Here is a 139982-nt window from a genome sequence, read left to right as displayed (position 1 = left end):
CAGGGTTGGATTGTTTGTGGAGAGTTTTTAAGTTACTGCCCGCGTGTCCGACTTGCCGATCGTGCGCATGCTTCGCCGCTCCAGGAGGTTCCCTGGCGCGGAATCGTAAAATGGGCGAAAACAAGACAACAATCGCAGCCAAAAGGTCCTCGGTTGCCTAGGAGATTAGTTAGAGTGTGCGTTGAGTCACCGCTGCTGGCACCGGTCGGCTGGCCGGCAACCCGGCAACAAACTCAATTAAATGCTTTCGTAAAGTGGCAATCAAAGTATCGAACGCACCACTGGATTGGATCACTTCCGGTCGACCGTCCCACAGAGACTTCGGGCAGCAGCGACCCGACCCGACCACGCACAAAAGCACCAAGCCGGAGGACGGTCCTGACGTCCGCACGAACCAAGATAATTATCCTTTCGTAACGATGCGGTGTCCCGGGACGAGTGTTTACGCCGTGTCCTTTTGCCAGCAACTAGTGGCGGCCTTCGCCCGTGGCCCGTCCGGCAGAGCTCACCCATTTACGGATTGGAGCGATTTGAATGCTGTCCAGGACGCCCAGGAGCTGCTTCTTAACGTTTAGTTATGGTCGTTAAACCTCCAGCAGCTCATAAAAAACCAAGTGACTTAAAAAGCATTACACTTGAATGGGTGAAAATAAAACATGGCAATTCAATGGCTGCTCTCCTACAATTTCCTACACTTCCCGGCAAGTTCTCCAGCAGTTCGTTTAGACCTAAATCGTTCGTTTCGTTTCTTCTGATCGTTCGGGCACTATCGATCGCCCGGAAGGCCGTTGCACGTTGCAGCAGATCCGTATCGTCGGCGTTACGGTCGGGCATCTAATTAAAATAATTACCCAACAGCTTAACGAATTAATGATGCAGCCGTACTCCAGTCAAAGCGGGTGCATTCAGTCGCACGGTACCACGCAAAACCGAAGCGATAGTCCAGCGAATGAATGGAGGCCAAGTGCGTAACGAGAGACGCCGTGATGTATTCAGAGATTCCGCTTCAAGATTCGCTACGCTTCTACCCCGGGCCATGGGCACTGTTTGACCGGAGCATTCGTCGAACCGGACCGACCCCCGAATCCGAAAGCCTTTCCATTTTTGGGCAATTGTTTCAACAACATTAAGCGACCTCTGTCACATTTCCATCAGCCCACGACAAACCGGGGCGCGGTCGTCGTGGCACAAAAACTAGGACCCTCCAAAAAGAAAACATTAAAAAGCAATTTGTTTGTTCGCTCCCCGCGCGCGGTGCCTAGTTACCGGGGACGGGCAGACGGCCGGACGGCCCTTCTAAAGTTCTTGAGAATTCATTAGCGTTAATTAAAGGATTTTCCTGCTGAACGCGCCCCTGTTTTGCGTAAAGGTCGGCCGGCCGCCCGGCAGACGGGTCTGCTCTCCGTGTTCTGTCCAACAAACAAACCGATCAGCATTCGCCGCACGATTGCACAATCCGTTCCGCCGTCACGCTGGCCGCCGTCAGCGAAAAATGATCGATTCAATCACGTCACGGACACACACTTTCAGGGTTGCATTGTTTGTGGAGAGTTTTTAAGTTACCGCCCGCGAGTCCAACTTGCCGATCGTGCGCATGCTTCGCCGCTCCAGGAGGTTCCTGGGCATCGTAAAATGGGCGAAAACAAGAGAACAACCGCGCCCGAACGGTCTCCGGCACGGAATTTTAGGACATTATCCCGTGCCAGCCATACCCTGAGGACATCATTAGAGGCGCGTTCGATGCTAAAATTTGCGTCTTTTGGCGGGCAACGCCTGAAGTAGCGATTGATTGATTCTGTTACTATTTTCCGCCTATTTTAGTACTCAATCAGATTTAAATACATTCTGTGAATGCCCCGGGGGACAGGTAAAACAGCGCACCAGCAGCACACCAACTCGATTGTCGATGATTGGCCTCATCATCGGACAGGGAAAGGGCACGACCAGAAACACGTCTTCATTACAACCCTCTAAACACTCAACGCTCAGCGAGCACTTGCACTGCACCGCACCGCATCGGTCACGAATACTTGGCAACCCGTACGCACCACCGTAACACATCGCTCAATAAGTCCGTAGGATAGCTTATAAAACAACAATATTTTGATATAATTTGTATTTATTCATCAACATAGTCTCCTTTTAAGGCGATACAGTCAGTCCAACGCTTCTCTAACTTTTCGATACCATGTTTGTAGAACGATTTATCTTTCCCTTCAAAATATGCCTCAGTTTCGGCGATGACCTCCTCATTCGATCCAAATCTCTTTCCCTGGAGCATCCTTTTGAGATCCGAGAACAGCCAATAATCGCTGGGGGCCAAATCTGGCGAGTATGGTGGATGGGGCAACAATTCGAAGTGCAATTCATTCATTTTCACCATCGTTTTCATTGACTTGTGACACGGTGCATTGTCTTGATGAAAGAGAATTTTTTTCTTCTTCATGTGCGGTCGTTTTGCGTCGATTTCAGCCTTCAATCGTTCCAACAATGCCATGTAATATTCGCTGTTGATTGTTTTACCTTTCTCAAGATAGTCTATGAACAATATACCATGACTATCCCAGAATACGGAGGCCATAACCTTGCCAGCAGAAGTTTGAGTCTTTGGGCGCTTTGGGCGGCTTTCACCGGCTGGTGTCCACTCAGCCAACTGCCGATTTGACCCAGGAGTGAAGTGGTAGATCCATGTTTCATCCATTGTGACGTAGCGACGAAAGAAATCCTTTTTATCACGGTTAAATAGGGCCAAACATGCCTCAGAATCATCGATTCGTTGTTGTTTTTGGTCCGGTGTTAGCAAACGCGGCACCCATTTCGAACAAAGCTTCCGCATACCCAAATGTTCATGCAAAATGGTAAACACACTGCCTTCTGATATCTTTACGGCCTCAGCAATCTCCTTCAATTTCAATTTGCGGTCGGATAAGACGATTTTGTGGACTTTTTGTATGTTTTCTTCAGTAACTGCCGAATTTGGGCGACCGGAACGTTCAGCATCATCGGTGTTCGTACGACCACGTTTAAAGTCACCAAACCACTTCTCAACCATTTGCCTCGATGGAGCAGAGTCCGAATAACATTTGTCAAGCCACTGTTTAGTTTGCACGGTATTTTTTCCCATCACAAAGCAATGCTTAATGAGCACACGAAATTCTGATTTTTCCATTTTTTTCAATTTACAAAAGTTGATTGAATTGTTCACACTGTAACTTGGTAAATAATAGTCCGAATGTCATGAAACTTTGACAGATATCGTTTGAAGGTTGGTACTGTCTAAAAATCATAAGGATTCTGTATTTGTTTCGCCATCTATATGTCATCCTGCGAACTTATTGAGCGATGTGTTACGATACCACCATTGATCGATGGCCAACCCACACACCCAAGCAAACCGAGCGCGCCTTCAAGCATAAATAAATAATCTCTCGAAGGTGGCAGCGCCCGAAGGGCACCCATTTGAATTTTCATTCCCAGCACGCGGCGCGCAGTTCGGAAGCCGATGCGAAATTAGTTGCAGCAAAAAAAAAACGGTCACAAAGCCACGGTTCACGGACGTACGCACTGCCGTGTCCGCCGAACGGTGTCACTCTTCGATTAGGTTGATCGACGAGAATAGCTAATAGCAATCCACGCGCCGATCTAAGATTACCTCTGTAGAGAGGGTGTAGAGAGGGTAGTGGTACTTACATATCAGTCGTTTGTAGCTCGAACTGTCCGTCGTTTCCACCGTGGCGACGTCCGCGATCTGCAACGAGACAACGATACCGTACTACTGAGAATCGGTGTGCGCGAATGGGGTGCATTTGACACTTGGCTCGCTAACGCTCGCTCGCCGCTGCAAACTGCACTTGCACCGGACTGCACATTGCGCCAGCAGCAGCAGCAGAGAGAGAGAGAGAGAGAGGCAGACAGAGAGAACGTCGCAATGGGCCATAAGGTATGGATGAGTGAGGCAAAGCGAATGGGAATGGGGGGGCGACAACAATGGCAGGCGGAAGAAAATTACACGTAGGCGCGATAGACGAGGGCGCATTATGTGACCGTCAGCGGAAGTTTGTGTTACTCATCCGCCTGGCTATCCGCGGTGTGACTTCACGGGAAAATGAATATGCTCTGCTTGTTTTCGCGGATCGGTCAAACACGGGCTCATTATTCAATTTACAGCGATCATTACAGGCTGCGTAATCATGATGAGAGATATTGTCGGTCGATTTTGACAAATCTGTCAGATCAAGTCAAATCGGCTGTTTGAAGAGTAAGGAGTATGCCAGGCAACCGAAGACCATTGAAGAACTGAAAGCTTCTATAATGAAAAATGCCCAAAAAAGGGTCGTTTTTTGTGTGTCCAATGGAGGCGGTCATTTGATCGATATTGTATTCTGAGTGAATTATCAATAAACGGCATTCTATACACCAAATAAATCTTATTCATTTGTCAAAATCGATTGAAAAATGGCGGAGTTATTTAACATTTAAATAGGTCCTGTCGTGATTACGCACCCTGTATAGTTCTGCATTTTGTCACTACACACTCGATGATGTTTGTAATCTATACTAGGTCGATGCGTCGAGATTCGGAATTTTAAAAAGATGGCTGTATCTGCCGATTGGGACTTCCCAGTTTTGTTGTTCATTCATCATTACCTTGTGTTGATATCCGGTAAATGATTTCAGGTCGAAGAAAAAAATGTTTCGGTTTGCAACCCATCTTTGAAAGGGTTAGACCATGCCAACATTTGTGCCTGAAAATGACGTTTTGCGGGGATTATTATTTTTCTGCCCCTGTTGAAGAAAACTGCTTCGGAATCGCACCAAATGCTTGTCGGGACTTGTGTTTGGAAGATCACAGTGCTTTAAGTGGTTTAAAACATTTCAAAATGGCGATTTTAACTTAAAAAAAAAGCCTTGAAGGACTCCAAAAAACGAACTTTCTGGTGGGACAGAAAGTTGTGGTGTTTCACAAGCTCCTAAAATCTGATGCAAACGTTAATTCCGATCGCTACTGATAACAAATGTCCTATTTGAACCATGCATTGATCGAAAAATGACCAAAATGCAATTCTAGGGGGTTTCGATGGGGGCGCCTGGTGGCCCGTGGAATCAAGCACTAGGCGCCCAAAAAAACAAAACTGTTTCAGGATACTATCAAATCACTTGGATGAAAGCTGCTATCCCTCCCCGCGTTATTCGCCAGACTTGGTTCTTTCCGAATACCATTCATTTTCCTCGATGGGACACGTATTGGCTGAGCAGCTCTTCGTTTTCTACGAGGAAATCGAAATGGGAAGACTAATTAGTTTACTTAAAAAGTCGAAGAATTCTTTCCTCTGGGAATCCATGATTTAGCAGAGAGATAAGAGAAATGTATAGCTAGCAATGGCACATACTTTGAACAATGTAGAAAATCGCATTCAAATTTTATAAACATTTTTGTGTGTCAAACAAATTCCGAATCTCGACGCATCGACCTAGTATATATAAAAATCAAGTTGTGTCTGTATGTCTCAAGTGAACTCCGAAACTACTGGACCGATTGACTCGAAATTTGGTATAAAGGGGTTTTAGGGGCCGGGGAGTGTCGTTATCATGGTTAGAAACCCCTCACCCCCCTCTTTCTTTGCCCTCCCATACAACTAACTGTTAAAAACATCAATTACTCCACAAGTTATGAATCGAATTTCATCAAAACTTGCACAATAGTTGTTGGTCACCTGAGAAATCATGTGACAAAATTTGGTCCTTGCAGGACAAGGGGAAGGGGGGGTCCCCATACAACCCCAATCCTTAAAATACGTCCTAGGGCAATATGGGTATCGTTTCTTAGGTTTTGATGGTCTCTAAATCGATTGGTTTCACTTAAAAGCTTTTTCCTTCCTTCTTCCACCTATCACCACCCCTCATTCCATCCATCTTGAAGTAGTGTGATGTTGGGGGGAACTGCGTAGTTTGCGTTTAATTTTGAAAGAAGGTGAGAAAGAGAGAGAGCTACAGGGAGAGAGAGAGAGAGAGAGAGAGAGAGAGAGAGGGAGAAAGAGAGAGTGAGAGAGAGAGAGAGAGGTTGAAAGAGAGAGTGGAACAGAGAGAGAGAGAGAGAGAGAGAGAGGGAGAAAGAGAGAGTGAGAGAGAGAGAGGGAGAGGGAAAGGGAGAGAGAGAGAGAGAGAGAGAGTGCGAGAGAGGGATAGAGGGAGACAGATGGAGAGAGTAACAGAGATAGAGAGAAAGAGCGAGAAAGAGAGAGAGAGAGAGAGATTTCAATTAGGATCATATAGTAGAAAAAGTACATTTCACACCTCCCGGGAGAGGGGCTCCCATGCAAACGTAACATAAAATTCAGCATAATTCGGGTTGTTTTCGAACAAATCGAACCAAATTCTGCAGGTAGAAGTTTTTGGGAAGGGGAAATGTTCCGGTGAATATTTGAAACCCACTTTCCAAATGGTGGCTCCCATACAAAGTTTATGTAAATTTCAGCAAAATTCGAAAAGTGTTCAAACAATTAAGTCAAATTTAGGTGGTGCGAGTTTTGCCATGTATCCAACGGGAAGCGGGAAGGAAAGCTAATCGGATACATCACCGGGAAACCCTTCCATTTGGAAGAGAGTAACGGGAGACGGAAAGGGAAACTGAATATATACGTGACCGGGAAGTCTGATCGTCTGAAAAGTAGAAGTAACGGGAAATGCAAAGGGAAGCTGATCGGATACGTCACCAGGAAGTCCTTTGAAACGTCGGATAATCGAGAAATGAGGATGAAATGAGGCGTAGCAACGCGCGCCGGGATCAGCTAGTATTTAAAATATTATACCCAAAAGGCGCAAATACATTCAGCTAACTTATCTATTGGAAGGAAACGTATCTGAACGTATCTTCAAACTTTGAAGCCGATTTATGACCTGGCCTTTTTCCCGACACCGAACACAGTGGCCTCCATCCGGCAATCGGTGAAATAATTTCCGTCAGCGATTAGCTTGGGGCCGACCTTTAACGACCACCACCAACGTGTTGGCAGAATTAAAACCGCCATCGATGCCATCCATCGTCGAACGACAAGACACCGGAGCAGGACCGGGGGCCCACCGTAAAGGAAAAAGATGAGCCCCCGATAATCGGAAGCCGGTAATCGACTTGAGATGGTATGCTCCCGATGCTATCGGCTCCGGTTGGGTAATCCAATCATCCCGTTCCGATCCCGACCGGTGACAAACAGCTGGATCGAAGGATTAGCTGTTAGACGGCTGGAAAGCTCTTGTGCGCTCGAGGCTCATTAGGTGTAAATTTATGTCACGTTTTTGTACGATTTTGTGGCCTTTTTTTTCAAATAAAATCAGGATGGTGATGTAATGGGCATTATCGGAGGTGTTCACGGGTGGGCATAAATCAAAGTTTGACATCGAAGCTTATTTCTGTGGATGCAACCTGAATCAGGTTGTGGGGGGCGAAAGGCAATAAATAACAACGCCAGACCAACCGTGTTCGCCATTGTCTTTCGAAAGTGCACCGGCGTTTTGCGTGGTATCTCTGGAAACGCAAAATGTACATCAAATGCATTCGAAAGTTGGTCCTCCGACAGCGAAGCCCATCAATCAACAGGTGCGAAACAATAGGTTTCTAGACACACACACACACGCGGCACATTGCTATCCATCCTGCCCATTTCGGTGTGGCCCACAGCACCATAGACCATACGTTTCGTTAGAACATTCATTACAACCGGCAACCGGCACCAGTAGCAACCCATTATTTCGGGCGACCACGGCACCCAACGGGAGCCATTTTCCGGTCCACCATCCCTCCCTCCCGGGGGAAGGGCTTATCGCTATTGACGGTGTGGCGCGAATTTTATGACCACCAACCATGCAACCAAATCTCTCCCCGGGGGGGTCGGAGGTCGACAGCCATCCATGTACCATCCGCGGTGCTACACAAAATCATAAACACACCTCCCGAGGATCCCCCCCCCCCGCCCCGGGGGGCCGAATCGGGGCCGGGTCCGGTCAGCTCGATGAACGATGGATGCACTTCGGGGGTGCAGTTTTTCATCGAAAAACCATCATCATGTGGGGCGGCAAAAAAAGACCGATGCAGCAGACAAGTGACCGGCGGAATTGTGCAGCAAAAACGTGGGTAACTTTTCATGTCCACACGGCCGCGTTCTATGATGGAGCCGAACACCGGACAGTGTTTGAAGTTGTGATGAATTTTTGCACCGATGATGGTGCACTGCACAAAAAAAAAACTGCGTAATTCGCGATCGGCCAAAGATAAAATGCAGAGTGCACTCGTTTGCATTCGTAGTGCATTTGCATATCAATGAGTTCTGTCGCTTAAACTATTATTTTTGCTGTTCGCTCCAGTTCCCGGCCTCCCTGGGACAAGCAAAATTTGCATGAATTATGAATGGCTGAACGAGTTTGGACGCCGGCGAAAAAAAAACGCCGAACGAGACGAGAATTAAAGTGATTAATCACAAATTTAAGGACACAATTTTGGACCCCGAGACGAAAGCGGCATCCCGCGGCACCAGGCCGATCGACGGGAGAATGAAACAAAGCAGCACTTTAAATAAAGCCAGTGGCAAAACTCGCGAAGAAGTGCAACTTGCAAGCCGCCCAAATTTGAGACACATTTCGCCAGAAGTACCAAACACTTGAACTCGCTCTCTCCCGCTCTCTCTATCGCTCGCTCTCACTCCCGGTCCCTCTTCTAGAGCACCGTGAACCGAATGAAGCCGAACATGCCAGAGCCACAGATTGTCAAACGGTCTCAATGGTTGGCTCTTGACTTTCTAATGTACTCTCAAGAACCCATCCATCAATCAGCCACCGTCTCCCGAGAGTTGGCCTCGGTCCATCATCGTACCGTCGCTCCGTGCCGGTGCTGGGTGCCGTCCCCGTCGATGACGCTACCGAGGCGTAATCCCGCGCAGTAACAATTTCCACGCCGTTCCGACCACAGGGCGTGCAGGTCCAAGTCAATGATTGATTAAATTATCATAAATTCTGGTATCTATCTCGGGCCGACAGCCGACCATTTTTCACACTCCGGTCGGCCAGGTGCCGGTCGGTCGGCTGGACGACGGGATTTCCCTGCCCAATCACCACCACCAGCAACATGATGGAAAAACTCCGAGAGTGGTGGCCGATCGGTTTGTTGATTTTGCTGTTTTTACAGCACGACCCCAACCAGGCGTCTCCATTAAAGAACCATCGAGGCATCGGGACAGAAAAAAAGCTGACGCCAGCGGACATCGTTTTCCGGTCACGGGGAACGTAATCTCGTTATGTGAACTTTGCTTCGCACTCGCTCTGGCCGGTGATTTGAATATTAACTGGCTTCCAGGAAGGGCTCCGCTCCGGCCAAACCGGAGCCCTTTGCCCGGGTGCGATGACTCCGGGCACCGATTTTATCAGGCTTTTCCAAGAACCATTACTACTCAGCTCGCCGGTATGCACCGGCCGGGGGTTGCACTCTCCGATGCAATGCGATTCCTTCATTCTTTCGTTCCAATCAGCGTAGCGAAGTGCTGAAATCGCAGTGTCTTGGTGACAGCAAATCAGGCATTCTGGCCATACTTTTGCTTCCTTTGTGGCTGTCCACGAATCGGTGTGTGCTTCCGGCGAAGGCCCGAAGGAAGGCACTGGTGTTTAATTAATAAGTTTGAAAAGGTCACATTCGAACCGTAAATAGTTCGGTGCACCGAGTGCCTAATGCGACAAAATTGCAGTGGGAAAAATTAGTCTTATAAACCAAAAGGAGCAGAAGGCAAAAACCGGAGCGGGAAGATTCACTCAACGCCGGTGCAACCATTTTCATTCAACCTAATTAAAATCGCAAACGAGACCCTCTTGCAGGAGAGCTGGATGCGCCGGCAGATGCCGGGAGATGCCCTTCTCGGCTAACGATCTCGAGCAGCGCTCAAGTAGCAGCCGCAGCAGAATGGTGCTTAAGCAAAAAATAACCGACGACAACGAGCACCATCCACCAGCCGAGGTCCAGGAGGAGCACCGGGACTTTTGGTGACGGAAGTTTCTTTGCGGACCGACCGAAACCGAAAGCAAATTTCGAAAGCTCATTACATCCCGCAAACCGTAACGGCGTTGTCATCGTCATCGTGCTAACCGCGACCTGAGCGGGTGGACGAACCCAAGGCCAAACGGAAATGCACCGCTGCAAGAGAGATGCACCGCTGTTGCCGAGTGCCGAGAGTGAGTTGCAGCAAAAATTGTAATTACGAAAAAGGAGAGCCGGCCGCTCGGTGGCCGCCCAAAAGACGGTAACTGTAGACGGAACACTCAACCGGAAACTGGAGTTTTCTGGAGTGCACATAATCTGAGAGAGAGGTCACCACAGCCACAGTTTACGTTTGATCGTCGTCCACCACCGGTTACGGTCCATAATTAACTTTGGGGCCGGGCGGTGCTTTGAGCGCCCTTTTGAAACTCGTACCTGCGAACTTGGGAAATTCCAATCCAGGGGAAATTCTTCGACTTTCATTTCGCATTTCTTGGCCCCAACAAAGAATGTTTGCGTGTGCTGCTGCTACTGCTGACCATTGTGCCATCGAAAGCCACTAATGGCCTCTTTCGGATCCTGCTGCACACGGTGGACGAATTCGTCAATCGGATCGGCAGATCGGGCATCGTTAGGACACATCGATAGCGTCCACACATAACTCCATCCCCCAATCGATCGATAATCATAATCGTCTAGCCCCATCCGCCCCAGCAAACAACATCTTCGCACAGTCCGCAGAGTTCCTAACGAGCCCGGAGCCGGCCCGGAGGACTTTCTTCGTGCGAGTTTACAACGGGGCCATTGTGTGCATCCGGTTCCGGAGTCGAGCACGCTCTGCAAGTCACCGCCACCGCCCATTGTAATGGGTGGCCCCATTTCTGATCCGAAGGTGCTCGCCGCCGCCGCCACCACGGAGCATCCATCTTGGAGCAGTTTGTCATCTCCAACTATCATCGCACATGACAGATTGGAACGAGCCGGCATCTTACATTCTGTCGCCCGGAATCGTTTGCCACACACACACGGAGACACACAAAGTAATTGATATTTCAGTGTCTAGTTCCTCATATCACCCGACACAGCTCCACCGGGCAGGAGCCAACCACTTTCTACGGAGCTTCGGGGCGAAGATGCCGGCGACATCCGCAATTCCCCGAAACGATATTAGACCTTCCGGGCGTCTTCTTTCCGCCGGCAGGAGGGAGCTTCACCTTTCCTATGCATAACATTATTCATCGGCTTTTCTTGCCGGCGCTGGGAAGCAATTTCCAGCACTCCACAAATCGGTACCACGGGAGTCTCGCTCGCCGGTGCTGGACCTGGAAAGGACAGTAAAACAAACCCGGTCCCCGGCGCGGAAGATGATCGGCCCCGGGCCCCCGGATGGTCATGTGTGTGTCATCCTACACCCTGTCACCTGCAAGCGGGCCTCGTTGATCCCCGGCTCTCCGGTTTAGCTGACGGGTGAAGGTGTCATGGCGCACCAAGGTGTTGACGCTTTAAAATTCATGGCTACGAGTAGGAGGGCTGGGCCACCTTGGGCTGCATCCTTGGAACCTGTAGCTTGTAGCCATCGTACGGGTTTTCACGACATCTGCAGTCGTGGAGGTGGTGTACCAGCGAAAGGGCACCGCAATCATCGTTTGTGTGACGCCGGAACGTAGAACCTTTTTTTCGCCAGAACCGGGACCGGGACCACCGATGGTTTCTCCCGTGTGTGCGTGTGTATGGCAGTCTAATGGAAAATTGTACATTTTCCACTTGAAGTGCGCCGCCGACACCGCCACGGTTCAAACGGTTCCTAAACGCTATCGATCAAGAGTCAAGGTGTGTCAATCATTGGCAGCGCCAGCCAGCCAGCCAGCCAGCCAGCGAGTCGATTGCTTTTCGGGTTTATTAATGAATATTGTGTACACTTCTTCCGCCGCCGACTGTTCCGAAGCGGTTCCGGACCATTTTCTGATCGCTCAATTCGAGTCGCATTCGAACGTGTCAAAAATGATTGATCAAACATTCGTTATCGGAAGGCCTGACGGGCGGAAGGCAAACCCCGATCTCGATCGGTCTGAGAGTCGTATCGTCCCGATCCGTTCGGTCTGTCACTGTCAATCAATTGCCGGAACGTTTATGAAACAGCCAATGGAAGAAAAACTCAATCCGCGCCCGGCCGAAGCTAAGCCAGCCAGCAAGTGCGATAAGAACGAAATCGAAATTCGACGGATTAGCATTCGTCAAGAGGAGTCACATGCTGAGTCTGAGTCGGTTTCGCGATTCAATATTGCTCTTGACAGCATTTCTTTTAATAGGAAGTCACGGTTTACTGGAAAAAGTAACAAACTAATATAGAAAAATGATAAAAATGTAAAGTAAATGTGGCGCGCGATTCAGTCCAATCCCATCCGCTACGGTATTCCCCGGGGGTGCCAGCTCATCGCCTACGAGAAAGACCACCCCAAGGGGACTGTTTTCATGTCCCCTTGTTCGTGACTCAATCGCGACTCGAGTTTGTGCAAAATTTTCACACCAAGCGAACGAACTCATTCGCGAGCCGAGTGCAGTTAAATAAAAAATTAGCGATGAAAGCGTAATGCGTGGCAATATTGTGTGTTATTGTTTTCGTAACCGGTTAAGGTCAACAACGAGAGAGAGAGCGAGGTTGAAAGGGTCAAGATCAGCGTCGTGAACGGAAGGTTCGTAAAAGATTCAGTTTCGCTCAGGTTTCAACGTCGGTGGTCTTCGACCATCCACCCCCAGGGGGTCATTAGCTGCCCTTGTGCGTTCGAATGCATGGCTGTGGCCACTTGAATGATGATCGGCTAACAAGTGTGCTTTGCGATCCGATCGAGTGGCAGTGGCTGTTGGAAAGAATCGCGATCTTTTCGATTCACTTCCCGGTGCGGCCTTTCAATTGTTTCTCAACAGACTCACATTGTTTCAGAGTTCACAAATCCAACACAAATCCGCGACCCCGCACAAGAAGTCCAATGTCAGGGTGAAATCGATCGTTGAACCGTACTGGTCGTTAACTGGCAATTGGTTGTTAAATAATACCGAATGGAAGTGGGCAAAGGAGAGCGAAAACCACACGCACACTGCGCGTAACAATGGCTAGAAGACGCGCGCCATGATTGCCCGCCGGGTGCCGCACCGGGACACGTCTATCAGCCCCATTGACGTCATTGGTATGAGCGTAGGACACCGCCGGGGGTCGAGGGAGGCGACACCGAAGACGTCGATGTCGGTCGGCCAAGCGCGCTGAAGGTCGTGCGCTCCTCAATCTCGTCTGCGAGCTGCGAACGTGATTTCCGTACGTAAACAGTTTGCAAACACGTCCACGCCACACGCAACACCGTGGCCAGCGTGGTTTCATATCTCCGACCCACTCCGACTTCGGTGCCATTCGGTCATCGTAGCGAGCGCGCGCGCTCGAGGGAATACCGATCCTCAGGGAGAGGAGGAAACGGCAAAGAAGGTACATGTGTCACTGACCATCGCCACTTTTATGCTGAGGCCTCTTCGCTCCGGCGGTGCGAGTCAGCTGCCGTCAGTAATGCCGTAATACTTGTGGGGCGGACCGGTGGCGGACCACATGTCAACCGTTGTGCGGTTGTGTGAGATTGCATTTTGGCTATTTGCGTTTCCAGTTACGCGCCAGACGCCGGCCAAACACCTATCGACCTGACGAGTGACGATTGGTTGGAGGATTTGCCGTGCTGGCCGGGGTTTTGTTTGCGCTCGCTTTGCGCGGACGCTTTTGGCGAATGAAAGTAAACATTAGTGGAGCCCAGCATTCGGTGAGTTTCGAGCACATTTTATTTTCCTCCACACGGTGGTGATGTCAGCCAAAAGTGCAGTCGCATCGGAAGGCGAACCAGCAAAGTTCGTTCACCACATTTTTTGTCCGTTTTCGACACCAAAAAGGGGACACAGTCACGCACGCCCGTAATACATTCCATCACCGCTAAACCCGCGTAACGGATGGGACTGTCGCCGCGCGTTCGGGATCGTCGTGAGGCGGGATTTAATTTGAAAATATGGGAACTTTCGCACGTGGCCGCGCGTGAAAGGCACGACGGCCACTAACACGCTTAGCGTGAACCCGGTCGGTCGCGTCGGTCCGGCGGTTATCATCGAAGTAACGAATGGCGCAAGCATCTCCATGGAGACGCCCGGTCGCTCACGCTCGCCGCGATGGAGGCGCCTGGTCCCGCACGAAGAGGGATTACTTTCTCCGGGCTTCCGCAAGGGGAAAAGTTTAAGAATGGGTTAGTTTTCTCGGTAGCAAAATAAAGGAAAACCCGGCACAAGCTTGGCTCTAATCCTTCAGACCACCGCGTTCCGCGGGCACGCTACGCTCCCGTGATCGATGAATCGAGCGCCGAGCACGTGTGCGACGGAATACCGAGCACCGAAAGGAAGTGTAACCCCCCGTGCATGCTATGCAACGCCGGAAGCGCGATGGTGTTTAACGGCGGGGGGTTATAAACCCCCCACGATCGTGCCGCATTTCTTCGGCTATTCGGATGGACAAAGTTGCGATACACCGTGGACACGCGAAGGCGGGGCGGGACTTTATAGTCAAAGTTTCGCATCCGCTTTATTCCGTGCCGGGTAGAATCGGGCCGTTCGATACAGGGACCGCAGGGTTGGCAATCTGCCAACCGGACCCCGTTGGCGGCTGTGTGTGTTGCGATTGTGATCGAGTAAGCTCGTCTAATAACATCCAATTTGACCCGAAACGCTTCCCGAAACCCCGGTCTTTGTACTTTTTTTGGGGCTTCAGTAACTTTCGCCAAGAGGTACACATTTTGAACGGGGCGAGACCCTTTAAATGGGCGTAAAAATCTTTTTACGAAAATTAGAGCACCAGCCACCGGAGCAAGGAAAAGAGAACAAAACTCGAACAAAAAAAAACCGTTCTCATCATGACTAATGAAGCAGTTGCTTCTTCCAGAGCGCGCGCCGTGACCCGTGGGAAAGAATAATAAATCCTTCTCGCCCGGGCCGCGCACAAGAAACACGATAAACCGGAACCGGATGTGTACCTTCCGCCCGGCGTACGTACACGGCGAGCTACGTGAGTTTAGAGAGTAGCTCGTGATAGTTTTTACGAGTGTTCAACGTGTTTTTCTTTTGTTGTTCGTGGGTTGTGGGCCCTGCTGTGTTAATGCAACATGCTGCGAACGAAATGCAGACCCCGGACCACGGGACCAGAGATCGCGTTGTTTGTTTTCTTCCGATTCCGAGTGCTTTTTGAAGTTGGCCGGAAGCAGTGGCCCAAAACGTGGCGGTGGTGGGCGCTCTTAATTTACTGCAACTACGCTAGGCGAACACTTTAACGTAATAAAGAGCACAAAGTGTGTGTGGTGAAGGTTATTGGTTTGTTGTTTGCATTGGCACACACACACACGGGCACAATCTCGGTCCACATTTATTGCACTGCAGCACCCGAACGACGACGACGACGCGGTGCAGTTTAGCGAGTTCTTTTCCCTGCACTTTATGACCACTCTCAGGTCAGGGGGGTTGTGCTGGGGCTCCATAAATCACGCAGGATTTAATTACTGTAGCGCACCGCGAAGGACCACGCACTGGCCGCGAGAGTTCGGCCGAGCGAAGGGGTGCACCGTTTAGGAGTGCTTTTTTAACGGGGCTCGTCTGATGTGTTGCGCCGTTGTTCTAAATTTACCGCGGCTCGGTGGTGGCGGTGTCGAGGGATCAGGTCGATTATTATTGTGTTCGAAACTAATTAAATCAGCGCCGCCGAGTCGGTGAACGATGTAAGCTGTACCAGTTCTGCCAGGGAGCCGCTCCGAAAGGTCGTAAAAAATCGAAAAGCGGTAACCGGCCAAGCGAAGTGTTAATCGTTGTCGGTCTGCAAGTGAAATTAATTCATTTTGTGTCGGGCCGTTTTTAGAACAAAACCGGATGCCGCGTTGTGTAGGTCAGTTCTGGAGTGGAGTGCAGAGTTTTATCCAACCAGACGTGATTTTGGCATTGGAAATGCAAACCCTAGCGATATGTTTTGTTGATGGCGCATGCTAATTCCGTTCACAAGCACTCGCTAGGCCAGAACCAGCGCAATCCGAATGATGCTTTCTCAAGCAGTGCAAAGGCCTGACATTTCTGATCAATATTGGCGACGGAGAGCATTCGTGTCGAATGCCGATGACGTGAAGGTTACGGCTCGCGACCTCATGACGTAATCGACAGCGTCGGGCCGGGCCCAAACTTCCGCCATCCGCCGACCGGAAACGAACGAACCCCGAAGGCACCGGGGGGCGCCGGAAAAAAAAATCTCCTCAACTTTATTTAACGTCTGTCGGTTGGAAAATTTCGTCCACCGTCTGGATGTCTGGTTGTCGTTTGGCTGATTCCATTTGACATCCCACGCCCACCCTAGAGGGAGAGAGAAGTGGTACCCATCAGGATGGGAAATCAAAGTGAATGGTTGGGAAATTCCCGCTTCCTGCTCCTACTGCCGGATGCTGGAATTTTGCGGCGGCACACAGCCGCAAGGACGACGATGAAGACGTATCGCTTCCGGAGATCGGGAGCGGAGCGGAAAAAGAATGATGTCCACCGGGCGCGACAAGGTGGACGCGCGGTGGCGAATGAAATGTTAAAAACCACCGGGTCATTTACGAAGCCTTCGGGGCTTTCGGTACAATCTCCGAGATCTGTCTCCGCGAGCGAAATGTTTTGTTTTGATTTATTTTATAGCTTTTGCATTAGTTTCACCCGAAGCACCCGGCCGGGTTTTATGAGTGGCCGAGCCGACAAATCGACATGTCTCGGAGCAAATCACTGGCTTATGCCGCCCATTACACAACGGAAATCAAAACATAAAAAAACGGTTCCAGTTATTGTGCGAATAAAGTGAAGCTTTGGGCCGGAATGTTTATTCATCAAGCACCTACAAGTGGTTCGCTTGACAAAAAAGAAACGCGCGCCACCACCATCCGCGGGATAACTCTCCGGCCGGCCGCCGTTTGATGCTGCCGCCGCCGCCGCCGCCGTTTGATGCTCTGCGTCCGTAGCCGCTGAAAGGTCAAATGCCGCTAATGCGATAGATGTGGTGCGACGGAGCATAAGCGGAAGCCGAGCCACCGAACGGCGAAAGTGTGAGGCTTCAGATGGACACAGCATAAGCCCGGACCAGGGACGTCTGCTGGCTGTTTTCATTCGATTACGGCGAGCTTTTATTTATAGATGAACTTTCCACCGGCCAAAGCATCGGCAATTCGGTGCCATAAATGAATATTGACATTTTCGCCCGTCCCGTCCCGAAGAGAGAACGCGTTCCGCGCTAGCGTTCGTGAATATTTTGGTGCATTCTTCGCACGCCGAGGACAGTTTGGGGTGCAAGTGAAGCGATTTCGAATGGGACAAACACACACACACTCAGCGCAAGGCTTTTAGGACAAATGAACGGCAGCTCTCAACAACACAATGGGCCACACAATGGGTGTCACAAGAAGCTGATTCGGGGATTGATTTGGGAGTGGCACACATCGAAACAGTCGCGAAAACGCGAAGAAGATCGGTACTCACGGTTGAAGATTCATTGTACTTTATGCATTGACGTACCTGCAAGCAAACAGAGGGGAGAAGAAAAGAACACTGTCATCAATAGAGTCAACAACGGTGAGAGCGTAAATTACTTTCAGCTGAGTGCACGCCACTCGAAAATGCTTCGTCGTAGATTGCCGATTGCTTCCCAAAAGGAGTCCCCGCGAAACACAACGAACCGTCGCGTGTTCCGATTTGAAAAAATGTTATTAAAAAACATTACTAAACATCACCTCCTAAGCCGGCACGCCAGTGAGGGGCGCACCGTGCGCGTGCGTGCCCGCGGGCATCGGAAGCCACAGAAGATTAGGGCACCGTGTGCCACCACGCAACACACCCGGTTCCCCGTCGCTCATCCGGGGGACCATCATATTTTTGGAATGAAATTTAAAGTAAACATGACAAATCGTATCCTTTTACGAACGGTAGATAGTAGCACCATCTTAGGCTGGAAGCAGCCGCGGTCATGTTTGTCGAGCGTCTCCGAGTGTGTGTTGGTTAGCATCTCCGGAACCCGAACTCGCTCCGCTGTCTTCCGGCGAATGAAAAATGTTTGGGGAAAATATGATATCTGGCACCATCCCCACTGAGGGGAGTACTGGCCTTCGCTGCCCCTTTTTCCCAGAACCTCCCGGAGTGTAGTGAGTTCCCAGGGTTATAATGACAATCTTCTGGTGCTTCTGGAACAATCGAACAAACAACGACACAAATGATGTTACTGCGAACGATAATTTGTTTGGCAAACTCCACCAAACGCCAGAGAGTGGTGACCTCAAGCAAGAGATGCCACAGATGGCAAAGTGAATTATTTGTTTCTGTTCGGAACTAACTTTCAATCAGTCAAATCCATCAAATGGCATCAAGAGTTGTGTCCTCGCTTAGAATACACCTTTTGTGGCAAAAATGAAACAATTTGATTCTCAGAGGCATTATTAACCTTCAAAGGGGCTCTTCCGTGGGAATTGGGGACGTGGACCGTGGCGTTTGATGGAAGGCCAATTAGTGTGCGGATTCCCTGATTAAACAGTTGTCAGTCTTTTAGGCAGTCCATTGCCCAAAGCATCGACCCCACAGGCTACACCAAGCGATCGTATTTGAAGCGTCAGTGGAGAAGTGGTCAGTTTGAAGTGGTGACAGCAGGTGGGATGCGCCACGGCCAATTCTTTCTATGCTACGCAATCGTCCGTTCGATATTTTCCGTTCCAATGTTTCGATATTTTTACCCGATCTTCAACGAATTTTCTTAGCCGCCCGAAGACCCTTACCAACACACACACTCACGCATTGCTGCCAAATGGGCAGCGGTCGCCGAGTGCCACTTCCGACTGCGTCCCCCCGAGAGCGCGGATTTGTCAGCACGTTTGTTCGCGTGACTGATGTGTTTCGCCTCGCGTCGGCTCCCGGAACGCCAGCTGTGGGCAGCTGTTCCCAGTTTGGCCGAAAATTGGACCATTTGTCAGCCACCCGGCCACTGTCACCGGGAGCGGGTGCACCGGATGCACTTTGGCCACGGGGCTGTGCACTTTGTGCCTCCCGCAACTGGTTGCCGTGGAACTGTGGCCAAAGGTGTATGTGTGTCTGTTTTTCTTTCCACCGGGTGATAAATTACTTTAAAAGTGCACCCTGTCACGAAAGAAAATGATTCATTGCTGGCTATTTTTCAACGCAAACCTTGCGACGAGACTCGGACGGGGCTGGATGGATGCTGGGCGGTGTTTTTATCCCACTTTGCTGCTTGCGTTTGCGTTGCGCAAAGTTGATTTAGCCAACCTGGCTGCTGGCGGCCATTACCGGGGAATGCATCGGCATTCCACAGTGCATCGACGATACAGTTTTGGGACACAATCTTACGAGCAGCGAGTTTGTGCACGAAAAGTGGCACCAATCCAGTGGCAATCTGCGTAAGCAAATCGGAATGACTCGGAGGCCAACTTTCGTCGCATTCCGGGAGCGATCCTTTGGCGTTACTTCGTTTGAAAATAGATTAAAAAAGGGTCACGTGATAAACGTGGTACGCAGTGCGCCTCGGCAAACAATGTGTGGCCTTTTCTCATTAAAATGTTTCCCTTGTTTGGCCCCGGAGCCCTCGCACGGGCGGTGCACATGCTCGATGCACATACGCCGCCCGCAACGAGCTGCATCATGACACGGCTAATCGATATTTCCAACAACGGAGTGATGGCCCGATGAGTGCTCGATGGCCTTCGGTGGCAGGTGTTTATTCGTGCCACTGGATACGGCAGCAACTATTCGTCAAACTTTGGCCCGGCGGCGGCTGCTACGAAGAAGGCAGAAGGCGCAAGGCTTCCGACACGGGAACAAAGTATCATTCCGCCGGGCAACATCGTCCCGCATGGCAAAAGTTGTTTCCCCCGTAATTCGGTGCGTTGTTTGATTTGCGTTTGGCCGTTAGCAGAGGCCGCAAAAGGCGCTCCGGGGGCCATGGCACCGCCTATTGATGAAGACATCAATTTTCTAGGCTGCAGAAGGCACATAAAGCAAACCCGGAGGCCCTCTTCAGTGGGCCGTTCAACATGCTGCCTTTTACGACAGGTAATGGGAACGCATAAACGCGGCCATATATTAAACTGTCAGACGTGGTACGGCTGGCCATTGCTACTGGGGTTCAGCAGAGCGTATCGTGCACCTTGGTGCATTTTAGTTGTTTACCCTAGAGTTTCGTAACAGAATCAAAGATTCGAGAATCAAATCCTCTTCGGAAAATCTCTTCACTTTGGGGCCGAAACTTGAAACAACAATCCACGCCTCCCTTCTTTTAGTTACAATACTCTTCTTTTCGTTGCTAGAATACTGCACGCCCACTGGCCGCGTGTGAGTGAAACCGACCGTGAATGGCTCGACGACTCGACGTCATCCGGATCGTCTCGGAAATCCCCGTCCGCGTGGCGTGCGAAACAAACGTCCGGCTGGCGAGCGGCTGCTGTCAATCACCCGATCGGCTGGTGGCCGAGGCATCGTAATGCGATGCTGCACTTGCACAATTAGCCGTGTCGTCCGTCGGGCGGTGCATCGACGGCACGGTACATTTACAACTGTGCAGCACACCATCCGCTGTCAATCGCCCCGTGGTCGAATCGTGACGAAAGTATAAATACTTTTACGTCCACACGCCCGGGCCGACGCCCGACGGTTGCGGACGGCACCATAGAAAACATGCGAGGAAGATAGTAACTCGCCCACTAAGCCTTGTAACCGCTGATGGCGCATATCGTTGGCCTTAAGGCACTCCCGAAAAGATGGTACGGAGCCAATGATGTCAGGAATGTCATAAACTTTGACCTTAACACCGGAACAGCCCGAAGGCCGCCGGGCGTAGGTTAGTGGGCAGATAGCTTTTCCGGGAAGGTTCCCGCGCCAAGACTCTTCCACTTCACCGAAGGATCAAACGGCTCCGGCCCGCGCCACAGCGATGCGATGCTTTGGAATGAATATTAATTGCTTTTCGGGGAAATTAGCGAAAGGACGACTTGTCGGCGGTGGCAAACATTACCACACTTAAAAGCCTGCCCACTTTTGAGCGGGGCGCGCGATGGCCGCCAATGTCAACATTTGGCCAGCCAGCCGGTGGTGGCCAAGTCTTGTTAACACACACACAGAACATTAACAGTGGCAGCGGTTTATTTCGTTATCCTAATTATCGACCACGGAGCACGTCTTTGGGATATCGGTGGGCCGACGGATTGCGTGTTCCGTGCGCGGTTATCACTTTCCGGTGCCTAACCCGCCCACTTATCCGTGTTCCGATACCACCGGCGGGGTGGCGTGATACGGCCAGACGGGGTGGCTGTCTTAGCCGTCCAGTGAATCTGCGCCAATTTGTGGGCGCTAAGCTTTTGATTGTGCTTCGAATTAAATGTGGGATTCCGGGTTATCATTAAATCGATTTCTTATCGATCGCCGAGCAAAGACGCACTGCTGGCCAGGAGATGCGCGCCGGGGATTAAAGGCTACGCCCCGAGGCGGGGGGGCGCCTTCGGTTGCCCCCCGAGGGCAGTGTAAGCGCCAGCAGTCTGCTACGTCCTACGTCAAACCATCACGAACCGGACCGCGCCTTGACGCCTTGAGTTTGATACGTAAAATGCCGATATCGGGTGGTCGGTTGGATCTGCTTTTTTTTTTGCTGCTTTCGTTTGTCTGTACGAACATGTTATCATCTGCGTACATCTTTTTCCAAGAAAACCCCCGTGTAAGTTTAGGTTTTGGACCTCAGAGCACCGAACAATCTATTTTTAACCATCCACCCCAGGTTGCATCAAATCAAGCGCTATCTGCCAAATCCGCTGATTCGCGATTCCGGACCGGAATCGTTTCTTAAACTTAAACCGAAAACAAAACCGGGCAAGATTAAGGATTATTTAACTGCACGCTTTGGGAACCTGTTTCAACCTGACAAACCTCACGTACGATTACGGCACCCCGGGGGGTTATGGTTGGGAAGAACCGACCACACAACCCGGTGCGGAGCACTTTAAAGCCCGGTGGGAGTGAAGGACACCCGGCCCCGCTGAAACCACGGAGAGGCTCACCACCACAACAAGCGCACGCACCGAGGCGTGTGTGTCTCGGTGTGGTGCTGAAAGTGCGGCCAGCCGTGAAAGTGTCAAACGAAAATGGATATTTTGCGGTTTGCAAACCACACGGCGGCAATCATCGATCGAGTCCCGACTGGTGTCCCAAGTTCCGAAGCTTACGTTCGCCAATGTTTCGAATTGAGGCCCATTTTCCATTAGGTAACGATACACGTTTTTATCTCTCCGGGCCGGGAAAACGTAGCATAAAGCGATGGAAAATTAAGTGATTTACATTGGGGCCCATACTCTAATTGCAGCTAGGTAACTGATTTAAGGACACTCGAACACGCCGCCCTAAGATTCACAAAGGGACAGAGAACTGGGTTTTACGCTTTTATGAAGACACTAAATCTTGATAACCGGAAGCGGCCAAATCTTACGGGGTGAAATTTATTAATAACCCTCCACTTGTACTTGCGACCGCATGTCGGAAAATGAAGGGCCTTCCATTTGATACTTCCTAATTACCCAGGACCCATCAACCGTCCCGGATCCGGACGGGAGTCAGCGATTCAGCGGCTGACCGAACACCCGAGGATCGCTGCTAGGACAACAGAGGAGAAGAAGCAATAAAGTATCCTCGTTTCAGGAGGCACTCCAGGAAGAGCAACTGCGACCCCAAATCCGGAGTCCGGAGTGGTCCGGAGACTTTACAACAACGTGGGTGCGTCGTGCGTCGCAATTGTGTGGACCGATTTAACGGCCTGCCGGCACAGCACAGTTGACGTAGGGCATGGCCGTGCCCAGTTGCCGCCCCGCCGGGGGCATGCGTGTGGTGGTGGTCGCCTATCTGCCGACCGCCCCGAAAAACCCCGTGGCACGCCACATGCTGTCAAAGTTTATGATGTGGCTAATGCCCTAATTATCCGAGGCAGCACCACTCAAACTTTATGATGGCGGAATGTTTTATGACCCCGCCGCCCCTGACACCCCGCAAGTCGGTCCGGGCTCGGGTCCGGGGTCGAACTAATTGGAAGTGATCTGCTAAAATATTGGCCACCGGGAGCGAACGCAACCCGAGACCCTCGCTCACACACACACACGCGCGCTGCCTCTCGGGCCACTTTGGGGCTGGATTTGAAGGATTTCCCGGCGGAGATCCGACGCCGGCGATGTAATACGATGCCCTGACGGAACGGTGTCGAGCTGGGCAGAGGGATCGGGGGGTCTGAGAATGAGCACCTTGAAGTGGTCCGTGAGTCCGCCGAGACATGAACCATTCGCCGCCCCCGGTGCTGTGTGTGCGCCACGCCACCGGAAGCCACCAGGGTGGATGGTGTGTTAGGGTTCATCTTTGATTTCATTCCCCTGGCCTGGCCACAGCACAGTTGACAAGCTTTGGGATTGGGTTATTTGCTTCATTTACCGGTGTGTCCGGTATCCGTTTGAATCGGGCGCATCCTGATTTGAGTGGGGTTGGCGCACTGGGACACTCTCTCACTCTGCAAGTTCTGGGGCTTTGCATTCCAATTTCTAGTACAATCTTAGTACAGTCATAGTTAGCATTCGAAATGAGAAGTTTACATCGTCGTGACATACACGCCAGATTCACACGTCAGGCCGCCGTGCCTTCCCAATATTTGTCCTCCCCGCGTACTCGGAACTCGGTGATGCAATTAAAAAGTAATATTTACAAACAGATCGAGCTATCGGATACGGGCGGCTACGTGTGTCGTCGACTACCGGGAATTGAAAGTCCCGCAGTCCCGGCCGCCCGGGGACCTCGAGGAGCCCTGGCCAATTTTCTCGCAACGCTCAATAAACGGCTGCTTCACACTTCTCGCTGCAGCAAGTTTGTTGCCGCCAAACTCACGCAGGTCGCAGAGGTAAGGTTGGGGTCCCCAGGTCCCCGAATGGTCCCCGCTGTGGACCCGCTCTGTCTGCGGCCAAAAAAAAATCCATATTTTATTAAACGATTCGAGCACCAGTCGAGCGCAACAGTTGAGTGGAAAGTAACTAATCCCAAGGGTCCTCTCTCGAGAGAAGCCAGAAGCAGCAGCGTCTTATGCGCAGGGCGGAATATTGTGGTAGTTATAGGTTTAATTTGCCCGTCAACCGAACTAAAAAAGTTCCAATTAAAAGGTAGACTCTTGGAAAAGCAACTTTAAGGTGTATAAAAGTCGAGGTCCATAGACATTAACTTTCAATTTCTCCAACCCAGCAGAGAGCCATCGAAGGAATTAAGTCTAATTGTCATCGTTTTCCAGCACCCCGCTAGGTGGCACCCCCCAAAAAAGCTACACCCCGGCCACGGCGGCAATCGGAATAGCCGGACGGACCGACATGGCCGGACGGGGCTGAGAAAATTATCGACTCATTTACGATTACGAGCGATGAATATTTCATCCCCACGTTCACCGGCCCCCTTCACCGGTTCCGGTTCCGTCGGAGGAAATCACGATCAAACGGGAAACGGAGCCGGAGGCCCAAAAGCGGAAGCAGCACAATAATAATAATGTCAACGCTCTCGCCTCTCTCACTCTTCTGCTCTGCCCGGCCCGGGTTTTTCCGGACAGGAAAGCACTCAAGAGACCCTTTCGCCGTCAAGAGAGCCGTGTTCTCAATGCGGGGCCACTAAGGCACCATTGGGCACTGTGAGCTTTATCTCCATTAATGGGCGCTGAAAGGTGGCCCGGTCCGGTCCGGGACTCTGGAGTGCGGTCCTCCGCACAGCAAACGTCGCCAGCGAGATTGATTCTGTCTTGATGCCACCATTCGTTATAAATAAAACCGTAGGACGAAAAGGATTGACGCAGAAGCAGCGACAATCGGTACTTGGCACGGTCATTAGAGGGGTTCGCGAGACCGGTCGTCCAGGCCGTTAATCCTTCATTGGAATCGTAGGGATAATGTTCCCTGCTGCTGGTGGGACACACTTTAAATAAACTAACGAAGGCCATCGGTCCAACCGAGGGATCGAACGATGGGAACTACCGTTCACGTTAAGCCACAGTTTATCACACTGTGTCACAGACTCTACCGAATAGAGCGGAGCGGACTACGCGAGAACCACAAGAGCCTTAGTCACTGCTCCCGATGTGAGTGGTGCACTTCTGTTTTATTGTCAATCAGAGAAAATGACCACTTTCAAAACAATAGTTACGGTCCAGCGTTGCTCCCAGGTAAACCCAAGTCCTTTCCCAAGAAACAGAGAGAGGCGGAAAAGAGGATGTAAATGGTTTTCCATTAAGCTCCCGGGCTGAAGGAACAGATGAGCGACCAGAACGACAGAGGGTGGTCGCCCATTCCGGAGCGGCCATTAAAATCTCGGTCTCGACAGTCTGACAAGACGACAGTCTGCCGGAGACTCGGAGAGTCGTGGTAGTTTTCATCGGTTTTCCCAGCGCCCAGCGTTCCGTCGTGTGCAATTGCTCGCGAAACAGCGGCTCGTTGGGCGCACTCCGGCGTCCGGGGGGGTTGCAAATTTAGCAAAAGTAATTAAGCCGTTTCTAGGATCTTCATTAGCGTGTTTTAAATGTTGATTCGATTGATAACAAGTACACGCCGCTCGTTACGCTCGGGAGCAAGGAATTGCGAAGAATTAGCGCCATTAACAGGATTAGTGCAGTGCAGTATCGATCAATTGAGCGCTTCCTGGGATACTTGGGATCCGGGGATTTGTTTTTCAAGATGGAGCTATTTGCAGCCGAAGCTTGGGCACTTGAAGCTTGGCCGCTACGATTGATGGGGCCCCCTAAACATCGGCCGACAACATTGTTGAGCATAATTTGCAGCCAACTTTGTAGAGATCCCCATTGCGGTGCGAGCTTCCCATTTCCCACCGGTCGGTGGCAAACTTTTTACTACCCGCGCTTGTAGGTAATGGCCGTGACGTGACGTTTTCGGTGGAGCGGCGATACGCCGTTGACCGAAAACGTTGTTGCTGCGCTGCGTCGTAAAGTGTTTGAAATATTGCTAGTGGCTGTGTTTGTTTTTTTATGGCTTTCCCGCGGCTATCGCGGATCACTTCCGACCGTGGGACGGTTTGTTGCAATTTGTAACAACCGCGCTCGGGCGACCCCCCCCGGAAACGGTGGTCAGGGCACAGAACCCGGGCTGGTGTCGGGTGTAACGGATGAATGATTTACTGGCCCCGCATCGGAACGGCCACAGCATCGATCATCGGGCCCGGGGTCACACCAGCGAGGCGCCGTTTAAAAGGAGCCATTGGCGCGCGCCCACTAACGACCCCGCATTTCGTCACGCGTGGTCCCCCAAGGGGAGCGTAATTTGCTGACAAATGACCGGTCGACCGGCGGGCCGGGTGAAGACATTCACTCGAGAGGACACTTCATTGTGTTACTAGCATTGGACACCATTAAAACGTCTCGTCTTGAGTTGAGAGGGCAGTGAAATCTCGAAAACTAATTTAACTACCGACAAATATTCATAATTCAGCAACGCCCCGTAATAGGATAATCTTTGCCGGTCCGTTTTCGTGATGGGCATCCAGGGATGCGTGTTTGACCTTTCGGTCGTGTGGCCCCCGGCGGTGTATCCTCTTTAAATCGTCCTCACAGGAACTGGGGACTGCAGGCGCAGGCGGTGGCGCAGGGAATCTGTTTCCCCTCGAGTGAGTTGTCCGTCCCGTCCCGTCCGGTCCGAGCTCCGAAATAATCACTAATGAGCTGTGTTGCCAAGGGTGCTAAGCCTGTTCGTGTCAGCTCCCACTGCACTGGCTCGACCGCAATCGGACGTGGCATCCCAGGGATGGCGATGGCGAACCGGTGCCGTTCACACGTCTCTGCTCGAGACATCTGTCACGCACGCAGGTAGTAGCCGGGGAAAAAAAAGGCCGACAGCCCTCGACTCGACAGCGATAAGCGATGCTTTCCGTTGCTTGCGAGGGCTCTGGCATCAGAGGGTTTTCTTTCTCAATCACCCAACACCCAATGATGGGCCTCGGGATGGGTGGAAAGCCTAGCAAAGCTGAGGGCCGCGATTGTCACTTCAATGCACTAACACCTTGGGCAAGTTTTGACAGCTTTCTGGCAGTGGCGCACTGAACCGCAGGAATCGGGAGCCGCCACCAAGCCTGAACCATCATCCTGGCTGGTATGCCCTGCCTACGGTTTCGTTAATTAAATTGTAGCCTTAAACCTGTCCCTAACCTTGTTTGAAAGGCGATTGAACTGACGCATGTGCTGTACGCCGAAAATTCAGTCACATCAAATTATGAAACGTTGGCAAACACTTCACAAGCTTGTGGGATGTGATAAAAAAGGCGCCCGGCCACACACACAGCAAACCCGCAAATGGACGTTTTGTGTGGCAAAATGGTTGTCGGTATGTTTTTTTTTTTTTTTAAATTTACATAAAGTTCAAACTGGCGAAGGGGCGCCCCAGTTTTTACGGACCATGGGAAATTCAAATGAACCTCGCGGACATAAATGGTTTTTTTGGAAGAATTAATGGACCTTTTTTAACTTTTTTGTGTTTGTTTTGCATGTGTTTTGCGTAAAGATACACAAAGATAGACAGTTTCAAATAGTTTTTGGTATTTTTGCTCCAGAAGTTATGCAATCTGCATGACACGTGCACCGGTAACAACCAAAATTATGACTTTTTAATGAATTATGAATTTTAATTGCAAATCCTCGAACTTTCAAGTCGAACTGTGACCGCCTTTTCCCGATAGTGCACCAAGCCCCGCGGCGTGTCATAGCTTTTTAGTACACCCGGCGGAAATCGGGAGCCCCCGTGTGTAAAGGTGTGGCCCCGCGCACTTACGCGAAGTGTTGCGCGTTGCGGTGCGCAAGCGTTGTCAAAACTGTTGATGATGGGCCGTCCGAGATATTACCTCACCAAGGGCACGGTATGGTCCCCTGCTGGACTGATAAGCAAATCGATCGGTCCGTCGCGATATGCAGATTGGATGGATGAGTCACTCACCGGTCCTTGTGGAGCATGAGCCGACCGCGCTAGCGCTAGGAAAATTAGGGTATGTCCATGTACAATTGTAGAAAATTCGCCAAAAAAAATCCTTATCTTACCCGGCTCAAACGTTCTCGTTTCCGGATCACCCCGCGCCGTGCCCGAGTCCCGTTACCGATCGGTGACGAGCAAACGCGGATTCCCCACGCATCGGCAAGTATGTCATCACAGCAATTTATGATCCGCCGGCCGCCCCAGACGGGTACGCGATTGGTAATCGATTCGGGCACGACTGCGTGACACACTTCCACCACCGGAACATTCACCATCGGGCCCCCCCACCCCCCAACGGGAAAGCACATCATAAATCGAACACGTTGCGCGACCGACCGCCGACCGGAACACACACTCTGCGTCACGCAGGAAGACGGTGGTGGCGGCGGCGGCGGCGGCGACGGTCGCGTCTGCCGTCGCCGTCTGCGGTGAAATTTATGAATCAACCCTGTGATGGGCTTCGCGGTGCCCGGTCTCTCTCTGGACCTCCAGACGGCACACCTCCGTCGTAAAATCGGCCGCCTAACATTCCGGCTTGCCTGCCAGACACTGCCCGTAATACCCGGGGTCCCGAATCGAACTAGAAAAGAACAGCTTGAAGCATGACAAAGATGGAGTTGCCGGGTCTTTGTTTTGCGCGCGCCCCCCCCTTTTGGCCCCGTTGTCATCGCCACCCAAAATCCGACACCATTTATCATGCTAGTCACGATATTGCGATGATAGTCTTCTTTCTCGCTCATCCTGCCGCCGGGCGCAAGAGAGCGCGCGCGCGCGCGTGCTTCGCGTTGTGTCGCGCCCGCGTGTCGGACGTGATAAAATTATATTTTTAGAAAGTTCAATCATCTTCACTATCGCTAACACTTGCTGGGCAGTTGCTCGGTATAGCTCGCACCGGTGCGTTCCGACGCGTTCGCCCCCCGCGGACAGGGCGCGACCCGATATCACTATCCGCCAACCAGTCGCCCGCCCGCCCAGGCGATAATGCATCCTCGCCCGCCCGGTCGCTAGCCGATGTAATCTAATTTATTGACTGCCCTGCGTGAGCCTCGCGTCCGATAAAAGCGCAAGAATGGCGCGAAATCGTCGTCTGAATGAAACCCAAGTTCTGAGATCACGGTTTGCTCGAATAGCAATCGAGTTTGATCAGTGACCCCGAGGTGTTAAACTCTCGTTAGGCACTCGGTTATGTCACACCAGGTAACCACAAAGAAGGGCGCGAAGATTACACGTTAAAACCGTGCGTGTGGTTCATCAGAAGGAATGAGTAATTTGAATATCGTTGAACGCGCTCCCTCGGATCGCTCGGAATGCTTCGAGCCACCGCGATAAGGACGTGATTTATTGTTGCAAGTAAGCACAGTAAGGCAGTTCCATCGGCAGACCGCGTGTGTGTGTGTGTGGGCTCGTCGACTGCGTTGGCAAAGTGGCGTGTAGATTAATCATCTCCAAACGCCTGATAAAACCGTCTGTGCGTTTGTAGATTAGAAGTTCTCACATGTGGGACCCTGTGTGGAGCTGTGACCTCATTGTTTGGGCTTCACGGGGGCTGCCGAGTGAACACATCAATTATGATACTTGCAATCGAATGTCGAGACCGTAAAACTTCCGAGCCAAACATCAAATACTTGATGCAAGGAACAGGTACTGCCTCGAACTCGATGAGTTGTGGCCGACGGATGGCACACAATCTGCCGGCGTTTGGAATGCGCAAAATTCATGTAACTAAATACAATGTGTGATGTGTGTTCACCAACAGTAAACGCTCCAAAATGCATTTTCACGCATCCAAAATGGTGCGGCATAATTTACAGCACCGGGTTTAACCGAGCGGAACGGAACCTTGTAACTTATCATATTACCATTTTTATTTGCAAAAACGCTACGTTGCACCTTTGTTCCGCCGTGGCCACCACACTTTCGGATGGTGTTCCGGCTTCTCGTTAGCACCGAAATTCATCGCGGCCAGATCCGTCGACGGTGCCACGCCCACACGGATGGAAAATCGTACGGATGATTAACTCAAACACGGTGGTGGTGGTGCTGGGTGAATGCGAATATAAATTAGTGGCATTTGTTATTTAAATGATATCGGTTCCGGCTCCGGCACTCCGGTCGCACACGGGGGGATTGTTATTTTAATTTTGCGTTCGTTGCGTTCGGCGAAAAGAAACGTCTCGAACGCCGGGAACTCAAAACGGGAACCGTCATCGAAAAATTATGTTACGCACGCCTTAGTTCGTTTGTGCCACATAATTAGCTCCGATTCTGTGCCCCACCGGGGATGGCTAATGAACATGTATTCAGCAGTTCAGCAGCAGCAGTAAAGTGCGACCCACCACAAGCCAGACAAGTTCGCGACCCGAACTCGCGATTTACTTTTGCGTTGTGCGTAATCAACGAAAGAAGGAAGAACGTTGTTCGAAGCAGCGAGAGCAAAAGATGCCCTATCTGCAATCCCTCGAGCGACACTAACGTCAAAGAGACACCTTGACACACAGCGCTCTGGAAAGCGCTGCGGAGAAATTTCGCGGAACACAATGAATAGCATTAAATCACTTAGTGAACGATGCTAAATTAAGTTCCACGAATCGCGGAATGAGCTATGAGCACCGGCCGAGCCTGGAGACCGAAAAATGAAAACAAATTAACCTTATCGTTTTGGCTTTTTGGCCGGGCCCGGGGAGTTCCGCCAACCGGTGAACCATAAATCAAAGCATACGAGAACGTACGAATTAAAACACTACGGATACACTATAAAAGCCAACTAGCGGCGGGGCCAGAGCCGTGCGCTAAGGGCACCGTTCCGAAGCACCGTTGCCATTTGAAAGCTCTCCCACGAGAGGGCGGCATAAAAACCGTGGCGCAAGCGAAAAACAATTTAAATGCAGTTCAGCTGAAACCGGAAGCCATTGCTCGGCTCGGTGTAGCTACCACGGGAGCAATTTATCAGCATGCAGCGCCCGACCTCAACACTCGGAAGTTTTATGCCGTTCCAGGGCGTCCGCGTCTTGCGTCCGACTGCATCAACACGCCTAGTCACCGCCCCGTGCCGTGCCGTGCCGTGCCATGACGTGTAGTTTCTTGCCTTCTAGCACTGCCAAGCATGGAGGCGGAGACCGGGGCCGCCTGTTCGTTTACTCGCACCGCACCGGGTGCTGTGCTATTTTCGGTCACATATCAAGTGGCACCGGAGGACACTAAAAATAGCGGCCACAGTGGAACGTTTCTTCACCCACACGGTCCCGTCTTCGTCCAGGAGGAAAAAACCCGGCTCCTCCTAATGCTCCACGGTGCACGAAGTGGGAGCACGACAGAGGGCGACCTCAGCATGGTACCGTGTGTACCCCGGTGTGTGCGAAACGACAATGAGTGGCGATTGCCGGCTCGAGGACTCGCTCTCTGAGGCTCTCGGCACCGTCTTCCGAAAATTGGTTCGAAAATTGTACTCGATTCGATGAATCTTTCTTTCGGACGTCACCCCCAGGGGGGGAGGAAAAGGAAAATCTTCATCCTCCGGGCTCTCTCCGGGAGCCTCGCGATTGGCCGGGTGCCATCCGCCGGGATATGTAATGAGATTTATCCCAGCCCCGGAGCCGAATGGGTGTGTGTCGGTTCTAACGTCGGATGACGTCACTGAAGTCGGGCGCTGTCCATCGGTGCGATGACCGCTCTAGTTCATCTGGGGAGAAAAAAGAGAAGGACCAGGCGCCTCCATGGCACGCGGACACAGACGCCAAATGATCTCATCGAGGAGCTGAGGCACATTGTGCAGTGTCGTGCCAATCAAAATCGATTTGCGATCGTTCGGATATCGACCGGACCACAACGTGGTACCTTTCGGCGACGTCAGTTTTCACGCGAATGGTGTGACGAAAGCTTTAACCAACAAGGGACTCGTCTGCCATTCCGCTGTCACGCAAACGACCACGCAAAACCGGTGGCGATCATTAACGCCGATCCGTCTGGGATTCGTCCCGGCCGGCGCCGGTTGATTTGTAAAACATTTGCTGCATGTCACTCCGGAGCAACTCGCGAGGATCGTCACTTCGGCGTAGGAAACACTAATTTCTGACCGTTCGGGACCAGCCAAAATGGCCGGTCCTTATTTTCCTATCAAAAACCTCCGCCTTTCCAGGAGATCAAACGATGGTTAGGCGCGTTTTGGTCGGTGTCCCGGTAATCAAATTGGAGAAACAGAATTGTGAACAACACAGCCACAAAGCAGACACTCTGGCCCCCGAAAAGGACGATGTAGTGTCCTAGATTTAGATCGGTTAGAGTGGCCCTCCCCCAATTCCGTTCTTGAATAACTTAGGCAGAATCCAGCCCAGCGCAGTCACTCGGAAGAGCACGAAATGCAAAGATCAGACATAATGGGAAACTTCACAACGTTTCTGACTTCAACGCGGCTCGGCAATGAATTGAAGGCAACCACCACGACGACGACGACCAAGACGACAAAGGTTTGACGAGAACCGGTCCGGGGTCTCTTGGAAAATATTTCAACAATTTCGACAACAACAACCCCGTGCCGCAGCACCCCGCAGGACCGGATCGGGTGGTATGCAAATGGGCGGTGTTGTGTTTGGTGAGCGGAACAATTTCTACCAAATTCTACCCGTGTTCTACGCGCCGGGAGGAAAATTGCAAATTTAGAACACTTTGTGTTCCCGCCGTTCGAAAGCATAATTCGATCGCATCGCAAGCCCAACATGGCGGCTGCGACCCAGAAGAACCGGAGAACCGTGTTTCGAGAGAAAGAGAGATACAAACAATGTTACGCACAACGTAATTCGAAACCCAAATTGGCGTGTTTTCCTTCGTGTCCTGGGCGAGCCTCCCGGCACTGGGCGGGTCAGTCAGTTTTGGTTTTCTTTTTATGGTTATGGCGGCGTTTGACGTTCAAGTTTAAAGCTACACCATTATGGCGCAGAAAGTTTTCGATAAATTGCTGCGAAGTAGTTAGTTAGTCAAGGAACTGTGCGCCAGAACATGCCCCAGCGAAAGTGCCCCGAAAAACTTAATTATTGTTGTCGTCATTGTTATTTTTTTTCGACCAACGCTACGTCATCGTACGTCGTCCGCACGAGATACGCGTTCAGTTTGGCCGGAAAATTTGATTTTCGCCGTTCTGCATCTGCACCACAGTCAATGGGCCAGTCGTCGTAGTCGCAAACGTCGCAAAAAGGACGCAAACTGTTAAAAACCGCCGGTGACCTCGTTCGCAGCACGTTCCATTAGAAACTCGACAGGCACGGCCCGGCAGGATGCGAAGTTCGGTTCTCGAACGTCCCGAAAATCGAGCCACGGAAAACCCGCCCAACGGCCGCCCAAAGACTAACCGCAAGCTAACGTCCGCTGGCGGGCGCAGACCGGAAGTCTGGCGTAGCAATCGATACTTGGCACCGAGCCGGCCATTCCCGGGCCGGTCGGTCATTAGCCTATTTTTCTCACTTGGCAGGACGCCCCTCTCGAGCGCCGTCGCCGAGCGGACAACGAACTTACGTCACATGCCGCGGTCGCTCCGTTGACCCGATTGTTGCGACACGATGTGTTCCATTTGTCGCTTCTTTTTTTTGTCAAACTCTTTTCCGGCCATTTCTTCGCTTTTTTCCGTTATTTACATTCGAGGATTTTATTTTCCTCTGCCACCGCCGGGCGCTACTTCCGGTGGTGGCCTCCGGCGAATGCCAGTGAGATGATTTTCGAGATCGAGCGCCTCTCTCGGTGGTCGAACTCCGAAAGGGACTTCTGGCAAAGACTCGTCGAGTGGCACCCGGGGTCATGAGAAGGAAATCAAACGGACAACCATTTTATTTCCATCGATCTTTTCTGAGGGTGGCCATAAATACTGTTCGGACGGTAAAATGTAGCCATCATGTAGAGCGGTAACTTTATGCCCCTACGGAGGATTAAATGGTTCGAGAAAATGTCCCAAAAAAAAGGTCGATGATAAAAAAGGTTTTCCCGTCAACACAGAAAACCAAACAAACATCGGATCGTATGCGAAATGTGTTCCAATTTGTACGAGTTTGCCAAACTTTTGACAACTCCACCCGCTGGAGCTGGCAATTGGAGAAAGCATCCACTTTAAAAGGGCGTCAAAGTTGAGCCCGCAACTGTAAACGAGACAAACTTGTGAACTCTAAATCATCGATCTCGCATTACTTTGGACCCCGAACTTCAATTCAATTTCCGCCCGACGCAAGACGCCCAAAGCAACATCCAGCAGCGGATGCTTGGGAGGCACGAGCGCTACGAAAAAAACGAGGACCGGAACCGGAATCAGAAAGGCACACAAAAGCAGCAGCAGGAGCAGCACCATCAGCGAAAAAGTCATCGATCTCGGGCCCGGGGAACCCGGGCGGAGCTGCAGCTTTCAGCGATGCGAAGGAAATGATGCAACTTCCTCCCAGCAGCAGCAGCAGTGCAGCATTCAACCACATTATGCTCCGTTGCGGGCGGCGGATGGGCGGCGGAGACCGTTACTCTTCTTCACACTGGCGGCGGACATGGCCAGAAATAAAAACATTTAATGTCGGTCGGACTCAAGTTCCCAACCCAACGTTCGGGGGCTCTATTTTTGCGCAACGAGAGAGCGAGATACGTTGCATCACTCCAGACTCCCGGTGATCGGAAGACTCATGGGAATCCAAAAATGGCGCAGGCGAAAACGGAGTCGGAGAGTGAAAGAAAAACGACGACGACGACAGGACACCGACAGTTAGGTAAGGTCCTTACTGGGAAGCGCTACCAGGCAGCCCTCAAACCACCGCTGCTGCCGTTGGGGACCGGTTGTTAGTGATTCATTTCTGTGCGAAAAGGATTTATTTTTCATCAGGACCGTGGGAGGGCGGGCATGCGAAACCGGAAGCGGAGCGGGACCGGAATGATGAATTCAATCCGAGCGCGGTTGGCACGGTGCCATATTTTTGGTCGCCCCGTGCGCCATGTCATGAAGTTCGACGAATCCGACGACCCTTCGGCACACGGCGCGGACGTGTCGTCTTGGTTACATTTCTCGGGTTCCCGGGCCGTTGTCACCCCCCGCGGGGTTCCGGGGTTGTCAAAGTGTGTTACATCGCCCGAGCAGTAGTCACCTGCAGCGTGCAGGATGGAAAATTCATTCGAATGTTGCCAGATTCAGATTGATTTTCATTTGCCCATTATTGGCGCCCCTCGCATTCGGGCCAAACTTTTGACGGAGGCGACCGGCCAAAGGCAATTCGCAAATATGTCGTCCTTTGACCGTTTGATGCCCGGGGCTGGGTGTTGTGTCGAACGAGCGGACCGAATGTGGAAGTTTTGGGAAACCTACGGAACCAGCAATCTCCTGTTCGGAACAACGTGTACGGAAGACTCGCTGTTTGACTCGCGATTTCACGGTCCCGAACCTGGTTTAACTAGCAAACGAAGTCATTAGTAATGGAGAAAGTATTTTACAGCACACAACAAACCATCCAATCGAATACCTGGTTTGGGACCTCAAAGTCTGTCAACAACCGGAACACCGGTGACAGTGAAAGTTCATTTTCACACACTTCCCGTGCACCAGGTGTCGACTCGTGTACCTGCCCAAGTGAATTGGGCTTTCCGAGTAACGAGCGGTAACTTTCCGCCATGTGCCGAAGTGCCCCGTGGGTGTCACGCGTCACGCGTTGAAGTTAATCAGCATGATTGCATTGATTTTCCGTTCCGTTTCCGTTGTCTGTTTTTGTCCCTAACCCAACGCAAACCACTTCAAACGTTGCGTCGCCGTTTCCGCCGTACGAGAGCAGAAAAAGGGTTCTCCGTTTGCGGACACAAGTTCTTTCCACAACGGCACACAGTTGTCCTTTCTTTTCGGCCGATGAAAGGAAGCATATTTCCGGTGGTCTGTCTTTGTTTTGAACACACTGCCACCATTCCGGGGGCTCGATACACTGTCAGGGCGACCCCTGAGCCCCGGGTGGAAACTTTCGCCTCGAACTCCTTATCAACTCCTGGCGCAAAAAATGTCGTCCACAAAACCACAATCGATGGCAACTTCAAACGGCGTTCGCCCAAACGCACCAAAGCGTGGAAGCGAACGCAGAGCGAGAGATCTCGTCGACGCTAACCGGGATTGCGGATTGCTAATTGGAAAGGTATCCATCAGGAAACGCCGCCACGCGTGAGCCGTGGGAAAATCGTGACAACCAATTCATGATGGGCGAGACTGGGTCGGTGAAAAACTTCTAGCTCCCTCAAACCCCGGAAGTCCGCATGAAGCTGGAGATTGATTGGAAAATTGAAGTTGCCCCGATAGCAGCAGCAGCTGGTGCTCCGTTCATTAATTGGCGTCTCAGTCGTGCGCCATTTTGAAGCACCGGCAAGTTTGTGATCGAAACCACAAAGAGCAGCGAGGGGAAATTTCTTTTCACCACACTGTTCACACACACACGAAAAGAGCGTTCCGAGGGCTGAATGTTTTGCTGAAGTTTCCTTTTTTTAAACCGGCATGTGGCAAGAAATTGTTCAACTTTACTTACGGGTACCCAACCTACGTCTGTTAATCTCACAAATGTTTCTCGAGTGGTCTTTGTTCTCCAGGGGGCTGCCGCAAGGGAACTTTGTACACCTTCAACCGCACAACTAATTACATTTCTGTGGTTTGTTGAAGCAGAACTGTGACTTTGGCTGTCTTCTGCCCCGCTCTGGCGCTGTGGATAAGGATTTGCGGTTTTGGTCCTGCGTTTGGGATAAGAATGTAGCCAATTTCTAACCGAAGCTGGTGGACTTACATGAGGTACTTGATAAGGGTTCGGTTAGCCTGTAAAACGTTATTGCCAACCACCTCAAATTGATACTCATTTCGCTTGAAAACCGTTTGACACGTTTGACCAAGGAGTACTTGATCGATATCATTTCGTGAATTCGATCTAAGCTCACTTGTCTAACAACACAAATGAGCTTAGATCGAATTCGGGAAATGTCATCGGCAACTGCGTTCGCACCGAGCGGTCGGTAGTTCAAGAAATTCCCAAAGGCACTGGATAGTTGGGCGGCCCCAAGAGAAGCCTAAGTCTCTTAGCGACCCAAAAATACCACTCTCGCCCGTCGTTGCGATGGAATCGCTAATGAAGTGCGCAATGATGGTACAAATCTGATTCGCCTTCGTTCGGAAACTCAACACAATTGCGCGACAAACCGCTGGCAGATTCGGCAACAACCGCTAAGCAGCCGCGTATTTCTGCTGCGAATGCTACAAAAGTCCTCTCATGAGGCCGCCGTCTGGATCAGAGAGCATCCCTACACCAGGTCTGCAGGTGTGTGTGTGTGCGCACTAAATGGGCCGTAAGATGCGACCCGATAAGAGGGTTCAGGCGGAGGGTTCTCGCCGTCAAACAACCCGGCCCAGCCGGCTGAGCTCTCCAGAACGATTCACACAGTACCGAGAAAACAATGGGCCGCTTTCCACAATGCCAACAAGGGGGTGTACGATTGTCGCGCTCGAAGGACTCCGCTTTCGGTGCACTCCTTCTCTGCGCGGCTCCACCGCTTCCGACGCTCCAGGCTGCGCCGGTGGTTTATGTACATAAATAATTCTATTATACGTTATAAGTAGCGGTTCTTGCCGCCCATCCGTGTGTGTCTGTGTCAACCTGACGGCAATACATAGGCCACAGAGAGCTCACACCGTACGGGGCGGCCACCTCAAGACGGGCCTTCAACGGCACGTATCACGGTGCCTGCCATTTCCAGGAGCCTTGTATCAGGAGCGCCACTCGACCCGACGGCCAATGACCAGGAAAATGTGCCACCGGACGAACGACGGGCAGGACACACTCGGAAGCTCGCCAAAGATCCGATAAGATAAATCAATAAATTTTTATGCCCACACACACACACACACACACCGGACACGGTTGGTAGGACCGCCCCCTGAGGCGGGGGGCTGAGAGGGCCATCATCTTTATGGGCTACGTGTCGGCGAAGAAACGAAGAAGGATGTCCGCAGCGACCGGACATCTATCCGGTCTCTTCCTCTGGTGGAGAACTGGACGGGTCTGGAAGGAATCTGACGGGTTCTACGTTCCACCACCGTCGCCGTCGTCCGAGGAAAGGCCCACAAACCACACAATACCGAGCGCCGCCGTCAAGGCAGAAGACGATGAGATTGGGCATGTACTGGAGCTGTGTGGCCGTTTAGTGGGTCACACAGCTTCTCTTCCAGCCGTAGCCGAACGCCGGGCAAGGAATGGACCAAGAGGTTTCTCTTTCTCTTCCTCATGCCTTCCCGGCCAGCCGTCCCATGTAGACACTGGTTTACGGCCCATTTTTTGCGCAATGTTACCGTCGGGATTAGATTTACCGAAAAGGAGGAACACTTTTCCGAGAGCATAAATCAACCCGGAGTAATAATAGGAAATATGTTTCCTTCCTGAACGCCAACCGTTTGCGCGATGGCCGTTTAAAGAAGGCATCATCCTTTCTACGTTTCAGGGAGAACTTGCGCACAGACAAACGACGAGCGTGCCCATAACTCCCCTTTAAAAACAAGGAACAATCCGGAACCCGTAATTGGCAGATTGGGGCTGCCTGCGCAAAGGTTCCGTTTACTTAAGCTACCCTACTGTGCATAATTATCTCCACCATAAACCTGGAAACCACAGTGGAAAGCGCTGGCGCTGGCACGGAGATAATTCAGCACTGTCCGTCCGTCCGTAGCGTGATTTCGTGTGTGCAATAAAAATGATTATTTGCCACCACCAACCGTGACCGTGACGACGAGCAACCGGCAGAAGCTGCTGCTGGCAAAGCCCACCTTCTTGGGAACAGAAACTGGCCGCAAGGTACGAGGCGCAAAAAGGCGCTGATTAGCTGCGCCGCGCTGTACCGCATTGCTGTGGCGATGCTGGGGAAATACAATGAGAGGCCCGGGGCCCGAAAAATTGACCCCCGTCGGTGAGGCGCATATCGCGGGCCACCCCGACAGCCTTATCACACACGCATCCGCCAGCCCCGGGCCAGATTACGTCGACAACGACGGAGGAATGCGTGCGCGATGGCTCCGGTGCGTCATCTTATTGTGTGTGCGCCCGCGCGTCATTGCTTCGGTCCCGCACGTCGCACGTCAGAGTCCGGCTCGATCGTAAGACGACGTGTCGGACGGACTTGGGCCAAGTGCGCGACATGACTTTCACGAATTGACAGCTTTAATTAAAATCAAAGCGAATAAGTTTTAGCGACACTATCCGTCCGTCTGGGTCTTCAACTTTGTAACGAATTCGTGCAAGAAAACAACCAACAATCACTAGTGGGACAAGCGGAATTACAAAGAGGACGATTGTGTGTCCCGCTTCCGATTGGCTTCACGGTCGGGATGAACTTACAGACGTTCGTGCAACATCATCATCATAAAGCGAATCACTTTTCCACTGCCTTCCAAATGCGCCGTGAAGCGGAGCGTGCGGACCGCGAACATAACGGGCTCTGATTTATTCATCAATCCTTAAGCATGATCTGCTCTCTACGACTCCGCTCCATTGTACCGGCATACGGGAGAAAAAATGCCACTCAATCAGTTCGCAAGACGTTCGCTGGCACGTCATTTCGTATTCAGCGAATAGTGCCACTGCTCTTTAATATAAGCAGAACAGAAAGAAAGGCGTTTTGTATATTATTTTAAACTTTAAACCACTTTTCGTCATGGAATTTAAAAAACATCGAAACGGCGCCTTTGAAACGATATTTTAAATAGAGGTTAATCACGTAAAATATCGAATGAAATGAACCGCGAACTGTGTCCGAAGCCCGGGCAAAACCGGAAAAAGACAAGTGCTCCGAGTACGTGGCAATTTACGGTGGTGGCCGCGATGCCAGAGCGATCAACACTCAATTGTGCTGTGCGCGATAATGAAATTTAAGTTAGAATCTTGCTGCTTGCCATTTATTGCTCCATCAGCCTGGCCGGGTCACGCTGTTATTTCTTGTCATCATCACCAGCGCCATTTCCGCCGCCGCCGCTCATCGAGTGTCCTTGACGTCGTCGGGCACCGGGCGTCTCCATCTTTGAACGATGCAGATAATGACGGTGAGCGAGCCGAGCATGGCCCCGACAGGCACGAACCGAAGCTTACTCTTGCTTGATTTATGACCCCCGCCCGGCACACGGGCACGGGAGACAGAGTGCCATCGGGGCACCACACACACGGACACGGACGCTGCCTCTAGTTGGCCCGGGTGTAAGACGTGAGGTGGAACGTTTTCACGCCACCACACGCACCACGGTGACTGCCCCTAAGCCCCGGGGAAGGATCCATCTTCAGATCTTCCCAATTTGCTCGCAAAGAGTTTAAAACCAAACCTTCGGAGCGGAGCAGAGTTAAACGGGGCGCAAGTTAAACGCACCGTAGAGCGCGGTCCGGTCAGGTAAATGATCCGAATTTAACGACCGAGCTAAGGACAACTCCGAGGCCGTGGCAGTTAATCTAGCGCGCGCGCTTGCGCAGCCCATCTTTCACACGCCGCCGCGATTGTCTTGGACTCATCTTTCGCGTGTTGCGCGGCACGCAAATCATATTTGGAATTAATTACCAACCGCCGGTGTCGCCTCGGAGCTGTGGCGTGGCCCCGTTACGCGAGACCTTGCAACGGAGAACCCAGTTTCGGTCTCGGTGGTTGGTGGCCCGCTTCCCGAACCTTGGAACACACAAGGAACGGAACGGAACGGAACGGAGCGAGATAAGCTTCACGGTTTCACGCAACACCAAACTGGCAACTAACCGAGCGGAGCGGAGCGAGGTTTCCTATTACTACGGGCACCGTCGACGCCGTGCCGGGTCGGGTGTAAATTTCTGCCCCAAGCCACACACAAATCGATACTTTCCGAAAACTTTGGGCCGTGTCGGGTGCGGGTCTAATAGGTCGGATGTTTCCTGCTGGTTGGTAAGGCAACATCCGATCTGAGTTTAGCCAAGTGTCTCGTGTATCGACCAACTTTTTTCACCTGCCTCACGTCGCTTCACTTGTTCGAGGATCCTTTTGTTCTATTGTCTGATTTACGAACAGCAAAACAGTGTGTGTTGTGACAATTGGCCCAGCCCGGATTTGTGTTTGTTTCGGACATTTCAATTGCGTGGCTTTGTGGCAAACAAATAGCCGTGGGCGGTGTGTAATTAATTTCATTCCACTCAATCCCGTTGGGGGCCCTCTCGGCAGATTCTGGCAACATTAATTTAATAACAAAATTTAATAACAAAATCTCGGGGCGGGCGGGCGGAAGGTAATGAAGAGATTGTCAACGAGCCACCCCCGAGCCAGCCCGGGAGCGGGCAGCTCCCGGTTTTGGGGTCAAAAGATAATTTATTTTATGACAGCACCGGCGTTGCAGCGGCAGCAGTAGCTCGCGCAAAGCCATTCATCCTCGGCACGTACTCGCGTGTGAGGTGATAAAAATTGATGGATTTTTTAACACTCACTCACTCCGCCTAATGGCCGCCGAAGGTGCCGCGCTCTGCCGCCGTCGGTGTGGGGAACGAAAATCTATTATAATTAATCTATTTTTACTGCCACTGCCGTGCAAGAGGATTTTAATTGAACTAACTGAGCGCGGGGGGCTGCGGTGCTGCGGCCGAAGGGCCATAAATTCACACAAATGTCAACCCCGGCTCGGTCACAGCCGGACGACCCCCGGGACGGAAGAGAAGGGAGGAGTTTAATGCATTTTTACCAGGCCAGCCAGGCAGGCGCAGCGCAGCGTGATGATGTTTAATGCGTTTGAAAATTGCATCTGCACGAAACAAAAATCGATCATGGCGCCAAGGCGGGAGCCAGCGAGCGAACGGGAGTCACAGGACAAAGTGTTCCCAGAGTCGCCCCCCCGGGTCACCCCGGGCTCAATAATAAATTGTTTCAACAGAACCAAATATGGCGGTCCCGCCAAGATCGCTCCTCGCTAAGCACCACCAGCGCTGGCCATTATTTTTATTTCACTTTGGGGAACTTCCGAGGAATTTATCATCCAAAGTTAAGCTTTCGCTCGTGCACACCGCCGGAGGACACCGCTGCGGCACAACAACACCGGACCCACCAGCCATCCTCAGCAATCTCCGTACCGGCCGACGGAGCACGTTCCTGCGAAAGGCGACGGCTCAACGTGGGATCACGTGGCGCTGCTTACCTCACAGAGCGGGAGAGCGAGACAGTTGACAGTTTATATTTTCGTCACCATTTTTATTTGTCTACGTGTACTCTCACCGGGTCCCCGTCCGTGCCGCTGCCGCTCTCGAATCGATCGATCGGATGCTGTGAGGAGCGGTGACGTGTGGAAATCAATGCCACACGTCAACACGGAAGCAAAACGGATGTATTCTCACTTCCGGCGGCCGCCATTGCCACGCACACTGGATGATGATGGGCAGTGCGAGTTATTGTTGGGGATTTAATTAAAAATTCTATCCCTCAATCGAACCGGACCACCGGAAGGTGCACACGTGCGTGATCGTAACGGGTTGTTTGATAAGTGCGTGGAACGATCCAAACGGAGTAGTCCTTCGACTACTCTATTAGAGACAAATCTTTCCCGTGGGGATTCGAAAAAGCCGCAACATTGCTTGGCAGAGTGAAAGCATTTTGTTTATTCCTTGCAAGCAGTTCCAAGGACATCTCCATCCAGGTTGTAATAACCGGCCCCGGCTGAGGTGCTTATCGTCTGACGCGCGATTCAATTGGCTCTTTCGTACGTCGGCGACCCTCTACGAGGCGTGGGCAATTATTCAATCGCGTCTCGTTGAGCGCAGCAGCATCTTGTCTTGGTACGGCTGTCGAGTGCTGCTGCTGCAGGTCACGGCAGCACATCGAGCGCCGCACGATGCGCCACCGGCGACAATAGTGGACAACCGTCCCCGTTTTGGTCAGCTGGCCACTCGGGTGTGGGCGCGAGGATTACAAATTACATGCAATTGAACCGCACGGCACGGCACGGCCCTGTGGAGGTCGCCTGATGACAGCACACGCCCGCCCGGGGCCAGCGAGTATGATGAGCTGTTTTATAGTGACGATTAGTCGATTACGCGATCAGGCAGCTGCCCATCAGACCCATCAGAGTGTTGTGGGCAGTTGGATGGCAAAGTGTTTAATTCACCCACCGCTCGTCGTTAAAGTAGCGACTGCGGTTTGTGTCGGTAAATGTCGGTTCCCTCGTTTTCGCTGTTTGGGATTAATTTTTTTCGCTTGATTTATTTTCCCATTTCATTGTCATTTTGTCCGATCCAATCGGCGCCACAAACCTGACAGTGCATCTGGCGAGCACACACGGCGGGTCGCAAAGAATGTGACGGACCACTCGTGTCACTTACCTGAAATGAGAGCAAAACAAACGAAAACGGGGTGTTGAGGACATTAAAATACATCATGTTTACAGCACACGGCTGGCCTGTAAAATGCGAAGAATGACGAGAACAAAAACACAGACACCCTCTTCTGGCGGGCCGCACAGCGCCGCCAACAATTCCAACAACGCACGGGCCCAGGGCACGGCTCTATCGGCAAGTTGTTTAACATATTTGAACAACTGCTGTCACCGGCGGAACGCAAGCAATGCATGAAAAATGGTTCGAACCAAATCAACACATTCGCCGGGGACCCGGGGACCCGGGGAAAGGTTCACCCGGGAACCGGGTCGTGTGCCGTCTGCGACGAGCCGGGCGTTCGAAATGTCGCAGCGAGCCCCGATCATGTGGATTCCTTCGTCTCCGTCGGTTAGTCGGAGCAGATTTGCAGGAAAAAATCGTCACGATGAAGACGTCTGGAAGTCTAGTTCGGTAACAGGTGTCTTGCCGACAGTGTGACCTCCGGTGTCAACGACACAAAATTGAGATTCATTTGCTACCACAACCATCAAAACGGTAACTCCGATTACGGTCAACGATTGTGCGCCAGTCTAGCCCCGACAGCCCCAGCATAAATAAATTAAATCGCCGTGTCCCAGGACCGCAGACCGACCGCAGGATAATGCCGGTGGAATGTATCCTTCGCGGCGCATTATCGTTGGAACACGTAGTACAAAATTAATGGTGGCAGAGCGCCTTCGCATTCGCAATCACCGCGGTAAAGCCCACGAGGACCCGTGGTCCCGTAGGGGCCGCTGTTTTTCTCCGCTCGCTCTACGAGCAGATCGCGAGCCGAGATCATTTGCGGTCGGCGCTGGGGCGAGGGGGCCCTTTTTCTAATGCCTATCTCTATTTCAAATCGGTTCTATCGTGAAAAAACGACACGGCCCAACCTGGAGGGGCAAATGTGCTGGGTTGCCCCAAAAGTTGCCCGGTCAGAAAGTGGCCGCAATTTGTTGGGAGTTAGTTGGACGCAAACAAATCGAAAAACGTCGTTCCATTAGACACTCCATTCCAGTTGAAACCTTTCTTAGAAAATCAGCCACTTTCTGGACACTTTCAAGAGGACAAGCAGATGCAAAACCCGACACTACTCTCGGGTTGACCCAAGCCCTCGGTGTCATACTGGTAAGGGCCCCCTAGCCCCTCCAGGCAATCGGTGTCCTTCGCACGGTTTCACGTGGGCGGTGGACCGAGCACGGAGCAGCGCTGAACCGAGCACCAAGTTGCACCGAGCCAGTTACCTATCGCAAGGTTCATAAATGCCCTTAATTCGTAATGAGTTGCTCGGTCGGTCGCCAGGGTATTTAGGTGAAGTGCAACAGTAGTAGCAGCAGGTGTCCGGATCCATATCGCCTCTACGAAGGCAGCACCGGGACCGGCAGCGCACGCCGACCATTCACGACGATAATGGTACCGAGTGTGGTGGTGTAATAGGCGTGTCCCTGCCCGTCCCAGCCGTGCCGTGCTGTCCGCCTCACAATGGCGGAAACTTTTCCGAACGATTCATCAGAAAATTCAGGGCTCAGGGCCACGGCCAAAAGTTACACAACTCGCCTCAAAGCTCGCCAACGGGTAAAGAAGTGCAGTTTATGGCATCGGCAGATGCAGCTGATGATGATGCTGCTGCGGTTGCTGCTGCATCCTTGCAAATGGCCGCGAACCGCGAAAGACAGCCCGAGTTATGGGTCCCGGGTGCGCCCGAGCACGTTCCATACTCGGCACGTTATCTTTTACTGTTACGACACCACCGGCGCTCCGGTGTGACTTCTTATAGCTTTCGCTGTGACCGCCGCTCCTCTGCCCAAGCTTCTCCGATCGAGCTTCTCCGAGAGAGCTTGTGGTCCACAAGCCCCCTTTGGATCATTACATAAAGGCGGGCCGCTGCCGGGAATCGGGGAATTGAGACGTCCCGTTAATCTGCCATGGTTTCCTGGGCCATTCGAGCATGGTGTCAGGGGAATCTATTAAACCAGAATAATGAAGACCGGCCACGGTGCGGTCTAATTGCGATCGAAGAATTCAAAAACTTTTCCCGCCACTTCGGAGCAGCTTGTGAATGGGAGCCTGGGACCAAAGCGGCACAATTCCGTTGATAGTTCTTCAGTTCTCTCATATCGTTTCACTTCACTGAACTACGGTTTAATTAGCTATCTTTTCTTTTACTCGCTTTCCATTCACATTTTTAACATTGCTAATTGTAGTCGTTACGGAATTACGTAATATTTAATTCCATAACATTTTGTCGCACGATCTTTTCAAGTTCCTTCCCATAACCTCTTTATTGTTTTACCGCAAAGTTGTAATCAATCCGATGGGATTGTTTGCCTTTGGAACCTTTCTTTTATTATCTCTTCTGACTACTTGTGTCGTTAAGATGCGCCACGAAACCTTAAATCAATTCCTGGCCCTTCGTATCTCTGCGATCGCTTCCGCTGGACCGGGGGCTGTCGAAACACCTCTTGATGTCCGGGATCAATAGCGAAGCCGGATGGCCCGGACCGCGAGAGTTAGTGGCCACTCGCCGCCGTACGCCGTTTACATTGATTAGATAGCTTACAGCGGGCTCTGGAGGGCCATCCGCTCTGGTACCTATCGCGAAAAGATGTCGTCGTCGCCGCGTTGGTCGCCATCGGGGTCAGCGCAATCAAACGCAATCCAACGTTGCCTTAGTGGGGCGCGCGCAGACACACTACTGCATAAAACTATGATCAACATCGAGAAACGGGTGCCTGTCCTTGCCTGCCGACCCGTTGCCACCGGCAATCGCGAAACCCGTCTGTCTTCATCAAGCACAATAAACACTTATCAATTGCATACCTCAATCAACCTGTCCCACTTTATCTCTATTTATCTTGACACACACGCGGCCCGCTGTGGAGTGGGGCCCGAGTGGCCGCGGTAGTAGTTTCTTCAACCCACCACCCACCACCCAGCTCCTAACTATCACGAGCGTTTGGTTTGTTTTTTTTTTCGTTGCTGGCTTCGTTCCGTCGCCGCTTGAGTATACGTTAGTGGCTGATACCAATCTCTAGTGGCCTACCCCCCCGCGGGTTGTTGTGTGGCCGATCATAATAATGCTCATTGTGTGGTGGTCTGTTGCGTGCTCGGTTGGGGGGGGGGTATGGAAATTATCAGCGTCGCCGCCCCGTCGGAGGGCCAGAATTGAAGAAATTAGAACAGAGTGTGCGCGTCGTCACGGCATCGGTCGGGGAGGGTTGGCCAGTGGCAGTGGCAGTGTGTTTGTAATGGGAGGTCTATTTTCGATTCGACCCGATTGCATAAGGTGTGCAATTAGGCCCGGAGGGCAACAGGTTGACCACAGCACGGCCCGAGAGACCGAACGGCGGCGGCGTAGCCGGAGCGCTGTACCGGAGCGCGATTCGGTCGCCGGAGCAATTGAAAAACACGGGTTGGGCAATCCGGGCCGGACTACCGAATCTAGTACTATTATCTAGTGCTAAAACGGATAAATGGCCCATCCATCTCCATGACCGTTGATCGGATGAGTGAGTTGTTGAGGTTTTTGCTCATGTTTATTTTCTTCACACTTTGAACCTTAGAAGTTGTGACGATCACTTTTAGAACAGTTTTGTACTAAAGAACTGATTAGTATCGGGACATCAGACAATGTTGGATGATAAAGTTTGGAGTTGTTTAAGTGAACTTAAAAGTATTGCTCGTATTGGTTTGAAATAATCCTGAATACGTTTACAAAAAGGGAGAAGTCATTTACTGACCCAGGTGTTGAGTGTGTTGATTGCAATCAAAATAATCAAGGCATCTCTTCTAAGGTCCACCCAGCCATAGAGATGGACTCGACAAGACAAGAAACTAATTAATTAGAAGAAAAAACCCTCACCGAGGAAGTCACTTTCGGGTGCGCCGTTCCGCGAACAGGTTGAGAGGATCGTTTAGCGTTCGGCGGTCACGGCGTGAAGCAGCACGTTTCCCGATGCGCACGTTTTACGTAACGGTCACTCGGTGCACGGGCGGGTGCTGCAGTTGCCACACTGGCACGGGCCAAATTTGATGACTCGGACTCGGGTGCCACCGGCGCGCCACACTGCGGCATCTTGTTTCAAGTCTATTTTCGTGCCGTCACCACCGTCACCCGGTTCAGTAGGTCGAAAACCGAGAGGGCAGGACAGAAAAAAGCAACAACGACACGACCCTCTCTAGCGAAAAACATCCGTCAAACACGCTCGGCCTAGGCGGCGGCGGGCATTACAATACATGAGATGCCAGATATGGAGATTGACGGTCACCCGGTGGCTTCCGTAGCTGGGAATTATTTGCCCGCTTGCAATTACACCCGAACGTGATGAGCTACTTATCAGCAGCACCGTCCGTCCGTGCGTGACGTGCGTCTGACGTGACAAAATCGTGCCCGCGAGAGTCCGAGTGGAATTCGGTCTATTTGTCATCCTTGGCCGAGTGTTGGCCGTTGTTTTGCCGATACATTCTAACGCTTTGAAACTTTCACCGAACGCGCTCCCACCGGGGGAACATTCAACAACCGGGACCGGGAGCAACAACAAACAGCGAATAAACAAACGGTCCTGAAAATAAAACAAAATGAAGCCATCACAGCGCACCGAAGAGGCCTCGGCTTGCGCGAATCAATCATCGTTGCGGGGCCAAGGAAAACAACAAACACTAAAAACACACACAAAACTTCAAACGGATAAGTTAGGCAACATGGTAAGAACAGAGTCAGCGGCCAGCATCGGCTCTCGTGCAAGTTATCGGCGAGTCGAGCGGCGCGCACGCCGAGTGCCGGAGAAGCGGCCACTGTTTATCGAAAAACAAAACACTCCACCCCGGAGGGGCTGTTTGTTTTTTGGAGGTTTTTTCTCCCCCATTCTTTAGTGTCTGGAATGAGTTTTAGGGGGACCACGGAGGCCCGGCCCGGCGCTGTCCGGACTCAATTGGGTAAACAAATCAGTTCCGCTAAGTGACACCTTCGCCTGTGCGTCCTGCGCGCGCGATGGACCACGAGCCCAAAACCCGATCACTCCTTCCTTTATCGGGCCGTCGCCGTTGGTAATTAAAAACTCGCCCCCACTCGGTGAAACTCGGCTCGGCTACTTCATTAGCAGTGGCCCTCGGTGGCAGGTTAAGGTGGGGGCCACACTTTTTGCGCCTTCCGCCACTAATAATGCGACTAAGAATTCTGCTGACGGCGCTTATGCTGCGTACGGGAACCGGCCGGACTGGCTGGTTGGCCGCCGGGTGGCCAGTAATTGATACCCCCGGAGGTGGCCCCCGGAACGCGCGAGACGCGAGCGCGCGTCGCGCATATCTTTATTGGACCCCCCGGGGGTGGGGCGAGGCGGGGAGGAACCGGGTCCACTCGGCCCGGCCAGCCGGTTTATGGGACACTCCGTTGTCGTAAAATCAACAATTTAATTTGAATCGCATACCACACGGCCACGGCGTAACGTATGCGTAAGCGGTTGCGAATCGCGTGGCCGCAACGTCGAGGTCCGCGTGGATTGATAAAGTTGTGGAAGTCCCTGGTCTCGGACCGGGGCTATCTCGATCGGATGGCTTGTGGATTTTTAAACACCGCAACTGCTGGGCGGCTGATGCTGGGTTTTCATTTAAGGTAGACCTTCCAGGGCTTTATTCCGTCTCCTTCCTGGCGTTCCTACACTTATCAATCGGGTGTCGACGCGACCCATCCACTGCTGACCCAAGCCAGCTACCTAACGACTTGAGATTTTTATGTTCATTGGACCGAGCACGACATGTGCGACACACTCACACTCAGGAGCCCCGGGAAGTGGCCACTGAATGCGACCACCGTGTCGTGTTTATTAGCCGCACAACTTGTGCGTCGTTGTTCGCTCATTCTTTGGTTGTGTTTCCATAAAAATCAGTTATTTTGTTTGCCCAAAGTGGCCACCTCGAGCCAGATGTGATTGCGCTGGCGTTCGCACCCGAAACCCAAACAACCGCGGCCTTCCCAATGTCGTCGGTCCCCCGGTCCCCCCAAAGAAGGTCACGTTTGGAGCACGTGTTCGACTTGCGCAATGCCGGCGCGCAAACAAATCTCGTGGCCCACGGGCTCGGTGGCATCAGATAGCGGTGCGGTGGGTCGGAGCGATTGGAAATCTTATCGCAGATAGCATAATTGAAAAATGAAACATAAACCAAATCGAACACATCTCCGCAACCGTCTTCCGTCATGACTATTCGCTGTCGCTACGTAATTAACACACTTGATAACGTGATAAGTTTGGCGGGGCGGCCAGTGGACGAATGGACAGCGCGGCCCACGACCCCGGGTTTGGGCGACTTTCAATCCATTTTCCGAACGCAGCGCCGTGGGCGGGAAAGTCACTTGAATTAAATGGACAAACAGATGGCCAGATAATGAGGTGAAATTGAGCCGAGCTGGGCTATTGTTTCGTGGACGGTGGACTTTCCCAAGAACGCCTATTTATTTAGGTTCGTAGGGTCTTGCTTCTGCCTTTTGGCCAACCGAAACGGTTCCGTTGACAGTGCGATGCCGACCGTGACATCACTTCGAAAACGTAGAATTGAACCGAAATGGAACGGAGCTGCCCGGTGGCAGACGGCAGGTGGTCAAACACGGTGAAATAACATAAATTGGAACGAGAGGCTATCTGATGACTGCTGGCCGGGGGGCGTGTGCGCGATTCTTACATCGAACCGGTGTCGATAAGATCACCGGGGGGGGCTGTTCACAGATGTTCACAGCGGAACCGAAACGGAAATGTAGCGTTTTCGCCGAATCGGGCTACTGTCAGGCTCGGGTGTGACACATGTCGACCACCAAAGATAACTTCCGGTGTATCTTCCGAATTGGCGGCATGATTTCCATCGGCTTCCAACATCCTTAGTAGTGCCGTGTCTTTTACCAGCCCTTCAACAGGTCGGCCCAAGGGATCAATAAGTGCAGCGCGAGTGGCCCCGTGTGTGTTCCGTGTTATCGCGACACCCCGCGGTGGCACCGATAAGCAATCCATCCTCTCGAAAAGGGCCGGCTCAAACGTGAGAGTACTAAAAATAAACTCAGCACACTCAGCCACCTCAGCCCGGGCAGCCACTCGAGACAAACTGGTTTCGGGTTGGTGCCGGTGACACACGAGGGGCGCAGTAGCGACCGAAACAGTAGTCACCGTTGGCGAGCAAGTAGCAGCAAAGTGCATCCAATCGAGAGTCGAGTGTCGCATTGGAACCGTTTTGTCACTGTCAGCAGATTGCGTGCGCAGATAGGGGGCAGAGAGATGCCCCTCCATATGCCAGTCGCCATGGCTTCAATCAAAAGGGGGCGTGGGTTGGTTCACTAAAAGTCACTAAATTTCGATCTCACTTTGCCCGAAATGATAACGGGAAATGATTGGGCGAAGAACAACAGCCCGAACCAGGGGCTCATAACTCATCACCCACAGGTGCCGGTTGCATAATGCTGCAACATAAACAAACATGCTGACCACGCGCCGGTTGGAAAGAATTTCACAGCCCCGTATTGTGTCGTGATTCCTCATCAGCTCCATCATCGACTCCATCCAGCGCCCAAGATCAATAAAAACAACCGTGTAAACACACCAACCTGCGGACCCCGGGAGCGGGCTTCCGCACTGTGCTTTGTTTATTAAACCATAAATAATTACACTGAAACCCCGGACCCCACCGGACTAACCCCCTGATCGCCCGACCGACCTCTTGACCGAGGAAAGTAACATTTCTTCGCAGAACCCGCCCCGGGTGTGTGAGAGAGAGAGAGAGAAAGGAAAAAATAATGCAACAACCGAACGTCAATCACACTCCCCGGTCGGGCGGGCGGTTCCCATGGCTGGCGGGGTCCGGAGTGTGCGGCACACACACTGGAAATCATTACCTCCCCGGAACCATTGGCCACCAATGCCGGTGGGGTGCGCGCAATTCACGCAAGTTTTAATCGATTTTCCCTCGATTCTACGGTAGCGGGGCAGATTTACGCGATAGTAGTTAGGCTACCCACCGGGGAGAAGTTGAATAAAATTCAATTTAAACTTCCAATTAGGAAATAATGAACCATTAGATTCGGTTCGCACCGCGAACCGGGAAGCGAACGGCCAGAGAGTAATGGGGCTTCTACTGTCGGCCATTCCGATTAAATAAACTGATCATTTTCCGGACCGTAGCAAGTTAAGCATTCGATTTGGCAAATGCCACATGTGTTTGAAGTAATGTCAACAACTGTCAAAATGAGTGTCAACAAAGTGTCCTTTGGGGAAACGAAAACTTTGCGTTTCATCAAGGGCACCGCTAACTAGATTTAAAATTTAACACTACACCAATAACCTAACCGCACGCGTGTGTATGAGTGACATTATTTTTGCACAACTTTTCTTCACTTCGCAGGGTTCGCAGGACGCGACGCCATTCATCCGTGGCCATGGGTCGGGATGAATGCGTCGTCCCACATCACACTCATCAACCTCCTCACACACACACGCGCACACACAGACACACATTATTGCTGACAGTGAGCACTCATCGGCTGCCCTCATTCGCTGCTGGGTCGCCCCTTTGTTGGTCCTCCACGGCCCTGGGCCCGGGCTGGGAACTCGAGAAAAGATTATTGATTTTCACTCGAAGCTCTGAAGTAAGGTCCTTTCCAGCGGTAGGCAGGCGTGCCGGCGGGTCGGCTTTCGACTTTCCTGCTGAAGGCTGAAGGTTTTTGTGTGATTCGCGAGCGAATTCGTAAGAATTTTCCCCGGACCCCGGCTTCGAGTTTGTGAGAAGACCGCGGCGCTGTGCTGATGGTGCTCCGCTTTTCTTCGCCTGCATGTTCGTCGCCTGCTGTCTCATCCCATATTCCGTGCGGTGTGTTGCTCCGGTTTCCGGTTTTTTTTTTTGGTGCCCGCAGTGAGTTTGCCCTGAGTTGGCAAATTTGATGAAGCAAACAATATTTTCCGATTCTTTTTCTCTCGCTCGCTCGCTCTCTCTGTATCTTTCTCGTTCGGTCTCGACAGTCGGCCGTTTCCACGGTGACGGGGCAATCTTTCTTGTTGGTTTTTTGTGTGTGTGTTGGTAACCAGCACCCGGTGTGTGTGTTGGTAACCAGCACACTTTGACTTTAAAGCTGGCGCACGGAAATGGGCAGATAGTGCCTGTTGGCAGCAGCTGATCGGGCTTCCGGGGGCCACTTAGAAATCGATAAACATCGATAGACGTCAGTTCATCTTCTCATTCGACAACCAAAACTTGTTCTTTGCAACACTCTCGGTAATCGCGGGGACAGATGTTTTTCTCCGATTTACGTGCTTATTTATCTTTGAACACATCAAATATGTTTCAGTACTTTAAGAAGCACGGAATTCCCTTTACACAAAAGTGCTCACCGACCGAGGAACGCGCAGAGCAATTACTCGGTCTACTTACTTAACAAATACTTGTAAATCATTTTTATTTGTAAATTTAAAAATCAGCACCAAGGGACGTTGGCTTAACAGTGAACAATTTTAGCTTCACCAACACCGACGCCTGCATCACGCAAAAGGAACATCCGCATCTTGACTCCGCAGCCTCCAGCGAAGAATTGTAAAAGTGATTGTCGTCGTCGTCGTAAAAGATCGTACGGCGGCGGCGGCGCCGGCGACTGCGGCACCTTTCGCGGCACACAACGTGTTTGCACCGCTTAATCGGACCGGTTAGTGCAAATATGTGCAGCGTGTAAATAAACATTACCCGCCCCGTTCGCCGGCACGCCGTCTTCCCCCTTGGCGCATCTTGGCGGTCGGGTCAAACAAATGTAATCTCAAGGGAGAAGAAAGGCAACGACGCCAAGCCAAGCGACGGTCAATGGCTGCGGGGCCTGAACTGTCGCGACTCGCGCTCTCTTTCGTAACCGGAACTGGGGAGCATTACACTCGACACCCTTTCGTGCCCCCCAACAACAAAGGCAACAACCCCTTTTTCACAATGTTTATAACGAATTTGTGAACCATCAATTTGATGCCACGCTGGAGATTAATTGATTGATGGGCGCGTTCCTCATCAACTCCTGTCTCAGCGTGTTCGGTCGAAACATCGCTAAGAATAAAACCAAATTATCCAGTAACATTTCGGCGTACCAATTAGTTTCGGGCGGACGGGCGTAAACAAACATTCGGGCGTCGTACATGCAAATCAAAGTGAAGTGAAGGGACGGCCCACGCTGGCGCTGGCGCGGGTACGCACCGGGCGCAACCATTAACGGGTGCCGCTAATGCATTCACCAGAACCGTCGACTGTGGGTTTGAGTGTTCGCCGAAAAGCCTGATTGACACAGAAGCGCGATGCTTTTCCCTTTTTTTCGAAGAGTTCCGTCAATGTCAATTGACTGATTCGGGGATCCGGACGCCCCGAGAAAACATTGGTTTTTTATGTGTCACGAGGGAGATGGAGCCGCCCAGTGTTTCGTGGGGGGCCGAACCTCGTGGTACTTACATTGGTTTCCGCTAGCTCTTGGTAGTACGATTCGCCGCTACCACGCCGTGACCCGACGCACATGGCGCGCCGCAGCAGGCTCGAGATGATCGAGCAGAGACCGCATCGTTGCATCACACCATCGACCGATCCTTGGCGCGAGTGGGACGACTGGAGGCTGACGGTGGTAGGATCCGGTCCGTCGGTGCTCGCGTTCAAGGTTGCTCCGCCACCACCACCGGGACCGCTACCACTCACCGCCGTCGTTGCGTTCGCGGAGTCCGTCGCTGCCGTCGGCGTCGTCGTCGTCGTAGTGCCTGCAAGGCGACCTTCGGACGCCGAGGTCCCTCGGGATCGCTTCGACGCGGCCACCTTGACGGCTGTTACGGTCCCTCACACGACACACACCGACACACTAGCACCCGAACCCGAAGATCAACGGAAGCCGGAGCCCGTTCGCTTCTTTTACAAGCAAAACGCTCTCCCAACCGCGGCGCAGCGGTGGGACGGAACGGGCACCGATCGGCGGTTCATTCAGTCCTTCAGGTGAATCAGGTCGGACAGAGGGTGCTCCACACACACATCCACTGGCCACTGGCCTCCTCCTGCGGGCCCCGTCTACCGAACGGCGGTCGCCGGCGGTTGGTGCATATTTTACGCTATACTCTACTCCGTGCCCATCTTTAGTGCCCACGCAAATTGAATTGTTTTTCGCTTTCCCGCACACCCACCCACACACACACACACACCCCCTACACACACACTTATGTAAATCACACCCCCCGGGGGGGCACGTTCTCGGGCGGCACAATTAGTTGGTACTTTTGACACTTTCACTTACGGCGGCGTGGTCCGTCCGGTGACCACTATCCACGACACACACACACACTCTGAAGCACAATGACCACCCACTGCAGATCGGGGGATGCACCTCCTTTTTTTTGGAGCTCTGGCGGTCACATTTCTCTCTTATGGAACACTTTGTAAAACACTAGTGAATGTTGTTATTCTGAGGGCACCTTCTCCGGCTCTCTCTCTGTCTCGCTCTTTTTGCACACTTGACGGCAGAGTGGAACTATTGAAACACACACGCACATACACGGGGACAAAAGAAGAAAACACTGATTATGAGCCACACAACAGGCCACTTACGGCCAATGGGGGGGGCATCATCATTTTTGGGGCCGCCATATTTAATCGTATCCTTGTCGGGTCTTTGAGTGGAATGTTTCACTGGCCAGGCGGTGGCGCCAACGTACCGAGCCAGGCCACACCACACAGCACCATCAATCCGTAACAATCGCGCGCCGCGGCCGCACGTAAATCAATTAACACGCCGTGGTCTGGTGGTGACTTCTTCGACTTCGGCGCCAGTTCCATCTTTAGAAATAGAATCCGCATGGCCGTTACCCGGACAACCGCACAACAAATTATCATCAGCTAAAACTGGCAACTGGCCACATTACGGTGGATTAGCGAAACCTAAACTGTGCCGGTTCCGGGACGCGCGTACCGGTTACCGATCGGCTAGCTAGCGGCTAACTGCGAATTCGTGACACACCGTGGCCCGCTACCGGGTGCGTGCCCAGCACCACTAATCTGGTGGCCCGATCCCGTCGGTTACTAGCAACGCGCGACGGGTGCGTGGCGGTCCGGACCGGTTCAGGTCCGGCGCGAGCCCCCACGCGGACCATTTCGTCAGAGCCGTCAGAGCATTTGTCAATTTGGTACATCAATTAACACGTCCGTCTAACGAGCCGAATGGAGCGCGCTCCCGCGGAAGCGATCCCAGAGAGGCCCGGCCCAGGGCGATCTTCGTCAGAGGTGGCGATTCTCGTCGCGGACTTCCCTTCCCTTCCTTCACTTTTTTGTTGTTGTTTGTTGGCCACCAGCAGAGAGGGACACGAAAAAGCATAAACAAACAAACAGATCGATCGGAACACAGGTGATGCATTCGGCGGGATCGGGTGATCTTGGCTACAAAGCTAAGACACGATCATCGGCATGAAGCGGCTAACAGGGTGTCGTCAGTTTTGGAGTCCGCGTCTTAGGGATTATAATGGAGTGATCTGATGGATGCCAGTACCCTGGCGAGAGGGTTTTCCCGGTCACCTGTTAGTTCCTTGGCCGTTGGCTCCAAAACAAGCTGCCGACCTAGAGGACAAACAGACCGCGATCCCAGAAGTTCCGCAGACGTCATCGCATCAGAACTTGCCGTGTACGTGAGAGTCTGGTTAATGATAGCCATTCCCTGGGCCAATCGCGACTGACACTACAATCTTTCGAACTTCCAGTTGGAGGCAAGCCACGCGAAAAAGTAATCGGGCACAACTTGGCACCTCGACCCGGCGTCCGGTGGTAGAAAAAGTTTAAATTAGATTTCAATGTACCGTTGGCGGCCCGTAATCGTCGGAACACTACACGACGGCACCGACACTGTCCGCCAACCGGAGCCCCGTGGTGCCAGCCCCCTCCTAAAGCGAAACAATCAAAAGTTGCCGCACTCGCCGCGGTCGGTCGGTGGGTCGCTGACTGTGTAGAAGTGTAGAAACTTCCCGACGCTCTAATAATCCAAATTATATCTCCGCGCGGGCGCGCTCGTTGATCCTTTCCGTATTGGATGGGACCGTTGCGTCCAGCATACAAAAGCGACCAGCGCGTCCATCACCTTTAGCGGTCCCGCTACGTGGCGGGGCAAAAGTTTCTAATTACGTCCCCGTTGTTCGCTCCTGGCTTAGGAAGGAATTTGTACTCCGAAGCCGCAGCGGACGGAAAAGTGACTTCCCGCAGATTATGAGGTGCCCATAATCCCGGCCGCCGCCGCCGACGAGCCCCGGAACCCCCGCCGGGTCCTTCGCGCGGTGTCCGTGATTGGGTCCGTGGGAAGCGGACCTTGCCGTCGGTTTGAAAAGATGTCACAAAACTTTGTCGATCGGTAAACAAAAACTTCCGTGGGCACTTCTTTGTGTCACACGCCCGGCCGCCGCCGCCTGAGCCGCCGGAGCCGCGGAAATCGATGTCCTCTAATCGTCTACCGTCGTGTGCCACGGGCGAAACATTGGGCCGCGAGCGAAAACAATAGAAATGGTCGAACAAAACTCCAACTATTCCATTTTGACAGCTACACGATTCTTCTGGGGGTCCCAGCTCCGGCCGGTCGGGGTGAAAAGTTTTCAAAATCAATTAAATCTTTCAGTTGTGGCGCTTTTCCGCTCAACCGCGCCCAACCGCGGGCGGCTAGCCACCGGCCCAGGCTCATGTTTATTAATGCTAACGCAGCTCAAAGGGTGGCCAGCCTCCGGGTCGGCCCGGTAGCAAAAAGGGTTTCAGCATCAGCGAAGCGAAGGGTTTCGCTCTCTAATCGGCACCGCTGCCTCACGGTGCTCGGTGCTGTCCGATCCGGTTTTTTGGGCGAAAAAAGAGAGCACTCCAATCAGGATCTCCGGAGGCGGTGGAACAGGCGGACATAAATTAATTCTAATGAAGTCAGCAGCAGCGTCTACATTAGGCTGCCGTAATTATGAGTGCCCAAAAAACGAACACAAAGCGCCAGCATCGGAACTTTAAACAACATCCGCAGCCAACATCCTGAAACCGAGCACCGCTAGAAGGAAAAAATAGGGGAAAATTAATTCGTGCGGTCGTTTGAGCATCACAAAACCCTCCCCCGAGACTGTCGCAGCCACCAGCCATGACCTTGGCGCTGAGAAAGTGGAAATTTTTAAACACTTCGAAAATAAACCTCCCCACGAGGGCGGCAGTGCCATTCCGGTCCGCACGCGTTTTTTCCGCTGCCCGAAATAGCCGTCCTCCACACTGCCGGATTGTAATGCCGCCCGTCCGGCAGGGGGTCCAGTGAAAAATTGGGGCAGCAACAACGTCAAGGTTTCCTTTCCATCGCGGACCCACGGTCGGGGGGTGGATTCGTGTAATTCGTGGGATTCTTAGTCACTTGTGGGGTGGGTGGACGTCACCGAAATGCGATGTTACGGGTGCTTCGGAATCAACACAAACACACGAGTGACTACCGGAACTAGAGAAAACCGGAAAATCTGACGCAAAGGAAGAATAAAATCCACATAAACACCCAACGGCGCGGCGCGTTCAACGCCCCTGACGATCGACCATCATCATCGGCCGATCTCGCGGTTCGCCTTGTGGCCGCCGAGTGCCCGAACCCCATTCCCGGGAATGGGATCCATTTTTCACGATGACGTTCTATTAAATTTTCCATAAAAACGCTATAAATTCCCGCAGCACGGTCGTCACCAGCGGCGGCCGCCGGAACGCTCATTAGCATTTTGCAACACACACACCGACGAGTCGGTCTTTCGGATGATGGTTGTTGTTCGACACCCGACTCGACACCGCTCGACTCTCGAGCGCCGAGCGGGTCTTAAATCTGTCTGCATGTTCCGTGTTCCGTGTGAATACCCCCGGGTCGGGGGGCTTTTGGTGACGTCCTCGCGATCGCAATTTGCTGCACCCTTCCCGCGGCTTTTTTCAAATCGAGTATTATCGAGCCACCGAGTCCGAGGCCACCGTCCCGGGGGACGCTCTTTTTGTTTTGACGTCCCAACCCAAACGGCCAACCGGGGTTGGCGATATGATTGGTAGCGGTAGAGGCGTGGCGTAGCGTGGCCCATGGGTGATTTCCGGCCCACGGACAGAACACACAGGGGTTGTGTGTTGGCGAAGCAATAATTCAAAGTAATAGACCATAAACACTCGGTGGGCCCCAAGGACTGGTTTTTTTATTTTTTGGCATTTTTTGGCCACCTAATGGCTGGCCCTCGGGTGACCAAAGTGCCCCGTCTCGTCTCCGTTCGTCGGCGCACCGTTTGACATTTAGTGTCGCTAGCCGACACACACACACATATTTAAAATCAGGACCTCACCGGGGGCCACTGTTTCATCGTCATGTTTCGCAAAGGTTATGTCGACCGTTGGCCTTCATCACGGGGGGGTCGGATGCCATCCAGCGGAAACGTGCGAGGAATGATAGAAATGGTATTAATGTCACACGGTATTTTCGATTCGTCCGCCCAGTGCCGCATTGTAGTTTTTGCTTCCGTTCAACTCCTCGTCTGCAGCTCGATAAATCGTCCGCCGATAAGGTGTCCCCTAAGTTTGGTTTGGCCCCCGATAAATCCTTGACACACGTCACGCGGAGGCACCTCAGCATGGGGACACAGCACGATGCTGGGAAGCACGGACGAACCGAATCGATCGGCCACCGACGCCCCCCGGGGGGTGTTGCAAATGTATTATTTTCCAATTTTACCATTTTCCAGCTTTGTGGCCAAATTTAATTGTGGCCCCACTCAGTTGCGTTCGAGGGTGCGAAGTGCGTCAGGGATCGGTATCCTTCGAGCCGTTTTTTTCTCTATTCCTCCTGGGTTGGTGGCGTGGCGGAAGGGGGTCTTGCGTCATCGCGACGACGCCGTGTAACAATCGCGTTGGAAATTACGAACCCAACCCAATCCGTGGTCCGTGCAGACTTCCGTGCCCAACAGCCAAAGCAGCGGAGCCGTCGGTTTCGACGGCTCCAGTGGTGCAAAAATTTAATTTTCCTTAATTAACCCCCGATACCATCCACTGGCCCCACCGAACCTGCCTGGACTGCCTAGAACCGAGCACCGGCTCGGCAGCACAATTCGCACCGGCCCCCATTGCCCTCCGGGGATGGCCGCCCATGCAAGGTGCTCACCGTCAGGTTACGGTTTTATGCTTGAGTTCGCTTTACGTGATCAATCGCTTTGAAACACACCGATTCCGAAGCAAAATCCGCACCCTGGATATCCTGCCGTTTCGAGGAGCGCAACCGACAGGATTCGCCAGTTGAGTTGAACGTTTTAAAACAGCAGAAACGAAAACTGTCGTCAATGGAAACCGCAAACGCACCGAGCAAAGCGAAACGAGTGAGTTGATTTCATTATGTTCGCCCAGAGATTTCCCAGCCAGCCAGGGAAAACCGGGAAAAGGACTTCAACGTCCGGGGCCGCTCGGAGCGGAGCATAACTCGATTGGAAACCATGGCAACCGTGGTACGCTGCCAAAAGTGGGGGTTTCTGTAGGGCATTCTTAGCACCTCGCTCATCGTCCCCGTTTCGCATCATTTCGCTCTCTGAGCGATCCTTATCACCGAGAGAGCATTATCCTTCGCGCGAAGTGTGTCACTCTCTCTCTCTCCGGTGGCAGGGCTCACAATTTTCCGCTCCGGAACTTCCCGAGCTGAGAAGCAAGGGAAATTCATCATCATAATCATCGCCAACGGTTCGCCGTAATCGCCCCGGGTCGACAGCAGTAGCTGGCACTGAAATTGGGAGGCTTTTCTCAACACTCACGGGACAAAGCCGAACCAAAAAACGGAACCTCGAAATGAAAACCGAGCGGAGGCTTCGTTGGCAGTAATTTATTAATTTTGATTAATCAAATAATGATTTGCACGTAAACGTCGTCGGCAGTGACTGGACGAAGGGTGATAATAATCATCAGCACGCGGCCCAGCAAGAAAAAGCTCATCGCGGAAAACGCCAGGGCACAATCGAAAACGCACACACACATTCCCAAGGCGCGAGCGTTGCATTCCACCGGAGGCCTGCTGCTCACGCAGCCTCGCTGTGAGAAACCCGCCGTTTGCTCACCAGCCAGCCAGCCAGTCTCACGCACTCTGATTGCACACATTCTCGCTCTCTCTCACTCTCTCTCGGGCGCGCATCGCGGCTAACAAGATTACGTTTGACATTACGTTCTTTTTTATGCTGCTGCCGTCACTGCGCCAGCCGTTCCCTCCGTCGCCTGTCGTGCCCGCTCAACACAATCTGGCAGCGGCCGAGGCCGCGATGCTTCTCACTTGCGCACATGGCAGATGAGAAAAATTCAGTGACCACAAATCACACACTCTTGGAGCATAGAAACACACACACTTGTGAACGAGCCGCGAGCCCCCGGAGCCGGCCAGGTGTGAGAAAACCGACTTTCAGCTTTCTCCAAGGCTCCGTCTGCCGTCCGGAATCCGCACCGGGCCGTGTGCTGGAGAGGAAAAAAGCGGGCGACAAACGAAGACACCATTTTTCCAGCCCCCGATAAGGAGCTCGCCAGCTTGTGCCGTCTTTTTTGTCATTTTAAAGTCCCTTTCATCCGTGGGCGCCGGTGAGCCGTGAGCATTGAGCCAACCCAAAAAAAACACACACACGGTCATTATCGCACTCATCATCGCGCCCGCCGCACGCACTTCTCCCGCCGCATGGAATCGCCAGACGCGCCGAACCGGTCGGTATTATAGCAGACTTCGCAATCCGCACAAGTGAGTGAGCGAGAAGAACGGTCCGAGGCGGCCACGATGAAAGATGAAAACAAACAAAGCGCAAAAAACCACAACAACAACAACAACAACAGCGCCCCTACACAACACCTTTGACATTTTCACCCGCCTGCGGACGGCGGATTTAATGTGGCTCGCGGCGGCGGCGAATGGGGGGCCTTTGGGTCCACACACACACGCACACTCAGACACAACCACGCACGCACACAGAACTGGTGGTTTGTTCTCATTCCGGGCGAGCGGATCATTTCTGCTGGACAATCTGCGCGCCCCGCCAATCCGCAATAAGATTCGCATGAACCGGACCAATTGTTGTAACGATTTGCGCGTTCTCAATGTGCCTTTCGAAGGCGCGCTGACCGTTTTTGCACTTTAAACTCGGAATCTGTGTCGACTCCGAACCTCCGGTGGTGGGGCTCGGTCAGCGCGAGCGCGATCGCAGTGAACCGCGAACCAGTGAGCAGCACGAGTGAGCGAACGGGGTGATGTCTCATAACTGGAAACTTGACTTTTGACACGATGGCTCACTGCCACTGCTGCTGCTGCCAGATCCCGAGGCCGCCACCACCAATTGGCAACCTGACCACAGTTGGCGACGGCAAACATTAAATTTGATGGGTTTTGACTGGCTCGCCCAGCTCAGACACACCATTTGGCACGTCGAGAGCTCCGGCAGCAGATAAGTTGTTATTAACACACTGTTGTGCTGCGCTCTGGGTATGGGCCACACTTTTTACCACACAATATACCTTCACGCGGATCACACGACGGTACGGCACGAGCCCATGGAGCTTCTAATAACTCCGATCAATCTTTGAACGCCGAAATCGTTTCTGGTTTATCTCGCGCGCACAACTCTTTTCTCGCCCAGGCCACTAACACCAACTAACGGCTGAGGGGGGGTCTATTCAATTGTAGAGAGTTGGAGCTGCAATAGCTTAATATTCGTCTCTTATATATACTTTTATTATCTCTATTAAAAGTGTATTACTATCTTACTTTTGTCCTAACCCCTAAACACGAAACGTCAAACTATTTTATGAATGTTATGAATCCGACCGACAACTAGAAGAAATGCAAACCTGACTTTTGAACCTGACCTTTCTTTACCGAAACTGACCATATCGAGATTTCTCATTTCTCTCTTTTCTCTCTCTATTCTCTCTCATTTCTGTGCGCTCTCTGGTTTTTCGACCCGAAGTTGCTTTCGGCGAACGTTCGTAATTTGCTCTGTGTGTGTGTGCGTGCGACCGCTTCACTTGCTTCGGTTCCGGCCGTTTCTGGGTTTGAATTTTTCTTCGCGCGGAAAGCTCAATGATTTTCGCCCATCACTTTCCACGACTGCACTTTCTCTCACGCGACCACCCGGTGCACCCGGTGCACCCGGTCTGCACACGCGGCCGGGGCTCCCGGGTGAAAATCTTTCCCGGGAAAAACGTGAGCTCACTGCGCGGTGTCACTCACCTGCTCACAACATATTCACGTGGCTCACAGCATTTCACGTTGCCTTACAAATTAACTACACTTTGCAATTAAGGACTGAGCAGACTTTACAACTCTGCGCTTGTCAAAATGTTTTGTCACTGGAAGAAACTGGGCCTAAAACTCCGAGACAGTTAGTCCGAAAACGAATACAAAAAACCACCTAGAAACCACACACTGCCAGCCCAGCCAGCACATAAACACGCCTCACAACGCCATCATTGCCGACGCGGTTTTCGGGTTTAATTTATTACGTCAAATTTACATACATATATTCGCTCGCATGTTCTGAGGCGCTTCGGTGCCGCGTGCCCGGCGCCCGGTGGAACCGGTTACGGGTCGTTGTCACTTTCACTCGAAACGAAATCGATTATATCAGTGTCGGGGGCCTTTTTTGGGCGCAAAACGACAAAAACAAAAACTTTCTTCATGCCATGCCATGTTTGCGTTGCGTCCCATTAGAAAGCGAACTGTGGTGTGTGCCGAGCCGCGAGGCCGATAACTCGCCGAATTTTTGGGCCCTTTTACCGACTTCCGGTTCACCACACCCGGCAACCAGGGGGTGCCACAGTCCGATTTGTCAGCCAGACAGAGTAGAGCAGAAACTGGTTCCGGTGGTGACTGACAGAAGTCAACGTAACGAGTGAGGTAACCGTGCCGAGTTTGTGGACCACAATCGACCAGTTTTCTGCATTTGAATCCAACATCGCTAAAATACGCCTGAACAATAAGCACCCACCCAGTTGGTTCAATGTAACTTCATTAATTAAATAAATTACTGAACACTCCCATCGTACCCGAAACGTGTTTTAGACAGAATTCAATATTGATGCCCCGATTGGATCCGTACCGACGGTGTGAAAGCTCCTGGTTTCGCAACAAACTAAGCACCGAAGTAAACGAAAAGGCCACCCAATTCCGCAGAATTATTCGGTACTACCTTGTGAGCTCCATTGCCAAATCCCCGTCGAAACGGCGTGGCAGCGGAAAACACCTTCCGGCGAATCCCGGGCAAACGTGCCCATCGAGCCCGGCACAAAGCTCAGCGATTAAGCCACGGTCATTTTTCACGGCAAGTCGTATTTCCATTGCCGAACGCCCTCGATATCCTGTTCCTTGAGAACCCCGTGCCAAAGCCAAAGTAAATGCAAACCCATCCTCCTTCAATGCCTTCGAGCTGGGCAAAGCTTCTTAAAGTGCGGCGGATGGCCTTCCCGGTACGTGTTTTATTTTTTGCTGCTTCCTCTCCGCCACGGTGAGGCAAACTTCGACACCAAACCCTGATCCTAGGAAGAAAATGGGCGAAAAAATGTGTGTGTAACTTCGTCAACTCGCTCGCTCGCTCGCACTCGCATTTCTTCACCCCAGCGGGCCGGGTCTATGCCCGCCCGGGACGTGTACATCTCCATTAGGGGCGTTTATGCGCCACCCGAGGCCCCAATCCCGGTCCCGATCCCGGTCCCGGTAGCCTCGGTCGGGTCACCTTCAGTCGGCGCAAGAAAAACGGCTCTTAATAAAACCGATGGGTGTTTTTATTTGACGACCGACCGTCGCTCCTCCGTCCACAGCCTGCAAGACGCGTCCCGGGAGAAGGGTGTTCCTGTAGGCCGTCGGTGCGACGGGGGTGCCGAAGCCGAAGCTTTGCATAAAATTGAGGTTAGTGGGTAATATGTAGATGGCACGGCAGCCAACATAACCTTCATTTTAATACTCGCCCGCCCAAAACCCGGAGGCAACCCATCGTAGTTGGCGGCGTTCTATCGCCGCATCGCCGAAAGACTTTTCCGGCCACTCGGCAACACTGTTGCTGGTTGCTGGTTCACCTTTGTTGGCTCGTGGGCGCCGGTGGGCGGTGCGTTTCTAGGTGGACGCTTTGGAGGAGCATAAATTTCTATCCCAACAAACCATCCTCGGCACACGGCAGCCTCAACCTCGTCAAAGTGCCACTTGTGACCAACAACTACAGCGCCCAGCGACGATGACCTCCTTTCCGGGTTGATTGAAAAGCGGCATCCGGGCCATTTTTTCTTTGCTCGGATTTTGTTTTCATTTCAGTTCACCGACCGTGCGTTGCTTGTCCCTACGGCGTTTTGCTGCACTTCTGTGATCTCTGACATGGGGTGCATCAAACTGGCCGTCGGTTCGGATCTTTTTGACACGAATCTACTTTACGCTCAAGAATTCTATTAACATTCCACATTTAGTTCGATATCGTTTTGCTCTTTGCTTTGCTCATAGCTGGGTCACGTGAGCGAAAGTCACCCCAAACCAATCCGACTCCGACGTTACCGAAACGCTAGTCCGCCGAACGGTGGAACTGCAAAGTGGGACACGAGAGTGCGGCAAAAAAAGGATAATGAAAGAAGGGCACGGGGCTCAAGCAGCAGAATGGAAGTGCAGAAAAAGAAAACGGTAAAAAAAACGATGAAGGCAACCGACAGTTTGTTAATGATTTTTACCGCCACCCCACCCGGGTTCCGGGTCACAACATGTCCGCCGCTGTAGAACAACATGGCTGGGCTCACAGCGACGTCGAGAGCGGAGAAAGGACACCGAAAAGGTGTGGAAACACATCAAATATGCGCGCATCGCGAGGTGAATGGAAGGAGCTCACGGTGGCACTGTGGGTCAGCCAGCTGGAGGTCGATGGTGACATTTACGGTCTAGCAGGACGAAGTTTTGGGTTTTTGTTCTCGTGAAACTTGCTACTTTGTCCAATCATTTCTATTGCAAGACACACGATAGATTTGTTTGTTTTGAACAGCGATCGGGACGATTCATCCGTCTGAACTGAGTCATCGGTTTCGGATGCGAAAGCCATTAGTTCCAGATTATTAAAACAGCTGCAAATCTTGTACTAATGTTCCTTGCCGAGATGATGTCCAATTCTGTTACTAAAGAATCGAAAACCAAAGATCGGCTTGGCGTCCCACCAACGTTCATTTTTGACCAACACCATTTGGCCCACCGTGAGCGCACGGTAGGCGAGGGAAAAAATATGTTTTTCCTGCCATTTCCGGAATGTCCGCATCACTCACCCAACCCGTTCCCGGAACGGGAAGCGGAAGAAAGGGGAAAAACATTTCGCCCAAGCTCGCGCCACCCCGAACACGCGATTTGATGGACGGATTAAGGGTGGCCAAGCGAACGGTATGGTGCGGGTGCGGTGTGCAAAAAGCAAAATACGGAAAACATCGAGTAGAACATATCCCGGCCTCCCCGCGCCCCAGTCGGCGTGGTCCGGAAGCGTGGTCTGAATGTGAGTGGCGCGGCCACGACGAATAGATAGTCTAACCCCCGGGCCCCCGAGGCCACCTCGACGGACCGGGTCCACAAGCGTTTATGCAAACGTAGCCCTCGCGCGACCTTTACCCGGTTGGCCACCGTCCCGGCTCGACCCGGCTCGGAGTGTCAGAAGCTAAGCGCATAGTTCTCCAAACGCCCGCCCCACCGCAAGGATCCATTTGGAAGCGGCACGGGAGCGATCCGGCGATTATGATGGCGAAAGCACTCTCATCCCGCGGCCCTCGGAACGGTGCATTTCTCTTCCTCGTCGTCGTCGTCAGCAGTTCGCAGATCTGGCGCCCACCAACAGCGGCGAACATCACGGAGCGTAACGCTCGGCCACGGTTGATGGATTTTTCCAGGAATCCTGGTTTAGTTTTTTGCTAATCCTAAAACGTTTTCGTTTTACGGGCAGACGCGCGCACGAGGTCACCGCGCGCCACGGTGATCAACAAGTGGACTTGGGTTGCATCCCACGGGAGCTGCACCAAACGGTACTCGGAACTTTGGAAGCTGCCACGTAGACGTATATTTTAACAGTTCTATCATGTTTTATCGAGTTGGACGTTCATTGGCCGATTTACGGAACCCATTTCAATATCTGACAAACAAAAACCGGAATCTGCAATCTGCAACCGGCCACCGCATTGTTTGCCCGGAAGCACGCTTATTGCATTTCGCGAAAACAGTTGCGGAACGTGTTCGCAGCTGACCGTTTGGCAAACGCACCAGCCTCGCCCACTCGGGCGCGAAATTAAATCAAGCAAAACCCATAATAAGCTCGCCGCATCGCAGTTGTGCATCATTTCGAGGTACGGAGGTACCGCTCGAAGGTCGGTGATGCTGCCCACACGCGATGCTACGGCGCCCACACTGGAGCCGGGTGGATCGCATCGCCCACACGCCAAACTGTGGCCAACATGTGACCGGGCGGACGAGGGACTCCGGGCGACCGGTATTAAAATTGTGCCGTGTTGTTGCGACCGAGGCACATCTGCAAACTAATGGGAGAACGGAGAAAAATATGTCCAACATGGTGCAATTGCGGGGATACAGGAGTACACGCACGTCACGATAAGCAGCCAGGAGGCTGGCAGGCGGCGTGCCACAACATACCACACCAAACATTAAATCGCATGCATCACCGGCAACGGTTTGTCTGTGCCCACGCGGCCCTCGGAGCCCCAAATGGATTCCCGACCCGGTGATGCCGAATGACGTCTGTGAGGTCTGCTGCCGGCAAATCAATTCTGGTGTGCAGTTGCACTCCAGCGAATCCATCCACGGAAATAGAAGCTTTCAGCTCCTGGAATTAGTTGGCGGTTCCGCTCGGCCGGGTGTAAGAATGAAGTTTGGCATGAACACCGCTGCGTATGTTTGCGCGGTAGCGTCAGTTAAAGCTACGCGTTAAACGAAAACCTGCCACTTGATAAGCACGCATCGCATATAAATGAAGGACAGGTTAGCATGGGTGGAACGGAAACGCCAGCCAAGAATGCCAGCGACTGATACGGACCTCCGCCACGAGAGCTCTCCAGTGCCGGGGCCTCCGGGCGATGGTCGGAAGTTGATAAATGGCTCGGTTTCAAACCACTAACCCAACCGGCACCACACCGTGCGCTGCCCGGTCGGTCCGGTGGTCCTTCGTGGTAACATCCAATTTCCCTGGACCACGGGACCCTCCAGGCACGGCTCCAGCATTGTGCGGCATTATCTCGAGCATCGTGTTATTTGGGAGGCCTGTCTATCGTGAGTCTTCATCGTTTCGCTTCCCAATGCCACACCCGGCCCGGAAGGGGAACCCCATCTACTCCTTGCCTTGTTAAGTACAAATACCAGAAGCTACCGTGGGGAAGTACAACGAAATTAACGCTTGTAAGGGGGCGGTTGTTGGACGTATATACATTCACGGGGCCCTGAACTAAATAGTGCTTATCCGGGGCCACCTCTGGCGATCAGGCGCTCGTTCAGGCGCTCGTTCTTGCTTAAAGAGATTAATTAAATTCTAGTGCCTAATAGGCAAGTTATGCGACGACCGTACGCAACCAATCGCATTTCCGGTGTGGATATTTATTCTGGAAAATAGTTAAACCAACCGTTTAGAATCTGTTATTTACCATTTATGGCCGTGTTTGCTAGGAGTCGAGATTGCGATACATTTCCTGGCGTCTAGCTTCCGCATGCGGCAGACGGGACGGGAAGGAGGAAGACGTGACCTTTCGAGATCCACAAGATATTCAAACAAATTCAAAAACACCCAAGAGCAGGTCAAACAGCGACGGTGCACCTGACTGAGTAGCTTCCCCAATCTGGGTCTGTGGGCTCGCATCGGAATTGGTTGTTTAAGCTGAGGAAAGTTGTGTCCGGTGCTGTCAAATCATTGCTCGCATTTCGCTCCCAGCGTCAAAGTGAAGCGGAATTTAAATAAACGCAGCAACGATGGACACTACACGACACAGTAGTCGGCCAGTAGGTTTGGCCATTTATAAAAAAAAGAAAACAAGGATGAAAACCCGAAAACGACCCTCTAATGGTATCGGTTCCGTTTCATCCGACGAACAGCCATCGGCTTCACTGTCGCCAGTATCGGACGCTTGAATATTGAAAAAGCTACATTATTTCTGAGTATCCTCGTTCGATTGGCATTGGCAGGACATGATTTGCATGGCCGTGCATTCGAACGGGGAATCCCTTCTTCTCGGTATACGATTGATGTCGTTCAAGAGGCACAGGAATCAGCGATACGTACTGCAGGGTTACAAACTCCTCCTGCACTAGCATCCGATCGGCAGTCAGTTTTTTTTTCTCCAAAACCTCTCAACAGTAGTGATGTAAATTACGGAGACTGTAAATCTATTAGCAAATCAATAAGGTGAACCATTTGTGCAGTGGTTCGGTTAAAATATTCGAAAATTGTTGTGGGAATAACAAAGGTAAGAGTTTTGCTCAAACTTTTGTTAAATTAATACATTTAAAACAATCAGTAATAATGCAACACGTAATGTAATATTAACAACAATTTTAAATCATTCAATATGAAGTACTCGAGAAAATCATCACTCGGTGAGTGATTCTCACACGCAGCCGATGTGGAAAATACTGTGAGCCCTTCGCTGTGAGCTGGGTGCGAGTTTCCTATTTGTGAGCGTGAGAAAGCTGTTCCAATTCAGACTTCTGTAAGCGTTACCCTATTTCTCGTTGTTTAACGCAATAGCTTCTGCTTTCAAAAATCCGGTTGAATCTTTGGTGACGAACGGCAACAGCTCCGAAAAAACAAACCAAAACACACGTTCCAAACGCATCCCAAGGAGTCAAGGAATTTGGTAGCGAGGAACAAAATCCTGCCCGTTGCCGGTACTACGCGAAAGCGGAAACAATCGGACCAACTACAATAACAATGCAAAAATCTCGTCAAAGCCTATCACCGGCACCGTCGCGGAGCTCAAGGTTATTTTTGCATCCGAATTTCTCCCAGGAGAAAAGTGCAGCGTCGAGCTTTGGTCACACCGAGATGCTGGAAAACCGATCCAAGCGCCGTATGCCGTGGAGCCGGGAAAGGTCGGTGTGATTATGCGCGATGTTATACCTGCACTTTGCACCGGGCGGCGAAGAAAACGAGGACAGCTCGTTTCGGTGAGAATAGAATGAAGAAACGGAACGGCCGGACGGCCCGGTAATGGCAAGCATTGCAGCTCGGTGCTCGCCTACCTAACCTTGAACTGCTAATACGCGGACATGTTTGCGTTCGCACAAGAACCCGACAAGCACCACTCGACCAGCCAGCCAGGTAGCGGCCACAGCGTGCGACCAGCTGCTGCGCTGGGAGCTGCTGCCATCGATGCGTGGGCCGTTTCCGGTACCATCTCGATCTATTGCCATCCACTCGTTAACGGAACGTTATTCGAGGTCAGTTGAAGGTTAAACATACTCAACGCTCCATCGTTTCTCGATTTATAAACGACATCTCGAAACGGTGAGAGCGCACCTGGAAAAGCGAAGGTAGCTGTCGATCGTCTGGTTTGAAAGCTTTCATGCTTTTGAAAATTGATTTTCTTATCGCTGACGAAAATTGCACCGATGAATGGATGGGTTTCTTCGAATGCTTTGCAAACTTTCCCGGGAGCTGATGGAGACGCTTGGTGCCTCAAATTAGTGGGCAGAAAGGAACCGTACTAGAAACAACCGATGTAGAAAGAGATGCTAGACTTATTTGCTAATTTTTTAGCAAGCAAGCAATGGGGAAATAGTTGAAGCTGCGAACCGAAAGAAACAGTTAAACGTAATAAAATGTTAATTTAATTTATTAAAAGAGATAATAATCATGATAACAATTATAACGATGTTTAGCTACTGAACAGCTACTAAGTTATAATTGATTTTTGTGTAAACTCCTTATAATTCGTTTTAGTTTTCAATATTTTTGTTGTTCGATATCATTACTTTAAATCATACAAACTTTTGATACTGTAACTGATTTTTTTCGGTTTGAAAAAAACCATCGTTGGCTGCGTACTTCGACAGTGGCTGCGTTCGGTACGGCCGCGTCACAGTGCTGCCAACCGAAGCGACGAAACGTCAAACGAGTGAATCGGTAACATATTTTGCCGAATCATAATCTTGCGAGCGGTTTGGCACAACAAATAGTGTATGAATCCCAGCTTAATTTCCTTCCACACCACCGACCACTAGTTGTATTAGATTACTTAATTACTGTGCGAGTATCGTAAGTAAGCAAGTGAAAAAAGCGTTCCCAATCGATAGCTCACACGAACGTTTGTTCCATTGCATTAAATTAGCTCAGAAAATGGACCAGGCAATGGATATCAACGCCTTCGAGGGCCGAATCGTGAAGATGGAGGTCGATTACAGTGCGACGTGCGATGAAAAGATCCCGGTGGCCAAGGAGCTCGCCAAGGACGAGAACAAATTCAACGAAGCGCTCGAGATTCTGTTGCAGCTGGAAAAACAAACTCGCATCGGTGCCGACATGGTTTCGAGTGCCCGTGTTCTGATTGCGATCGTGCAGATTTGCTTTGAGGCACGTAATTGGAACTATCTGAACGAGTACGTAACGATCCTAGTGAAGCGTCGCTCGCAATCGAAACAAGCGGTGGCCAAGATGATTCAAGAGTGCTGCTCGTACGTGGACAAAACGCCGGACAAAGAAACCAAACTAAAGCTGATCGATACGCTGCGCACGGTGACGGAGGGCAAAATTTACGTGGAGGTCGAGCGAGCTCGGTTAACGAAAATGTTGGCCGACATCCGAGAGGCGGACGGGGACGTAACGGGTGCCGCTTCGATCATGGAAGAGCTGCAGGTCGAAACGTACGGAACGATGGATAAGCGCGAAAAGGTCGAGCTCATTCTCGAGCAGATGCGCTTGTGTCTCGCCAAACAGGACTTTGTGCGTACGCAAATCATTGCGAAAAAGATCAGCATCAAGTTTTTCAATGACGCCGAGCAGCAGGACTTGAAGCTGAAATACTACGATCTGATGATCCGGCTCGACAAGGATTCATCGTTTATCAAAACGTCCCGGCACTATCTGGCCGTGGTCGATTCGGAAATGATCGCCCAGGAAGCGGAAAAGCGCCAGAAGATGATGATCTACGCGGTGCTGTACTGCATACTTTCTCCGTACGACAACGAGCAAGTCGATATGATGCACAACCTGTCGAAGAATAAACTACTGGAGGAGCTACCCGTCTACAAGTGAGTACCATGGACAGTGACATTGAAATCATTTGCCCAATTATCAACACCACTGTCCTTTCCTTTACTTTACGCCAGAGAGCTACTGCGGCTTTTCATGTGCAAAGAGCTGATCAACTTTGACGCACTGTGTAAAGTTTATGGGGCAGAGCTGAACACGTTCGACATCTTCAACCAGGAGACAACCCACGGCAAAAAGTGTTGGACCGAGCTGAAGAATCGACTGATTGAGCACAATGTGCGCATCATATCGAACTACTATACGCGCATCAATCTGCGACGCATGGCCGAGCTGCTTGATCTGAGCGAGGCCGAATGCGAGGAGTATCTGTCACGGATGGTGAACGCCGGAACGCTTAAGGTTAAAACGGATCGGCCCGCCGGTGTCATACACTTTTCACAGAAAAAGTCCGCCTCCGAGGTGTTGAACGATTGGGCGTTCGGCTTGAACGAGCTCATGAACCTGGTGAATAAGACCTGCCACTTGATCAACAAGGAAGAGTGCATCAACAATGTCATGCCGCTTCCGGTGGCCGGTTCTGGTGCCGTTGCTAGCTCAACGTGAAGATCCAGGGGCTACGAGCGACAAGACTTATCTCAAATTAAATTGAAGCCTGTTCCGTGCTTCGGTGCATCGGAAATAAGATAAAAAAAGAATGTTTCTTTGTCCCATGCGAACAGTATGATGTGTTGAAAATAAATAAGAAAAAATGAATGCATCCCTTCTAGATACAATTTAAATCGAATTCGAGGTATATTCAATCGTTTCTTTTTCACTAATGCTAACTATTAAAGTCCGGTGTCGGTACAATAATCGATGGAAACTGTTGCTGCTTATGGTATGTTCTGAAATTGAAATGGTATTGGGCATTAAGAAAACAAACTTTCCACAGAATATGAGTCTTATGCATTTATATCTACCAAATTAAGGTTTTCACTTAGATCTACGCTACTTAAAAGTTTTTCTTCGAGATTTTGCAACAACCGGGAAGTAAGCTCTAGCCCGCCGGCGGCGTTTTGGTCTTCCATTTTAAGGCGGGCGTCGTAGTCAAACACCAACTTCTTTTCGTGCCAGACTCGAAACCGTAGCGAGTCTTCGATGAGCAGAGTCGTGTGTTTAGCAGCACAATTAACATCATCCGGGCGCCAGTCAAGCCGTGTGAATGCAACAAACTTTCGCTCGGGATCACGATGCAATCCCCACAGGATGGATGGTAGTTCGACTTCAAAAATGTTATCGTACAGTTCTTCAAATACTGCGGCATGGTTTAGTTCGGCAAGTTTCGAGCTCTCGGGCTTGGGCATATCAGGCTTTCCCGTTTCTTTGTTTTCAGCGCTGATGTCCACGATCATTATGCCATCGTCCGAAAGTAAACGTGTTATCGACTTATCCCTTACACACGACACTGGCTTGGCCTGTCGCGTTGAGGTTGTCTCATCCTGTGCGCTATTAGCATCCTGAGCGACCTGTTTGGCCCGTTTGGTCTCTATTTTCCGTCGTTTCACGTCGACAGCTTCCGATGGTTCTTCGTAATAAGGCACCGCACCACACCGCAGACTGGGTTTCCTTCGAGGAAGTACTTCTGTCCTGCCGTTGATATTGTGTATCCAGTCCCGCACAATGTCGGACGGTTTGAAGTGTTTTTCACAAACACGATCGTGCATCCTTAGTGGCCGGTGCTTTGGTAACGCTTGGCGCCACTGCTCAAACTTTTCCGGATCCTGCAATCGAACTCGAGATGGTTGAGAACGGTGAAACTTGTCGCTGCCGCCCATGGTTCTTACCTTCGGTATATTGAACATCGCACGCTTAGGTTTGCCCCGATGTTTTAAATCACAACGCTGCATGAAACAGTTTCTCATTGTTTATTGTAACTTGTTACAATTTTAAAGGTTTCTGACCTGTTTCGGCTTCGAAAATTGTAACCGCCAAAGGGTTTGTAAACAATGTCCTGATTTCTCCACGAGAATGTTTGACAACATCGGGAGCTGTCAAACAGCGTCACTCTCAAACGTCAAAAGAAGGAATTCAAACGTAAGGAAACAATCGACCGGAAGTGGCAATACTATTAATACTAGTAGAGTTTTATTTAAACGTTCATCTTAATTAAATTTGCGTTTAGGAGGATAAATCATTTCTTGTCGTACAGAGATAATATTCAAGCGATATCTTGCAGATAAAGTAACTATGGCGAAAACTTATCTGTACTGCCTATTTTGTATGCTCATTAGTTGAACCTTAGTAATTAATAGAGATTGCCCATGCTGTGAAAGATATCATCTAGCATGATAACAGAATCGGTCCCAACATACCGCAGCAATCCGCTTGGGACCAGTTTGGCAGCAAGAGAAAAGGCACATCTGCTGTTTAGCTAACCGTAGCTGATCTATCATTCCTTCACCGAACCAACCGGCACAAGCCCTCTTCTGCCTATCGGTCACATCTCGTGCAGGTTCTGTGATAAACGACAACCAGTAAAGTTACGGCAGTAGCATAAATTTTCTCTTCCATGCTTGGCTCACTTTTGCCGTACCGTCGTTCGTTGGCCTCATTATTGGATAACCCAACACTCTTACCGCACGAGGTTAGCGTCACCAGCCTTTGGCGACCATCAGACCCCGTTCACTGTTTTCCCGCTTTAATCCACCATCTTTACGCCACCAATATATGGCCATGACAAAATTCGATCGAACTGTGGGGGAGAACGTGTCGGCTGGCCAAGAGAAATTCTCACAAAACATCGAACATTGGTTGTCGCTTTTTTTGTTTCCTCTGCCCCGAAGGGCACGGCCGTTCAACATTGGCACTTAAATTTATGGCTCACTGTTCCCGAGCAAGCTTTGCTGGATAAGCAGTTTATGAATATCGGCCACCCGACGGACGTTTCCAGCCAATACACAGCCGGCTAGACATAGTTCACGGCCCCCGAACCTAATCTGCCCACCCAATCGCTGCCACCCTCGTTGGCCGTCCCTTCCTGATGGCATTAGATTTCGGTTGATTGACTTTGATAGGCGATAGCGCGCCGAGCGAGCCCAATAAAGCGTAATAAATGAAGTGCAAAACAACTCTCACCCTTATCACCGAGCCACCGAGGAAGAAATCGTGGTACCGGAAGTCATCTGGAACCTTTGCCTTTGGTTTCTACCTCTACCAATTCTCGGCTATCAATGGGGAACAAATTATTTCCCCTCACTTTTTTTAAATCAAATATCGATCTGTTTAATTATCGAAAAGAGCTTCTGTGACGTTTTTATCCAATTATTGGCTATGCAAAAGCGAATTGCCACCATGAGGCCTTACCGAGTGATGGTGGCTACCAGTGAAACCCATGAAACGCTTTGGTAAGCCGGTAGGCCAAGAACAGCGCTTTTTATCGATGTTTCTTTCGCTGGCTTTTCACGGCGGCTCAGGCAAATAACTGGGTAAGCAATGAAGGCACATAGTTATGTTTTCAATTGTAACTCTAAATTTCATGAAAGAATATTATACTTTTTGAAAATATACAACAAATTTGACGCAAAACATATTTTCTTTATACACATCTCTGTACGGCAGTTATTCGTAGAAAATTAGCTTGTTTTGCATGCATTGTTAGGCTTCTGTAGACCAATACCAGCACCAAATTCCTTTCGTCTAACAGCTGCCGAGTACATATTCCAATTCACACGCACCTCACGCCTCTTGACAGAAGTTTCAAGAAAACCCGTTAACCCGTGCCAATTGGGCTTTATAAAACCCCGCATCGTCTCAGTGTCAAGACCAACAATCAATGCCGTGCGGTTTAGCTGAGCAATCGACATTCATGCCCACAGCCATCGAGGCCCACAAGGTTGCATACATAAGCAGCCAACGCCGCTCGGTAATGGCAATGGTGGCCCCCTTCCTAACGCCATATTCGCCGGTCGCAGCATAATGGGATCGTCCTTTCAGAAGTAAATTGTTTTTTTTTTCTCATCACTTCACTGCGTGCTCTAGGCCGTGACCGACTTAAAAGCCACTGGCGACTAAGTGGGTGTCGGTGAGGATAACTTCGTCATTTTCTGAATCCCACGAAATATAATGAAAATCCAAACATCCGATCCGATAACGACCGCGGTGTCGGAAAAATGTGTCACGGGATGATGGAGGCGCCCGGTGCTTCGTGTAATCCGAGCAACAATTGGTATCAAAATTGAATCATCGTCGTTTGCAGGGTTGCAGGGTTTAGAACACCCAAATTTGCACCCTATTTATCACCCTACTCCGAAAGCCAGCGAATGGCCTATTGATCCATAAATCGTAAAAATAATCCCCTGGATACCCTGCGTTATTGGGTTACCGTTGATCCTTAGGGAATAGGCTACGAACGCGACATCATATAGGAAAACCGTTAACAGTTTATTTTATATGTTAAGTTCCAGACAAATTTAAGAAATAAGTTTAAATAATACTCTGTTGAACAATTGTTTTCGCTCAATTGTACGCTACGCTCAAGGTAGTGCAATTGTTCTACAATCTGAGCATCTTAAAGCTCCTCTAAAACGGTACGGACGGACGGTAGAATGACTGTTTTATTCATGTTTGGGAATTAAGTCGTATCATATGGTCGAAATCAAGTGAGAATGTATTGTGATCGGTAATGAAGGCCATGTTTTCACGTCGCTCGTGCTTCAAACTTATTCGCAAACGATTGAATACGTTTGCCAACGAACACGACACAGCTGACTGACGTGAAACAAGGCCCAATATTAGAGAAGCAATCGGCAGAAAGCAAACATAAAAAACTCACTCACCTGTGCAGAGTCCCGCGTGGGCAGCGTGTGGCTGCGGACGCTACAATGGACTTCGTCCGTACCGCCAGTCACATGAATCCAACGCGGGCCGGCTGGGTCCCGGCCGGCGCTCCTCCGATTGTTTATGTTCCACAGCAGGCAGGTAGCGTGGGGAAACATTTTGTAAATGCGATTACGAAATTCGATTGCGGTCAGTACGGCTATTGCTTGCCAAAATGCCACGAACACGTTGACGTAGTGTTTGCTTTCGTGGACTTATTTTCCGGCGGTATATTCGGTAACTTTCCGTAAGGCTTACGATAATTGTCGTTACGTTACGGAAAGCCTTTGCCAACCGGAATGTTGTAACAGGTTTCGTTGAGGATAGAATTCAAATACACAAACACATCAAATGGAATAAATCACTATTAAAACACTTTTGGTTCTTTTCCACTATTAAGTACAATTCCAAAGAAAGTACTGAACCAAAGTTTGGTTGCTTCTGTCACACTGTTAGGTTTGTCAGATTTTTGATATGCTTAATTCACTATCGTTTATCGATTCCCAAATCATCAATCGCACGGGTCGGTTCGTCACGCTTCGCTGTACCAAGCCAAACTGGATGCAAATATAGCTCCAAAAGCTACGGACCGCATTCCGGCACGCCGGCCTTCAAATGAAGTTCTCACGTGGCCTTGTGCATTCGACGTGCAGTGCGCCCTAATTGGCGCTTTGCGAGACACTCCTCCAGACCGCAAGCAAAAACGCAAAAGAAAGTCCCGCTTTCGTGCGCACGGAATCGTACACGGACGGCGTCCTGAGGTGAGTGCTTGTAACAACGCGTGTCAGATGCACATCCTTATGCTTTCACCATGTTCCAGGCGAGGCACATCACAGAGCTGGCTGGCAGAGCCACCATTAATCAACCCTCCCACCTGGCACCGGACGGAGTGCGAGCACGCTGAATGTGGGCCACCGGAAAGAGTGTCGTATGTGCTCTCGAATGCGCCTTTTCGGATGTTTGCCGCGATTTTGCTTTCTACGACTGTTTACGAATGCGCGCACTGGCATGCGGCAAGGAAGACTCTCTCAGTGCTCGTACGACGTTACACTGACCGTGGGGTTTGTGCGGTACTTGGGAAACACTTGGGAAACTCTGCCATGGCGTTTTCCTTTTTCGCCTTATTTGTGTCACGCCGCACCGTTGCTTTTCCCACGGGGGCCGAGGTGGATCGTATAGTAGCGATGCTGTTACACACACTCTCTCCCTCTCTCTTTTGCGTGACCTGAGAGCGGGTCCCTGAGAGAGATAAGTTTCGTTTTGAGCCCCAATGAAACGCCCCAGCGGGTGGGAAAAGCTTTCGTTCTTACATTGGCGTGTGCTCGCTCCCTCGTAGTGAGGATTTTCCGTTCACGGGTGAGCTAGTATGCGGTTGCTTATCTCAAGTGCGGTGCGCTTCGTGACCGGTGTGCGAAGGCGGAAAAGTTCGTTATCTGATCGATGTTGTTAATTCGAAAGATATGATAAGATTCTACGTCACTCGGTAAAGCGGTAAGTGTAGCGACGCCATTGATTAGACAAGTTCGTTTGCTAACATCATGGAACATATTAATTTGAATGAAAATTTCATTAATTCAAAGCATCGCGATCCAACTGATCGCCTTCCCGTTTTGTGTTTCTAACGGAATAGGTTTTAGCCATGCACACGATTTCGACGTGCCCCAAAAACTGATTTTTTATTTAAACAATCGATTATGGTCAAGTCACAATTTCTAACGTCATTTCATCGTCATTCGTTTCCTCTGGTCTTTGATATTCTGCATCGTCTTTACTTGCTGTCTCTTCGAGGATTTTACACTCGGGTCGTCGCAATGCTGGGGTACATGTTCCGATTTTATGAGAACAGTTTCAATATCATACCGTCTGAGGGCAGAGCGTGAACTGTTTCGAGATTTGCTAGTGTCGAGCTTTGTTTCCAATGTCTTTATATATTTTTTATCATTCTCCAGACAAGATTGATAAAATGTGTGCCAATCTCTCAACATCTTAGCGCACTTTGTGCAAAGCATAATTGTGACGCCGCCGTAACTGAGATCAATCTGAAAATAACATCGGTCCAAATTTAACACCCGTATAAATGTGCTTGAAAGTTTAAGCAGCGAAGTTCTCGATTTACCACTGCCAGATATCGATGAATGAAGTCCTTTAGATTTAGCTTATGGCCGGGAACTAACTTTGATTAATGTTCTTGTCTTTGCCAGACAAAGACGGCAGAGTTTTATAATCATTTTGCGACCAGCTAAAACACAAAGTTCAGCAATAAACGTTCTTTCATTACCGTTTACGCTTTTTTTTGTTGTTACTGTTTCTGTTGTTTATTTTTCAACGGCCAATTTGAATGCATAAACTGACAGTTGTTGACTGTCAGAAAAATAGAAAAAAGAAAACTCTAGCGTCAGCTATCTCTTTCCCGACGCCTTGTGCCAACTACGACGCATTACTGTCAAAACCCATGGGTCAAACCAGAAAAGCATTTTTGAAATGAGCAACTTCCAAAAGAAAGTGAGTTTTGTTTCGTAATTTAATCCCGGTTTTAACCATTTCAGCGATTTCAGTGAGCGATTGTGGTTTGTGAACATTCTATCCGTGTTCTTCCTGTGAGTGAAACTGGCTCCGCGGCGCCTGTGAACCGCACGGAGCGAGCAAAGTTTACTGGATTCTGCCACAAGGTTCTCCTGTGGTGGCTAGGGCTTTACCACCAAACGAAACCCGTGCTGCCGGGAATGTCAGCATGTTTTGTTTTCCTTCGATTGTATACGTTTCGCCGTTCTCGTGTGATGCTTCTTTCGGTGGCAATGCGACTGTTCCGCCGCTATCCAACGCAGAACCGTATGCAAAGCACTGCATGTGGCACTGCGATGGCCACTGTCAACAAACATCTTCCGTCGCTCGACAATCTTTACTCGAAATATGTGCTAAAGGCACGCTACCATAGATCAGTAACGTGATGTGTTTCTCGTATCGCTAGGATGTAAGCGGAATGCCTTCATCATCGAGACCACGAGGAATGGCTGGCGCCGGATCGGGCGGATCTGGTCGTCCAGCTGTCACGACCCCAATGTCCGAACGTCAACAAATGGCTTTGTTGATGCAGATGACCTCAAATACTGGTCCAAACGATACGGGTAAGTGCGTCTGAGCTTGAATCCTTTTCCGAATCCGGAATAAATCATGATTTAAAGTACGGTTTTGATATTTTTGTCTTATTTTTAGAAATGAGTCCCGGGGGTGGAAATAATGCGGGCTCGGCACATTCTCGTTCAACCCGTGACCGAATCAACGAGCGCGGCGAAACGGCGCTGCATATATCGTCCAAGAAGGGCGATCAAGATGCGGTGAAAAAGTTGCTGGAACAAGGAGCGAACCCCAACGTAACGGACTTTGCAGGTGAGTTTCATTTACTATCCATTCCTACAAGGAAGTCAGAGATTATGTGCAATATTCAATGTGTCGTTTCTTAATTTTCCCCATTTTAGGCTGGACGCCACTGCACGAAGCCTGTAACCACGGCCACTATAATGTGGCGCTGGCATTGGTAAAAGCTGGTGCCAACATCAATGCTACCGGGTTGGAGAACGATACGCCGCTGCACGATGCGGCTATCACGGGGCAGCTGAAGTTGGTGAAAATGCTGGTCGAACGGGGAGCGGATCCATCCTTTAAGAACCAGAAAGGCAAAACGCCTTGCGACGTTGCTGCTGCGGCGGTCTATAACTACTTACTGCAAGCGAGAGGTAAGTCAATGCGTTATAGAATTTTTTTTACTGCATTATTCCCAATCTGTATCAGTGTTTGATAGCGAAGGTTCTGTATAAGGGCGATCCCAGTGATATCCATTTGTTGGGATTGTGTCTTTAACAAGGAACAATCCCGGCTGGCAATCCCATGTCTATGTTGGGTTTCTTTTAAATGATGTTCTCAAAGACAGAATAGTCTTTTTCAGGATAATTGAACGTCGCAACTACCGTTTTTTGCCGTGGGTTTTCGTTGTTTAGTTTTGTAAGTCACACTTACGAATACTAACAAAACACACTGGCCACAGCCATCGTGTCGGGTGTTTGCAATCCAAACGCGTGACCAGTTGATGATTATGATGATGAGCGCCATGGTGTGAAGAGCTCAGTCCAAATACTTACGAATGCTTATCTTAAGCTTCACAAGTGTCCAAGTGTTTTTACCTTTACCTACCTTTACCTTGTACTCTAGATAATATGGGTCTCATTAAGTTAGAGCTAGAAACTTGTTGTTTGTCAACCATTCCATCTAAAGGTAATGATATTCCATCCTGAACAACTTTAGGCCAACTTTCCTGTATGAATGTATGCTATATCTAAAAACCATAAAGTGATTGTTAATGTTAAATCTGAACAATCTTTTGTGACATGCTCTTTATTGAACAAATCTGTTCGGTGTGTTGGTAACTATTAAATATTTAATTCATATATTATTTTTCGTTAAAGTTCTATCATTGCTTTACAGAGTCACAATCTGCTATCGATTTTCAATGTAAAGATAATCTGAAATGTTCAAGCGTCAAAATGAAAGCACCACAAACTAAAGTCCTAAGCCAAACGGAGAACCGGTATAACGTTACACATCAGCGCGGCGGCCCGTACGTGATGCGCATAATGTTCATTACCGTGATGTGGTTTGCTCACATCACATTTGCGGCCCACCTGCCCGGCCATTACGGCATCATCATCCGTCATCGACGACGGCCAGCGGTGACTTTAATTCGCGTTCGAACCAAGCGCTGTGCACACTTTTGCAGGCCCTGGCGCCACGGCGGATGGCCGCCAAGGCGCTGCCACTTTAGATGGATGAGTCGCACTAGTTAGCAACCTGCGGATGGTGTGGTAGTGAGTGTGTAGTAACTAATCGCGCTGGTGGAAGGCCACCAAATGAACCCAGCTCAGCTCTGGTCACTCCTGTACCAGTGGTTTTTCGAGGTGGCCAGTAGAAGGTAATTAAGCTACCATCGGATAGCCTCCTAGTGGCTGTTCCCGGTTGACGTGAAGCTGTAACGACAGTCCTCTCTGTGTGTACCCTCGTGAGCCGCGTCGAACAAACGTGACGCATGATGACGCCCGTCCACGGTGTGTGTCTTCCGCTTGGTGTCCGCTTGGGGCAGATTAGTAGGGGTACCACCCCATTTGAAGACCGTGCCCTCCACAGAGACCACAGCACCGCGGGGTGATAATTAAATCTAATTGAAATGGTGCACGCACGCACACCCGACCGACCGACATGCCCATGTGCGTGTGTGTGCCCGGCCTGCTATTCGGTGCCTCTTCTGTGTGCTCGTCGTCGTCAATCTCCGGTGCCATGGTAACCGCAGCAGCCATGGCACAGGGTGTTGCTAGGGTACGCTTCCAAAGGTCCATTACTAAAGCCGGTGATGGTTGCTGAGGCCGACCGTTCCACCGGGAACCTCCTCGGATGAGTCATTTAAACGACTCAATGTAAAAGGTTATCGGAGAAGATTAATGCTTCGCGGTGTGTTTCTTTTGTTTCGTTGGTTCCGTTTCTACTACGCTAGTGATTTGATTGTGTTGCTGATTTGCTTTGCATGTTTCTCACTCTGCGCTCCGCTACGCCGTGATTGAAAAACCTTACTTTCTTATCGCGCTCTCTATGCTTTTTTTCCCGTTCCCGGAACGGCCCAATTAGTGTCGCGCATAAAATCGGGTGTCATGTGTCAAGCGGCGTCTCACGATTCGGTTGCCACTAATCGGCCATTTTTGCGATACACTTGTAGCAAACGTTGAGATCGTCTCGGGGCCGATTTAATGGCTGAAATTCGTGCTCTCGCGCCCCCGTCTTTTGCCAACGAAACGCTTCACCGACGCCGCGCTTCAGGGTCGCGTTTCACCCCTATCGCAAGTACACAGCCGGCGTCTCGCTCCCGCTCGCTGACGGCCACTTTTACATACCCGGTCTAGCGGGCTCCCTTTGGCTCACGCGCTTTTGCGCCCTCACGCGACGTGCCCCGCGATCTCTCGCATTGCATATTCCATTACACTCTCGGCGCAAGTAGCGCGGCCAAGACTCGCGTCTTTCGCGCTATGCGATAGAAATAAGCCACCGCGTGCGCCACCCCCCATCGTCTAGTGCCGTTCCGTCGTTGCCATAGCCACCACCGGGAAGGTTGATCACCTCGATCTCATGATCGGCGAAGATGATGTTGCTAGTGCTCGGATGAACGGCAACCAAGACGCGTTCATTTGCTTTTACGCCGACGTTGTTCATCTGTGCCTACTTAGTTTGCACTCGGAGATGCATGTAGTGTGTATGAATAATTCCACTACCCCACCGCGTGCCTCGTGCGGGATGCATTTTCAACATCTTCGTCGTCGTCGTCGTCGTCTCCGTTGCCTCTCCGTCGTCCTCAGTGGGGCGAGACTGCAAAAAAGTGATGATGATGCAAATGTTATTTGCATGCGGCCGCCAATTGTGGACCGTGAAGATGCATTCGATTACGTGCACGGCCGGACGGTAGCTCTAATTTACTGTACCCTGTTTTTATCACCCTATAAGTTCCATCCGGTCGATTAGTGGTGGAACACCCGTGCTTCAGCATCTTGTTCGCTTGTACACTCTCTAAAACACAATCTGGCTGGGTCCAGTCCATTTATCATACCCTGCCGGTCATTTCCGTTGGTCCACCCCAATCGAGGCCCATCATTTCCGGTCCCCCCGCTTTCTGCGTGTGTTGCCGCACCATTAGTCGAAGCTAAATTTGATTTCGAAATCCCATAACCCTTGGGGCCTCGACAGATGACTCGTCCCTATTTCGCATTCCAAAGCGGCCCCCCCCTCATAGCCTCCGGCCCAGTGTGGCCTCTAATGTTTCGGCTACGATCTCAGGCATTACTATCAGCAGCAGCGCGATGGGGTGTTAGCCCACAAACCGGAAGCGAAAGGGTGTCGTTTGCGTGGCCTCGATTGTGTGTGTGGCTGAATGTAACGGGATGCTGCGCTGGGTACCCCACCACTCAACGATCCTAGTGACTTATCGCATACCCGCCGCGCTGTGAGCTCGATTTTGATCGTTTCCCGGGTGTCGAAAAAAGCGGATCGGGTAACAACCAGCCAGCCAACCAGCCGACACACACACACACACACACACACGAGAAGTGGCCGCTCTTCACACATCGCGCTCATCATACATTTTTTCGGCGCCTCCCAAGGGGTGGTAAAATTGTTGGTCTCAAAAGTGCTAATCAAATGATTTAACAAAATGCCCAGCAATTGATCTTCTAAGCGGCGCTCTCTGTCTCTCTCTCTCTCTCGCTCTCCCAAGTGGGACGGCCGCGCACTCTGTCGCACGTTCACTCGCTGTGGTGAGAACGGTCGTGCTTGATGAATGGAATGTGAGCGGTGAACGGCGAGAGTAACGCAACGCGAAAGTAAAAGTACGCGACTCTCTCGCTCGCGGTGAGCGTATTTTCTCCCCGGTGAGGAGAGTGAACAGGAGAACGGAAGCAAGGCAGAACGAGAGAGAAAGAGCTACCCGATAGCTCGGTCTCTTTCGCTCGCTCTCCAACGAGAGAGAGAGCGCCACCAACGGCAGAGGAAACGGTTTCCTCTGTTTATTGTGTCCGCGCGCCGTTCTTCCGTTTATTCGTCCACTATATGCGGGAATGGCCATTTAAACTGCGCTCATCTCAGCATTCGACAGTCGACATTCGAGCAGTTCAAACCGTTGTCGAAGACGGCCGCCTCGTCTCGGGTAACAATATAGAGCCACGATTGCGTGTGTGTTCGGTGTGCGCGTCTCCCCAGTGTTCTCTCGTTTTCTCCTCGTTCGACCGATCGTATTACGCGCACCGGTTCCGCCAAGCGGTGTGTTCTGCTGCTGTCATATCCGTTTCACTTCCGGCAGAAACGTGAAAAAGAGAGACAAAAGAGAGCAGTGAGCAGCAGTGTGCCACCGGTACACTAGATCCACAGGCATGGTTTGTTGAAGAGTGTGTGGATGCGGAAAGGATTCTCCTGTGAGGCACGTTAGGCGACCGATCAATCACAGTGCCACCCACAGATTCGATGTTTATGCTGTTGCCGTGCGCCAGTGTCTACCGTTCCGTTTCTCACATCTTCTCATCGTAAGCTTCATCTTCACGAGCGAGCGGACGGACTGTTTGTAAAGTCTCGCTTTGAACAGGTGTGTGTGTGTGTGTGTTGTGTGCGTTGTTTTGTTTTTAGCACCACTTTGCTATTTCACTTTGGTCGGTCAGTTCTTTGCTCCGGTTCCCGGTGCTCTCTTTCGATTTTGTTTCCCGGTTTTCCAAACATTTTTAACAACCTTCATCATCAAGGCCTCCTTACGCGTGTGTTTAACGGTGTGCAATGATTCGTTCACTTAAAAACAATAAAAATAATCTAAACGCACACAGACGTCACGAGCGAATGAGCAAAAAAGGTGCGTGTGTGAGAATGCTCTCTTGCCTATTGTTTCTCCACTCGCCATTTCTTCCCCGCTTTCCTGCTCGATTAATGGTCATGGTCCATCGATTGTGCTGACTGAAGGATTGAGACATTCTCCGTGTGGCGCGTGTTGCTTCGATGATGCCGGTCGGCTCGCCGAGATGCCCTTGATTCGCAGGCTCCTAAGTTCGACATCACGATCATCCATATCCATTTTGCTGGCGAAAAAAACAACGCGGCTGGGGCGAGAGTTTGGAAACTTTCATTTGCGTTCACACGCTCCCATTTCGCGAAACCCTCTACCGGCCATTGAACAACCGATAGAGACCGTTGTTGTTGTTGTTGTCGGCAACGGCGACTTTGCTCACCGCTCAGTGCAGGATTCACGCGTCACTTAGTACTCGATGCTCGCTACTCTAGTGTTTCTCTCTCTCTCTCTCTCGGTCACTATTGTAGTGGAAATACTACTACTACGACTGCTCGCGGCAACAGCTGAAGCGTCCGGAGATGAGGCATTTCGGAGGCTCGCGATGTCGGCGGTGCGCTTCTCTCTCTCGCTCTCTGTGTGTGAAGGTGTGATAAACATAACACGCCACCAACACAGGCGGCCGCGAATGCTCGCTAGATCCGCCGCTAGGAACCACCGCTCGAGTGTTCATTGTTTGTTTAGCTTTCGACCCGAATCCATTTAGCTCCGTTGTTACGCTCTCGCACGGGCACGGTTCATCTAGCACCCCTAGTGATGCGAACGAGTGAAAATAGTGGTTCGTAAGTGCGCGCTGCTATCAGTGACGGATTGTTTCTTTAAACCGTAGGCCCTCTGAATTCCATACGGCGGATATTGAAGGTGTGCGCTAGGGCAAGAACTTGAAATCGCGGCCATTAAATTGGATGGAGCGACCGAGAGAGTGGTGCATACGAGCGCCGGGGAATAATTTCCTCCACGCTATCGTAGCACTCCTTGACACCTTTTTTCGTGATGTTCTCTACCCCGCTTTGAAGTGCTGTTGCCCATCGCAGTCGCCGTCGCCCGTCGTCGTGAGCGAATGAATTATTAACGCTTTTATGCGCGCGCCCATGGCACACGGCAGCAGCGATGCAACCCAACCGCCGCCGTTCATCCGCCAACAACAACCCCAAACGAACAGCAACAACGACAACAGAGAGGCGCGCACTGGCCCGAGAGGAGAGCGAGAGAGCGAATTTCGCACGCCGTGTGCCGTGCTTCTTGAATGTCCCCCCCGACCCAGGTGATGCGCCCGCCCCTTCCCGACCATCGGAGTGACCACTGGGTTGCCGCCGCCACCGCCGCGAGTACGGAAATGAAGTGTGCGTGCGCGTACACAGCTGCTGTCTCTCGCCGTCCCGTGCCGTGTGTGTTGTCCTCTTCGTGGCCCCGCAGGAGGGAAAAGACAAAGAAACCCACCGGTGGTCCAGGATGATGGAGGAACCTGAGTGGAGAGCGGCGCCTACATCGTCGTCGGTGGCGGTGGCGGCGGCGGCAAGATGAATGAAAGTCTACGGGGAGACACAACTCCAAAGAGAGGGAGAGAGAGCGAGCGCGTCCTTTGCGTGCGAGAGAGTCTCGTCGGCGTTCCGCCAAACTCCGATGTTCCGTTCCGGTGGCGAAGAGCGCAAATCGGCGTGTAGAACAATCGACGAGTTGTTCCCGCGTTCGCTGTGAGCGTGTGTGTGTGCACTGAAAGATAGTGTCAAGATACATTAATGATCCATCCGCACGGAGGGAGGTGTATCTGACGGAGATTGCTTGCTCCCGCTCTTGATTATAGAGGTCTTCTACAAATGGCGGATGTGTGCCACGACCTCCGAATCGATTATTGTTTCAATCCGCATCCGATCCGCGAGCCATCGGGGGACGAACTGTGGGAAGCCAGCTTTAAAACATGTTAATATGCAATACATTAACATTCCAAATGCCGAGCAAAAGTCCTCCACCCCGTGGATGGATCCTTCCCCAGTTCCTAGGAACATTACCCTTCCTTGAATTAATGACCCGAACAGTAGCGAATGTGTTTTCTCTCCCCCCCAACCCCGGAATTCGGCAAAGCAGATGCCAGAGTGTGTGCAGAAACTTCCTGTCCACATGTGGGGCTTCCGGTCGGCGGGGGCACCGTTTATCGTCTGATTAATCGAACAATGTCGGTTGACGTATGGCCCGAGCTTAACTGGCTTTCTGGCGGTGGTTCTACCGCAAAACACGCACTCTAACATACCGACTGCCACGGCCTGTGTGTGTGTGTGCTGTGCCTGGCTGCACATCCCGCAGCGGATGAGCTCCTGGGACGACTAATGATTGTTAATTTGGGTTTTATGGCGTACCAAATTATCCTCTAAAATATGTCTCGCTCTGTGTGCCTAGGTGCTTCGGCGGGAATTACTTGCGAACTGTGTCTTGTTTCGATCTAGAATTGGTTTCCGACAAAATCGTCGTGGCCACGGCGCAAGTATCTAACAGCTTTTTGAGGCGAATAAACGGTTGTAGCTTCTTGACTGAGATCCGTTCGACCGGATGCATCCGGCGATTGGCGAATACCCTGCGACCCACACGGTCAACCATGCAGCGCACGAGGCGGACACATAAGCGAAGGATAATTTAGCATCGGGGGAAACTGTCTCAGGGAGAGAGCACACACAGACAGGAAGTGGGTCTGTTTGCTGGTGCTTGTTTATTTGTTTGCGTTCCTTGCACCGACGGCGCGGCGCGCCGAATGTTTACAGTCCGTTCGATTTCGGTCCGGACCCGAACGAGACTTGTGTGCATTTTTAGAAACAAGTCTGGATGGCCTGGACACTGTAAGACTTTCTGAGCAGGGCATTTGAATCGCATTAATCGCGCTCAATACGCCGCTCTGCTGCGTCTGACCCGAAGCGATGCTAATTACCTACCTCGGTGCCCTTGAAGTCTGCCCACCGGCGGCAGCGTTACATTTCTCGTACGCCCTATCGCACCTTTTTGTGGCATCAATTAGCAACAACTCCGGTTCGATCACGTTCCGGGGATGGGAAGAAGCTGTGACCTAGGCCGGCTCAAGCCCGGGTGTGGCGCTGGATTGCTAAGAGCCTAATGATATACACTGCTGGCCGATAAAATAGATAATTGTGTAAAGTTGGTACAATTTGAACTCTGCTCAAACCACTACTTAACCAACGATCACCATACTGCTACTGCACTTTCTTACTGCACCAAGTACTGCAGTTAGATACACTAGTTTAGATCATTTTTTAGCTATGTTGGTTATATTTTACTTAAAAGTGACCGGTTTGTTACCGTCTTTTTTGACAGCAGTTTGATTTGAGCTGGTCAAAATAATAGGCAATTCATTGTGTACGCTGCGATTTCACCCGACTTCTTGAAAGGAATTGGTTGCTTTGATCTTGCTGCAATCAATTTTCAATTGTGAATCTAAAAAAAATCGTTGCTTCCAGGTAGAACATCCAGAACATGGGCAGAAGCACTCATAGCAATCTCTGAGGAAAGAAAACCTGTGAAAAATCTGCGTAACGAAGGCGCGACGTACGAAAGCATCGCCAAAGTACTAGGAAGATCAGTAAATTTTGTGAGAAATGTTTTGTTGTGGAATGAAAAACAAAGGAAACGCGAGGTAAACCAAGAAAAACAAGCCAACGACAGATCATCGCATATCATTTTTGGCCAATCCGTTTGGTTCGATCTAGCAAGCTTCGATCTAGCGAAGCAAAGTTCGAGCTAGCAAATAATTCCATCCCAGGTTTACAAACAAAATTATAAAACATGTAGGTGATTTGGGTTTGGTTTTAAAACAAGTAGGTGGAAGTATCATGATTTGGGGATATTTTTCATGATATAGATTCCCTTTTCAGAATAAAGAACACCTTGAATGCTCATGCTGCGTTACGCAGAAGAAAACATGCCACCGAGAGATGGGTATTTCAACCAGAAAAGGATCCCAAACATACGCCGAAGCTGATGAAATCGTTGTTTGATGGCAATAATGTGTGAACGGAAAAAGAACAAATAATGCAGCTTAAATACTTTTACCTATTTTAATGGCCAGCAGTGTATCTGGCTAACGTGTGCGGAGGCCTCCACCCGAGTGTCCTTTACTAATCGGGAGGCCACCGCTACCGTTTTCGTCCGATGCGATGAAGTGCGAAGTGCGCGGCGTTGTTTGTGAGGCTTCCAACCTGCTGTCCAGAGGCATCACTGGCAGTGACTCCTCCGCACGCGCGCGAGAAGATAATGACGGACGTGCGAAGGTTTTTTTTGCATAACCTTGCAGTGGATTGATAGACCGGCAGGATTGGCGATGCGATTTGCTCGGCCGTCCGTATAATGATGGGTTTGTCGATGGAGATGATGTAAGCGTCAAGTTGTACTTGAAGTGGTTGAGCTTCTGACGTGACATCTTTACTGACGGAACCCGACTCCCGATTCCCTTCGGTATGTTTATTCCTGATTCTAATTCGTTGGACATAACGTTACATCTGTCCAACAATCGAACCAAAACCGGGCCCATCTATGCGAGGGATTTTCGCGTGAAATCTCCACGACGAAATGGCCACCGTCTCGAACCGAACGTCCCGGTTGCCTGCAGCAACGTGTTACGGCGAAAGCGAACCTTCCGGGCGGGCGGGCGGGCCCAGGATGGTTGTTATTTTGTTTGGCCATTCCGCCGCCTCTCTCCTTATCCATCGGATCGAGAAATCTGCCTGCCCCGCGGTTTTCGCGTTTGATGAAGATCCATCTTTTTCCGTTCCGTTACCATGCAAAAACCCGGCCCACCTCCCCGCGACCCCCGGGGTCCAGGTTCGTGAAAATGAGATTGTGTCGATTTTTGTATCCATCGGCGGGGTCCGTAGGCGTGCCATGGCGACACGCGGGGCCTTGGAGCTTTTCAGAACAGAAATAGAAAACGATAAAAAGCTGATTGGATGGAATTATGTCCTCCCGGGTTGCGCGCCGGCCACGAGAGAGAGAGAGAGACCCGTAAGGTGCACACCGTAAGGGGAGCAGCAGCAGTGAGAGGTTATGTTTACTTGCCATCGGTCGGTCGGTCGGTCGAGTTGTGAAGTAAGTGAGATTGTTTGTGACTTTTGCTGCTGCATGAAGCACTCGCGAGGGGGTGCCGGTCGGGTGGTGGCCGTTTTACTTATGCACGTACCACCCACCAACGGGTGGGGCGGTTCGAAGAATCTTACTCTCCACTCCCGTGCAAGGGGTCGATCGATTTCAACCTTTCGCAGGCTCGATCGATCCTGCGCCGCGCGACGCGCGAGCTAAAGGTGTTTGTGTGCTGGCCAACGGCTGGCCCCTCCGCCGAACCTAGACCTCTGCGGACAATAAACTGTGGCCACCAACACTACCGATGACGCCGTGCCCCGAGGTAATGGAGCACAGGTCAGCCGAACCAAATAGTTGGCCAACTCTCAGTGGCACAGCAGCTTAGAACCCCGCCTGGATGGTGGTGTATTGGAAACGGATAATAAATAGGAACGGGCGGTCGGAGGTGGACATCAGAAAAAGTTGTCAGCTTTATACGTTTGCAGGTTTTATTTCCACAACTGCAGTCCACCGTGGTCTGGATAGTTCCTTGCTCGGGAGAATAGTGTGTGTGTGTGAAAGTGTCAAACGGCAGTTCCTTTAATCGTCCAGAGACATCCTGTTGTTCCTGTCTAACTGTGGCCCGCGAGGAAAGGTGTCCTGCCTTTGGTGTTTAGGGCACAATCTCACCAGTTCCTGTGTTCGGCGGTGATCGGCGGTGTGCCACGTGCAACAGTAACCTCGGAACCCGGTTTGGCACAATGCCAGCCGCGCGAAGTCAGAAGAGTACCCAGTGACACCGCCCAGAGCCGGAGTGCGAACACTAGCTTATCTCGGACCGCATCCGATCCGGTTCCAATCGGTCGACGAGTTGCGGACCAGCATGCAACGTCGGGTGGCGTCGGGTGGTGGTGGTGGTGGTGTACCCGGTGCAGCAACTGCTATTTTATCGCAGCCGGCCCATCATCCTCCACTGGCGCGGGACGTGACGACGTCCTCCGCAGCGACGGCGTCGACGACGCTGGTGCCGCAGAGCAAAGGTAAATGAAGGTTCGAGTGGTGTCGAGGAGGGACCCCAGGTGGAGGGCCAATTGGCCAGCTGCCTCAGCGGGTCCGCAGGTTTATCGTCTAATCAGTCCGGATTATTGCAACATCTGTAAACACACACGACAGCGACGGCGGGCGGTATCGGGTTGCAGTGTAGTTCCGGCCCACACAGCCCACCACCCCACGAGGCTCGAGGTCTCTGGAGTCTGCTGCTGATATCGGTTGGTGGTTGTCGATGAAATTTGTTGCCCGATAATTGACTCGACACGCGAACGGTTCCCATTTTCGTGCTCTCTGGCGTGTGCTGAGAGAGGTCTGATGAGGTCCCAGCGAGGGAAACAAGAACATTAAAACATTCCTTTTGTCCTGTGGAGGGACTATCGGATGGGCCCTTGGAGTGGCCAGTAAAATTATTGCGTCGAGTAACTAAATTTTTTCACAAATTTGTTCTGAGACTAGGTACTGAGACCTTAACGTGTGTGACCAAAAGCAGAACTAAAGTCGCGACTAATGTACTGGAACTGCAACATATGCGAGTAGCTGCTTGAATTTGGCGCACTGTTTTATTTTTCACACAAAGTGCGATAAACTGGCCAGTTGCAAAAAAAAACAAAACAAAAACCTGTCGGTTTCACTGTTTACTCACGTGCGGGAAATAAATTAGCACGCGGCGGCGACGGCAGCAGCAGCAGCAGGATTATGTAGGCCTCTTTTTACCGCTTCTTTGGCCACCGCGCCCAGCAGCGTGTCCAGCCACAAATGTCGCTTATGGTGTGAGGCCAACAGTGGCCCCGCCGCGCTCTCGTGTGAAGGTTACCCTTTGCTGGCCTTCAGGCCTTCCCTTCTCTCTGTGCTCCCGGAATGGGCGACTCCTATATTTACATGTGGATTGCGCTGTGTGCCGTACGTGTAGGAGGCAAGCAGTCTCCTAATCGGAGGCGGTGGCGCAAAATGCGTCTCCCGTGAGTTATTTCTTCTGCCCGCCGCCGCCGCTTAACGAGTGGAAAATCGAAAACCGGAGAACGGGGAATGACTTTACCCCTCCCGTCGGCCGGGAGGGATGCATATTTGTTTAATCGAGGCACCGGCCACTGGTCATCCCCCCCCCCCCCCTGGCCTTCGTGGTGAGAAGCAACGAGAGCGTACGCGAGTGTCGACGGGAACGGTGTGCGCGGACAGGCGCCGAAACGTCAACGGGAACGGCGCCAATGCCAAGCGCGCCTTCGTCGTCGTAGCTAACATGGGCCGATAAGTCGTGAAGCTGCTGGGGTTGAGTTGAAGTTATAGCAAAATGGAACTCGAAATATACGTTTTCTTTGAACAATGCATTTATTGTACCAAAATTGGCATGGGTTGCTATGGAGCTAAGAAACCTAGGTTAAAAGTGAGATCCTTCGAAATGTCCTCATAAGATGTAGAACCCAATAGAACTCTAGAATAATTAAATTAATGTATGACCAATTGCTATTCGGAGCCCACATTGACGGGGATCGCGTGTTCCGTGCAAGTTAGCTCATGTTACAAAATGAAGTCTCGATAGCCTCAGTACTTGTGCACCGGCCTGCTATATGCAAAGCGCGATAAAGGCGGATTGTCGCGGCGCGGGTCCGGCGGCGACGAGCACGTTTGCTCGCTGCTGCTGCTGCGTTGATGGTGTGTTGGAATCGCAGTGACCCGTGCTGTTTCGTGTTGTATTCGCGCACAGTGCTCCGTGGCGTTTTTAGCGCCGCAAGCTGGAGGATTTCTCGTTCGCGGGTTTGTTATTTCTCCGATTTATTAGCAATGTGTGTCACAAAACAAATGGTGCTCTATCGTGTGTTGTTACCTCAATGTTGTGTGCTGTTGTGTGAGTTTTAATCTTTGCCACTTTGCAGCCACTTGAAAAACCCATTCTCAAATGGGACCATTTGGTTCCGAATTTTCTTGTGACACACTGTGTGACAGAAGACAACCGTAACAAAAGGAACGGTGTGACCACCGTATTTCGTCCGCTGGAGATCTCGGGCCACCGATGTGTCACCCTCGGATGTCCAACATGATCGGGAAAGATGAAAGAGAGTGCAGCAGCCCCCGAGAGAGAGCGACGAAGAGAGAGACAAGGAACTGCAGTGGGGCGGCACCCGGCCACAGCCACAAGCCCCGCTGCCCCACACAGGGTTGGGGTTGGGTTGTGCCAATTTATTCTGGTCTCGATTTCATTTAATTCCATTTTATTGTCGCGCGCGCCACAAGAAGCATATGAAGTAGAGCAGCAGCAGCAGCCGCGAGACAGGCGCACATCGGCCCTCTCTCTCCCTCTCTCTCTCTCGTTCGCTCTCTTTTTCTTCGCCCGGCTCTCTCTGGCTGCACCGTCTCGGAGTAAGGTGCAGGCGACAAAGGCGATCGACAAGGCGCGTCTCGAGTGCACAATCGAATGCATTTCTCGCGGTGCGCGGCCAACACGAGAACGCGGGACACGGCACGGCATTAAGCACCAGCAGCGTCCCCAAAGGGCCAATCGGCACTTGCTGCTGCTGCTGGAAATTGACAAACCCCACGACGACGAGCCGAAACTCTTTGCGTACTTTTGCGCACCGAAATTTCGTATCGTGTGGTCCTGTTTCAAATTTTGTTTATTTCGGGACCTCGTCGGTAACTCGACGCTGCTGCTGCGCCGCGTCCGGCTGCGGTTCTTTCCGTCCCCCGTCGTCGGATGGGTCCGCATCGAACCGAGTCTCGAGTCTCGGGTATTTGTTTTATTAGCAGTTGCCGCGCGCTTTACCGATGGGCGAAGCAAAGGCCCCCCGACATGTTGACACATCCGTTCCGGCATTGCCATTCGGTCCGCCGCGTCAATCCGCCGGAATTGATGATGGAATGTGAGCCCGGAGGTGTTTTCTTTTTGTTTGTTGCTGCTCTGGCACTGGCACTCTGGGGCATCATGTCCCGATAAAACGCGCTGCACACCCTCGGCAATTACGCGGATCTCGGTCGGTCGTGTTCTGTCGTCACATTAGCGCAGATCGTCCCGGCTGCCGCTGAAGCGGACCGTTACACGCGATTTCGTTCCTAATTCTTCCGGTTGTCAGTTTCCCTATCTTTCTCTCTCTAGCTCTCCGTGTCATAAATTTGTCACATTTGTGGACCGTGAGAGATGCTAGCGAGTTTGATTCACTGGCCACCCCGAGTAGCAGCAGCAAGAGTTCCGCGATTCCGCGACCCCGAGAAAGTTCGCCCGAACTCTCTCGAGTCGAGATAAAAATGCTTTCGAAGTTTTTATCTACCTCGGCATAAATCGTTTCGGCCGACGTCGTGTTGGTTGTGAAGGTCGGCCCCGGAGTGGCCAATTGAACGTGCACGAGACGCGCGAAGCGTTCGAGCAAAAATTGTGTCGCACGAAGGAAGTGCAGATGAACTCGGCGAGCTCGCGAAGAAGCTGTGGTCCGGTTCCTTGTCTTGGGAGTTCGGGGAACATACTCGGGCACACGGGGGAACAGGGCGGCCGACCGAGCGAATATGAGGCTGTCATAATAATGAAGTGATTTATTACGAATCGGCCACCGAGAAACGTGCCTTTTTTCACCGACCGACCGACCGGGCAGCGGCAGCAGCATGTTGAATACCCCGTGCTCTGCCACACCAGGCCAGGCCAGGCCAGCAGCACCCCGAGGAGGAAGAATATGTCAAGAGCAATCCTGCTGCTGCTGCGGTTGCAGTGTAAAGACCGCCGCGTACTGAAACTCCGCGGCTTCACGGTGGAAGCTTAAAAGTTGTTTAATATGGCCACCGGTTTTATTGGTAAAGTTTGCGTATGGTTGTTGTTTTCGTTTTGTTGGCATCGCCTGGCGTGGCCTGGCCACGTGGGGCCAACCTCCTGCACGTGGTAGCGCGCGCACGTTTTGGGATAATAAATTTCTATCGCCCGCGGCGTTCCTTTCGGTGACACTTTGCGACATGCCCATGCCAAGTGGGTTCTGGCTGGCGAATTATAAACTCTCGACTAGAAGACGTCACGCCACGTTCGAAAGCAAAATTAATTAAATGCCCCTCGCGCGGTTGGCGTACGGTGCAGGACCCGCAAACTTATCAACACAAACTGTGTGAGGCGCGTGTGCGGTGAGGACACATCATGATGTGTCCCCGCACATCATCGTTCGTTCGTTCGGGCGCGGTCGTCAGCCCCACGACGATTATTATGGATGGCCATTTGTTTATTCTCAGCCCCGTCTACTCCGGCCGCGGACGCCAAGGGCGAAACTATAAAGACGCAGCACCACCACAGAGAACTTGTTGACACGACGACGGTGGGTGCGGTCGTCGTGTTCGGGGCCCAAACTCCCCACGTCGGTCGCGATGCTGAGAGGCGGCAAATCTTGGTCTACCGCAAGTCCAATTTTCTTCCTGAGTTTGCATCGGCAAATATTGCCCTGATGCTTGCTGATGATGGTCACGAACCCACCGAAAACCCGGAGCGCACCAGCATCCAGCATCTGTGTCCTTCGGGAAGTCCGATAGAGTCCGAGTGGTTTTATCGTTAAAAGAAATATAAAGTTCACATTGCCACGCTTTTAATTGTTGCCTTTTGCGTGGCAAAGCGGCAAATCAAACAAACAATCGACTGCGTCCGGTGCTGCTCCACGACGAGTTCCGCTTATCGATACGCTGTTCTCGCTGAAACACTTTTTTATCTTCGAAAAATTCCGAGAACCCATTCCGTGTTCCGACCCTGGTGGTTGCTGCGCTCATCATCCGTCGACAGTTTGTGGAACCATCCACGGAACACGGTCTGGCCTCCGTGGTGCGCCCTTTGAACGCGGAGCGCAGTGCGCGAAGCCTAACTAATTTGTGCAAAACTGTGCTATAAAATACCCTACGCCTAACCGCGGACTTCTAACTAATCCATTTGCCGATCCAATCGTGAACAGGCCGAACCGCACTCGGATCAGTCGAATCACACCTCTTGCTGTGGGGTGTCGTAAAATCTTTCAGTTCCGCTGGCCGCTGGCTTTCATGGCGAGGTGTGCAACACACACGATTCGGTCCGGCACGGGAACACACTGCAACTGCCGCCGCCCCGAGAGTGCCAGCGAGAACGTAAATGCATCTGCGAATGCGGCGGCCCGGACCCCGGATTCGTTGCGCAGAGGATGTTGTAAAAGTCAGTCCCGGGGCGTCGTGTGCTTCAAGGCAAAAGGAAACGATTATTCCCCCCGCAAGACCCGCCCCGCCCCGACACGAACCAAATTGACTCGAGTAGCCGCCGGATCGCCAAGCCAAGGACCCCGGTTTTAGTGTTGTTCTTTTGTTTGCCATCACTACATACTTCACCCGGCCAAGATGCCTCGCGAGCCTCGTGAGCCGGAAGGACCCGAAGGAATGCTTTTTATGGGACATTTTATGGCCGCCGACGATATGTGGTGCATAATGTGTCCGTTGGTCGCAACGGCGGGACGGTGATGGATTCGGTCTTTCGGGTTCGGGTTGGTGAAATGAAATAACTTTTGCCCGTTTCCGTCGTCGGTGGTCGGTCTGTCTCGCGGTCGGTCCGGTTCGGCCGATTATTTTACAGCGAAACAAAATATTAACTACTTTTTTGTGAATGTTGGTGCAAATCCAAAAGAGGTGCAGCCAAAAGAGCAACAAACAGCACTTGAGCTGGGTTCTCTAATACACTTTCCTAGAAGCACTAAACACCATCCGCGTGCCACGGCCCGGTCCGCAAAGCGTATCGAATGCGGGCAGATGGAAGCGTTCCTTTTTGCCACCATTTTCGGCTTCTCGGTTTGTCGGGAAAAGTCGTAAAAGTTGTGCCATTGCCACGTCCACCTCGGGGGTGCATCTTGCGCCGCGCTCGTCGCTCGCTTTGCCACCATCTGGAAACCCTTCCGAACGTCGATACCTCTCGCACTTTTCTGGTTGCATTACACAAGCGCACCCGTGGTCGGTTGGGACAAAAAAAAGCTGAAATGCCAACGAAACACGCCATGTGCTGTGCGACGCGCTGCCTTGAACCATCGGCAAAAAGTGTGTCCTTTAAGCGAATGTCCTCGACGCCGTGTGCGGCGGGTTGGTTAACTCGTAAACAGCCGGAATTCGTCGAAACAGATCCCACACACAGCGCGCCTGTTCCGGTGGTCTTCGGATGTCCTTTTGGAGCTGTTTGGAGCACATTTTAAGCCTTGCCGGGGCCAAACGGGATAATAATATCCTATCTTTGCTTCCATAACTATATTGTCGCACCAGCACCCCGGCACGGTGGGGTCATTCCGTGTTATAAATCGCAGATAAATGCCTTCCAGAGAGCAACGAGTGAGGGTCGCGCCCGTAAATCGGCGCGTTTTATGCGTGCTCCGGGTTGGGACGAGACCGGGGTGCCCCGTCCGCTGTCGGTGCTCCAATGAAGTGCCCACAGTGTGCGATGGTGCGTTGCGCTTTTCTTCGCCCTTCCCCAGCGCCAGTTCTCTTGCCGCGCGGTCTCGCGGTTGGCGATTTCCATCGGCGAATTTATTGTGTACATTTACTCCGAAGAACCGCCACGACGGCGGCGGCGGCGACGGCAGCGGCGGCGACGGCGATGGCGGCGGCGGCGAGTGAGTGCTAAAGCTAAAATTAAACAAATATTGTCTTTGGAATCGTTTCACTCGAATTCCGCCGTACCGTGCCGTGCGCGTATAGTCCGCGAGTCGGCTCTCCGTTGTTTGCTTGGCCTCATTACCATCGCGATTGCTGCCGCAGCTGCGTCGTTAATCGGCGATCGCGTATTGGATAACACCGAACTCACCGAATCCCGTCGTACTAATGCTTTGCCAATTCTGGTCCCGTCCACAGATAATGGTAGCAACCGTCACGGACAGCATCTGAAAAAATCATCACCCGATACGGGCGCCGTTTCCGGTGTTGGTCCGGGTAAGAAGTCACTGGCAGCGAGCGCTACCGGCGGTGCAGCCAGCTCGGGAGGTACGGGTGGCACCGCGGGCAACAATCAGGACAGTGACGCCGACGACGCTCCCTCCAACACGGTCAGCGGTGCCAGTGGCGGCGTGATGGGTGGTTCCGGAACGGTTACGACCGGCACTAAGGATAAGGATGAGGACGACATTTACGAGTTTAAGTCCACACCGCGGGACTCGAGTTCGTCGTCGAGCGATGAGAAGGAAACGAGCAATAATAATGGTGCACCGAGTGGCGGCGGCGGAAGCAACAATGCCGGCGGAGGAACCGCCAGCACTGGCCTGGGCACTGGTAGCAGCAGCAGCAGCAGCAGTAAAAAAGGATTGGATAAATCGATCGAGGACAAATCGATAGGCGATGATTCGCAGCAACCGCCCCAAGCGCAGCAACCGGATCACCCATCATCGTCGTCGCAGCAGCAGACACCAACGGCGCAACAAGGTGCTGGTCAGCAGCAGCAACAGCCACACGATGAGCCTTCGTCACAGCATTCGCAGCCGTCACAGCAGCACGATCATGACGAAAAGCCAGTCATGCAGCCGGAGCAGCCAGCGGCGGGAACCCTGACTTCCGGTGGTGCCGGAACTGGCGCTTCCGATGGAACCGACAGTACCGGCGTTCCGGCAACCAGTAGTGGTGCAACCGCCGCTACCGGTAGTTCCACCGGTGGCACCGGTTCCTCATCCTCCGGTAGTGTGCCCAAGCGCCCATACTCCGAGCTGACCGAAAGCAGTGAAGAGCCGGCGAACGAGGATGAAACGAAGCGCAAAAAGCGCAAGGATGGAGATCCCCTCGGTAAGGACACGGCGGCGTCGGGAAAATCGGGCACCAGTGCCGGTAGCCGCGGAACGATACCGCGGCAAGATAAGGGCACCAAATCGGCGGGTGTTCCGTCGAAAACGCTCGGTCTCTCGGCCAAGACCACCGGGCTCGATCGGAAGAGTCCGTGCGCCAGTCCGAAGCCTTCCGCTACGGCCAGTGCCGGTGGTGGTGGCACTGGCGGCCCCTCGGTCGGTGGTACGGTCGGGGGCAATGCGGCTCAATCCTCTTCGGGCGGCTCGGCCGGATCCTCGTCCGGCAGTGGCAAGGGTTCGTCCGGTACGAGTAGCAGTAACGACAGTGACGGTGAAGCCGCCACTTCCTCCGCGGCCGGAAACTTGGAGGAGTTGGCCACGGGTAAAGCGGTCGATACTGGGTTCGGTGGTGGTGGTGGCGCTGCCGGCGGCGGAGGTGGCCCAAAGGTGCCACCGTTGAAGATAGTTATCCCGCAGCAGAGCGCCGGTGGTGATGCCGACGCGGGAGGCAGCACACGCAATGGGAAGAACGCATCGGCCAGGAATCATGCCGCGTTACCGTACGTGGTGGCCTCGTCGAACAGGTTAGTCTTCCCGCGGTCCTCCTTCTCGCCGATCGGATTAAATTTACGCATTCTTTTCCGCAGCAACGACTCGACCGGTGATAAGGAGAGTACCTCCTCACGCAGCGCCAGCCCGTCGGACTCGAAGAGTTCCGACGAGAAGAACCCGAACCAATCGAAGGACGAACGGACACAGCAGCGTGTCCTGCGGAGTTCGCATCGTGGCGGCAACGGTGGTGGTGGTGGCGGCGGTACCAGTTCATCGAAGGATGGTCATACCGGGGCGGATCGGTCAAACAACTCGTCCCCGCAGATGCAGCAGAGCAGTGGGTCGCCTTCTCCACTCTCCAACAGTGGTTGTGAATCGGCCGCCACCGGTGGTGGTGGTGCAGGCGCCGGAGGGAATGGGTCAGCAACAGGATCGTCAGCTGGCGGAAGTTCCGCAACCGTAGGAGGTTCTGCGAATGCCGCTAGTCCAAGTAGCGCCAGTGGAGGCAATGCCACCGTCGGCGGCACTACGGGAGGTAGTGAGTCGGAAGGTAGCGGTGCTGGAACGACGACCGGTCCGAATCCGAAAAGCCCTTCCGGTGTAAACAATTCGACCGGAACGACCCCAGGAGGACGGACGGAGAATGGCTCAACGAATAACGCCATCACCGGTGCTGGTGCTGGTGGTTCCGATGCCAGCGGAACGACCGGTGGAAGTGCAGGAAACGGCAGCAGTATTGGTGGCACCTCTTCACCGGTTAACGCCGGAAGTGGCACAAACGGAAGCGTAGCTTCCGGTTCCATGTCCACTGCATCCGCAGTGGACGGCACGAACGGTGGTGGAGCCCCCGGATCGTCTCAGCCTCAAAGTGGCTCCACGGTACCTTCCGTGGCCACCAACTCATCGTCCTCGTCTTCTTCCTCCTCCTCATCGGCCTCCGAAACGTCGGTTCATCCGCGTAAGCGTAAGATCAAAACGAGCAAAGATCAGGCGTCCTCCGCGGTGACCGTAGCGAGTGGCTCGACGACCACTGGAACGGCACCACCCTCTGCCACGCCCGGACCGTCCGCTTCGTCCTCCGCTACGACGGCCGCTTCCGCATCCGCCGCACCCGCAGCCAGCGGGATCGCGTCGGAAGACAAGAAAGAGATTCGCGATGAAACCACCGACGTCCATCCGCACGATCAGCCGATCACGAACTGCTACCAGATGTACCTTAACATACGCAAGCAGATCGAACGCCGCCAGAAGAGCCTCTTTCCGGTGCAACCGAAGCCACCGCAGGGCTTTAAGGACTATCTGATGAATCGCTGCACGTACGCACTGGCCGGCAAAACTCCGTCGGAACCGAACATCCAGGTTCCGGCGACGTTGCCCGTTTCGCTGAAGGACCTTTTCCACGCGCAGGAAAAAGAGCGCCACAAGCTCAAGATGCAGCACATCGTGGAGAAGGAAAAGCTGGTGCTGGCGGTCGAGCAGGAGATTTTGCGTGTCCACGGGCGGGCAGCACGAGCCCTGGCCAATCAATCGTTGCCCTTCTCGGTGTGTACCATCCTGAAGGACGAGGAAGTGTACAACATCATTACGCCCGAGCAGGAAGAGAAGGATCGGAACGCTCGCAGCCGGTACAACGGGCGGCTGTTTTTGAGCTGGCTTCAGGACGTGGACGACAAGTGGGAGAAGATTAAGGAATCGATGCTGCTGCGGCATCACAACGAGGCGGAAAGCTTACACGCGGTACAGAAGATGGACTGGGAGTGGAAGATGAAGGAGCACTCGCTCTGCGAGTTCAAGGCGAAGCCGATCATCGACGACGACGACGTGCCGATGGTGAACGTGAACGACGATTTCGATCTGCTGCCGGCGTAAAATGCGCCCGGCTGGTGGGAGCGCTCACCCTTTGAATACGCCTTTCGCTTATCTGTCCCGCAAATGGGGACCGCAAACCCGCAAACAGGGACACACCTTGGTGTTAGACTGGAACAGGAACAAGATTGGGGCGATCTTTTCTAACGATACTAAATAGAGTAAGAGTTACAAATTGGTGAATTGGTTCATTTTGAAAGAAACTAAAGCCACCCTCGGGAGGGTCAATTGTGTAACAATTTATTTCCTCGTCCAAACTACCTAACTCTAGCGTCGTAAATGCGCTCCGCCTATGCCTCTACATTAAGCGCCGAGTCCCACGCTTTGGCATTGACTTGCTTCAAGATGGCTTTCAACCCTTTCCCGGGGCCACACTCGAATGTGCGCGGAAAGTGTACCCCGGCCTGGCGCTCGTACAGTATGTGTAGTGTCTGCTCCCACTTGACCGGCCGTACGATTTGCTTCGGCAGCTGGCCAACAATGTGACCGGCATTTCGGTAGCACTTGCCGTCCACATTCGAGTGCACGCTGATGCTGGGATCTTGCACACGGATTTTTCGTAATGCTGCTGCAAACGGTTCAACGGCCGGCTCCATTAGTTCCGTATGGAACGCCCCACTGACCGGCAGTCGCTTGAGACGCCGAATGTTGAAGCGTTTCAGGTTTGCCTCCAGAAAGCGTAGGGCTTCCTCGTTGCCGGCCAACACCTTACAGCCCGGGTACAGATAGTTTGCCACCCGACAGTCCGGGTTTTCGATGCCCTTGTCTATGCACCAATTGATCGCCTCCTTGCAGGCCTCCCCGATGCGTCCGTCCGCACCGAACAGTGCCGTTGCCATGGCCCCTTTCGACTGCTGGGCCGCCAACTGCATTGCTTCTGCGCGGATTTGCACCAACCGGACGCCCTTGTCGAAAGGAATCGAGCCCGCGAAGATCAGTGCCGTTAGTTCACCTAAACTGAAGCCGGCCGTGGCGAAACAGTTGTCGATCGCATTCGGTCGTTCTTCGCGTAACTGCTCGAGGGCCGCCAGTGACGTGACCATAACGGCCGGCTGGCAGTACTTGGTCTGATCCAGCTTGCTCTTGGGACCCTCGATGCAGATCTTCAGCAGATCGTAACCGAGTACCTCGTTGGCGAGGGCGAAAATATCACGCGCCCCGGGAAATTTGAGCAGCTTCGAGCCCATGCCCACGTACTGCGATCCCTGCCCGGGGAACACGATGATATTTGTTTCCCGTGGATCGATCGTTGGTCGGGCCGCTTTTTGTGACTGATCGCGGCTGATGTACGTTCCGGCAACGTATGGCAGCGTCGCCCAGTCACTTTCTTCACTGCGTCTGGCCAGATCTTCGAAGGATGCAGCATGTTCCAAAAGCTTCTTCACGCTCTCCGAATCGCCGGCCGCGATGGGGGGCACTTTGGCGTCGGTTCCTAGCTGCCGCAACGTGCGATGTAATCGACGATGGAACACTCGAAACAGCATGATGAGAGTTATTAATCAGTCCCAAAATTGAAGTGTTGACAAACCAAGCAAGACAAATTAATGAACTTTTCTTAAAACATTAACAAAAAGGATCCTTGAGATTACCGGTCAACTGCAGGATTTTGACAGAACCATATGGGTTTGTTTATGTTTTGATTCCTCGTTTGCCGAATACCATCTAAAAGTGAACAGATCCTAAATCTAATCGGTGAATTCAAACTAATCTTTAAATCGATGTTTCAAAAAGTGTTTATTTCTTCGTATAGTTTCCATTTTTTCTATTCACAAAAACAAAAACACCTATTGCTCCTGATCAACAAATATGTTCCTGCAGCCATGGCAAAGAGTTTGCTTCAGCTGTCCTAATTCTGCTTCATCTTCGCCGTTCACCATCCGCTCGGCATCGTGTTCCATTTGCTTCGATTTTTCTAAAATTTCCTCGTGACTACAGGATGCATGAATGCGCGAAGATACCAGCCTCGAAAATTCCGTTGCAAATAACGTTTTTGACCCCCGATAGTCCAGAGGTGCGCCACAGAACGCACATTTATCCCGGTCGTTACTCGCTGATGTCTTCCTAGCATCAAGCAGTCCCAGATAATCTTCTTCCGTGCTTGCACCGATAGTGGAACCAGGCGGAGGAGCTTCCAGTTTATCGCCGGTACGATAGATCGTCGATACGGTGGACGGAAAACTCTCTTGCAAGTTGTCGATGAACTTTGCCGTCAGATTCTGTAGGCTTGGCTTGTCTCCAAAGTGATTCTCGTGAGGTAGACACGAATAGCGCTTCTCAGTGAACTGCAGATAGTGCAGGATCTCGTCCGGATTTAGATCACGCAGGGGTCGGATAAGTTTCACCGACCCGTCTCGATCGTCACAGAAGGCCACATCCTGTGCAATGGAACAACCCCGTCCAAGAGCCACATTAGAAAGCAGCGTTTTCGCCAGGTCGATCCCAATGTCCGACAGAAACACGTAGCTACAGTTGAGGGACTTTGCGATGGCTTTGTACGTTCGCTTGCGAACTTGCTCCAACAGATCTTGCTTCGAGGTGTTGGACCGTGTGCCGTTTATGATCCGCAGCAATCGTTGTTCATCTTCCTCGAAGCCCCCAGGGAAAGAAACGGCAGGTAGTAATTCGACTGCCTTCGGAGAACCGGTTACAGTGTAATGCACCGGAAAGCTGTACTGCTGCAGAAGCTCCGCAATCGTGATTTGTTTCTTCTTCCGTTCCTCGGTAGCTTTGCTAATAAAATCATCATCCACGTAAAGCAGCACAGGCTCTATCCTTAGTTGTTTGAACGAATCCTGCTCCAAACCAAACCGAACCATATCGAGCAGGGCTATGTTTTCCGGTGTTCCGGTGAATATGATGAGAACACGAGACCCCCGGCGGACGATCTTCGAGGAGCCGAGCGATGCCCGAAACTTGTGGCGCACGTAGTGCAGGAAGCAGGGCCGACATTGTGCTTCCTTGTGGTTCAACTTGAGCACGGCAACCTCCGTATTGCACTTACGACACAGCTCATCGGCGGCCAGCCGCGGTTGAGGCGAATCCTCCTTCATTCCGTGGGCACCACCATCGTCACCGAAATCATCTTCCACAATACTGCACATTTTATTTGGTAAATAATGCGAAACAAATCGCCGGAACTAGGCCAACAGAAAAGGATTGTTATTGTAAACAAATACATGAGGTTTTCCGAAAACTGTCACTTGTTTGTTTTTCTTGATACTTTTGAAACGCATCTAAATACGAATAGCTGATTCAGCCGTTTGCTCAGTAGCATAAAACTGTGTTTTAATAATTTAATTCGAAAATTAAGCAAATAACACAGAGTTATGAAATAAAATACAATATCCTTTGCGAAGGCGATCGAAACAGTAGGAGCACGTTCGCAGAGTTCACTCAGTGCTTTTGACAGCTGAGTGGTCTTTAGATGGAGAAAGCGAGTTGTAAGTTTAGCTTATTAATGGCTAGAGCGTCGACCCAGTTCCTTTTAGCAATTCTTTTATTCTCTTATCAGTTTCCTTCCTTGGCCAACACTTTTATTTCGTCTTCTCTCTCCGGTTCTCCATTTTCAACTGCCTCCTATCCGTTTATACCGCTCTCATCGAGTCCAAACCTCTCTAATCGGTCCTGTCACTACCTGTCACTCGCATGCATATTATAACTATCACTCGCATGCAAACTTTCACGCAACACGAGTGCTGTTGAAACAGAAACTGTGCAAAGTGCAAAGTACCTGTGTGAGTGAAAAGGCCGTGCAAACCGCGTACCATCTTTTTCCATATTTTTGCCTGATATCTGCTTGAAATATCCTCCGTTAAAGTTCAAAATGTAAGTAAACGAAGTAGAGAATCGTAAAATGGTGTAGAATAGTTTGTGGTAAAAGGTTTTCCAGCCCAGCGTGACGGTGAAAATTTCGTCATCAATTAGCGCTCCGCAAAGTAATTTCCAAGATGGCGGCATTAGAAAAGTTGCCTGCATTTTTTTTCCTCTAACATCTACGACCTATTCCCCTTGCCTTTGGTTACCATGGAAAATTAACGAAGCTCCGATCGCCCGTCCAATAAATGCCCGTCACTGCAGAAAATATACATTTTATGACCCATTCTGCATTGTTCGAGCGCCATCAATGTAACAATATTTCAATTATTGATTTTTCGGCGATGGCTGTTCAGTTAATTGATTTTTCAATAATGGGTCATTAGAAATCGGTAAGAGGTGGTCGTGTTTAATATTCGTGTTTCTACGGTTTTTCTTTCTAACAGGTACGGAAATCGCCCGCAAACTGGCAATAGTGGATTCCACCGTGGCGGTGGTATGGCCGGAGGTCGTCCAGGAGGTGGCCAGATGGGAGGCGGTTTCCGCCGTGACGGAGGCGCCGGAGGTTACGGTGGCGGCAACGGGCCATCGTTTGACCGGCAATCGCAGAATGGCAAAAATCTTCGCACCCTGAAGTGGGAGCCGGAAGATTTGACGCCCTTTGAGAAGAACTTTTACCAGCCGTCGGCCGCCCTGGTGGGCATGTCCGAGGGGGAAATTGCGGGCTACTTGAACAAGCATCAGATCACCCTGAAGGGCCGCGAAGTGCCGCGACCGAGCATGGACTTTGAGGATGGTGGTTTGCCGAGCTACATCATGGAGGAGCTGAAGCGACAGGGCTTCAGCAAACCGACGGCCATTCAGGCACAGGGAATGCCGATTGCACTGAGCGGCCGCGATATGGTCGGAATTGCACAGACCGGGTCGGGCAAAACGCTGGCCTACGTCGTGCCGTCCCTGGTGCACATTCAGCACCAGACCAGCATCCGTCGTGGCGATGGACCGATCGCACTGATCCTGGCACCCACCCGCGAACTGGCGCAACAGATTCAGCAGGTGGCGACCGATTTCGGATCGCGCGTCAGTGCCAACAATACGTGCGTTTTTGGCGGAGCCCCCAAAGGCCCGCAGATACGCGATCTCGAGCGCGGCGCTGAGATCGTCATTGCAACCCCCGGCCGGTTGATCGATTTTCTCGAGCGCGGAATCACGAACTTGCGGCGCTGCACCTACTTGGTGCTGGACGAGGCCGATCGTATGCTGGACATGGGCTTCGAGCCCCAGATCCGCAAGATCATGGGACAAATCCGGCCCGATCGGCAGGTACTGATGTGGTCCGCAACGTGGCCGAAGGAGGTGCGAAATTTGGCCGAAGAATTTTTGGCCGATTACGTTCAGATTAACATCGGTTCGTTGAACCTGTCGGCGAACCACAACATCCTGCAGATCGTGGATGTATGCGAGGACTACGAGAAAGATCAGAAGCTGATGAAGCTTTTGACGGAGATTTCCGCCGAACCGGACACGAAGACGATCATTTTCGTCGAGACGAAGCGCCGTGTGGATGACATTACGCGCATCGTAAACCGCAATGGATGGCGCGCCGTGGCCATCCATGGTGACAAGTCGCAACAGGAGCGTGACTACGTGCTCAGTGCATTCCGTAACGGGCGCCAGGGCATCCTGGTGGCCACGGATGTGGCGGCTCGTGGCTTGGGTAAGTGTTTACGTTCCGCTCGATGGTACCGCTGAGTTCCAGCAGGAAACCAAAGCAATCATCACCCTCTAAAGAAAGACTAGTAACAAAAAGGTAAATGTAGAGATTGACGTCCGGTGCTGTTGCTACAAACAGCATTTGCCCAGGAATACGCACGCACGGCTCGCGCTAAAGAAGATTCAAAACAAACCGTAACTGCCATGCTCGGGAATATCGGGTATGGTCTCGGGGCAAACGCGCGTGGGTTCCCATCCCATGGGTGGATTTGCCTGCATGACCCACCCGTGTCGATCCCAGCAGGACAGGACAGGCGTGTTTTGGAATCACAAACCATCCGGCCCCCTCGTCGAAAGGACACACTTGTTCCCGCCATGAATCGGTCATCGTTTCCGACATTCCGGAGGAAAGTGACGCATAATATTTCCACGGTTGCCCCCGCAAACACGGGGCAGGTTGTTGTTGCTGCGAGATCCGGGCTACCGATGTCTGTCTGCATGTTTACCGTTTAGCAAACAAAAGTCAAAACAAAAACTTCTCTCACATTTTTCACTCGTACACCATTCTCCGTTCCGTACTGGTACTGCATTTTTTTCTGGGATAGTTATTCTGCTTCATGCGTATGGCGCGCATGATGGACTCTCTTAGCAATCGTACATCATCTGCAAAGATAACATACACACCCTGCTCTACTACCTATAAGACACCGCTGTGAACAGTTCTGTGAAGCTTGAAGGAAAGCTGTGCGCCACAGCTGGCTGGCGCTTGCATTGCAATCAGCGCAAGAGCGCAAACAAACACACGTTGTAGCCAACACCTTGTCAGTCACTTGAATTCCGGCCGAGATCGATTGTAACCATGGTAAACTTATTGATAAGAATAGCGACACGTCGTAAGGGAGACAGAAAGAGAGAGAGAGTGCTTATACGGTTAGATTTATGATGTTGTGTGGAGTCCCTAAAAGGCGGGCGAACAGATACACGCCCCGAGAGGCGTGGAGTTCTTACTGTCGCAATTCGAACCACAGCAGCAGCAGCTGATCAGCTGAAGCCGCACAAGTCACACCTGCTGGGGTTACATTGTTCTGTATTTGTTTGAAGTATTTGTTTCTGTTGCTGTTGGCCGTGATGGACGAAAATGGTTTTATGTATTTCCTGTATTCACACAACATTTGAGCTATATAACCACTTAACCCAGCAGTTTACAGCACGATTCGAGTTTTGGTAAGTATCTAAGCAACCTCGAGATGCAGCAGGACCTACCGCGTTGCGATATTTCTTTCAGCTGCTTCTAACGGCAATGGGTCCGCGACAAACACACCGGCAGTGCTAACGGAAGTTTGTTCTGATTAGGTCCACGAAGATCCACGAAGGGTAACTTAGCATATTCATATATATTAATCCATCGTGAATACCAGGAAAGATATAAAATTGAGCCCATTAACCGAAGCAAAATGTGGTTTGGTCGGATAGGCTCGGGCCGCGACCAGCAAAACGAAACAAGGTTGATGCTCATCGCACTCTTTGATGCAAAAACAAATATGGAGGCAGTTGAACTGTGAACGGGCAGCAGCAGTGTGCTTTTGCTTTGTTTTGTGACGTTATTAGCCAGTAAGAATGATCTATCGTCCCAATATAGGGCTTTCGGGCTTTAAAGCTGAAATAGTTACTAGTTAGTGACACTAAACACGAGCCGGGGGAGAGATGATCCCGAGCCCGGACCGATTCCGGATGGACTAGCCGTGTGTTAAACTGTCGTGGGCTTCTCCCTTCTTGCTGGAAGTGGTAGACTCCTTAGATTCATTCAGCTAACCTTAAACACTCTTCTGTGCCAATAGCGACTCGATCGATAAGACTGTAGTAGTTGGTCATTCTCTTTTCACACACGCCTAAGGACTTGTTAACGCATATTTCACTCACCGCTCTCTTTATCATTGTGTTTTTTGTTTTCAATTTATCCAACGGGGCACGATGGGGCAAAGAACGCCCGACTTTTGTGTGTGCTGTGTACAAAGTCTTTCACTCCAGATGTGTCCCAAACAGCCGCCACACGATACGTAGACCGTTCGCTCTTTACTCAAGGTGTTTTACTTTCCTTAAAGATAATTTAAGCTTTGATTGTTATATTCTAACCTAGATCCAATCCTGCTTGGTCGGTTGTTGTGTTAGCTTTTCATGCCTTAATGAGGCTTGAGGGAGCTTCAAAGTCAATTCCATAATTCATAAATCGATGCTGCTGCATAATATTAGTATGAGATCGAGGGGTATCATGCTCAAACTGCTTCATCATTGAATTTTGTGATCTACAAAAACCTTATACTATTAGTGGCAAGTGGACCTAATGTCGTCCATCCGACGATGCTTCCCTTCGAACACAACGTCGTTCTGGTTTACGGTCGGTGGTCCCCCGGCACGCTGCTGTGTGGCACGTGGGGCGCTGCATCATTACTGGGCGAAAGACATGTCGTGTTCCGAATTTTCGTAGCTGATTCGACCTGCCATGCTCCAGGTTGCGGTTTCGTTATGGGCCACTGTGCTTCACGTGTGGCGTAACTCATAGGTGTGGTGATATTTATGCATGAAGGAAGTTCCTTAAGAGTGAGTGAAACAAATTGGGGACAAACAAAAACACTGCATTAGAAATCTCCTGTGTGATCTCTCCTGGCCACTTGCTTGACTGTACAAAGGATGTAATCGGTTTCGATATTTGGGTACGTTCGTCTAGAGGCGCGCGCATATCTTACGATTTTTGCCAAAACCAACTTGTAGTGGACGTTGTTTAGTTGCCTTTCTAGCTTCTCGGACGTAACGTACTGAAGGTGCTTCAAATGATTCGAATCTCAAATTAAAACAACAAACACAGGTGGCAACAAACGCTTTTTCGTGTTCCACAGAAAAAAACACATTTATTATTTCATTTGTACAGAGACAAACGGAAGCGAAATTCCGACCGAACACAGAGCGTCGGCGAGGTGTGTTATGCTTTAAAGACCATTTTTACCTAATTATGTCGCTTTTGTTTCTCTTGCTGGATTTCGGCATCCGTCCGTTTGTGGCTCGTTGTTTGTGTTCTATTGTCTCTCGCGCTACATCTCGTTGCAGATGTTGATGGATGATTGGTGAGATCGGTACGAAGTCTAAAGAATAATACAATATCCCACGTAATTTTCTTCACACTTCACCTTCGATGGAGAATCCACTCTACATACGTTGTATCCCCTTATTTTTCCTTCACTTCGATTCACGGTCTCCGCCACGGTGAAGATGCAGAATAACCTTCCGGACGATTCCCGCTCTTGTTCTTTCTTACCGTTTTCTTTCGTTTATTTCCTCGACATGTCGAGACTTTTAAACGACTTTCCTCAGTAACATGACACAGTACTTGGTACTAGCTTTCCCCTCGCGTGTGTACATTAACTGGTCCGGGTCCGGCATTACTTGCAATGTCGCCCGAAATTCTGTCCCCCAAAAACCCCCCAAAGCCCACCCCCACACCCCCTCCGCGAGCGGCGCGAGAGAGTATAAGCAATAACACAAGCTTCCCGTGTCACATGCCTGCAGATGTGGAAGACGTAAAGTTCGTGATCAATTACGACTATCCGTCCAATTCGGAAGATTACGTGCACCGGATTGGTAGAACGGGACGCTCGAACAACACCGGCACCGCCTACACACTGTTCACCAACTCGAACGCCAACAAAGCCAACGATCTGATCAACGTGCTGCGCGAAGCGAATCAGGTAAGCTGCCGTCCGCAGGAACCGTTTCCCGTGTCATGCTTTGTCACATTGCCTTCTCTCCCCTGTAGGTCATCAATCCCCGGTTGGTTGAGCTTGCCAAACCAAACATGGGCAAGGGTCGTCAACGGTACAGTAACCATCGTTTCGGCGGACAGCAGAACCGTCCTCCGCGGGATGGCATGTTCGGTGGTAGCGGTGGTGCTGGTGCTCGGTTCGGCGGACAGCGCGATGGTGGTGGTGCCCCGAAGTTCGGTGGTGTTGGTGGCGCTGACAAATACGGTGCCCCCCGCGATGGCCGGGCTATGCAGGCCGCCTCCGCCGCCATGTACGGTGTCGGAATGGCCAGTCTCTCGCAATCGCTCGGTCTCAGTGGTAGTGCTGGCGGTCTGAAGCAGGTGGCCGTTGGTGGGCTAGGTGCAGTGTCCGCCGGGCAACGGCAGAGTCGATTCTCCGCTCCCGCATCGGCATCGTCCGCTGCTGCCGCAGCCGCGGCCGCCAGCGCTTTTGCGTCGAGCTACCAGCAGGGTAAATACGCGCTAAGCGCCGCCGGTGCAGGTGCGGCCGGACTAGCCGGAGCGCATCCGTCGGTGGCGGCCGCAACCAATGGTGTCGCGGCGTACGGTGCAGCACCTCCCTCGTACAAGTCTTCTGTCGGCGAGGCAGCAGCCGCAGCGGCGCACCTGTACGGCGGTGGTTACACGACCCGGGCACAACCAGCCAGCATGCCGTCGAGTGCTGCGGCAGCGGCGGCGGCCGCAGCCGCCGTTTACCAGTACGCTGCGAACGGAGCCACCCCGGCCTTTGCCTACCCACCGCCGCAGGTAGTGCTGAACTAAGTGTCCGACCGACCGACCGAAAGACGGCACTCAATATGTTTTCTGTGAGAGAATTATTTAAATTGTCACCCATACCGTAGCGCTTAAGTTACATCCCGCTTTTCTCGCCCTTGAATGCGTTTTTCATCGTAAACGGCAGCCCCACAATCGGTTGTTGATCAGTGATAGAGTTTGGGGTGGTGGTTCATTTTCTCCTCGTGGCCCTGTGGTGGTGAGACGGCGGATGGTCATGGGGTTTAATTTATTTCCTCTCGCCTTTTTTTGCGCCCTTTTCCATCGTGATTAGACGCGATCGCGGCTGGCTGGCTGGAGTGGCTTGGCTATCGAGAGTCTGTATGCGTCCGCGAAGGGCACCGCGCTGTGTCGCCAGATGATGCAACAGGGGCCCGTGCAGTGGCCCGCACTAGGTGGGAAACAATAGTGATGCGTCGGTGAAAACGGATGCACGTAGTGCGCCTTGAACTTAACCCCGAAAAGCAAGCGGGTCGCGTGGCTACCGTGAACTTGAAATCGGACGCGCCGACGACGGACGGACGCGGCCGTTTGCTGGCTCGCCGACTCAGCACAGTCGGGTTCTTGGCTCAACAATTTCAAGCCTTCCGCGCGGATTAGATAACCGGAAGCGGTCACCGAAAGCCTTTTCTCGACTCAACATCCCTCAAGTACGAGTGAAGCGTGGCGCAGTGAGTGCAACAGTTGGTTCTGGGTATTATGTGCAACATACGCGGCTGGCAAGCGATAAGCGGCTGGAGCCTGTCCCCCGAACGGAATAATGTTGAGTGTGATTCAGGGTGATGTCGTGAAGGTCACTCTCATGCCGCTTGTGGACTCGTGAGCGGCGCAAAAAGAGTGAAATTCTAATGCAGTTGCTGTTTAGAGACGAGGAGAAAACTAGAAAGTGAAGTGCACGGCGAACGGAAGTGCAACCGATAAGATAGTGCCGATCTTGCGTTTGTCAATGTCCCGTTTGAGGGCAGGTCTAGTGGCGTGACAGAGTGTCGGGCGAGCTTCGAATTGCCGTCGGTGCTCCGAACGGTCATCTGTCCAGTTCTCCAGCTCCACAAACACACTAGTTGGTGTTGGTGTAACGGTTGTAACGATAAGCTGATTACACAACACACGGCGTCGTTCTATTGACCCTGAGGTTCCTATATCCGCATCCACCAAACAAATAGCGACTTGAAGGAGCGGATCGCCGCGCCCCGCGGGGACGGGGTCGTGAGTTGCGTGTGCAGCGGTCACAAAGGTACGTGGAACTGCAGCTCGTCCGCAACCGTAAATAAACGCTGTTTACATCCAATAAAGGAAGTCGATTTCGCGCCACAAAACACGGCGCGTAACGGGGGTGTAGGTTCGGGAGACTTGAATGACTTCCCTGACTTGCCCATTGCGCGCCACCTTAGTCGAGTGCGGAACGATGAGCTACGGGTCGTTGGAAAAGGCAGAATAATTACGGGGCTTTTTGCAACACACACACACACACACTGACTGGACTGGACAGACCACTGACTTAATCAATGAAGTGTAATTAATTATGATTTCATTAATGTTACACAATCAGCGCTGTCTTGCGTCATACCGTCGGAGGTTTGTCGAATTCTTTGAAAACAATTTCAGTTATTGGTGGTAGATGAGTGGTTTTTAACCTGGCCCTACGTTTAAGTTGTAACTCACTAAAGCTTACCTGCACCGGTCAACATCCCCGGAACGATAATTTTAAATCAATAATAATTTAACGTCCAGAACGCTGTGGAAATTTTTCTCTTCCCATTTACTCAATACAATGAATAGCATAACTAATAGCGGTACATATTATCATAACATTTCATATGTTTACTGATTACTAAATCTAATTCTAAACATAAACTATTACCGGTTCACCCTTTAAAGGGTGTTGCTACACCGACATCATTTCTATCAAGATCAATTCATGTTTGGACCGATCAAAACCAACATAATAGTCGTCGTTTCAAGTAAGGAAGACTTCTTCCACCGAACGTCGTCCGTTCGATCAAAAACCCCTCCTGGCTTGTTATTTATTTGTTTTCCTAAGTTGCCATCGTTTTTCCCCATTCGTAGTACACATTGACTTCGCTTAAGTACACTAACCGCAATGGTGAATCACTTGGCCGAGTGCCCGCGGGTGCCACGTTTGCTTCCAGCAGCCGACCGGCTCCACCAACACACTGGCTGGCCAGAGAGGGTGGTAGTAGTTCCCGATGCACTCCGAATATTACACAATCGGGTGCGCGCAAAACGGCGAATCAAAACAATTAGTGGCCAGTAGTGGCGTGGTGCCGGTGATCCGCCCGAGCCCGTGCGATGGTGTGCGTGAAAGTGCAGCGCACTGACTGACGTTCTAAAGTGCGCCGCGCAAAAAGATGTTCGCGTGCAGCGTATTATCAGTTGCACGGTCCAAGGACGCTCGTGTGTTCTTCCCGTCCGCGCCCTTTTCGGCTTCTCCCCCGCCCTAAACGGAATTCACGGCCAACGGTGGAGGCGCCTGGTGGTGGTGGTGTTGGTGGAGCTGCGAAGCCACACACGCCACGGGCTTTACGGGCCGTTACACCGTGTGCCGATCGTGTGGACATCGAGCGCTCGAACTGGAGCCTCGAACGGCGGTCACGGGTTGCGTGACGGATTGTTTGTTTACAGTTCGCATTTTCCGGGAGGTAATTTGGTCAACTTTGAAGTACTCAATCGATCAACCTCGTAGTAGTTTTTTAAACATCATTCTATCTATTCATTCACCGTCCCCGCACCGGATTCCGGTGTGAGTGGTGGCCGCTCGTGGCAGCAATTCGCCAACCGGTTTAAAGCCGCTTCAAGTGGCCGGGTCGGGCCGGGTAATCAATATTTGCGTTCGCCGCGGGTCCCGTTTGCGTCGTTCTGGAACCGCACCGATCGCTGGCTGGCTCGTGCATAAAATCCTCGGCCAGCCCGCGCCGAGTCGCTGTGATCGCTTGCACTATATTTACCTACCGACGGCGGAGAGCTGTTTTCCTTATCTCGCGCCTTTGCGGCCGAGAAAAATGGCAAGAAAAACAGTGCGCGCCGTAGCGGGCGTTCGGTGGGCAACTTTTATCAGCCATCATCGGGACAACAATTATTATGACACCGGATGATGGGCACTGTTTACCGATCATGATTATTTGCTCTTTCATTACCGTTTTTGCGTCGCCATTTCGGGATCGGAGTGGAGGAGAAATTTGTTTTCATCGCAGTTTGATAAGCATTTGCGCCCGTCTAATTGTTACCTGTATTTATTAGCACAGTCCGTCATGAGCCGCAAGAGGGAAACAGGAAAACTATGAAAGATGATTTTTCACTCTAGTGAACTTTACGGCATTGCCGTTTGGGAATAGATTAATTAAAAATTATCGCCTGTCGGGGTTGTTAAAACTTTTCCATTGCGCGGAGTTTATGAAAAAATATATCGTCCAAAGAACGTGTCTCAACTTCTCGCGAACCGAATCGAATGAACTACCAACCAACCATTTCATTTTATTTTGTCAACTTCCAAGCCGAGTGTACAGCTGTGATTACAGAGCGTGTCATCCTTCGAAACATTGGTACAACTGCAAAGAATGCATCGGTAACTTTAGCTACTTCTCCGCTAGGTTGAAAGGAGATGCATCTGGCCAGACAAGAAAAACCAGATTACATCGTCGCCTTTTTCCCAACTGATCCCATTTTCCTTCGTTTCGTGTGCATGTCACGCAGCAAATTGACTCCTTTGTAGCGTCAAACGCCACCTGTTGAGCCAATTATTCGTGTAAAAGCAAAGAAATGTAAAGGCAGCGAAACTAACGACCCCGGCCCAGAGCAGCTGCACTCACGGACACGGATTTATGCGGAAGGGGTCGGTCGAGGCGTTACAAGCGGTTCCGACGAAGGGAATCGGAGCCGATCCAGTGTCGTAATCATAGTCCCATTCCACGGCTCGAGAGGAAAACAAATAATTTCACATCCTTGAGCGCACAAGGACCAAAGTTGGGGACGGGAAAGCATTAACCTACTGCCGCGCGCGGTCTGGGATCTGAGATGCGAGGGATGCCGTACAGGTTCGTACGGCTCGTACCATTGGCGTCTTCTGCTCGTGACGGGTTAAAATTGCACAGAACCATTCGTCTTGTGTACCTTTTTATAGGGCTTTTCGGGAAAAGGAAAAGAAAGTTTTCAGCGACTGAGGGGAGCGCCGGTCTGACAGCGCCGGAGACCAGTGAGCGGAACCAGACCGATTATCGATGGGCGACCAGAGCTGGCTCAGGTTAGGGGCCCGGTCTGTGGCTGACAAATATTTGACAAGCCGTACAACGATGGCCGATGGATTGAGATTGGAAGTTGGGCTGTTCCTTAAAGTCCCAGCGTGTTACAAAAATTGAATCACATCAATCCGTCCGATTCTGCTCCGTCCGTTTGTGAAGTAAATAAAACTGGCCACTGAGGGGAGACCCACGCTCCGTGGTTCCGCGGTGCGATAATTGAAATGAAAGCCGAGCCCGGAAAGAAGGCTCCTAATTAACGCACTTCGATGCTCGCCCAGAAATGCTACACCGACCGGGTGCTATCGGGTGTTATTAACCTCTCTCTCTCTCTCTGCCCGTGATTCCTGTCTCCCGATGCCGAACACCTTCTCGATTTCCGTTTGACGTCCACGGAGGGCGTTCTCCAGGCGTTTGTGACGAGAAACTTCTAGACTTCCGACGGCACCGTGGCGTTGCTCGGCCCAGCTAAGATATGCACATGCTAATAGCGCGGGGATGACCGAAATCCCGATTCACGGCACCACACACACCGTGCGGGGTGTCGATGACCGGTCCGCCAGAGGATTTCCATCGGATTAGCATCCCGAGCGGGGAGCATCCATAAAACATGACCGCAAACCCGTTCGGCCCGAAAAGACAAATCAACGGGTCGGCGGCTCGGCCGGATGAACAATCGGTGCTTCAATGCTAATTCCAAAATAATGGCCACCAGCGGATCGGGCGGACCGTTGACCACGGAGATGCGCCCTCCGATTCGGGCAGGCCGGATTGAAGGCAGACGAAATAATGATGCCGTTGGATTGAATCGGTTGTTAATGCGGTTTTAATTCGCTACCGAGCGTGACGTGGCCGGCCGGTTGATTGTTCTTTATTCATTAAAATCTCGGTGAAATGGCCTCTTTAACTATAGCTTCAACCGGAGGTTCCTCTATGACTGACTTCCCGGCACCCGACAGCCACAGAGCTGTCACATGCAATAACTCTACTTCCAGTCGGTCGGCTCTTTGGAAGGACGAAATCCTCAGTCATTCGACCCACGGGTTGACGTATTGATGAGCTCGCAGCCACCGGAGGGAAGAGAATTATTACATCACGACCGTCATCCGCAACCACCGATACTTGTTTCCGTCGTCGATGGTAAAGTCGGTAAAGCGGTAAGCTTGATCTGGTTGCGTAACCGAGTGGCGAGTGAATCGTTGTTTCAGATCACAGCAACCTGGAATCTGTGTAGCGAATTGTTTCCGCGAGGGACAACTTGTTGCTTCGGCCAACTCGCCCAGATGAGTCGGAGGAGATTTGCAAGGACAACTAACAGTCCTTCCGATAGGTAGACCTTCGCTCCGTAATTCGCGGTTGTGGCCAAACGGAGCGTGAGTTCCCTATAGCGCCGGTCACAAGCATGGTTGGCCTTAGGATAAAGCGTTCGTCCTGCTCGTTTTGGTGGTTCCACAGATTCCCCTTCCGGAATCCTTCTCTTACAGCGATAGTCGACTGTGGCGCGAACCATTATTTTATTACTCTTGAACATTCTTTCTATGGACATTTTATACAATGCGTTACTATTATTATTAGTTGTTCCGTTTCTTGGTGTAGGCAAAGCACATGATTTGCTGGATGGACTGGAGCTAATAAAACCGATCCTGGCCGTTGCATTCCAAATCCGCAGCGCACTGTAGACGCTCCACCCGCGTGATGGCCACGTTCAGTAGAAAGGATATCCATTCGCCATCACCGCAATCGTGGGGCCGGGCTTCCGGTCTTCGGTCGGGTCCGATGGGGCCAACCGACGAATGGTACTCTCTCTCTGTCTCTCACGAGCCACCACCAGGGCTTCGGTTGTTCGGCGCACCGGCTTATAAAAGTGCCTGGCGGGCGCTCGGAGTGCGTCCAGTCGTTCGATGGCGGTCCTCGGGTGACGAACCGCCGAACCGTGTGTGCCGTGCCGTGTGTTTTGTGGTTTGTGGCGCCCGCTTGTGTCCCCCCCCACCGCGGCCCGTGACGTACGGTGGGTTCGTTGCTGCGATGTGGTTTAAGTCTCCCGTTCGGTTGATGCCTTTTCGTCCGGTGCGCGAGTAGCCAACCTCCGCAGGATACTAGCGTTTGTGTGTTGAACAACACGAGCGATGCCGTTTCAGCGATATGCAGGTGGTGTATATTATGTTTACTAGTGGCCGAGTGGTGCGATTGATTGATTTTCGCTTCGTTCCTGACCTCGTCCAGCGTCGAAAGCCATCCCGAGGCCACCGGTGGTTGCGTAATCTAATTAGTGGCTCCTGGACGGAATCCGCTTTCCGACAGCACTCGTTCCAGTAGTTCCGATTCCGTCCTGTGGCCAGCGTGCTGACCAGTCCAGTTGACCGTTGCGCAATATATGGTGTGTGTATATTATGATCCTTTGTTTGTGTTCCGGGAATGCATCCGAGTGGAAGAAAGTTTCAAGTGGCTTCAACAGAAGAAAATCTCGCCCTGTGATCGCTTTAAAGGGCGCAATTGTGTGAATTTCAAAAAAGGAATTAAATGCTTTGGTCTTTAAAGGATAATATTCCTCATTTTGAGATTCGCGTGTGACAGCCGAACTTCAGCCATTTAAGCGACGGAAGATTGAAGCGATGTTGATATCCAATTCGGTCATGACCAACCAGTGACTGTAAGGATCCTTTGCTCGTTTGCTGTCTGCGCCATCGCTGACTGCGAAGGATCCGTTTGCCGAGATGGTTGCCCGAAACTTTTCACTGCAAGACATGCCCTACAATCGCGTCCTGCAGGTGCCGGACGATGAGCGCGAGTACCTCACGCTGGACGAGCTGAAACCGCACCAGCTGACGGAGCTCGGTGTAACGGTGTCGTCCTCGCTGTCGATCACCTCCCAGCCACAGAGGACCGCTCCGGCCACGGCGGACATGGCACCGAGCGCGGTTCTCAGCGGGAGCGACCTGCTACCGAACTATCACCACCATAACGCTTTCTATGAGCTCGGAGCATCGCACGCACCAGCGGCCAAGTAAATATTCACCAGCCGTTAAGCTGCTTGAGTTGGTGTTGATACTGCTTTGGCTTTCGTTACGCGGTCAGCTGTAGTTAGTAGCTCGATTTTGCTTTTATGATTTAGTCACATTGCAACAGTGTTTATTTAATAAGAGAAAGGTAATTTATAATTCAGTAGTTCGGTGATCCTTTCCCTTTAATTTTAAATTAACACACCTCTTTGTTATTGCCACGGCTAGCCAGTGACGCAGATATGGCCCATATTAGAGACTTATTCTCATCGTTGGGATATGGTATAATTTAGGTATTTAGGATTAGATACCCTATTATAACGCTGAATGTAGCAGACTTTATTGATAAGAGTTGTTTCCTATATCCGAAAAATTGATTTCTAAATTAATAAACCACCATTTTTTTAAACCATTTAAACCTTATGTTTGTTATCATTTACTCTGCTTCGGTTGTTCAAAACACGATAAAAGCAATCTTCTGTTGACTACATTTAGAATAATTTGATGTGATTAATTGCCAACAACTGAACGAAGTCCTTTCGGTCTGTATTTCCAGCTCCTCGTCTGTTCCGAATGACCATATGACCGGGCCGGATGCCTCGCTCCTGGTCGATCCTTCGCTGTCCGGTACGATGTCGGCGGTGACCAACATGAGCGCCCTATCGGTGGCCAGTAGTGGCCACCATCACCATCACCATGGCCACCAGACCGCAGCCAGTGGGCCACGCAAACGAAAGTTTTCGTTCAAGTAAGTACTCGCCCCGTCCGTAAGAAAAACGTCCCAAGATTTAACCTTTACGCCCTGGCTTGGAGAAGTTTGGCTTTGGTGAAGTCCTACGAGTTAACCGTTCGGCGGAGTCTTTCTCTCTGGCAAGGTGACATTTGCTGAAAAACAATGCCAATTGCAAGCGTTTGAAGTGCCGTTCTCCAAAGCGAGAAAGTTCTCGGCACAAGAATCCTTTCGTGGAGCCCTACGATCCCTGCGAGTTGTGGCCGCTATTGTCACCAACCAGGCTCCGTGGATCCGTCTTCCCCATGGAATCCCGGTGCTCCCCTCCGGGTGGCGTGGTGTTAATTTAATAATTATGTAAAATCTGTCACCCGACGACATTTCTTTCGAAGCGTCAGCATCGCGGGAGGGATTTTTTTGTTTTGGGGAAACAATTTCCACCGGAAGCCCACGAAAACGTTTGGCTCCTTAGTTGGGGTGGCAAGGTACTTTCGAACACCTCTGGAAGCCAGGCACCTCTGACGTAATGCCATTTGCGGGGCTGCCGCTAAACGCAGAAACTGTTGGCGGCAGTCGTAAGGATTCGCGGTCGCGAGTCGTCGCGCGATACGCGCAATGATTGCGGCTCGTTGCGTGGCGAGGTTTTCGCTGGCTTAAGGAATCGAACGCGCCAAAAATAATCAGGGCCAGACCTCGAGCGTCAACAAGAACCGTTTCGTATCGATGCACCCGCCTGTCAGGATGCCTGTTTGAATATTGTAGTCTTTAGTTCCCATTGCAGCGACACAAGCGACATCGAGGATGATACGTGCGATGATTCCAAATCCGTCAGGACGGCCGACGAGAGCAAGAAGTACGTTGGGAGCCTCCAGCACGGCACAGCAGCGCATTAATCGATGCTAAACAATTCCTTTTTGCAGACAAAACCACAGCGAAATCGAGAAGCGACGGCGAGACAAGATGAACACCTACATCACCGAACTGTCCGCGATGATACCGATGTGCCACGCGATGTCCCGAAAGCTGGACAAGCTGACGGTGCTGCGGATGGCGGTGCAGCACCTGAAGACAATCCGTGGCGCAGTTCACTCGTACACGGAAGGCCACTACAAACCGGCCTTTCTGTCCGACCAGGAGCTCAAGATGCTGATCCTGCAGGCGGCCGAAGGCTTCCTGTTCGTGGTCGGGTGCGATCGGGGCCGTATCCTGTACGTTTCCGAGTCCGTTTCGCACGTACTGAACTACTCGCAGGTTGGTTGAGCTCTTCAAGAGGGTCTATCTACGCCGACTCCGAAAGTCTGAAGGTGATTTCTGTCTCTCCTCAAAAGGGTGATCTGCTGGGACAGAGTTGGTTCGACATCCTGCATCCGAAGGACGTGGCGAAGGTGAAGGAACAGCTATCCTCGTCCGATCTCAGTCCCCGGGAACGGCTGATCGACGCAAAAAGTGAGTTTCGAAATTGTTTAAATGTTGTATAAATTTAAAATTGAACGATGTCCCTTTTTCCGCTGTGACAGCGATGCTTCCGGTGAAGACGGACGTACCGCAGGGTGTGACGCGACTGTGTCCCGGTGCCCGCCGTTCCTTCTTCTGTCGCATGAAGTGCAAGGCGAACGTCCAGATCAAGGAGGAAACGGACACGGCCAACAATGTGGCCAGCTCGACCGTGTGTCACCGGCGCAAAAAGCAGATCAATTCCGGTAAGTGCCCGTTCGTGGCGCACGAATTCCTCGGTATTTGAGGTGTCCTGTAATAAAGGATGCGGATTCCTCGGTTTTACTCGGCAGACAAGAAATATTCGGTGATACAGTGCACCGGGTACCTGAAATCGTGGGCACCGGCCAAGATCGGGCTGGAGGAGAACGAAACGGACGGTGAGGGTGACTCCTGCAACCTCAGCTGCCTGGTGGCCGTCGGTCGTGTACAGCCCAACCTCTGCAGCCTTGCGGCGAGCCAACACACGGGTGGTGGTGCAGGGCAAGCGTTACAGCGACCGAGTGACAACGGTACCGGCAATGGATCCACCGGAAATGGAGGGCCCTCCTCAAGCACGGGCAACGGCAACGTGACGTCTACCAGTAACGGAACGTCCGGGGGCGTTGGCAAACCGGCCGTCGGTGGGAGCAACATTCCGAACCTACGCAACGTACAGTTCATCTCACGGCACGCGATGGACGGCAAGTTCCTGTTCGTGGACCAACGGGCAACGCTCGTTCTCGGGTTTCTGCCCCAGGAACTGCTGGGGACCAGTATGTACGAATATTATCATCCTGAGGACATTCCAGCGTTGGCCGAGTCACACAAGGCGGCTCTACAGGGCACCCAGTGTGTCACGACCTCCGTGTACCGGTTGCGCACCAAAGAGTCCGGCTTTGTGCGGCTCCAGAGCGAGTGGAAATCGTTTCGCAATCCGTGGACGAAAGACATCGAGTATCTGATCGCGAAGAACAACGTCATCCTGTCGGAGCTGGCCGGCGACGGTGCGGCTCGCAATGGGACCGGCGGGTACGGGACCGATTTGGCTGACGGAACGAGCGAAGCGTCCGGTGCGACGGGGCGACCCGGTGGCCAACCGAACGTTGGGTACGAGTTTTTCAACCACTGTAAGTGTTTGCTGCAGTCTCCAGCTTAAGGGTAATGGTCTACAGTTTCTTGGTTTCGTTTTTTTGGACAGCCAACGGCCGGGAGATACAACGAATGATCAACTCGCACGTGGAGGCGAGCAAAATTGGGCGTCAGATCGCGGAACAAGTGTTGGATCATCAGCGGCGGCTGGGTGACTCCTCCTCGGGTGAGTAATTGTTACGGCTGCACGGGCAAAGGGCACCAGTTCTAAGCGGATAACGTACCTTCCGCAGAGAGTAGTCCCAATCCGAACGAACCAACGCTGCAGCCCGCCTTCAGCTCGGTCCTGTCGGAGGCGACCCATTCGAACGATGGCACCTCGGGCGAGCACAGTCTGAACGCGTCGAGTGGTGTTTCTCCCTCGTCGATTCCGGTCGTTCCGTCGGGCGTGGTGACACCACGGATAAACGGGACCCTTCCCGGCTACGGACATGTGCAGACGAGCGCTCTCTTGAGTCCCGAGCACGGTAAGGACCTTGGGGGAGACACCCGTTTGGTGCTGTCTTTTCTACTTCTGCTGTTCTTTGCAGATGTGTCCCAAGCGCAGGTCAGCAGCACCGACGGGAACGATGAGGCGGCCATGGCTGTGATTATGAGTCTCCTGGAGGCTGACGCCGGACTCGGTGGACCGGTCGATTTTTCGGGCCTCCCGTGGCCCCTTCCGTAGACACACGGGGACTACGCATGCAGTGCATTTTCTTCAAGGCTATGATCGTGATGAACGAGTACGTTCGGGCAACGGATAGTTACCATATACCAGGCGGGGTTGTCTAGGAGGACCCGGGGCAGAATGTCTTGTACATAGAGTTTTCCAAGCGCCTACAGTTGAGGTCACGCACCTGACGATGGGCCACCTATCAACGAAGCGATACGATTAGCGGAGAAGCAGTCTAAGGTGTAAGAGTAAATGATTCCTAACGGTGCACTGTGATGGGTGTATATTTTAAGGCTACATTAGAAAAACGAAAACAACATGTGTACAAAATGCCAAACGATGAGAAATAAATATAGGATGATCCATCAAGTATTTGGATTGCAAACTAGATTATTAACTAGACTTGAAAGCGCCTAAAGGTATGCAACTTCCCATCATTAAGCATCTCTGGAGAAAGATTCATTTGAAACGGCAACGGCAAGACATTTATTATTTCGTTCCTTTTCTTTCCGCACTGGGTTCTAATAAAACAATGGAAGAGTCAAACAATATACTGTATATGCTACGCAGATAATGTACAAAACTCTCTCCCTAGTAGCGGGGCCGGAACACAACTTCGTACGGTTTCGGGGACAGCGTTATGCCCGGGTTTAGCACGATCGATGGTTCCATCGACGCCCCGCCGGCGGTCGGTCGGAGTAGATCGAACTTTTGCATCACCCCGACGAAGAACGTAAACAGGCAGGAACGGGCCAGCGTTTCCCCGAGGCAGCGACGTTTGCCGATGCCAAAGAACATCAACCGATCCGTGTGTCCCCCGTGTGTCTGTCCGTCGGACGCACCTAGGAACCGTTCGGGGCGGAACTCTTCCGGATCTCCCCAGTATTCCGGGTCCATGTGAACCGTTTTCAGTCCGATCAGCACCGTGGTGTCCTTGGGCACGCGGTACCCACCGAGGCTACAATCGGCCAGCGTACGCCTGGGGCCGCTCACGGGCACGATGTGAAAGAAGCGCTGCACTTCCAGCAGAAACGCTTCGGTGTACGGGAGCTTCGAGCGATCGGCTTGCTGTGGCAGTTCATCCGGTCGAAGGGCACCGTCAATCTCCGTGCGAACCCGTGCCTGAATGTCGGGCCGTACAATCATCATCATGAAGGCGAGATCGAGCGTGGTGCTCGTCGTTTGCCCTCCGGCAATGAAGATGTCCAGGATGATCATCGTTAGCTGGCGATCGGTGAACGTGGACTGCGGGTCATCCCGGCGGTCACGCATTTCCTTTATGTACGCGTAGATGAGATCGTCGGTTGCTTTCGCGTCGCTAAAATTCCGATGGTGCTGCGCGATCGTTGTGGCAAAGAACTCGTTCAGTTCCGTGTTGAAGCGACACAGCAGATTGTAGCCACTCCACTCGGGCGCCAAGAAGCGAAGCCACGGTAACTGACTTAACACGCCACCCGACATATCGAACGCCTTGGAGCGATCCTGCAGCAGCTTGAGCAATCGCCGCAACCGATCGTCATCGCGCGGTATCCGGCTGCCGGTCACGAACGTCCACAGAACATTAATCACACTGATCGAAAGGCTACTGGCGGGCCAGATTGGCCGTTGCTCGGCTCCCCGAATGATGTCCACCAGTTCGTTCAGCTCGTTCTGAATCTGCACCTGCATCGGCTGCCGACCGTAACCGGCCTGCCGGAGATGGCGCGTCACGAAACTGCGATGTTCCACCCAGAACGGCCCATCCGTACAGGTCACTCCCAATCTGCAAACGGCGAATCGGAGCGTCATTAAAACACTTTATCGGATTGCGCACGCTTCTTACCTGGTTCCCATCGTACGAAGGCGGATGAAGAAGTTATCGGGCCGCCCGGCAAACACGTCGTTCCGGTGCACCTCGTTAACGGCCGCGTAGTTGAGGGCCACGACGACGTACTCTCGGCCCAGCTTCAACCCGATCACATCACTACGGTACGTTTTGCCCAGCAATTCGAACGCCTTGTGCTGACCACCGTGCTGACGGGCCAGCTGCCGTATGTAGGGCGTGTTTCCGACCACCGGAAGCCATGGGGGTCCTAAAAAATGAGAGCGAGAAGATGTCCATCAGAAGTCGAACGGTGCATCGTTTCAGCGACGCATCAGCTGATCCTGTGAGCGCGTGGCGCAAACACGAATTGTGCCCCTCCGCGAACCCCGACGGACTATAAATAATCCGATACAAGCGACGCGCTGCCACACACTATCGCATTGCTCTACGTAACTCGCGCTGTCGATGGTGTCGGATGCGCGGCGATAAGCGGCCAAAACTATCCTACTACAACCGCGCGAGGTCTAACCGAGAACGCTGAGTGCGCGATAGCGAAGCTCGGCACTCGCCGCCGCTGCTTATCACTTCCGCGGCCGATCAGCCGCGTCGGTCGTGTTGGTGGCCCTTCTTCTTACCCGGCGGATAGTTGGCCGGGCGGCGAAATTCGTTGATGAGATAAACGCACAACAATGCCACCGCCACGGCCAGCAGAATGGCGAACATTCTCGGTCTCGGACTCCGTTGTCACGACGCACGGTGGCACGAGGAAAGCGTGCGCCGATTGGTTCTTTGTTGCATAACGCACCGAAATCGATCGAAATTAGACTTCCGCAATACGAGACGGCCACACTGGTGGAGGGCGTGACGGGCGCGTACTGGTTGATCTTCGCCTTTCAGGACTCGGCCTGGAAACTGGCGTGCCTTGAGTGATACCGGAAGCGATCACCGGCTGGTTCACGTTCACGCACAGATTGAAGGGGCTCTCCGACGGTCTCTTTAGAAGCCCTTCACGAGCTGACCGCACGCCCCAAATGCACCGAGCAGACTGAGCCGATCACGAGCGCGCGCACGAAACGACTCGTATTCAACTAGACGACTCGTGTTCCGATGAATCAGCTTCAGGGTTGCATTTCCACACGCCGACTGCCGATTGCTGATAGTTGCGCCTGATAATGGCTGCGTTGTGGGACGGTTTTCATATAATAAAAGCCGATCAGAATCAGAATTAATATTGTTCTTGTTTATTTTAAGTAATGTTCAAATTATGTTCCATTTTACAAAAGGTTCTAGAAAGGTGATTTTTTTGGAAAACTAACAAGAAATTGTGGTCAAAATAGCGCCACAAATAATTGGCAACTGTTTTTGGGTTATATGAAGTGATTAAATGAACGCACGATTGCCTACATCTAGGCGCAATTGTGAAGTATGATTTTAGGGGCTCGTAGCTCGCCTGTGGTTTGATGCAACCGAACTGCATAAATCTTTACTTTGTCTGTCTTTTCTAATATGTTTCATCAACCGCTGACGATCGTGGCTGGAAAACGACATGGTACGGTTTGGGCGAAAGAGTAATGCCCGGTTTCAGCGTCATCGAGGGCGCCATTTCATCGCCATCGGCTTCCGGGTCACGGCACAAACAAAACTGCCGCATCACCCCGACGAAGAACGTGAACAGGCAGGACCGGGCCAGCGTTTCCCCGAGGCAGCGCCGTTTGCCCAGTCCGAACGACATCAGACGCTCGGTGTTGACGATGTTACGATCGCCGTCCAAGAAACGCTCCGGCCGAAAGACTTCGGGATCGCCCCAGTGCTCGGGGTCCATGTGTACGTTGCGCAGTCCCATCAGCACCGTGGTGTCCTTCGGGATTCGGTATCCCCCGAGCGTGCAATCCTGCACGGCACGCCTCGGCCCATTCAGCGATGCGATGCTGAAGAATCGTTGGACCTCAAGCAGAAACGCCTCCACATACGGGACCTTCGTACGATCGGCGTAGTGTGGCGAGGCTTCCGGTGCCAGTTGGGTGTCGATCTCTTCGTGCACCAGCTGCTGCACATCCGGCCGCATGATCATCATCATGAAGGCGAGATCGAGCGTTGAGCTAGTGGTTTGCCCACCGGCAATAAACATGTCCAGTATGACCATGGTCAGCTGCAGGTTGGTGGAAGTTCGTCGATTCCGGATCGTCCTTGCGATCACGCATTTCCTTGATGTACGCGTAGATGAGATCGTCGGTTGCTTTCTCCTCGCTAAAATTCTGATGGTGGTCGGCGATCGTTGTTGCAAAGAACTCGTTCAGTTCCACGTTGAACCGACGCAGCAGATTGTAACCACTCCACTCGGGCGCCAGGAAGCGGATCCAGGGCAATTGGTTGAGCGTCCCGCCGGACATATCGAACGCCTTTGAGCGCTCCTGTAGTAAGTTTAGTAAACGCACCAAACGATCGTCCTCACGAGGAACTCGTTCACCGGTCACGAAGGTCCACAGCACGTTGATGACGCTGATCGACAGGATGCTGGAGGGCCAGAGGGGTTCTCCGGAGCGATCGCTCAGAACGCCCAACAGTTCAGCCAGCTCGGCCTGAATCTGAACGTGCATCGCTTCCTGTCCGTATCCTGCACGGCGCAAGTAGCGTGTTACGAAACTACGTTGCTCGTTCCAGAATGCGCCATCGGTGCACGTAACGCCGAGTCTTCGGAGAGGAAACATTAATAACCGTTTACCCGTTCAGCCCATCACCCGTATCATCTTACCTCGTGCCCATGGTGCGCAGCCGAAGGAAAAAATTGTCCGGCCTTCCTAGGAATACGTCATTGGAGAGGATTTCCTTCACGTCTTCGTACGCCAACCCAACGACGAACCGTTCCTGGCCCAGCTTCAAGCCGATCACTGAGCTTCCGTACCGATCGGACAGCTTGTTGAACACGTTGATCAACAGGCCACCATTTTGGCCCGTCATTCTGCGTATCTGCGGAGTGTTGCCAACGATTGGGAGCCATTGGGGACCTAAGGGTGCGAAGCAATTTTAATGATCGTCTACGGCAGCGTGACGCGAAAATAACCTTACCTGGAGGATATCTAGCAGGGCGCAGCAACGCCTTCAAAAGAAAGTAAAGACACAACACCAAAACAGTAATGCTCAATAGGATTGCAATCATTGTTACAAGGCCCTTGAATTGATCGCCCAAGCTGTTTTGCTGTATCCCAAGACAGAAGTACGTCTGATGGAATGGACGGGTTTGACGTACACTTAAATAGGGTTAAACTATTCTTTGTGGCAAATTGCGTGGCGTAGTTGCGAGTCGGTTACGAAACCAACTAGGTTCGATAGCCCGACACTGTCTGGCGTGTTGCTTATCGGTGTGATTATCGATCGCAAAGAATCATTACTACTTGATCATGCTTTTAGTTTGAGTTTATTCAACTCACACTTGACAGAAGGTGGGCTTCAAAGTGCATTTTTAAAACACACAACACACCTACTTTTATGGGTTCAGATTGGAATTTGAGAATTATTCCAAGCGAAACGCAACTTCATTGATAAACAATCATTGATCTCTGGTTTTATGAATGAACTGGCTCCGGTCGTCTTCGGGGCGGGGTCCAAGCTGGAAAAGGAAGACTGTGAAACGGGAAGTAGTATCTTGATCGTACCATGACCATGACTGTGCATCGCACGGACTGCCCTTACCCTGCGGTCCCTCATCCGACGCTCCGACGGAGTAGGTTATGGTAGAATCCAAACAAAACGATTGCAATCCAAACAAATGGTCCTACCTCACACCGACACTATACGGGTAGCGAGTGACCATCGGCCTGATGGTGGGTTCCGAAAATAAGATCCAAAAGCATTCTTTCCCGGGCTTCCGTCAAAGAGTCAAATTGTTTACTTCACGGAAGCCTCCTGACCGCGCGGGCGCATCGACGAGCATGAGCGCCTAAAAATAAATTCCAGCTTGAACCGGCGCCCGGCACATTCGGTTCGGTTTAAATCAACCGATCAACCTGGACTGGAAGCGCGGAAATTTACATGACAAACGCCGGCAGCATCCGCACCGCGGTTCGACGGACGGATGCCACCTATAAAGCTCCGTTGCCGACCGACATCCGGCGTCAGTCACGTGGTTCCCGCCGTCGGCGCTTCTTGTGTGCATCCCCAAATCTCGAGATCAACTGTGAACGATTTCTTCTCCCAGTGCTTGCGGGATGTGGTACGGTACGGCAGTGGGCTTGTTGGTGGCCGTGGTTTTGTACTGCTTTTGGGACGTTCGAAAGCCCAAACACTTCCCACCCGGTAAGACCCCGGAATCATGCCATTTCATTGGAGTAAACCCTAGTAAACGGATCACACGATCGATCGTCCCCAGGTCCGGTGTGGTTCCCGTTAATCGGCTGTGGTGTGACACTGATGAAAAAGGTCCGGACGCTGGGCTTCTACCACCTGATGTGGATGGCCCTTTGCCGCAAGTACGGGCGCATTGTGGGGGTTCGGGTCGGTCGGGACCACATTATTGTGGTGTCGGGCCGGGAAGCGATCCGTGCGATGTACGCCAAGGAGCAGTTTGACGGCCGGCCCGATGGGTTCTTCTTCCGGATGCGTTCGTTTGGCCAACGGCTCGGTGTCGCCATGACCGACGGACCGGACTGGGAAGTGCAGCGTAAGTTTGCCGTACGCACGATGAAGCAACTCGGTATGGGGCGGTCCGAATTCGTGCGGATCATCGAGCGTGAGGTGCAGGAGCTGATCGAGAACTTCCGGGTGCGGGCCGAAGCCGGCGAGATCTTCACGATGAGCGGTTCGCTGGATATCGCGCTGCTGAACGTGGTTTGGGTGCTGATGGCGGGCCAGCGGTACGAGTTGGAGAACGTGCGCTTGAAGTGGCTGGCCGAAGCGATCCACAGGACGTTCCACGTGATCGATATGTCCGGTGGGTCGTTGAGTCGGTTCCCGTGGTTGCGATTCGTCTGCCCGGAAGCCTCCGGTTATGGTCCCATGATGCGATTGCTGAAACCCCTGTGGGGCTTTCTAGAGGTACAACGAGATCCACGCATGTCCTGGAGGTCCTAACATCCCTTTATTTTACACTCGACAGGAAACGATTGAATCGATTCGAAGCAATCCTCACTCGCCCGATCGGCGGGATAGTGTGATCTCGGCCTACCTGGTAGAGATGGCACGTCGGGAGCATCACGACTCGTTCTCCGATGCCCAGCTCGTTAGTCTTTGTCTCGACCTTTTCCAGGCCGGCATCGAGACGCTCAGCAGTGTGCTTGGTTTCGCGCTGCTTTACATGTTACACCATCCGGCCGTGATGCGCAAAGTTCAGCGAGAACTGGACGCGGTGGTCGGTGCTGGTCGGTTACCGACGTCCGAGGATCGACCGAGACTGCCCTTTACGGAAGCCGTCATCCTGGAGGTGGAACGGATAGCCACCGTTGTACCGGTGGGACTGGTGCACCGTGCGATGGATGATGTGGAGCTGTGCGGCTATCGAATACCGAAAGACTCCATCATTCTGCCGCTGCTTTATTCGATCCAAATGGACGCCGACTACTGGACCGACCCGGGCACCTTTCGACCGGAACGGTTTCTCAACGAGACCGGTGATCGTGTGGTGGTGCACCACGACGTGTTTATCCCATTCGGAGCGGGGCGGAGACGATGTCTGGGTGAAGCCCTGGCCAAACCGGCCGTTTTTCTGTTCTTCTCGGCCATCGTCCATCGTTTTTCGATCGAATCGGCGGACACCACACTGCCGCCACTGGAAGGGATGGATGGGATTACGCTTTCACCCAATCCGTTTCGTGTACGCATTAAAGAACGCATTGCGGTGTAACGTATCCATGGAGACTGAGGGAACCTACAATATACAAAACTTTCAAAGATACACATTTGACTTTTTTATTTCTTCTGTTCATTGTTGCGTAAAGTAGGTGCAGAGATCGAATAATTCAAAACTATATTTTAACGAGCATTTTGCGTGCAATGATTTCATTTCAAATGCATTGCATGCAAAACGTCAAACGTCAAAACGAACGTTCGAAATGTCAAAAGTCTCTGTGTGCGTGTGCTTGGTTTGTTGACAATCAACGGACCGGTTTGTTTTGATGTTGAAATTGTTCCGGGGGTTTTGTTAACTTTCCAAAATGGGCAGTAATCGTGCAATTGATTTTGATAGGTAAGCGACCCCGTGTTTAATGTGGGGGCTACAGTGATCGCATTTTTTGTTTTTCTTTGCTTTCAGCCCTTTCGTGAAGAAAGAGAATTGTTGCAAAATTTGCGAAACCACATTTGGACCGATGGAATCGATCTTCTGCAATGCCGACGATACGGAGATGCTGGACAAAATCTACCGAAGCACCCGTGTGGAGGTTCGTTGGCGAAAGTGCGTCATCTGCCGACCGTAGCATTCATTCTCTTTTTCCTATTCCACCGTCAGGTCACCCCGGTCTGTGGTTTAATTTCTCCAATCTGTGCCCCGTGCAACCGTCGGATCGAAGCGTTCGACGTGAACGCTCCACCCAAGGTGGTAGAGTTTGTGATCAAAACGGAACTAGACCCCGAACCGCTCGAAAGCGATCCACTGAATGTGTCCGATCCGATAGAACTCGCCGCGGATGAAGAGCAAGATTGCTTGGCCATAGAAGAAGATGTGCCCGTTCGCAGGCGAGTCAGCAGAGTACGGCGTGATAAAACGGGCCGCAGAGCACGGCAATCCATCTGCAGGGGCCGTGGCCAAAGAAAAGCCAGCACGTCACGTGCTAGAGCTCGTCGCGCTACGTCTTCCAGCGCATCAGGATCGGATTCACGGGATTCGGACTCGTCTGCGTCAAACGATTCGATCGAATCGGCGGATCAGAACGATGCATCGAGCGAAGAAGCGGAGGAATTGCCACTGAAGGTAGGCAAGGAGAATAAACGAAAACGGAAAACGGTGAAAGCATCGTCCTCGCTGGACGAGGACAGTGAACCATCGTCGGTCTCGGAAGCCGAGTTACCCAGCGCAGAGTCGGCGACCACGAGCGATAGTTCGGATGAAGCTCTGGAGGAGGTCGAAAGTGACGCGAAGCAACGTACGGCCACGCCGTCAGCGGGGCGCGGTCGACGGAAGCCGGCGGGCCGTACGAGGCAACCAAAGAAGGCGGCCATTCCGGAGCAGTGCGTGGTGTGCGGGAAGACGGTAGCTTATATGAGAGAGCACATGCGCCTTCACCGCATCGAACAGCAGCACCCGTGTCCGCACTGTGATCGGACGTTCGTGCAGGTCAACAACCTAAAGTACCACATCCGGAAGCATCTCGGCGAAAAGCCGTACGCCTGCCAGCAGTGCGAGAAAACGTTCTACTGTGAGGCGCACCTGAAGTCTCACCTGCGCGTCCACGGGCCGCAGGGCCTCTTTCAGTGCGAGCTGTGCCCGAAAAGCTTCAACCAGGAGTGCAATCTGAAGAAACATTTGCGTGTCCACACGGGCGAAAAGCCGTACACGTGCGAGACGTGCGGTAAACGTTTCAACAGTACCTCTAACCTGCGGAATCACCTGCGGTTACACTCGGACGAGCGACCGCTACGGTGCGATCACTGTGCCAAGTGCTTCGTAGACGTGCACCATCTACAGAGGCACATCCGAATGGTCACGGGCCAACAACCGTACATTTGTCACGTCTGCATGAGTGCTTACTACTGCCAGCAGGGGCTAATGGATCACCTGAAGACGCACATCGAGAAGAAAAACTACAAACTGGACTAGTGGCTAGCACCGGGCGACGATATTTTTAAACAGATTTTAATGAACGAAGCATACAAATGACGTATACAAATCAAGCCAAGCTAGAAAGATTTTACTGTATGCGACTGAGGGTTAATTTTAATCGGCCACGCGCCTAACGTTTTAAATAAAGGACTAAATCACACGCAGCGCGGATAGCACTGATGACTACTAGATTGACTCACGAACACCAAACTTTAATCGGGCAGCATGCTTTCCAACGAGGCTGTCAAATCGGAAGTGAAAACTTCAGGAATGGCAAAAGAAAACCTTGTTTTTCATCTTTATTACCTTCTTGTCTGGTTGTATTTTAAATACATGAATTAAAAATAAGTATTTTGATGGTATCTCCAGTTGTTTTGTTAGCCTTCCGTGCCGAACCCCTGTCCATCGTTCGCACTCTTCTTTTTTTTACACACTCCACATATCAGTTTGTTGTCCTGATTATGATCCGCCGCTTTCCGATCTCTCAACGGCTTTCAACGTGTATACAGTTCACACTCCATAATTAAAATATACTCGCAAGCGCGCTCGTACGCCATCTGTTTGTGGTTTGTAATTATTTTAAACATCTGCATCACGCCGGCATCGTTCGGGTTCGGGATGTTGGAGAAAGTATGGGTTTTACCTTTGAATGATCAGTTGATGATCAAGGACCACGGGCGTGTATCGATAGTAGTTCGTCACAGATGGTAATACGAGAGTGAAGCTAAAATTCAATTCTTTCTTCTTTTGTCGGTGTCGGTTTTTTGTGTACCACTACGTGTCCGCCATCTGTAAGGTTCTGGGGCCACCTTTCACACAAACGCGCCGTCGCGTCGTATGTTGAGAGTGTTTTGTGTGTCAATTTTCTTAACTCGCCTATATGTATAAGTATATATGTATATATGTATATATATTCATCTTCACATGGTTTCTACAACTGATTTGTTATACTATGCTCATGCGCTTTATGTATAATATATATACTCTGCAATGTTACCACCGAAAACTTAACAGTTACCTTATTTAATGTGGTACCCAAAAACGAAAGAAAACACACCGGAAAACAATGTACAGAATTCGCGTGTACTCGCTGCCGAGTATCCTAGTTGAGTGCCACCACTACTTGTACCTTTTTGGGCCAGCTAGGACAGCTAAGCTATCGCTTTCGCCATACTGCTTCTGAGACGGATTTCTGTTGTTTGCACAGCACCGACCCGACTCGACCGACCCCTGTCGCGCGGTTCGGTAGCGTTCTTCGAGTTTCATGTTTGGTTATTTAAGTTTCTCACTTTTGTTGAACGCTCGCTTGTGCCCAGAGACACACTCGTGTCACTCTAAAAGAAAATAAAACAGGAGACACACGCTAAAGCTATCGTTTCGTTGCATCCTTCCTAATAAGAGCACCCGGCGGCACCGCACCGCGAGGGGCGGGCTGCAGCATGCTGCCCGAGGGCCAGGCCCGGTTCTTTCCACCCTTTGCCAGGGGCGCCTCCATCACGCTCCCACGATCCATGACGCTGGCCGCGGATTGCGGCGACGCAATGCGATGTGTTTGTTTCTTTATTTATTACTAACGACTTTTATTACAAAACGAAGAACGAAGACAAAGGAGTAAAACAAAAACCAACGCTATTAAGTAGTAGTAACCTAACGCCCTTCTCTAGTGGCTCTAGTAGCCGTCCTCGGGCTAGGGTGTGGTAGTAATGGATAACGGAGATACATAGGAAAGTGAAGGGAATCGGAAACAAAACAGGGCAAAAGATAGTGAAATGTACACGAACGACGAGCCACGACCAACCGGACCACCGGAAGGGTGTGAGAGAAAAAAAGGGAGAATCCGGTCCCGCCCGCAAGATGGTGTGCTCGGCCGACCTGTGCCTCCCCGTACCGGCCGACGACGGTGCGCCAGGCCGCATCCCCTAAACGTAAGCCTACAGATCCTTAGTAGCTAGTACGAAATAAAATAATAATTATAGTTACGCAATATATATATATATATATATACGAACAGAAAACGTTTTCTGAAAACACATTAAGGTTAGGTACCCAATTTTTTTGCATCATTTTTTTGTTTGTTTGTTTGCATCATTTCGCTTCCTCGCCCGATCTGCCGATCGCTGCCTAATAATAATATCTCCCGTTCCGCAGCACCCAGCTCCACGCATGCTGCCGGGTGGTGGCTTACCGACTCTACGGTTCACGGTTCGAACACGGTTTGTTTGTTGCTTCGTTTGCGACCATCCTTTGCGGGGTGTGTGTCACACTACTCCCGCGGTGTGATGTTTAAAAAGGGGTGCGCGTGACACAGGTTTCATCAACATACTTTACAGCTCCTATACCTATAAGTTTACTCGCGCCTTCTTCTTCTTGTTTGTTGCTTTAGAGTTTAGAGTGTTACGAGAAACCAGATTGTTTGCTTCTTTTGGTTTGTTTTTGACATCTATTTCCTATTTCGAGCGCGCGCGCGCTCATTCTCTCTTGCAACGCGTGCGAAGCTGCCGGAAGTGGCGGCCAACAAGTGGTGTGGAAAGAATGATCATCGAGGATCGATCGAGCAACGGGAAGTGGTACCATCTAACACGGCTCACACTCAACCCGATCGGACGATCGGACTCCGGGTGGGGTAAAACAAACGGGGACACACTCGCGATTAGAGGGGGAGAGACAATACTATATCCTGTGGGGCTCTATACAGAGGTCTGTGTCTCTAGACGGCGCTAGGTGCCGTTAAGTCAAACTTAGCCCTTCCCTATCTTCGGCGAACCGGTGCACCGGCCTTCCCGGTTAGCTCCAACTACGTACAGCCTAAGTCTACCGCCTATGTATCACTGTGGCAAATTATGATTTTCAATCTAATAATATTTCCACGGTTTTCGCTCCTTCTCCACTCGCTCACCTATACACCGATCGCTGATTGGAATGTGTTAAGGATGCTGCTGGTTTGCTAATATGTTTCCTTGCTCTCCCTTTCTCGCTCCCTCTCTCTCTTTTTCGCATCGGTGATGGTGATCGTGTGGGGTGATCACACTAACGCTATCTACACTTATTAACAACACATCGCTCCTGCTTACCAGACACACATGCGTTCTCAACTACCCACAACCTTCACTTCACTTCACGTCGCACGCTCTCTCTCACTCCCTCTCTATTACTTATAATCTGTCACAGCATTTGGTTTAACAATTTACTTCTCACGTGTGTGTGTGTGTATGTGTTACTATTGGGGGTTTGTTTCCGGTTTGCTTGGTACCCACCCGGCTCCGGTTCCGTTATGCGAAGAAATCGTTGAGCGGTGAGCCGTTGGTTGTTTCCCTTCCAAATGTGTGTCGATCGCTAGTCTCCGTTGAGCGAAAGGATCATTAAAACAGTGGTAAATTGCGCGCTAAATCATATACGCATACACACACACGCTAGCCGATCACAGCGTCTAAGGATGTGTCTGGCGTAAGTAATCAACATCACAAGCTAACATATCCCTCGCTCTGAGGATCATCAAAAATCTACAAAATGAAGCTAGAGTGTAACCTCTCTCTTTCTCGCTCTCTCTCTGCGTGTATCTTTCTCTTTCTCTCACTCGCTCTCTCTCTCTCTCCCTCTCTGCTGTTACTTTTGTACTTTGAAAAGGCATTTCTTTCGTTTTGTATGCTGTGCACTAGTGTGTGTATGTGTGTGTGTGTGCACTTGCGAGTCCTTTGCAAGGACCATCGTTTACACACTTCCAACGCCACCCAATCACACCCAACACAGCCACACACACCACACACTATCACGGTTTGTTCACACTCGCTCTCACGCTAGCCCCAGGACCCACCCGGAGGATGATCCCGGAGTGGCTAATGGAGTAAAAAAGGTGACGTCAAAAAATATATTTAGTTCTCTACTGTCCCCCCATACGCGCCCCACACTGTGTGTGTGTTTGTGTTACGTTTGCTCTATTTTATAGCCTCGGCAACGTCTGCACTTCATCTGCACGTCATCCGATGCTCTACGGTTACTGTGATGCTGTGTGTAGTGTATTCTCATGGGTGATTTCTAAAGCTTTTAGGTTATATAACACACACATGCTGGTTTGCCGCCCTCGGTTCAACAATTATAACATCTAACATTTACTGTCCCTCTTTTTGTTTGCACTTTTGCACTGCAACAGTGCACACTACCGTGGCGCATTTGATGCTTCTACTAATTTGTTTGTGTTTTAGTTTTGAGATGTAAATTTGTGATTTATTCGGAACACATTTTATACTCGTTTCGGTTCATTTGTAAGGTTGTAAAGTTTTAATGTTTTGTTTCAGCGCCTCCCTTAAGTTTGCGCCTCTCTGTCTCACACACAATTAGAAGGGAAAGGTACTGGTCCAGGTACACGGCGCGTTCAAGAGACGGAAATAGAACAGGTGATAGAGGAGAAAAGGTGAAGCTGAGCGACAGGAGAAAAGTAGAAAATACGGCGAGAACAGAACTACAGAGAACTACAGAAAGAAAAGGGTGTTTGAAAAAGGTAACAGAACAGAACATATTCAAAAAGAGGTGTAAAATGTAGAGAAACGGAGTAGAAAAGAGAGAAAGAGCAAGAAACAGAACAGCAAGTGGACCGAACCGAAGAGTTTGCCCGAAAAGAAACGAACGTAAAATTAAGAGAGTATTAAAACGAAACAACGAAATTCGTATATTGTAAGAAGGTGAAAAGTGAAAACGATTACAAACAGCGCCAAGTAGCAGTAAATGGAAACAGGACAGGACAGATTACGGACCGAGATCCGTGAAGTACCGTACAGAACAAAGTGGAATGTTTAGTCCCGCGAGAGAGCAAGAGGGTCCCAAGCTAAAAGAGTTTGCGCGCCTTCACTTCGATCTCGGATCGCGCCTCGGATCATTCTTTCCTCCCTTTGGGGTTTCTCGTCTGCCCTCGCGATTCGGAACTCTCGGACACCACACACAACACACTACCGCGCTTTGAATAGTTCCATTCCGACCGGTTCCCGTCGAAAAAACCGTTTCGTTTGTTGTATACTGCTATCCTGGCGGGGGGCACGCGGCCACCCCGGTATGTGAGGGCTATTTGTGTGGTGCAGAGTGGGGATTTATTGATAACATTTAGCGGGAGTGTGGTTTCTATTTTGATTCGTTCTCAACAATGCATGTTGCTGATCGGTTGATAGGTTAATATATTGTTACTCTAGCGCGGCTTTATGCCGTCCGGCACCAGTAAGAGGGCTGTTTGCCGGTGCTCAGGGCCCGGTCCGGTGTACGAAGTGGGTAATATCAACAGGTTATGGTTAACGTTTTTTGTTTTGTTTGTTTCACTTGTCTGTAATAGAGATGTGTGGAGTGTTTTAAACACGCATTTGTTTAACAGTTAAAGATGGTTCTCGCCCTAGGTGTAAACGGTAAACGGCAACGGTCGTGGACGTTAATTAAACTCCTACCACCGCCCTATGTGTGTGTGTGTGTGTTTGTCTTCCCATTCTGTGTCTCCTTTCGGCCCAGCCCTTTGAAACCGTTCAGTATCGGGCAAAGAGAGTGTCGATTAAAACGCTTTCCGGCCCCACTCAAAAGAACCGCCCAACAACCGAAAGCGGGTGCACCGTGCGGATAAAAGGTGATGTCGCAAACGAAACCAAACGAGTCGCTAACACAAGAGATACGGCGCATCGAATCGCGGTCCGGTCAAACCGGAGACCGCGAATCATGAATTTTGCTTTAACATTTAGTGAACACTTAGTTTTAGATCCTTTGTTTCCGGTTCCGGCCCTTCTATCACTACTGCGCGTGCGCGCCACATCGCTTCACCCACCGCCTAAAGATCACTCTCTTAACAACCACCGGTCCGGTGGTCCGTGCTTGCACGGACTGGACTCCTGTCTAGCCAGATTGGTCGCCATCGGTGGTAGAATCATAAAACAAACTCTCTGCCGGACAGTAACACTGTTCTTCGCGGCGATTAAGCGTTAATTTGTGGGTTCACCCCGCTCGTTAGCTTACGTGGTAGATCTGTACACATTAAATCGTTCCTTTTCGAACTCATTTTAAACGTAAAAAAGTGGTAATATTTACTGATTCTCATTGTGATGCTCCACTGTGCGGGTTCCCCGGCGCACCGAGGGCACTCCCTGCCACACTGGCCGGGAGAGTTTTGCGACCGCACACACTACTCCTGACTGACGGCGCGCACTGATTGATTGTTGTGTGTTGTGTGTGTTGTGGGGTGATGATTGTAATTTAGCGTCCGCATGGCGCAAACGTTCAATGGCGGCGCTGCCGGCTGCCACGTGCCACCGCGGACCCGGAGGAAGGTCGTGTAAATGGTATGCGCGTGAGTGTGTGTGTCCTTTCGGGTGAGTGCCACCCCCTATTCGCGGCGGTTCGCTTGGTAAACACAATAAATAGAATAAAATTCTCTGTAATTCCTCTGAGATGCAATGGTAACGACGTGTTTTGTTTTAGTATTTTCCCCTTCTGTAAGCGACGACGACGCACACTTCCACTCAGTGACGGGGTCCCGTTGCCAGCGGTGAGTCCACACCACAGACACAGACAGAGACCCTGATGCTGCGCGCAACAACCTCCCTAACCAACCCTAGCCACCCCCGGGGCGTTTAATGTACAAAATTTGTTTATCACCTAAGCTGCCACACTTCGCGCGTTCGAAGGTGTGTCCTCGCTCTCTCGCTCTCTCGCTCTCTCTCTCTCTCGCTCTCTCTGGCTTCGGGCGGTCTTAACGGAATCGGAACGGTTCTTACTTTGTTAAAGTAAACGGGAGAGAAACGGCAGAGCCGAGCCAGCTTAAACTTAATCCGAAATCCGGCCACTTTGGGGCGGTGGTCCCAAACGAAGAAAGAAAAATAGTGTAAGAAAATCGACCCCGACCCGGCGGTTCTTAAATAGCCAGCCACAATTTGGTGCCCCCGCCTGCGTTTTCTTCATGCTGTATGTAAATCAACGGAACTAGAGGGTGTGTGTAACCCGCCCCAGCGAAAAAAACGTAGAAATACTAAAAACCAGCCCGCGAAAGCTTTGCTTTCGACTCCGCGTTTCGAGGTGGACGGTCCGGCTCCTCTACTCCTCCATCATCATCATCATCATCGTCGTCGTCGCCGTCGTCATCAGCTGCACGTCCTCGAGGGCGGCGGTGTTCCGGTGTTCCGACGGCACCCCACGATCGGCCGGATCGTGATGATGGGGCGGCGGCGGCGGTACGATCGGCCAGCTTCATTTTCGCTTCGCGTGAAGCATCTCCATCAGCAGCGTCTGCGAGGGGGCGCTGCCGGCGCAGTGCTTGATGTACAGGTGCTCCTCGCCCCGGGCCGCCATTCCGTGTATCTCCGGAATAATACTGAGCAACTTGCTGAACTTGTCCTGGAAATGCGAAAAGCGAACAGGGATTAATCGATTGGATCGGGGGGTGCGTTGCGTCATCGCGTACACTTACAGGCACCGAGGGGTAGCAGGTGAGGGTGTAGTCCAGCAGAGCCGCTTGCACGTTTTCGTAGCCTTCGACGACCGTCTTCCGGTTGGTGATCCCCCGGACGTCTGTGGACGGGGATTAGGAATCAGCATCACGAATGCGCGATTGACCAGCACCTTCCACAGCACTTACCAGGGTTCAGGAGCAGCAAAAACTTCATGCAGATGTAGTCCCCGACGTCGAACTTGAGCTCCTGCAGCTTGTTCTGCAGCTCGTTGAAGTGCTCCGCCAGGCTCGGTACGCCCAGCAGCCCTAAACCTAAGAGATCAAACTTCTGCCCGTTGTGCAGGGTGGTTTCGTCCGGCAGCCCGTTGTGCAGGCGCTGGTGTATGTGGTCGAGCACCAGCATATCCGACCAGCTGTTCTGCAGCAGCTTCATCTGATCGTCCACCTAGCAGCGAGAGCGCCCCAAACCGA

The 139982-nt window shown here is 51.6% G+C and overlaps 12 protein-coding genes and 1 pseudogene across 16 annotated transcripts in view; 6 read left to right on the top strand and 7 right to left on the bottom strand.

The window, feature by feature from the left end:
- LOC128267079 (uncharacterized) overlaps positions 1 to 54154 on the bottom strand; it is a 76242-nt gene extending 22088 nt beyond the window's left edge. Inside the window, exons 1-3 of the mRNA XM_053003869.1 lie at positions 53913 to 54154; positions 17573 to 17608; positions 3691 to 3748 (exon numbers count right to left, since the gene is read on the bottom strand). Of these exons, the coding sequence (XP_052859829.1) occupies positions 3691 to 3748; positions 17573 to 17608; positions 53913 to 54026 (208 nt within the window). The 5' untranslated portion in view covers positions 54027 to 54154. The remainder of the gene's footprint in view (positions 1 to 3690; positions 3749 to 17572; positions 17609 to 53912) is intronic.
- Positions 54155 to 70608: 16454 nt separating this feature from the next.
- On the top strand, positions 70609 to 72390 carry LOC128277317 (26S proteasome non-ATPase regulatory subunit 12). 2 transcript variants are annotated; one of them, XM_053015762.1, is made up of 3 exons: positions 70609 to 70708; positions 70782 to 71700; positions 71779 to 72390. In XM_053015762.1, the coding sequence occupies exons 2-3, from the start codon at positions 70790 to 70792 to the stop codon at positions 72263 to 72265; spliced, it is 1398 nt and encodes a 465-aa protein (XP_052871722.1). In that variant the 5' UTR covers positions 70609 to 70708; positions 70782 to 70789; the 3' UTR covers positions 72266 to 72390. The 2 variants fall into 2 exon arrangements, with proteins under 2 accessions (XP_052871722.1, XP_052871723.1); XM_053015763.1 differs by having other exon boundaries at positions 70623 to 70708; positions 70787 to 71700.
- A 92-nt stretch (positions 72391 to 72482) lies between these two features.
- On the bottom strand, positions 72483 to 73563 carry LOC128267078 (uncharacterized). The gene is made up of 3 exons (XM_053003867.1): positions 73486 to 73563; positions 72761 to 73422; positions 72483 to 72546 (listed from the first exon to the last, which is right to left on the bottom strand). The coding sequence occupies exons 1-3, from the start codon at positions 73561 to 73563 to the stop codon at positions 72483 to 72485; spliced, it is 804 nt and encodes a 267-aa protein (XP_052859827.1).
- Positions 73564 to 78977: 5414 nt separating this feature from the next.
- LOC128267692 (ankyrin repeat domain-containing protein 11) lies at positions 78978 to 101341 on the top strand. The gene is made up of 6 exons (XM_053004581.1): positions 78978 to 79018; positions 79485 to 79641; positions 79730 to 79903; positions 79993 to 80250; positions 97839 to 99339; positions 99403 to 101341. Exons 1-6 carry the CDS (start codon positions 78998 to 79000, stop codon positions 101174 to 101176), a joined length of 3885 nt encoding a protein of 1294 aa, XP_052860541.1. The 5' UTR covers positions 78978 to 78997; the 3' UTR covers positions 101177 to 101341.
- An 88-nt stretch (positions 101342 to 101429) lies between these two features.
- LOC128267695 (probable malonyl-CoA-acyl carrier protein transacylase, mitochondrial) lies at positions 101430 to 102657 on the bottom strand. Its single transcript, XM_053004585.1, has one exon. The coding sequence runs from the start codon at positions 102655 to 102657 to the stop codon at positions 101464 to 101466; it is 1194 nt and encodes a 397-aa protein (XP_052860545.1). The 3' UTR covers positions 101430 to 101463.
- Positions 102658 to 102957: 300 nt separating this feature from the next.
- LOC128267694 (cytoplasmic tRNA 2-thiolation protein 2) lies at positions 102958 to 104274 on the bottom strand. The gene has a single exon (XM_053004583.1). It carries the CDS (start codon positions 104272 to 104274, stop codon positions 102958 to 102960), a length of 1317 nt encoding a protein of 438 aa, XP_052860543.1.
- A 622-nt stretch (positions 104275 to 104896) lies between these two features.
- Positions 104897 to 111503, top strand: LOC128267693 (uncharacterized). The gene is made up of 4 exons (XM_053004582.1): positions 104897 to 104998; positions 105433 to 106703; positions 110261 to 110439; positions 110508 to 111503. Coding segments are annotated over exons 1-4 (2220 nt in total). The 5' UTR covers positions 104897 to 104996; the 3' UTR covers positions 111276 to 111503.
- Positions 111504 to 111720: 217 nt separating this feature from the next.
- LOC128277928 (protein cycle) lies at positions 111721 to 122921 on the top strand. 4 transcript variants are annotated; one of them, XM_053016534.1, is made up of 11 exons: positions 117448 to 117688; positions 117764 to 118544; positions 119096 to 119287; positions 120039 to 120122; positions 120190 to 120520; positions 120598 to 120715; positions 120787 to 120969; positions 121057 to 121872; positions 121944 to 122060; positions 122128 to 122361; positions 122425 to 122921. In XM_053016534.1, the coding sequence occupies exons 2-11, from the start codon at positions 118255 to 118257 to the stop codon at positions 122559 to 122561; spliced, it is 2502 nt and encodes an 833-aa protein (XP_052872494.1). In that variant the 5' UTR covers positions 117448 to 117688; positions 117764 to 118254; the 3' UTR covers positions 122562 to 122921. The 4 variants fall into 4 exon arrangements, with proteins under 4 accessions (XP_052872496.1, XP_052872494.1, XP_052872495.1 ...); XM_053016536.1 differs by lacking the exons at positions 117448 to 117688; positions 117764 to 118544 and adding an exon at positions 111721 to 112521; XM_053016535.1 differs by lacking the exon at positions 117764 to 118544.
- Positions 122922 to 123084: 163 nt separating this feature from the next.
- LOC128277929 (probable cytochrome P450 305a1) lies at positions 123085 to 125376 on the bottom strand. Its single transcript, XM_053016537.1, has 3 exons — positions 124989 to 125376; positions 124372 to 124621; positions 123085 to 124311 (listed from the first exon to the last, which is right to left on the bottom strand). The coding sequence occupies exons 1-3, from the start codon at positions 125074 to 125076 to the stop codon at positions 123141 to 123143; spliced, it is 1509 nt and encodes a 502-aa protein (XP_052872497.1). The 5' UTR covers positions 125077 to 125376; the 3' UTR covers positions 123085 to 123140.
- Positions 125377 to 125854: 478 nt separating this feature from the next.
- LOC128267077 (probable cytochrome P450 305a1) lies at positions 125855 to 127510 on the bottom strand (annotated as a pseudogene).
- A 1048-nt stretch (positions 127511 to 128558) lies between these two features.
- On the top strand, positions 128559 to 130189 carry LOC128267076 (methyl farnesoate epoxidase-like). Its single transcript, XM_053003866.1, has 3 exons — positions 128559 to 128646; positions 128720 to 129384; positions 129446 to 130189. The coding sequence occupies exons 1-3, from the start codon at positions 128559 to 128561 to the stop codon at positions 130187 to 130189; spliced, it is 1497 nt and encodes a 498-aa protein (XP_052859826.1).
- Positions 130190 to 130499: 310 nt separating this feature from the next.
- Positions 130500 to 132293, top strand: LOC128267074 (myoneurin-like). The gene is made up of 4 exons (XM_053003865.1): positions 130500 to 130531; positions 130592 to 130724; positions 130793 to 131254; positions 131315 to 132293. Exons 1-4 carry the CDS (start codon positions 130500 to 130502, stop codon positions 132098 to 132100), a joined length of 1413 nt encoding a protein of 470 aa, XP_052859825.1. The 3' UTR covers positions 132101 to 132293.
- Positions 132294 to 139296: 7003 nt separating this feature from the next.
- LOC128267073 (nuclear hormone receptor FTZ-F1-like) overlaps positions 139297 to 139982 on the bottom strand; it is a 70595-nt gene continuing 69909 nt past the window's right edge. The window contains exons 7-9 of the mRNA XM_053003864.1: positions 139698 to 139956; positions 139530 to 139630; positions 139297 to 139456 (exon numbers count right to left, since the gene is read on the bottom strand). Coding sequence (XP_052859824.1) covers positions 139310 to 139456; positions 139530 to 139630; positions 139698 to 139956 — 507 coding nt within the window. The 3' untranslated portion in view covers positions 139297 to 139309. The remainder of the gene's footprint in view (positions 139457 to 139529; positions 139631 to 139697; positions 139957 to 139982) is intronic.

The sequence above is a fragment of the Anopheles cruzii genome, chromosome 2, assembly GCF_943734635.1.
Source record: "Anopheles cruzii chromosome 2, idAnoCruzAS_RS32_06, whole genome shotgun sequence".
Classification (NCBI taxonomy): Eukaryota; Metazoa; Arthropoda; class Insecta; order Diptera; family Culicidae; genus Anopheles; species Anopheles cruzii.
The sequence above is the reverse complement of the archived record's forward strand: the minus strand, read 5'-3'. Positions and strand labels throughout refer to the sequence as shown.

Excerpts from the sequence above, each read along its gene's own strand:
- LOC128267695 (XM_053004585.1), bottom strand. The coding sequence starts at position 102,657 with ATGCTGTTTCGAGTGTTCCATCGTCGATTACATCGCACGTTGCGGCAG.
- LOC128267074 (XM_053003865.1), top strand. The coding sequence starts at position 130,500 with ATGGGCAGTAATCGTGCAATTGATTTTGATAG. Across the intron at positions 130,532-130,591 it reads CGTGCAATTGATTTTGATAG|TTTCAGCCCTTTCGTGAAGA; the intron begins GTAAGCGACCCC and ends GTTTTTCTTTGC. Across the intron at positions 131,255-131,314 it reads CGGAGGAATTGCCACTGAAG|GACAGTGAACCATCGTCGGT; the intron begins GTAGGCAAGGAG and ends TCGCTGGACGAG.
- LOC128277928 (XM_053016534.1), top strand. The coding sequence starts at position 118,255 with ATGGTTGCCCGAAACTTTTCACTGCAAGACATGCCCTACAATCGCGTC. Across the intron at positions 120,970-121,056 it reads CAAAAAGCAGATCAATTCCG|ACAAGAAATATTCGGTGATA; the intron begins GTAAGTGCCCGT and ends TTTACTCGGCAG. Across the intron at positions 121,873-121,943 it reads GTACGAGTTTTTCAACCACT|CCAACGGCCGGGAGATACAA; the intron begins GTAAGTGTTTGC and ends TTTTTTGGACAG.
- LOC128267693 (XM_053004582.1), top strand. Across the intron at positions 106,704-110,260 it reads TGTGGCGGCTCGTGGCTTGG|ATGTGGAAGACGTAAAGTTC; the intron begins GTAAGTGTTTAC and ends ACATGCCTGCAG. Across the intron at positions 110,440-110,507 it reads TGCTGCGCGAAGCGAATCAG|GTCATCAATCCCCGGTTGGT; the intron begins GTAAGCTGCCGT and ends TCTCCCCTGTAG.
- LOC128277317 (XM_053015762.1), top strand. The coding sequence starts at position 70,790 with ATGGACCAGGCAATGGATATCAACGCCTTCGAGGGCCGAATCGTGAAG. Across the intron at positions 71,701-71,778 it reads GAGGAGCTACCCGTCTACAA|AGAGCTACTGCGGCTTTTCA; the intron begins GTGAGTACCATG and ends ACTTTACGCCAG.
- LOC128267076 (XM_053003866.1), top strand. The coding sequence starts at position 128,559 with ATGTGGTACGGTACGGCAGTGGGCTTGTTGGTGGCCGTGGTTTTGTAC. Across the intron at positions 128,647-128,719 it reads GCCCAAACACTTCCCACCCG|GTCCGGTGTGGTTCCCGTTA; the intron begins GTAAGACCCCGG and ends GATCGTCCCCAG. Across the intron at positions 129,385-129,445 it reads CCCTGTGGGGCTTTCTAGAG|GAAACGATTGAATCGATTCG; the intron begins GTACAACGAGAT and ends TACACTCGACAG.
- LOC128277929 (XM_053016537.1), bottom strand. The coding sequence starts at position 125,076 with ATGTTCGCCATTCTGCTGGCCGTGGCGGTGGCATTGTTGTGCGTTTAT. Across the intron at positions 124,622-124,988 it reads CCCGGCCAACTATCCGCCGG|GACCCCCATGGCTTCCGGTG; the intron begins GTAAGAAGAAGG and ends CTCATTTTTTAG. Across the intron at positions 124,312-124,371 it reads CTTCGTACGATGGGAACCAG|ATTGGGAGTGACCTGTACGG; the intron begins GTAAGAAGCGTG and ends CGCCGTTTGCAG.
- LOC128267692 (XM_053004581.1), top strand. The coding sequence starts at position 78,998 with ATGAGCAACTTCCAAAAGAAA. Across the intron at positions 79,642-79,729 it reads TACTGGTCCAAACGATACGG|AAATGAGTCCCGGGGGTGGA; the intron begins GTAAGTGCGTCT and ends TCTTATTTTTAG. Across the intron at positions 80,251-97,838 it reads CTACTTACTGCAAGCGAGAG|ATAATGGTAGCAACCGTCAC; the intron begins GTAAGTCAATGC and ends TCCCGTCCACAG.
- LOC128267078 (XM_053003867.1), bottom strand. The coding sequence starts at position 73,563 with ATGAGAAACTGTTTCATGCAGCGTTGTGATTTAAAACATCGGGGCAAA. Across the intron at positions 73,423-73,485 it reads CGATGTTCAATATACCGAAG|GATCCGGAAAAGTTTGAGCA; the intron begins GTAAGAACCATG and ends GTTCGATTGCAG. Across the intron at positions 72,547-72,760 it reads CGAGTCTGGCACGAAAAGAA|AACATACCATAAGCAGCAAC; the intron begins GTTGGTGTTTGA and ends TTTCAATTTCAG.
- LOC128267694 (XM_053004583.1), bottom strand. The coding sequence starts at position 104,274 with ATGTGCAGTATTGTGGAAGATGATTTCGGTGACGATGGTGGTGCCCAC.